Source organism: Aphelocoma coerulescens, chromosome 4 (genome assembly GCF_041296385.1).
Source record: "Aphelocoma coerulescens isolate FSJ_1873_10779 chromosome 4, UR_Acoe_1.0, whole genome shotgun sequence".
Classification (NCBI taxonomy): domain Eukaryota; kingdom Metazoa; phylum Chordata; class Aves; order Passeriformes; family Corvidae; genus Aphelocoma; species Aphelocoma coerulescens.
The window spans coordinates 793,898-922,824 of record NC_091017.1 but is presented as its reverse complement, the minus strand read 5'-3'; the positions used below and the strand labels follow the sequence as shown (position 1 = coordinate 922,824).

General features: G+C 46.5%; 3 protein-coding genes across 11 annotated transcripts; 1 reads left to right on the top strand and 2 right to left on the bottom strand.

The window, feature by feature from the left end:
- Positions 1-4,847: 4,847 nt before the first annotated feature.
- Positions 4,848-7,499, bottom strand: LOC138109244 (collagen alpha-2(I) chain-like). 2 transcript variants are annotated; one of them, XM_069012326.1, is made up of 5 exons: positions 7,121-7,499; positions 6,784-6,993; positions 6,144-6,237; positions 5,273-5,514; positions 4,848-5,099 (listed from the first exon to the last, which is right to left on the bottom strand). In XM_069012326.1, the coding sequence occupies exons 2-5, from the start codon at positions 6,854-6,856 to the stop codon at positions 5,041-5,043; spliced, it is 468 nt and encodes a 155-aa protein (XP_068868427.1). In that variant the 5' UTR covers positions 6,857-6,993; positions 7,121-7,499; the 3' UTR covers positions 4,848-5,040. The 2 variants fall into 2 exon arrangements, with proteins under 2 accessions (XP_068868427.1, XP_068868428.1); XM_069012327.1 differs by having other exon boundaries at positions 6,784-6,909.
- A 50,514-nt stretch (positions 7,500-58,013) lies between these two features.
- BMP2K (BMP2 inducible kinase) lies at positions 58,014-108,467 on the top strand. Of its 8 annotated transcripts, none has more exons than XM_069012318.1 (16): positions 58,014-58,408; positions 77,236-77,354; positions 77,682-77,787; positions 79,464-79,606; positions 79,894-80,015; positions 81,007-81,088; positions 81,745-81,877; positions 84,103-84,206; positions 85,624-85,703; positions 86,519-86,679; positions 87,982-88,151; positions 88,767-88,862; positions 89,561-89,742; positions 90,529-90,686; positions 93,740-93,853; positions 103,213-108,467. In XM_069012318.1, the coding sequence occupies exons 1-16, from the start codon at positions 58,261-58,263 to the stop codon at positions 104,631-104,633; spliced, it is 3,339 nt and encodes a 1,112-aa protein (XP_068868419.1). In that variant the 5' UTR covers positions 58,014-58,260; the 3' UTR covers positions 104,634-108,467. The 8 variants fall into 8 exon arrangements, with proteins under 8 accessions (XP_068868419.1, XP_068868417.1, XP_068868425.1 ...); XM_069012316.1 differs by having other exon boundaries at positions 85,582-85,703; XM_069012322.1 differs by lacking the exon at positions 58,014-58,408 and adding an exon at positions 58,444-58,588 and having other exon boundaries at positions 85,582-85,703.
- Positions 108,468-110,831: 2,364 nt separating this feature from the next.
- On the bottom strand, positions 110,832-115,984 carry PAQR3 (progestin and adipoQ receptor family member 3). The gene is made up of 7 exons (XM_069012325.1): positions 115,673-115,984; positions 115,422-115,584; positions 114,200-114,355; positions 113,289-113,486; positions 111,806-111,896; positions 111,350-111,498; positions 110,832-110,918 (listed from the first exon to the last, which is right to left on the bottom strand). The coding sequence occupies exons 1-6, from the start codon at positions 115,855-115,857 to the stop codon at positions 111,356-111,358; spliced, it is 936 nt and encodes a 311-aa protein (XP_068868426.1). The 5' UTR covers positions 115,858-115,984; the 3' UTR covers positions 110,832-110,918; positions 111,350-111,355.
- Positions 115,985-128,927: the final 12,943 nt, after the last annotated feature.

The window sequence follows — 128,927 nt, the reverse complement described above, 5'->3', positions numbered from 1 at the left end:
ACGCTGCTCGGGACCCGGTGTGTGATGTAGCGGGGGGGAGTTGGAAGGGAGCGTTGCCCACCCACCACCCCGTATCCAGTTGACGGGAAGTGCTTGGGAACTGGGATGGAGGCACCCTCCCTGCACAGAGGGCGCCGTCCTGTGTCTCTGTGGGGCAGCGCTGGCAGACGTGGGGGGGAATCGCTTTATTCAAGTTTCTTTTCACGCGCGCACAGAACAACAGCTGCAACTCCGCCCGCCCGGCCCGCCCGGGAACGCGGCCCGGCCGGGGACACCCGTTCCGGGGCAACAGCCCGCGCTCACACCCCAGCCTCCTCCAGGGGCACCGTGCCCCCGAGCCCCCAAACACCTCCACGAGGAACCTCCCGCCTGCCCCCCGTCCTCCAGCACGGGAACCCCACTCAGCCGCCCCCGAACCTTCCTCCGGGAAAGCCTCCTCCGGGAAAGCCTCCTCCGGGAAAGCCTCCTCCGGGAAAGCCTCCTCCGGGAAAGCCCCGGGCGGCCGCCGCAGCAGCAGCCGCTGCCCGCCCCAGCCCGTGCGGCCTCCGCGACTCGCCCGGAGCCGCGGGAACCCCCGCGGCCGCCGCTGCCCGACCCGCGCCGGGAGCGGCAGGGCCCGCCGGCCCGAGCGGCGGGATGGGACCGTCCCCGCTTCCCCTCGGCCCCGGAACTCCCTGCCCGGCCCGGGGCGGCTTCTATGCCCGCCGGCCCGAGGAGGCTCGGGCCGGGAACTGCTCCGGCCCCTGCCAAGGCTCCCGGGCCCCGGTCCCGGCAAAGCTCCCGGCCCCGGCGAGGCTCGCAGCCCCGCCACCCCTCACCTGCTCCGGGCTGCAGCTCCCGCTGCCTCCGCGCCCAGCGCGGAACTGAAAAAAGACGCGAGGCCGCTGCCGCTGCCGCTTTTGTGGCCCCGCGCAGGCGCCACCGCCCCGGCCCCGCCCGCCCCGGCCCCGCCCCCGCCTCGCTGCCGGTCCCGCCCCGGCCCCGTGACCGGCCCGGCCCCGATACCGGCCCAGCCACAGTCCCGCCCCGCTCCCGGCCCCGCTCGCCTCGCTCCCGGCCCCGCTCGCCCCGCTCCAAGCCTCGGAACAAGCCCCGCTCACGGCCCCGCCCGTAGCGGTACCGATCCAGCCCCAGCCCGGCCCGCCCCCTGACCGGCCCCGCCCCGGAGCTCCCGGAACAGCTGTGCGGGCGCCCCGCCTTCACCGTCCGGGGCTCCGGACGAGAATCCGAGCCCGGTGCTGCCCCGGGAGAGGCGGGGGCCGCGCTCCCGCCGCCCAGCGCCCCGAAAGCGGCGGCGCCGGCCCCGCTGCCGGAGCCTCCCCGGGGAAGCCGCCAGGCCGCGGCCCCGGCGATCGCTTCGTTCGGCAGCCGCGGGGAGCCCGGCCGAAGGCGGCGAGCGGCGCCGAGTTGGGCCGACCCGAGCCGAGCTCTGCCGAAGGCAGCGATCGGCGCCGAGTTGGGCCGAGCCGAGCCGAGTTTAGCCGAAGGCAGCGATCGGCGCCGAGTTGGGCCGAGCCGAGCCGAGTTTAGCCGAAGGCAGCGATCGGCGCCGAGTTGGGCCGAGCCGAGCCGAGTTTAGCCGAAGGCAGCGAGCGGCACCGAGTTGGGCCGAACCTAGCCGAGCCCGGCCGAAGGCAGCGAGCGGCGCCGAGTTGGGCCGAACCGAGCCGAGCTCTGCCGAAGGCAGCGATCGGCGCCGAGTTGGGCCGACCCGAGCCGAGCCCGGCCGAAGGCAGCGATCGGCGCCGAGTTGGGCCGAACCTAGCCGAGCTCTGCCGAAGGCGGCGAGCGGCGCCGAGTTGGGCCGAACCGAGCCGAATCGAGCCCGGCCGAAGGCAGCGATCGGCGCCGAGTTGGGCCGAACCGAGCCGAGCCCGGCCGAAGGCAGCGAGCGGCACCGAATGGCAGCGAATTTATCCGAACGAAGCCGAGCTCTGCCGAAGGCAGCGATCGGCACCGAGATGGGCCGAAACGAGCCGAACCGAGCCTAGTTCAGCCAAAGGCAGCGAGCCGAAACGAGTTTAGCCGAACGGAGCCAATCTCGACCGCACCGAGCCGAGTCTAGCCGAAAACAAAGCGTACGGGTCAGGGATGGTTTCTTAAAGCTCAATTAAGGAATACAGTAAAGGAAGGGACATGAGAGAAGTAGGGAAAAGCGGATTTATTGCAGGGTAAAGAGGAACCAAAGCAGTTTTGGGGTATGAAGTTCAGCGGGCTGAACCAGCGAGGGCAAGGCAAGAGGGAAACAGAGGCAGGAGGATAAACAGGGAAAATGCTTTGCTCTAAAAGGCCATCCCTCGCGCTAATTATTGGTCACGAGAGCAGGAGAGTGGGTTCGGTGGGTTCCGTTCGGTTCGGCTCGGCTCGGCCCAACTCGGTGCCGCTCGCTGCCTTCGGCTAAACTCGGCTCGGCTCGGCCCAACTCGGCGCCGATCGCTGCCTTCGGCCGGGCTCGGCTCGGGTCGGCCCAACTCGGCGCCGATCGCTGCCTTCGGCAGAGCTCGGCTCGGTTCGGCCCAACTCGGCGCCGCTCGCTGCCTTCGGCCGGGCTCGGCTAGGTTCGGCCCAACTCGGTGCCGCTCGCTGCCTTCGGCTAAACTCGGCTCGGCTCGGCCCAACTCGGCGCCGATCGCTGCCTTCGGCTAAACTCGGCTCGGCTCGGCCCAACTCGGCGCCGATCGCTGCCTTCGGCTAAACTCGGCTCGGCTCGGCCCAACTCGGCGCCGATCGCTGCCTTCGGCAGAGCTCGGCTCGGGTCGGCCCAACTCGGCGCCGCTCGCCTTCGGCCGGGCTCCCCGCGGCTGCCGAACGAAGCGATCGCCGGGGCCGCGGCCTGGCGGCTTCCCCGGGGAGGCTCCGGCAGCGGGGCCGGCGCCGCCGCTTTCGGGGCGCTGGGCGGCGGGAGCGCGGCCCCCGCCTCTCCCGGGGCAGCACCGGGCTCGGATTCTCGTCCGGAGCCCCGGACGGTGAAGGCGGGGCGCCCGCACAGCTGTTCCGGGAGCTCCGGGGCGGGGCCGGTCAGGGGGCGGGCCGGGCTGGGGCTGGATCGGTACCGCTACGGGCGGGGCCGTGAGCGGGGCTTGTTCCGAGGCTTGGAGCGGGGCGAGCGGGGCCGGGAGCGAGGCGAGCGGGGCCGGGAGCGGGGCGGGACTGTGGCTGGGCCGGTATCGGGGCCGGGCCGGTCACGGGGCCGGGGCGGGACCGGCAGCGAGGCGGGGGCGGGGCCGGGGCGGGCGGGGCCGGGGCGGTGGCGCCTGCGCGGGGCCACAAAAGCGGCAGCGGCAGCGGCCTCGCGTCTTTTTTCAGTTCCGCGCTGGGCGCGGAGGCAGCGGGAGCTGCAGCCCGGAGCAGGTGAGGGGTGGCGGGGCTGCGAGCCTCGCCGGGGCCGGGAGCTTTGCCGGGACCGGGGCCCGGGAGCCTTGGCAGGGGCCGGAGCAGTTCCCGGCCCGAGCCTCCTCGGGCCGGCGGGCATAGAAGCCACCCCGGGCCGGGCAGGGAGTTCCGGGGCCGAGGGGAAGCGGGGACGGTCCCATCCCGCCGCTCGGGCCGGCGGGCCCTGCCGCTCCCGGCGCGGGTCGGGCAGCGGCGGCCGCGGGGGTTCCCGCGGCTCCGGGCGAGTCGCGGAGGCCGCACGGGCTGGGGCGGGCAGCGGCTGCTGCTGCGGCGGCCGCCCGGGGCTTTCCCGGAGGAGGCTTTCCCGGAGGAGGCTTTCCCGGAGGAAGGTTCGGGGGCGGCTGAGTGGGGTTCCCGTGCTGGAGGACGGGGGGCAGGCGGGAGGTTCCTCGTGGAGGTGTTTGGGGGCTCGGGGGCACGGTGCCCCTGGAGGAGGCTGGGGTGTGAGCGCGGGCTGTTGCCCCGGAACGGGTGTCCCCGGCCGGGCCGCGTTCCCGGGCGGGCCGGGCGGGCGGAGTTGCAGCTGTTGTTCTGTGCGCGCGTGAAAAGAAACTTGAATAAAGCGATTCCCCCCCACGTCTGCCAGCGCTGCCCCACAGAGACACAGGACGGCGCCCTCTGTGCAGGGAGGGTGCCTCCATCCCAGTTCCCAAGCACTTCCCGTCAACTGGATACGGGGTGGTGGGTGGGCAACGCTCCCTTCCAACTCCCCCCCGCTACATCACACACCGGGTCCCGAGCAGCGTTGCGGTGCTGGCTCTTAACTCGCAAGTGCCGTGTTTTGGGTGCTTGGAACGTGCTGAGGGGGTTGGGCTTGGAGCTCAGAACGGGACTAAGTCCTGTGGGTTTGGCTCTAAAAGCAAAAACTAAGTCTTGTGTTTTCACCTTTTGAGAACAGAGACTGAGTGTTGCATTTTTGGGCCTTGAAACCAAGCTCGGGGCGATGATTTTGGGTCCCAAAAGCACAGCCCTGTTTGTGAAACTCAAAAAACCCCAAGTCCTGCATTTTCTTCTCTTGAAGCTGCAGGCTGGGTGCTGCATTTGGCCAGTTCAGAGAAAGAAACTACCTCTGTGTTGTGCTTTTGGGGCTCAGAAGCAGAGGGTGGGCAATGCCTTTCTGAAGCTCAGAAAAAAAACTAAGTCCTGCATTTTCTTTTCTTGAAAACGCAGGTCCAGTCCAGTGTTTCTGGGACTCAGAAAAAAATGCCTAAGTGCCACTTTTTGGAGCCTTGGAAACAGCAGCCCGGCTGGCCGTTTCCAGCCCCAAAAACAGAGGCCGGGGGGTGGAACTTTGGGTTCGGGGCTGGAACTCTGGGTGGGAGGGCTGGGGGTGAGGACCCTCTCCGGAGGAGGGGTCCGGTCGCCTTGGTCCCCAACCTCAGGGACGCCGGCATGCACCAGGCCGTTCCAAGGGTTCGAGATAGTCTCAGGAGCGAAAAGCACTTTCCAGCCCCTTTTCCACGTCCAAGTGTTTATTGTGTACAACCACCAAAACAGTTATGACTTCTATTTAAACAATTACTTGATGACAGTTAATAGTTATATGCAATTGATGACAGTGAGTGATTTACAACTTGGCCAAAAGCCCAGATAACTGCAAGTAGCTGGAGCTTTAAATTGGCTTGTAACAAAAAGCAGCAGCGCTTATTAAGCCGGATCTGGAGCAGCTCGGAGCCGGAGCTTCAGCAAGCTGGACCGGGTATCACCTGCAAGTGAAAAAAACAGAAGGAATAGAAATCGCCTGGGTCCTCAAAGATCCCGAGAGCAGGAAGGCAGCAGGAGGTCCTTCAGCAGGAGCTGCGGGAACCAGGAACAGCTCTTGTCCAGAGCGTGCTGGAGCTGTAGCAGGCGTCCCCGAGAGAGGGAGAGCTGAGCTTACCTGCAGCTGCGGCAGGAACGTCTCGTGGCCGGAGCCGCGATGACGGCGGCCCGGATTCCGAGCCGGGCGCGGACGTCGCCGATGAGGAGCTGCGAGCGGCAGGGAGCCCAGCCTCTTCCATCGGGGAGCGGAGCCGCGCCAGTCTCCGCGTGGAGGCCTCTCCCAGGCCCGTTCCCGGCAGCCGACGTGAGGCGGGGCCGCCAGCTCTCCTGGGGACAGCTGCGGCAGCGTCTCCCGTGTCTCTGCAAAAAGGGCTCAGCAGTCAGGGTGCCCAGCAGAGCCCCACGTAACCCAGAGGAGATGCCCGTCCCCCTCCCAGGCAGGGGCAACCCTTCCCTCCCTGCTGCCCCTCGCTGTCGGCACGGGCTGTCCGGCGCTGCCCGCCGAGGATGGGGAGGGGAGGGAGAAATGACAACGGGAGAGCTCAGGGCTCAGCCCAAAAAATGCACGTTTCTGCCCAGAATCCCTACGCCTGTCCCGCTCCCCCTGCAGCCAGGGCCCTGTCCAGGAGCACTGCCAGGGCGGCCCCAAACCGCAGCGCAGCGGGACGTGCCGCACAGCCAGAAACCACAAGCACAACCCTTTTCTTCCCGCGGAACAGCCAGGCCCAAGGGAGGAGCGGGGCACAGCCACCACCCTGACCTGCTGCAGCCTGGCAGCGCTGCCGGCCCCAAACTGCCCCGCAGCAGGGCCGGCGCCAGAAGCCGCCGGCACGGCACAACTTCCTCAGCTCCTGTGCATCTGGGGCACTCCTTCCTTCCCGCCCGATCCTGCCGCCTTCCCCAGGGGCACGGCAGAGCTGCCCGGGTCAGAGCACTCACCGGACAGTCCCTCCTCCCGTGCCAGCCTCTCCCGGGGCCGCGCTCCTCACCTGGGCTCATCCTCCCGCGCCACGGTGCCCAGGGCCGCTCCTGCTGGGGCCGCGTCCCAGGCCGAGCCCCTCGGCCCGTCCCCTGTGCTGTTTCCTGCATGGAGACAGTCCCCGGTGAGGAAGAGGCTGCAGCTTTGCCTCTTGGAAGATGAAGCTCTTGCCCCAGCAGGAGCTCCCAACCCCACACCACAGGTCCCTCCCCGCAGGCAGCAAAGCGCAGCGCTGAGCGCAGACCCCGCTTGTACGGACTGCAGCCGCCCCCCGGGGGTCACCACCCGCCCCGTGCTCCCCCCTTTTCCCTGCGGTGCTGCAGGGCCCGGCTCACCCCCCTGAGCCCCCGACGGCCGCGGCTTTCCGGGCAAACGAGAGCCGCCGGAGCCTCTCAGAAGCCTGTCCCGGGCAGGCCGGGCCCGCGGCCGGTGTAGAGGCTTTGCCTCCTCTCCTTCCCCCCGCCGTGGCTGCCGGCCCCGCCTGCCCCTTCCCAGCCGGACGCGCAGTTTGGTGGCTCTGCCTCCCTCCGGTGAGCCTGGCAGCAGGAACCGAGCTGCGCCGAGCCGGGCTGCCCGGGCAGGGCCTCCGGACAACGAGGCACAGCTTGCTGGGACACAGGGACCGTCAGGAAGCCTTTCCCCAGACTTACCGAACTGCACAGGAAGGACCGGGCGGCTGCAAGCGCCCCGTCCTCCGGGAGAGCTCAGTCGGGGAAGGCCCATTCGGCGGAGCTGTGCCGGGCAGCCTCCTCTGCAGCTTCCCCACGGCCGAATCTCTGCGAGTACATTTGGAAAACACCGGTGCGGGTTCCAAGTTCCAGAGCACCGCCTGGCTCCCTTCTCCACCACGTCACGCTTTCCTGCGGGACAGGCCCCGGCCCGGGGGCAGCCCCGAGCTCCCGGCACGGCCCCGGCACGGCCGCTCCTGCCATCCCGGCCGGGAGCCGCAGGCCGGCCCGGCGCCCAGGTGGGAGAGCTCGTACTCACCCCGGGCCCGAGCTCCGGAACGCCTCGTCCATCCCCGCACACGTCCCAAGGTCTCTCCGCGCGCACAGCGCTGCCGGGGGGCGCAAACCGGCTCCCGGCACAGGAGCCCCAGCCCGGCCCCTTTGCCAGCGGCGGCTCCCCTGCCCCAAGCGGCAGCCCCGACCACCCGCCCGGGCAGCGTCCGGCTCCTCGCCACAGCCCGGACCCCGCCCCGGGAACCGCGGGAACCGCAGCTCCCGTCAGGGCCCCGCCGTCCCGCCGGGAAAAGGCCGCGGGGCGCGCACTGCGCATGCCCCGGGCGGGGCCTCGGTACCGCCGCTCCGCCCCCGCCCGGCGCCCCGAGCGCAGCTGCGGCCGCTGCGGGACTGGCACCGGTACTGCGGGGAGCGCCCTGGAGCGAGCCTGGAGCGCCCCTGGAGTGCCCCTACAGTGCCCCTACAGTGTCCCTAGAGCGCCCCTAGAGCATCCCTATAGTGTCCCTAGAGCGTCCCTAGAGCGCCCCTAGAGCGTCCCTATAGTGCCCCTATAGCGCCCCTATAGTGTCCCTAGAGCGTCCCTATAGTGCCCCTAGAGTGCACCAAGAGTGCCCCTAGAGTGCCCCTACAGTGTCCCTAGAGCGCCCCTATAGCGCCCCTACAGTGTCCCTATAGCGCCCCTATAGCGCCCCTATAGCGCCCCTACAGTGCCCCTACAGTGTCCCTGGAGCGCCCCTAGAGCGAATCCTGCCGAGGTCAGATCGGTGCTGCAGGGAGCGCCCCTCCGGCGCATCCCGCCAAAGCCAACCCGGTACTGTGGAAAGCGCCCCTACAGCGGCCCTACAGCGGCGCATTCTGCCGAGTTACAGCCGCTGCTGCGGGCCCCACAGCGGCGCTTTCTGAGTTCGAGCGGCGCTGAGCTCGTCCGGCACTCGCTGCGCGGTTCGACCGCCGGACGCAGCCGGGCCCGCACCCGCCTGCCGAGCGCGGCCTGGCCCGGGCTGAGGTGCCGCACCCGCGGCCCTTCTCACCCGCTGCCCGCGGCGGGGCCCAGCGCGGCCGGGGGAAACAGCCCCTCCCGGCCCCGGGTCCCCGTAGGGCTCCCACCGTGGTCCGTGCGGCATCCCGCAGCGGCACCCAGCCTTGGTCCCTGCTCATTCTCGGTGAGAAGCGATCCCAGCTCTCCCTGCTCCGGAACGGCCGCTGCCGTCAGAGAGGCCCGGCTTGGAGAGGGGGTAGCCGAGTCACATTTCACATGAGACCAGTCCGTGGTGCGAAGCCGAGCCGAACCCAGCCAAGTTCAGCCGAACCCAGCCAAGTTCAGCCGAACCGAGTCGCGCTCGGCCCAGCCGAGGCGAACCTTACGAGCTCGGCCGAGCCGAGCCGAACTCCACCGAACCCACTCTCCTGCTCTCGTGACCAATAATTAGCGCGAGGGATGGCCTTTTAGAGCAAAGCATTTTCCCTGTTTATCCTCCTGCCTCTGTTTCCCTCTTGCCTTGTCCTCGCTGGTTCAGCCCGCTGAACTTCATACCCCAAAACTGCTTTGGTTCCTCTTTACCCTGCAATAAATCCGCTTTTCCCTTCTTCTCTCATGTCCCTCCCTTTACTGTATTCCTTAACTGAGCTTTAAGAAACCAGCCCTGACCCGTACGCTTTGTTTTCGGCTAGACTCGGCTCGGTGCAGCTGAACTCGGTGCCGCTCGCTGCCTTCGGCCGAGCTCGGCTCGGCTCAGTTCGGCTCGGCTCGGCTCGGCTCGGCTCGGCTCGGCTCGGCTCGGCTCGGCTCGGCTCGGCTCGGCTCGGCTCCCTGAGGGCGGCGCGGGCCGGGCCGAGGCGCTGCGCGGGAAAGCGGCGGCCGCCCGGCGTTAAACACCCAAAGCTCGGCGTTTTCCCGCTGCCGAGTCCCGCGGGCGGCCCGGCCATCGCACGGATACGAACGGGAGCGCGGCGTCGGGCCGGAGTTCATTAGGCAGGGACCGCACTCGCGCTAATTAATGGTCAGGAGAGCCGGAGGCTGCGTTCGGCGGAGCTCGGCTTGGTTCGGCCGAGCTCGTTCGGTTTGGCCGAGCTCGGCTCGCTCACGATTCCTCATGAGAGGCATCGCTGCTCCCCGGGAGTGGAGCATCAGCAGGGCACAAGCCTTGGAAAAAGCCTCATGAGCAAGTGTCCCCCTGAGATGGACATCGGGTGCCGGGAGCAAGAACCACCACGCCGGGGTGGTTAAGTCTTGTGGGGCAAGAATTACCCCGGGCAAAGCCTCCCTGTCACGCCTCGGGGGTGAGGGAGCTTGACCACAGCACGTCTGGGGGCACAGGGATGGACCTCATCCCCTAAACTCCCGAAATGGGGATCCCCCGGAGACCTGCCCTGCAGAAACTGCATCAGAAACCAAAGCTATCATCAAGATAACACTAACAAACCTAGAAATACAATAAATGGACAAACCCAACCCAAAATAAAAAAAGGCCAGAGGAAAACCGAAGTCTCCCGGCAGGCACAGACCAAACTCAGAGTGTTTCCCCGGGCTGCACCAGCTCCCCCAGCCTCACGGGGAGCGCGGCGTGCCAGGGCTGCCTTCTGCAGCGGGCACCAGGAGAGGAAGGGCCGGCGGGGCAGCTGGCATCGCGCGGATGGGAAGCCAGGCCCCAGCAGGCAACACTTAGGAGCTGGGCAGAACCTTCCTCCTGGAGGATCAAAGTTTCTCTGGAAAAAATGGAACTAAAACTCTCCAGAGCAATCTGTTCCTCCAGGAGATAAGGAGGAGTGGGCACCCACATGGGAAATGGGGAGCAGCTGGGAAGTCTGGGTGTCTCAGCTCCTGCCTCGGTCACGGGAGCGAGCGGGGTTTGTCCTGGCAGTGCTGGTGTCACAGACAGAGCTCCGAACGCAGCTGCCTGTACTCGCATGGCACAAAGCCCTGCTGTCCACGCCCCGTGTGATCCTTTAGCCCGCACCCGCTGCCCACGGTGCACTGCAACAACTGGGAGGAGAAGCTCAGAGCCGAAGGGAAAAAAGTCTCCTTTAGCTCTGTGAAGGACTGTGTGCCCTGCACATCTCCAGGAAGGCCACAGCCACTCACCAGCTGTCTGAGTGGCTCTGTCGGACAGCTTCCCAGCCAGCGCAGCAGAAAGGAGCTCGGCGTGGCTGTGCCAGGGGCTGTATGTGCATCTCCACGGCCTGGAAAGAAGTCAGAAACAGGAGAGAAACATCACAATTCCGGCCCTTCAAAGAGAGAGGAAACTCAGTCACGTAACTGAGGGACAGCCAGTTAGTCCTGGAGGGTGCGAGTGCTTTAATTCCAGCTGTGCACATAAGGCTTTAGTATTCCGTGTAGCTTAGACCAGGGTGTTTCTCCCTGGCTCAGCCCCAGAGTCCAGCTGGAAGCACGGCCACGTTAGCAAGCACCTGCCACATCCCTGCCACGGGGAACGAGGGCTGGGCCTGGGCACCAGCCGGAGCATCGGCCTCCTCACCACTCACCGTGGGGCACTACAAAGTGGAAATCCACCCTTCTGCTGACAGCTGCAGCTGTGGAGCAGTTTGGGCTGATGGATATCGTGCTTAGGGATGTGATGAACTTGTTGGCAAAAAGCTGCCGTTGATGTGAAAAAACCTGAATCACGGTGACCTGAAACCGGGGTGATTTTACCGTCTTGCCAAGGTGGTGTGTTGCACCCAGTCACAGGAAACCTGTTTCTCTGACCATCCTCTGGGACAGGCAGTCCCTATAATCTCTGGCAATCAGAAAGCACAGGCTGGGAAGGAGCTGCCAGGGCCCTGTGGCCGTGCGTGGTGTCTGTGTTTCCCCCTCTCCCGGCGTGCCGGAGAGCTGAAAAGCATCTTCTGGCCGGGCGTGACGTGAGCCGTCAGCCAGGTCTGCACCAGCTCCCCCAGGCTCTGCAAGCACAGCGGTGCCTGTGACCGAGAGCTCCCTGACTGACGCGAGCCTGAGCTTTATTCCAGTCCGCGGAGCGCGGCCCCGCCGGCCCCGCGAGCCCCGCGCACGCCGCGGCCGGGGAGTCGCTGTCCCGAGCGGTCCCTGTCCCGGGCAGCCCCGCTTCGCCGCCCAAGGACGCGTGTCTGCTCCCGGCTGGCTGCCGGCTCCCTTCCTTCGCTGCCGGCTCGCTTCCTTCGCCGCCGGCTCCCTTCCTTCGCTCCCGGCTGGCTGCCGGCTCGCTTCCTTCGCTCCCGGCTGGCCGCCGGCTCGCTTCCTTCGCCGCCGGCTCGCTTCCTTCGCCGCCGGCTCCCTTCCTTCGCTCCCGGCTCCCTTCCTTCGCTCCCGGCTGGCTGCCGGCTCGCTTCCTTCGCTCCCGGCTGGCCGCCGGCTCGCTTCCTTCGCCGCCGGCTCGCTTCCTTCGCCGCCGGCTCCCTTCCTTCGCTCCCGGCTCCCTTCCTTCGCTCCCGGCTCGCTGTCGAACACCTGCGCCGGGTGGGAGGGGCCCGGCCGGCCCCGGCGCCCTCCTGCCGGAGCTGCCACCGCTCCGAGACGCCCCGGCTCGGGCGGGTTTTGCCGCTATGAACACAAGTTTTCTTGCCGCTTCATCTCGGTGCTGTTAAGTTTCGGTGATTTAGGTCGGGTTGCCACATACGAGACTCCCCCTCCAAACTCTCTGCAGCCTCCGCACTGTCAGGAGTGTTGGCTTTGTTGCCCCATTCGACAGCCCAGCAAAGCCACCGTCCCCCGTTTCTGTGCTCCTCTGCAGCGTCTGCCGAGGGAGACCCCGAACGAAACAGGCCTGAAGATTAAATGTCCGTGCCTGTACGCAAAGAATCGGTCTCTGCACCAGGACCCCGGTGCAGCCAAGGGAGGGAAAGCAGCACTGCTGGCTGCACCTCCCCTGCGACTGAGCAGACTTGAGATAGCCAAAGCTGCCAGACAGCAATGAAAGTCTCACTGCGTGTGCTAGAAATCTTTCAGTGCTAAATGCACACTGAACCAGCCTACTTGTCATGTTTCTTCTAATGAAGCATTAGCATTAGTGTCAAAACTTGTTAATGCGATACAGAAATTACCCAGTGAATATATATGTTCCTAGCTCCGTTTGGGTGTGTTGCTACACTGAATAACGGGGGAGGGAACGGTGGCTGTCGGTTCTCCTTATGCTGCCGCTAAACACAATCACTGCAGGGCCTGGGCTGGCCTGCCTTCCTAGGAGAACTCTGGGGGGAGAGACAGAATGTTTAAAATAATGCAATATTGGCATTGCAGTTATTATTTCTATTTCTGATACATTTGTTGGATAGTATTTTTTACCTCAGGCAGTAAGTTACGTGTATCAGCTTCATCCTGAGCAGGTTATCAGCACATTCCCAGAAGGAATGTTAGCTTCTGTCCAACACACCATGGAGGCCAGCAGGAGTGGTGCTGGTGCACAACTGAAATGAAGCACACTTTTACTCAGACTGCTTTGTGAATTTTTTGTTGAGATGTTTCTGCATACCTTCTTGTGACATGTTGAATTTAGAGATGAGCTGATAAAGGCAGGAGCACTGTTCTGTCATCACTGTTAGAGTTCTTTAAGATTTCAAACTCCTTAGTATTAAGTCCTAAAATTTTTACCATTACTTATGACATCGATGACACCGCATCAATTTCTTTAAGGGTTCCTTTAATACAAGTGAAAACTGAAATAATTGCTCCAGAGCACAGTTTGCCCCAGCTGAGTGCTTCTGAATTCAAAATTACTATGCCCCATAGAATGGAGTAAGTCTCTTCACCTTTGCTGAGAAAAGACTGGATGCTTGGCCTTAAATCCCACAGCCAAGGTTTTTTTCTTCATTCTCAAAGACAGCCTGGATTGTAGCACAGTTCTAACACGGTGGTGTCAACATAGAGCATTACAGACCAGATGCTGGCCAAACATCTGGCTAGGCAACAGGATTTGTGCTGGGCATCACCACAGCTCATGAACACAGTGCTCAAAACACACTATTCTGACCAAAAGATGTCTCAATACAAAATTTTCACTGGATGAAACCCTTCCCTTCAGAAGTACTCAAGTGCTATCACTGTCATGGTCACAGCTCACTCACTACCTGAGTTCTCTCAAGTGGTGCTAACCTGAGGCATCAAGAAACAGCAAGATCAGGTAGCTGCCATGGTTGTGTCCTACACCTCACTCCTTTTCATGTTCCCAGTAAGTGTTAACTGCTCAGGATGGTGCTGTTTTCTAGCCTTGGCTCACTGACTAGCGTGATCAAGACAGAGTGATGTAGTCCTCGTGTATGCACAGATGCTGCACACCCTCTTCAGACACTGATGAAGCATCCTCTGGGATCTTCCAAGTCCCCTTCTTCCTTCAAGAGTTTGTCATCACTGCATTTATTCCAAGTGCTCTTCCCTCACATCAGGATTTATTTGGAAATTCTGCAAACATATGTACCTAGGTACATAAGCAGCTTTTATGTTAGCTACATATATCCTCCGATGAAACTCTCCGTCATGAATCACATTTTCTTAAGGAAGTTGTCTCTGCTAAGATAAGGAAGCTAAATTCAGGGGGCAGATAAAGACCTGGGGCAGACCCTTCCACAGGTACTTGTTTTCATTCCTGTAGTCTAAATGACAATCTTTTCAGCGTAATCTAAAATATCCCTGGACCTGACTTCCTTAGAAAAGAAATTGCAGTTGGTATCTTAATGAACTTAGGAAACAAAGCTTCATTTAAACTTAAAAGCATCAGCTACAATTAAAGCAGCGCTTCATTTTCCTAGGACCTGTTTAAACCACTGCCAGTCAAACCATAACAGGGGCCACTGACCTTATGTTTCTAACAGGCAATTAACTCTAGCAAGCTTACTAGAATTTAGTCCTTTAGTAAATTAGGAGGAGGAAAAAAAAAGAACACCTCCAATAGGTGATTCTGTGTGGATACAATATTGCTGCTAGCAAGAATTTTCTTGCTTCTTTCTAAGCCCATGGGATATTTTTCTCTCTCTAGCTCAAGTTCTATAAACTATGAACGCTTGCGACCTTGTAGAACTATGTTTATGGTACAGTAGAAAAATATTATGACTAAAATAAATGGATGTTTAGGATTTTAGCCAATCCACCTAGGGGGTGGCTGATCCTTTGTCCAATTAGACTATGAAGAAAAAAGTCTATAAAAGAGTTTGTAAAATAATTAAATAAATCAGTCTTGCTGCTCAATTCCTGCCTGTTGGATCTTCTCTCCTCTCCTATGGCTGTGGGATACAGTAATAAGTCTGAGTAGGTTCACTCTAGAGAACCATTTTCATTATTATGAATTCCACTAAAATAATTACAATCATCTTCTACCCAACCCTCATCCCCCAAACCCAAGAATTTTATCGCTTTTTTTAAAGCAGGTATCTCTACCTCCATACATCAGCTTTTACGTCAAAAATCCAAAAAGCGAGGGATCCCAGGTTAACAACAGCAGAAACTGATGTTTAGAACAACAGCTGTTGTTCCAGTACTTGACAGAAATGCCCCCCCAAGCTTTACTGTCTTGTGTTTGGACTTGTTCCCCCTCTTGGGCAGTCTCACACTTTTGAGCTCCACGTAGCCCCTGTACTGACAAGCTCTAAGGAGGTACCTGAAGGCAAGCTCTAAATATACTCAAGACTTACATTACTCCAGTTTACTGTCATTTACCTTGAAGAGCTCTTGAATGTTTCAGTAAGCACAGAATTGCAACACTCTAACTGCTTTCTTATTAAGCATCAGAATAAACAGCTGCTTATTTTAATGGGTTTCTTCAGGCAGTTGCTAAGAGTTATTTTGCCACATGCTGTGGTCTGTGCTTAAACATTATCAGAGACTGGTTCAGCTAAATACAGTCAGTGGCTGCCTGCAAGGTAAAAGCATCTTTGAAAGCACATCTTTGAATGCCCTACAGCAGCTGTATAGCATTAAAGAAATGTGACATAACTTTGGAGTGGTGGAAATGGTAAAGCTTCCTCCAATCCCAATTTTCTAGCTGTGTTTTGCCAGCAAACTGCCTAGATCTTGGATTCTTCTCCAATAAATCTACTCATACCTGAGTATGATGTTTTGCTTCTGCTTGCTTATGTGTTTGCTTCCTGCTAGGAAGTACCAGTCAGATTTCACCAGTTCCGGAGATGCAGTTGGACATTTAAACACAGTTTCCAGATTGTCCCAATACCTATCATCAGAGCAAAAAGAGATGGAAAACCTTACAAAGAGATTTTGAAACTGCAGGTAGAAGTCACAACAAACTGGCAAGCAAATGGCAATGCATTGCTCTACCCAGCATAAGACCATGGAGATGAAGTAAAACTGCCCACAATTCTGTCCTTGCTCACAGAGCAGCTCCCCAGGACTCACCTGATGATGAGGGTGGGTTTTTGTTTCTTTCATGTGGACCAAGTTGCAAGACCTGTCCTCTCACGGCTGAAGATTCTGCAAGGTCACTTCCACTTCAACTTGGGTGTTGATGCTCACAGAAATTCTCTAGAAATAACAATAGTTTTTCAGAGCTTCTTTGTTACCGGTTTTCATAGCAAGCTCAAGTGCCTGTTTCTGATTCTGCTGCCTCACTGTTATTTAATTGCTACTACTCCAATCATTTTCTCTAGCAGTTAATGATGTAGGCTGTAAAGCAGCCCTTTCCAATGTGTTCCAGAAACTCCCTAAATCTACCAGGCTACCACAAAATGGAAATACCTGTTACTGTGGTGGGAGGACATACGAGTCATGGGGTTTTTTGGGGTTTTTTTTTGTGTGTTTTTTTGTTGGTTTAGTTTAGTTTGGTTTGTTTGTTTGTGTTTTTGTTGTTGGTGGTGGTGGTGGTTTTGTGTTTTGTGTTTGTTTTGTTTTTCATTTTTCTTTTTTTTCTTAACCTGTTACAGCTGCAATAAGAAGTCATGAAGTCTTCCACACCTTCACACTTTATCCCCCTACATACCCTCTGGCATGATTTTATATCTCTGGGCTTTGGAGACAGTCATCTCCTATTTGCTGGTGATCTTATGACCTTCTACAAAATACCAGAGCAGGTGCAGAGCAGAAAAATACTTGCTTTCTCATCTCCCAGTTGCCAAATCTGGTTAGGGTTTCATGAAGGCACTCAGCACATCTACATAAATCCATACCCTGTGTGCAACCTTGCCACCCAGACGCTGGAATACTGCTAAGAGAAAACTGAGTCCTTGATGCCTGCCTGAATTTCCCTGCCCGAGCTTTAGCGCACTACCAGCAAAGGCTCTTGGCAGGTGGCTGCATCCAGGGAGAGAAAGAGGCAGCTTTGCAGGCTGGCACCAGGTGGTGTCACCTCACTAATAGAAACATGCTGGAAATGGAACATGAGGCACTGCACCAAACTGGGAGAAACAGCTGTCTGTCAAGCTCCACAATACTCCTAGATCCAGGCTCCAGTTTCTCTCCTAGGAGAGCTGCTGCCACGAACATATGCCCACCCTTGATCATAGGAAGCCAGGCACAGACCTCATGCCTGTCTCACCAGATAAGGAAAGGGATCAGCACTGCTGTGACTCCTCAATCAACATCAAACCTAAAGCACTTACTCAGAAACAAGGACAGAAGAAGCTTATCTAGCCATTTTCTCAATGAAAGACTGCTTTAGGGAACTTCAATCATCTCTCCAGCTCCACCTAAGCAGCACCAGTTTTTCCTGGTTCCAGTGGTTTTCCAGCAGAGCCTGGTTACTCAGCCTGGCTTTGCACACAGCCTGCTGCTAGGCACACCCTGATGTGTTCCCAGAGTGCTGCTGGCAGGTCCCGTAAGCACCTCTTGAACATAAAGAACAGCAAGCACCAGCCATGAGTATCTCTTCAGGCATGTGGAGCCCTTACAAGGGTAGGCCTGCCTGCAGGCACACAGCTGGGAAGGCCCTCACAGCATTTCAGAACATATTCCCAGCAGGAGCCTGGAAAGACTTGCTGGGGCAGGTACTCATTTGCTGTCACAGGATGACATATTCACGGACATACTGGATGGTGCAGGACTTAATCCACACCCTCCTGTTTTAGCATGTGCCTTGCTCAGTGGGGTGGCCATTCAATTAAATCATGGCATCCTTCCAGATTATTTTTATTAAAAGCTGTCTCCACTAAGTTCCCTACAGACCAGCTTTGTAAAACAATTACCTTTCCTTGTACCAAGAGCTCCTGTATTTAACTCTGTACAAGATTTAATAAAACAAAATAAGCTTCTTGAAAAATCAGTGACAGGTCTGGCTTCCACCTTGACAAAAATCCTTTCATACAGGGAATAGATTAAAAGTAACCACTGGCTAGAAACTGGCTGAAATTTATAGACAACAGGTGAGAAGATAGATTAACACACCGGCTGCGTGTTCCTGGGGCAACTCCAACAGAGATATCCTTTCTACAACTTGAGTGTGATTTTGAATTCTCCCTACACACATTCCCTGTTGGAGCAATAGCTTTGGCTACCAGTATTGTCAATTAACTTCAGCTTGCAAAACTCAAGACAAGATAACGATACTCATGAAAGAGCCATGAAGGGCAGTTTGCGTTGAGCTGCACAGAAAACAAGAGGTCACTTACAAAAGACTCTACAGCAAGTCTCAGACAACTTAAAAAACCTTCCACTCCTGCTGCTTTATTGCCTATCCCCTTAAATGTTCACCAACAGGTTTAGCAGTGTTTTTCCAGCAACACAGGTCTATATACTTCCATATTTTCTATACCAAACTCCATTTACAACCAGTTGCAATGCAGTGTCAAGGAAGCAGTTACCTGGATTATCAGGGCACTGGGATGCAGATCCCAGTTTCATTCCTGAATGGACTCAGTGTTACAGCATTTAACAACTGTGTAAACATCAGCAGAATGCACTCATGGAATGATCTAGAGCAAAAGCCAAGTGCTGCAGAAAGCTTACAGATGCAGAATCAGATGCTAGCTAGCTAGCTTCAGGGGAAAAGGAGTTTCCTTAACAATTAGATATGATACTCTCCAAGCAAATAAATTCCGAAGCTTCCCCCCTCCCTTAAGCACCTGACTGCTCACAGACTGCATGCTCTGTCACAGCAAATCACCCCAACTTGAGTCCTGCTCAGTGCATACACCAGATTTCAAGAAACTTTAGCCTATAAGGTAAAATGAATCCCAATTCCCCCTTTCCCACACTGTGAATATGTGGCAAAAACAAAGCTTGATGCCATTATTGGGTGGGTGTCAACAATTTGTGTAAGTGAGCCATTTGATAAGACGTAGAGCTTCCTGCTACTGTTTGGCATAATGTATTCCTTTCTCACAAGGTGAGAGGAATCTGGTGAATTTATCACTGAAAAAAAGGGGAATTATTCTGCTTAGTAAATACTTTTGCTCCCTGTAGGCCAGCATCTGGATTGTATTATCACTGAAGCCAAACCACTTCACAAATCCGGCCTAAAAAAAACATAAGGGAGCTACCAGATGGATGAGTTTTGCAATCCTTTGCTATGGTGTGATCTTCAGAATTTGTACAAATCATGTTTCCTGAATGTCACAGACAACCTTTACGTAGATAATATCCATCATTTTTGACAAATTTTCTTTCCATAAATCATCTGTTGTTTACAGCTCATGCTAAGGGAAAAATAGCCTATCAACAAACAGAACAACCCACCAGCTATTGCTCTGATTCTAACAACGTTTCTCAATCGGATGACTCACGAAGCTCATACGTACAGCTTTAAATGAAATAAATCAAGGGACTAAATGAAAAAAAAAATGTTGCACTAAACAAACCATAAACTAAAAAGCTTTCAGTATGTAAACAGTAATAGGATAGCTAAGTCCTCTGGAATGATTACAGACTCATGTTGGATGTACCAGTCAACAAAGTGTGATGACAATTTACAGAGCAATCAAAGCCGCACTTACAGCTGCACCTCAGTTTACAGTATGTTGGTAAATACAGTGGTACCTGGCACTTCGTACCCAGGGCAACCTGGTTCTCAGGTGTTTTATTGAAGCCCTTCTGTTGTAACCCATTGCTTGGCATGGGTGTCAGGTCAGAGGTCAGTATGCCTGTCCAAAGGAGCAGTGGAAGCAGGTGAGCTGGGATGTCCAGCTAACCATCTGCAGGCATGGCCATGCCCTCAGGCACAGGGAGCAGCCCACACTGCTGCAAGAGAGCAGGCCCAGGGCACAGCAGGCCTCATGAAGGCAACTGCAGCACCTAAACTGTAACAGGCCACTCCACAGCAGTGAGACAACCCTGAAATACAGGCAGGACAGTGGGACACAGACTAATCAAACTAATGAAACAGCACAGCACTTACAGAAGAAGCCAGCCCGTGAGCCTAAGTAGGACTGCTGGCCAATGGGCAGAGGGTGGTTAGGGCAACTAGGAGTAGCTGGTGCCCACAGTGCTCTGACAGCTTTCATGTACGTGTTCTAGTGCCAATTCATATTTTACTTATGAATAGGAATGGAAATATGAAGGCGTGAACTTTAATCAAGCCACCTGACCTGGATGAACACTTCCCATATCCAAACAGTATGCTGCAGACCTCTGATGTGCCATTCTCTATGCTGCCTGTGGAAAAGCAGCCCCAAAATACAGCCGATATTCTGCCTTAGCCCTATCATTTAGCCATGCTTCAGGAAAGAAACAATAGGGATACTAACTGCATTGCAGTCCAGAAGAATGGAGTAAGGTTTGCCTCTGTGGAGTTTGTGATGTTCTTTAACGACTGTCAAGTTTCCACTGGGTGGAAGTAGCCTTGGTTTTTCAGTAAAAAGAGATGAAAATGACTTTTTGTATCTTTAGATCTTCATTAAGCTGCTACATTTAGCAAGAGATTTTCCCAAAGCACCTCAGAGGATTGGGAGATTCAGTTTCTCTTGGTTTAATTGAGTAGTCAAATCCCCAGCCACCTTTGAAGATTGTGTCTTTAAAGCTCCAATCGTGCATAGGTGACTCAGCTTCAGAAATGGTAACACTTTCTCAACTTAGGAAAAGAAATTACTCTATTCAAACCTCACTGGCAATCCCCTGGGATGGAAAAGGAAGCACAACCTTGTCTAAGTATGAAAAGAGAAAAGGTCTATGTAAAGAAAACCAAAAAGCTACAAGTGGCAGAGCACAGCAATCATAGACTTCTGTTTGAAGTCCACAAGTGTAATGCATTTCCATAAAACTCAGATCTCATTCACACACCTTCTCTTCAGATTCCATCTGGAAAACAGAGCAAAACCATTTATGGAGCTTCTATTTTATATTCTTGCTTTTGACACTCAGTGGGTGTTCTCGCTCTTTCATCAGGGAAAGGAAGGTTTGCCTAGTATCCCAAATCAGAAAGTGATAATAACATCAACAATTAAATAAAACAGACAGATGGTGTTCTGTTCCAAGATTTACAGGTGCTTGAAAAGAATGTGTGCTTTCCTCTCCTTAATTCTTAATGTCTTAAAAGCAGAATCAAAGTGACAGGGGTGTGACTTCCCTGTGGATGAGACAAGGCACCAGAAAGATTTTCAGTTGAAAGACAGATGAGTGGAGACTGGAACCATTTGACTTTTCTCCCCTCAGAAGCATCCAGCATAGCATGAATGAGTGTCCTTTTAGCTCCTGCCTTTATCTGACTAGAACACATCATGATCTCAAGCTTACCACATTCTCACTTAGTACTGGGGAACACGAACACCTCCTAGAGCATGGGAACACCTTCCATGCGGCTCCAGGAACTGCCTACAGGGCCCCCTGAGGGTGAGTGGGGTCCTCTGTGCCGGGGCACCACACTGGCTGGGGGCACCTCTCTTTTGGGCTCAGCAGCTTAGTGTGTTGACAGGCAGCAGCCATAACCAATGTCACTTTTGCTGGGGAAAGTCATCTCTCTGAAACACAAGCAGGGCACACTCAGGTAGTTCTGTTCCTCAGTGAAAATTAGTGCGTACAGACTTCCTCTAGGCCTTGTTGACACGCAGGCCCTGGACAGAAGCTAAGAGCTATCTGAAGGTTAATTGCCCAACATGCCAGTGCTGTGCTCTCTGGTCTCACTGGCTCCCCAGAATCCCTCTTCCAATTTGTTCTTACATGGGGGAAGTTTTCTGTAACTCACATCATGTTCTTAATTTCCTTTTTTCAAAAGAAAAATTCTTACTGCCAGTATTTAAGCAGTTTGATAGTGCCCTGCTCCACACGGGAGGGCTGACAACTTTACAACAAAGCATTTATTAATTGGAAGTCACAGAAAAATGGAAGAAAAATTTTGTGGGGGAGGGTTTCTGTGATGAGAAGGATTTGTTCATCACTGGAAGAAAATGTTTCTATCTTGTATTTGGGAACCTGCACTTTCTTTCATCACAAATGAGAGGGCATTACCAAAGCAGAGCATGGGCAGGATATTTCAGTGCTGGCAAAACATGGGGTTTTAGTGGTCTTCAAAGTGTTTTTTACCCTCTGCCCTAAGCCAGCCATGCACTGCCTACTCTGCTCACTTGGCTGCCTATCCTTGCACAGTGTGAATGCCCTTTCCTCACTGGCTCCCAGTCTGCTTGGTTTTGTTTGGCCTAGGTGTCTTCTGGGTGCATTTAGTGCTGTTCTGTAGCTAACTTCTGGGCAGTGGTTCTCTTCTCCAATGCCAAATTGCTGCCCCTGAGCTCTGTAAAACAGCTGGTTTTAGGGGATGTGAGTTTTCCTGCACTGACAGATATTTCAGCCTTCCTAAAGGCTCACAAGACAGCAACAGTGTAGCACATGGGAAGAACTCTTTGCAGTGGATCCTGTTCTGCTGGTGCAGAGGCACTTGTCAAGGACAATAGCTCTTGGCTGAGCATTAATATGACAGAGTTGGGCGTGCTGCCAAGGAAAGCACTCCTTTGTGGTCTATGCAATGTTTTGCTGGCCTGTCATTTTGAGATCACCGCTGACAGTGAACTGAAAACTGCCTTTCACCATTATTAGAAAGAAAAAGAAGACTACTCAGCAAAACGGATAACAGGCTTTGCTGAAGCCCCAGAGCAACAAAAGCAGGTTGGGTAGATCATGCATGTGTGTGTGCGTGTGTGCCTGGGCTTGTGTGAACCTTACAGCAGCTGCCCTCTGTGCTGGAGGAGCCCTGAACAGTAGGCAAGAAAGCTTTACCCTCTACAGAATGGAGGCTGGAGTGAGCCTCTTTACACTGGCTTCTGAGAAAATTCAGAGATGATGCTGGTTGCACAACACAAAGAGTCTTTCAGCTTCAGAGATGTTGACTACAGGGCCATCTTTGTACTTGGAAATTCTGCCTGTTTGTTGTCCCATGGATCATGGGATTATCCAAAGTGGCTTTAAGAGGCTGACTTGCTTCTGCACAAGAGGCATCCTGGCATGTAACAAACTAAATGGGAAGTTACAACTGAGGTCCATGAGGTTTCAATTATTTCTTGAGATGTCAGAATTAGGAAGAACAGTGCTCATCGATTCTCATCCTGTCATTCATTCACAGGGAGTACCGTTGATTGCTTGGAGAAAGGCTGTGTCTGAAAGCACAGATTATAATTCACAGAAGGAAGGAGCTGTGTGGCTGTGACCATGCAAGGCATTAGTGACATCTGTGACTTATCTGACATCGCAACCTGATACACAAGGATTGCTCTTATCTCTAGACACTTGCCACATCTGGCTTTTTCTTATTGCTCACACTTTTCACCTCCTAGCCCTTAAAAAGGAGTCTGCTCCCTCTCTACTTACACAGGCACTAAAATAAGGTAAGGCAGATGAACGGTACTTTATTTCTAAATGGGAATGTTCAGACAGGTTCACTGTGATCCCATTAATCCATTTTCTCTTAGAACCTATACGTCAGAAGACTCTTTCTGAGAATCCTGGGGAAACTAATCTGCTGATGAAGTGATGTGTCACTGAGGCTTTTGAGGCTGCTGCCGAACCACATTCCCCTGTGTGGGATCCTGACGGCCAGAAACAGACTGGGAACGATGTTGCGTGATGTAGCTGATCTGGTCACTGGACAAGCTGCTTCCAAAGTGGAAGAGCATGTGCCACTGAAGGACTATGAGCGTGCCTCATCTACTTCTAGAAACCACCTGAAATGACACATGCAGCCTGAGCACACGAAATGGAAGTGTCTGTGTTCGGGCTGCTTCTTGGGAGCCTGGTTCCTCTCTCCAGCTGCTCATACAGGGGCAGCACAAGCTGTGGCCCCTCTTCAGGGAAAGGGACAACAGCCTATGTGTGGCAGGACACGAGCTTCAGACTGCTGAATCTGCAGAAAGCTGCTTTTCTTTCACCTCTCTATAGCTGCATGGAGTTTCATAGCAAAATGTTTTTAAGACAGCATTGAAGCATTTCCTCTTCAGCCGGAACTTCCTGTTTTGCCTGCGTGGTCTGTCTCCATGCTTCTCACTGCCCGCTCCTTTCCCTTCCCTGTTTGGAATGGATCTTGCTTTTTGCACCTCTGGCGTCCATATGCTCAGTGCATGAAGAGAAATGCAACTCCCCCTCTGTCACCCAAAAAAACCCCTCTCAAACACTGAATTCTCTCCATGGTTGAATATCAAGGTGGTTTCAAAGGATGAAAATAAAAAATTTCTGTGGCTTCCAGCAGATTTTAAGATTTCGTTGTGAAGACATTTTTTCCAGATATTTGATTCAATATGGGAAATGTATCATTATGAAGAGGACTTACTGAGACAAGCAGGTGTTTGTGTCTCCTGGTGCAGGTGTACAGAGAGACTTTGAGCTCAGAAAGCATGAAACATCCTTCACATATGCTTAACTGGGTGACTTTGCTTTTAGAACAAGTTAAAACACCGCTGGATGAGACGTAATATGCTAACCTGTGTGACCAGGAGACTGCCACTGAGGTTGTGCTAGTGACTCTGTTTAGCCATGTCCTGTCCAGAAAGCATAACAAGACCTTAGAAGGGAAGATTGTATCACGAAGTCACAAAGAAGCTTTGCTGCTCTGATCGACTCTATGGCTCAAGAGAGGCAGCTACCAATGGGATGGAGCCTCAGTTCTCGGGAGGAATCACTTAACTTTGGCTACAGCTGCCTGTTCTTTAGCCCAAGCACCCTGCACCCAGTAACAGGTATACAATAGCACTTGGGACATCCAACAAACTGTTATGAAGGGATGAAAGATAATGATTTTGTACTGAGAGCCAAGAGCTTCAGGAATAAGAGTAGCTGGGACTACCAGTTATACAGGTGTGTTGAACTAGGGGGCTCAGTGATGTGATTAAGTTCAGATCTCCTCTAAATCACTAAAAATAATGCTATTCTCCATAGAATAACTCTGTTGGGGGAGTGTGGGGTATGCCCAGCCCCTGCCCTGGAGGGACGTCTGCTGAGATAAGGAGATTGCTTAACATCCCAGCAGGACTCCCTGGAAAGGCAACCACTTTGCAGCTACGGCGAGAAGAAGACAGACACAGAATCCTCTGGGAGACCCTATGCAGATCCTTTGTAACCCATTGGCCTTTACCCTCGGACACCCACCCCCTGTATCCCTATAAAAGCCAGCCCTCTACCCCTGTGAGGGCAGAGAGAAGGTTGTATTTGGCCTCCCCTTCGCCGGGTATGCACTAATAAAGCTACCTCGTGCAGAACTGCTACACGGGTCTCTCATCTCTCTCTCCCTGGTCTGGCCTGGAGACTGCCCAGTAGAGCAAGAGCTGGAATCACGAGCTGAAAATCACTAAGAGGTGATAGCTTGTCTGCACAAGCACTCCAGCTAGCAGCTGAGGGAAGACACCGGGACCTGGGAAGACCATCCTCCACTGGACCATCTCTCTGGACCAGTCACAGCTTCCTGGGTCAGAGCTACTGACCCCGCACCAGCTGCTTTAGGGGAGCACTGCACCAAGAGACTAGTGAAGTGACACCCCAGCCATGGGAGACTTGTACCTCAGAGCAGGGTGGCTGTTCATGCTTAGAAGAGATTACGGCATGCTGTTCCCTCCAGGCTCCAGGTAGGGCTTTGCTCTAACTTTTCTCTGGCAGAGGGACAGCCAGACTGCACTTAACACAAGGTAGAGATTTCCCTGAAGGACTTATGTAAGTGGGGAGCAAATGACTTGCACTTTAAAGTAACAATGCTTCAGGGACAAAGCTGAAGGAGCTCAGAGAGGCAATTGGAGAGTTAATTACACTTTTGATGTATCCTTATCTTATCAGGATATGAAGATATAAGGCCTCTGAGAGGCTGGCCAAGTGGTAAATAGTTGGTTGTGTAAAGACTGAGTCTATGGGCCTTGGTTCCTTAATGTAAGCAAGTCCTGGAGGACTTTAATGCTAGAGCAATAAAAAATTAAAATGACATTGCAAACTATAAATTGTAACCGCCCCAGAAAGCAGCAGACACAGGCAGAGGGGATCAAGGCTTGGGATATACACAACATGTTGCATCCTTGGGGACATTTCAAGTCCTCCCAGCTTCTGAGGTTCAGTGTCACTATCTCCAAACTGAAGTGGCTGCTCTTTGTAAGCAAGATCCTGATCCACTTGCTTCAGTTCCTACAGAAGAGCCAGCTCTGGGGCTGCCTGCCTGCATTATACTATGCTGGAATTCAGAAAACCACTATTTAATTTTCAGTACAGGGAGGCTTGTCTTTGGGTTTCGGGGCCACATGACCTTGCATCTGTTTGCTTGTTTTGGCCCTCCCAGGAAGAAGTGTTTAGTGGGGAGATAACCACTGGAAGGCTTGAAGGCTTTATTCTTTTTTTTTTCATTTCCCCTGAATAATCTGTTTAGCAGCTGAAATGAGGAGGTACTGTCTACCTCTGTAGCTTGGAGATGTTGCCACTTTTAATCTGAGCCTAGGGATGGGCATTGTGAGCTTTACTGCCACAGAAGGATAGCCATCTGTCAAAAGTAGAATTTTGACAAATATTGAGGGCTTGGCAGCCTGATTTGGGAGGTGCTATCACCTGCCCTCAGACTTCCTACTTGAGCAAAAGAAAGGATGACTGAGCAGAGCACATGTGAAAAGAGAACGTCCTGGTTGTCTGCATTCTTTCAGATCAGCTTAATCTTCTAAATGCCCTCCAAAGATAGCCCAAGTGACTCTTAAAACAACTATGTTATCAACTCTTGAGCTTACAGTGCTTTCTCCGGTTGCCTTGACCCTTGGCAGCTGAACTGGACCTTCAGCTATCAGTTCTCATGGGCATTGTGTTCTTGGCTAATCACTAAGCCCAACCAGTTATGGTTACATGGGGAGTTGAGAGCAGAGGGAAAGGCTTGATTCCTGTTGCTGCACAAGGTACAGAGTCCCTGCCTCACAGCCTCTAATCTCAAGACTTCTATTTCTGTCAGCTCAGGCTACCAACGAGCTTCAATAGTTTATTTTTCCCCTTTTAAATGATAAGGGAAAAGGCCTTTCCTTCCAGTTTGCTGGAGTGGTACAGGCTGAATGAGTGGCATGGCACACAGGTAGTTAACAGTCTTGTTTTCCCATCTGCATGGGAAAATGACTGTTCCTCTAAAGCTATTGCTGTGTGCAATAGGCTGCTGTCCTTCCTGACTCTGCATCCGGCAGCAACTTCCTCGCTTCAGATAAAGTGAAGTTTATCTACAGAATTCTTAGTAAGTGGAGGAACAAGTGAGAGGGGCAATCATGAGATCTGCTGGTATGAGCTAGGCTAACGGTACTGAAGCTGAGCATGCCTTCCCTCACAGGGCCCACAAGAACAATTTCCCCTTCTAAACGGGAAATCAGTATTCTTGCACACAAGGCTGGTATGCAAAGAAGCTTAAAGTAGCCCATTAAATGCAATACAGCAGAAATGTTAACACGGCACTCAGCCTTGGTTTGTGTACTGATGGTGGGATAAACAAATAAAGAACTTTGGGGCTTATATTCTGCTTATTACATTTGAATTTTGTGACATATTTTATGGTACTTAAACTGCATTACTTTAACTACATATACAAGCACAAACCATATACACATGAACCGTGCACTCACTATCCAAGCCTACTGTTTGCTCAGGAGTCAAAGGTCAGGCTTCTGGATGATGGGAAAAGTTTAAATTATGCTCTCAAGGGCTTCCCTCTGTGTGTATCTATTTAGAGGCATTTCAGCACTAGGTAAAGAACACTGGCTTTTAATTACACAACGGACAAAATTAAATGGAAACCAGTTTTGAAATGCTACGTAACCTAAGGAGGATAATTTGGAAAATGGATTAGAGAGTTTCTGAATCCACCTTTTTGACTGAACAGTGAAGCTAGCAAGCACCTGTTCGTACGGAGTTCATATGATACTGATGCCTTTAGGAGTAAGACTTTAGGCCTCACTAAGCCAGGAATTTCAGTTTGGTTCTGTATTTCTAGAACTATCGTGTTCTCTTTGCAGATCTGTAACACATCTTATGTAATTTAGCACCAAACTGATTCTGCCACCCCTCCTCTGTGAAGATTTGAGATGACAGTCCTTGAGACAGCTGTTTCTTCTGCTAAAGAAAAAACATTGTGCTAGAGCCTCAATGTCCTTCTAAAGCAATAAGTTGTCTTGAAAAAGGTAACATAATTTACTTGATGGAAAGAGGATGTAAATCCAGCACTTAATGGCATTCTGGCCTTACTTTGTCTGTCTAACAGAAAATGAGCAGCTTTTTTTTTGACAATAGAGTGCTCTGATATTAATTTTCTGAGACTGGGATCAAGAGGTGTACATGACATTTGGTGTTGTACAGTGGATGCTCAGTCCCTGCTGCATCAGGTGCTATACAAGGCAAAAATGTAATTAGGTAGTAAATAGCTCTGAGATTCCTGTGGCTGTGCTCCCAACACTATCAAGTGTACACTGTTCTGCAGTGCCTGAGAAGCTGAGAGCACTTGGTGGGGACTACGAAAGGGTCTCTCTTTGCTGCTCCTAATCATAACGCAAGTGCAGGACCCTAAGGTCTTTGGGACACCTGTCAAGTGTGAGTTCACCTTTCGAGCCATGCTTCATAAGAGATCTTACCTCTGCTGGCAGCCGAAGTAAGGACCCTGATGAGGTCAGTGTCAATTCAAAGTGGGAAGGAATCCAACAAAGTAGCTTGTACTTGTTCTTTTTGTCCCTGGGTAAGATGGATTCATGAGTTATTGAAGAGGGAGGGGGAGGAGGTAAGACATGCAAGCAGCTCTAACCAGCTGGAACTAGATCTCTCCTAGCTGGACAGTTACAATTTGTCAAACAGAAACAATGCTCAACTGTTTGCCCTGGAGTAAACAGGACTGGAACAAAGCCTCAGCTGTATGTGTGTGTGCTTGTGAACCTCCTTGCACTTACTTTGCTGGCTGTCCACGTGCTGGTCAGTGTGTGGCTTGTATCTTTAATCAAAGATCAAAGGAGAGGGATGGGCAGGCAGTGACAGGCAAACATAACCCTTCTACACACCGGGGGACCTGCAGTTTGTCTATGCCAGGCCTATGGTCTGTCTCTGGTGTGTCTGAAAGATTTCTGTATGTAGTTCCACATGTTCATAAAATCTGAGTTGGGAAAGAAGTTGACATGAATTAGGACAAGCTACAATTCCCTCATGGAGCTCTACAAACAAAGCAGCTTAAGTGAGGCTTATAAGCACAGCTAATTTGGTTACTAACATGGTCATTAGGACTGCATGGTGAGAGCGGGTGAAATGAGCAGTTTGGTGCTCCCCACGCACCTTTACTGGCACCTCAACACTGGTCAGCTGCACTGTATCACCTGACACCCTGGAGAGTCACTCTGCTGCCTGAGCAGTCTGAAGTTCCCCTTTCATTTGTTCAATGTTCACAAGGGAACATCTCAACCATTTATCTTCAGCCAGTAAGGCACAGATCTGGGATTGCTGATAGGCAATCCACTCCAGTGCTCTCGGATCACAGTACAGCTCCTCTGTTCAGATTGTGAGAGCTGGAAACAGTCAGGTTGATGCTGTATTTTCCAATGTCCCTTTCAAATGTGGAGTCTCAGAAGAGTAACAAGATGTAACTCATTTGTCACTGCTCCTAGTGATGGAAGGAAAGAATGAGGGGAATGTGTCCCATGGCACCAGAGTGAATTGGAAACAGAACAGTGAAATTCTGGTGAAATGAAATAAATTAGTCTAATTAGCCCGTCCACTTAATTAAAATGATTTTCTTTGTGCCGGTTTGTCTGTGTTAAATGACATGGAGGGAGCTGATGTGTGTCTGTTTAAGAGCATCTGGAAATCTCTGACATTAGGGAGGGAATGGAGGTAGGATGGTGAAGTATCGGACAGAGAAAAGGAATGCTGGAATTAGAAAAAGAAGTACTGGAATGATGGAGATTGGTCGCTCAGTTTAATTTACTTGCAGACAGTGAAGGATTTCTCATCCAGGTAAGGACAGGATGATGCTTCAGTCTGGATACAGGACTGAGAATAACAGGTAAAGGAATTGCCCTCTCCACAGGTACAGAGACAGGCTGTGTCATTAAGTCCCTGAAAACAGCACATTAAAATCCCTGCTCATTTTCTGTCTGCTTTCCAAGGTCCTTGAGGAAGCTGAACTACTATGTTCTCTAGTTACGCCCAGGCACACAGTCGTCTGGGCTGAGGTCCCTGTCACAACAGCAGTCTCCTCCTCGGCTGCCACCTTTCTGTTTGCTCTGACCACAGAAGATGATGCCAAATGGCACCATAAACTGATCCTTGGCTCACAGTATTTGGCAAACCAACCCTGGAACTGATTAACCTTTAACTTCACTTATCTGCTTAGCAGCCCAGCTCTCTGAAGTAAGAGATTGGCACTGGCACCAGCAGACTTGATAAGGTGATGCTGCACTGGCCCATACCGAGTCTATACCCAAAAGGTTTCCTTAGGGGTATAAGGGAAGTGCCTCAGGAAGGCTGATGAATGAATGGCTTATTTTCTGATGTGCATGGGACTAAGCTTGCCAATATCCAAAGGCAAGAGAGGTTTCTGAGGCCCTATATGATCAAACAGAAGTCTGGGAACATTTAAATAGCCAAGGGCATGTGTTAATGGACTTGGTGTTCCCAGCACAAGTGAGACGAAATGGAACTTGTGTACCCTAACCAGACACCCAAACTTAATACTTTGAACTTCAGGGGACTCAACCACAGTGCTCATGCAGCAAACAAGTGGTCCTCACAGTGTACTTCACTAATCCCCCTTTAGATCAGCCCTACCCTTTAAGTCACCTGCATCTCTTTTCCAGCCTGTGTGTTGCAAACCTGGAGTTGTGCGGGTTGGGGATTTTGCTCAGTTGATCACTCTAGAAAAACCAAAAAGCTTTTGAAAACTTCCAAATTAAAAGAAGTTATTGTGTCAGAACTGAGAAACAGAGCACTGCCAGGCTTCTGTCATTGCAGAGAGCAAGAGCAGGACAGGGGAGGAGGGGGATATAGAGAGACAGCACAATGGCAGCCAGTGGCGAGTCCCCCTGTGGAGCAAGACCGTCTCCTGGCAACGTGTGGCAATTGGTGGACAGAGCAAAAGGAGCCTGAATGAGGCGCCAGGGTCCGTTTCAAGTGTTTTGGAGAAATTTGCTATTCACTTATTGCAGACCTGCCTAGCTTATTAATAATGCCTTCTTCTGCTGTAACCCTGGCTGCTACAGAAGCGCTGACAAGATGGGTATGCAGGGCACAGATTTACCCGCAGAAGAGCTGGGCAGCGCTTTTTGCTTGGCCCTCTTCTGGACCCGTTCCTTGGCCTTTTGTTGCCAAGCATTTGGTTGCCATGCCAACTTTTTAGCATAAATCATAATCTAAGCACAGAAGGAGGCCAAAAGCCTTCCCAGGTCTAGCTCCTGTCCTCTCCCCTATGACTGTACAACTGGTTGTGTGAGGCTGGATGCTTCGATGGCTTGTGAGCAACAGCCCGGATGAAAACTTACCGACAGAGAAATGACAGTTCCCTTTGGAAATGGGTATAGAGGTTAATGGGAGTTATGCCTGGAAGATTTCTGCCTTCCCAGCTCTGCCACCTGCCTGAAACCAATCCCTGTGTGTCACTCAACTTGCAGTGCTCCACTGGCACAAAGTGCTGGTGAGCTGAAACAGGCTCTCGTGTTTCAGGCTTGCTTAGCACTGCCTCATTCCCCTCACAGTAGGACTGTTTCTGGGCTATTAAAGACATTACTTCAGACTGTCAGGATCGAGGTATTAAAACAAGAAATATGCTGTTGATAACAATGTGTATTAGGTCATTTAAATGGTGAGATATGTTGAGTGCAGACTTCATGTGTATTATCCTCCCATAATAGGTCAAAAAATGAGGAACATACTAATGCTGAAATAGCTCAAAATGAAGAATATGAGAAGTAAGGCTGTGTTTTGCAGAGAAGAGATGAGGCCTGAGTTCTCCCTCCCAACTGCTTAAACTGTTTTGCAGCAGAAAGCTTTTTGTTTGTTCCTTCAGTGAAGCTGAATACACACATCTTGCAAATTATCATTACATGAAAACACAGGTCAGAAGAATGGAAACAGAGTTTCAGACAAGCTTTGTCAGGAGAAGCCATTTGACTGGTCCTGCCTAAGCCTTAGGTTTCCCATCTGGGGTGTCAGCCATCACTGAGGAGCACTGCATACGAAGTCTATATTCTTTAAATTCTTCAAATCTCATCCTTAATATTGGCGGAGGTTTTTCATCATCTCAAAAATAAATGGAAAATTTCTCTTTGCCTCCCTCTGGCATCACAACACTGGTGTGAAGAGCACCCCAACAATACAATTACATTAGTTTTTAAATTTTGCTGTAGAGATTCCCGTTAGTCAAATATGGCTTGGGCTGTTCTTTACCTGCAGTGTGGGGTGAAAGCAGAGCAGCTCTGCTTGCTGTTTTCCTGTTTGCTGCAATGCAGTTCAACAACAATCAACACGATCTCCATGTCAATCTGCTGGAGATTTTATCTGATGTATCACTTCAATTACTTTGCTAAAACTGTATTTGGATCCAAAGACAGTACTGGGCAATGCCTGGGCAAGAAAGAGCAACAGTTAGTTCTTCTGGCATTCTAGGAATTTTCTTGTTGGTTGAAAGGGAGATGAGGTCTTGAGTAGTGAGGGAGCCCGCTAATGCTGCTGAACCAAGCAGAACAACTTATGCTGTGTCCCTTTCTGTGAATGGCTGAGGGAAAACTGTTCCTACAGCTCAAGTGTCCTGAGAGAGTTTCTGCGTGCTTACTGAGTTTTTTTGCATTTAGAGGGCACACACATGTGATGCAGCTCAGCTGATGGCATTTGTTTAGGTCACAGATTATGTGCCATACACCCAACCTTCCACCTCACCTCCTGCTGTCATTTTAGCTGGCTCAAAGAGGGGGCACAAAGCACTTGGGCTGCTCTGTGCTCCTCTTGAGCCAGAGTGAAGCCAAATGACCTTCCCTGGTGTGGTGGAAAGCAATGGAAAATCTGGCCCTTGTGCTGCAGAGACTAATGATCTCTTCTTTTGCTCTCTTGTCTGAAATGTCATCTTAGATGTAAATTGAGAACAAGAGAAAGAAAAGGACTGATGAATATGTAGGACAGAAGGGTTAAGTGAGTGCATGTCACATGTTACCACTCTGATCCGGATAAATCTTCATGTCTCTGTGCACTGGTATAAACAGCTGTACAAAGAATAAGATGCACCAGTAGGGGACAAACTTGTTAAATAGACATACTCGTGGAAGCCCAATACTAAAGGTCAAATGCAAACTGATAACTTTTGGACCTGGTCTGCTGCCTTGGGTCACTGAGTTCACGCCATGTTTACAATGAACACTGGACTTGCTCCCTCATTCTAATTCCGTTCAAGAATATTCCAGCAACTACTGCATAGAAACACTGAGCTGTGTTGCAGGTCCCAAAGGAAAGGGAGGTCAGCACCAGGTCTTTTCTAAATGGCACCTTGTACTTAAAGTACTGGTAAATGAAAAGTTTCCATTTGCCCCGAAAAAGGACATAATCCAGAGTCGTGTAAAATGCCGGATCCTCTGAAGGACATAATTCCCACAGTAGTAGATGACAGTGCGGGAGCTGATTTTCTTTAAAAAACAAACATTGTGTCAGTTGACAGGAGCTCTGCTTGTCAACCAAGACGTGTTCTACTGTCTGCTACGCCAACACAGAATAAAGGCAGTGCTTTGAGTGTCCAAATTCTATTTGGCTTTGATTCTAAAAATACCTACTCAGAGTTTCCAAAGATGCTCCCACTTAAAACCACATGTTCTTGAAGAAAGTACTAATTTTGTGGTGGATGTTAACTGTAAAGGCACATGTTGGGAAGCTCTGATTTCATGCTTTCGAGATAAGTATAGTTCAGCAGCTTGGACATGCTTTGTTCCTTTCAGAACCAGAAACAGTCTAGTGAAGCATAAGCAGAAAAAGGATTTGGTAGTTTGATCATAATTGGAAGTGAAAACTTGCATGCTAGTTGTACATATATTTTTATCTCCCTCAACTTTCATCTGATGTACAAAGGGTCTCAAGTAAAACAGCCTGTTTGATTCTGTATTCCACCTGTATTTTTATACTGGTAATCTTGACATATTTCACTGAATATTAAATGATTATTGTAGTGGATGTACTTTAATGAGGCACATAAAGTTTTTATTACAAGAATTAAGGGAAACTTTGACTTCAAATGCTTTAAACCTTCTGTGCTTATTTCTTTTCTCAAGATTAACTTTCTGTGTTAATTCACTGATAATAAAATCATAGTTGGCATGTTAAAAAGAACATGGAAAAAGGTTCAGAAATGTGGCTGATGCTTACCTTCAGGGTTCAGAAATCAGAAGAGGTCCACACGGGAAACACCCCTGAATTTTTATTAATGTTGTCTGACCAATGTCTTCAATGATAGTGTTCCGGATGGTGCATGAATGTACTGGCAGTACCTGAATGCCAGCTCCTGGAAGAGACTTCCTGGAGTTTTGCCACAGCTTTTGGCATAGCCAAGTCAGCTCTTGGCAGTGGGTGACTCCTCAGGACAAGGTTTCCTACTTGACTTCATTAATTACTTTTCAGTTGTTGTGCAGTATAATATGGTACTGAAAATATAGTGAGAAATCAAGGAAATACCTGTAAACGGGTAATAGCTGCAATACAAAGGTAGAGACTGTGGAGAAGGAGGTGCAGGGCTTCTCTTACTGCATAAAAGTGAAAGTTACCAAGCAAAAATTCCATCAGAGGAAAAAAGCAAGAGAGAGGAAGATCACCTTTTTGCAACAGCTCTGTTGCTCTGTTTTGCAGAGATGTTGGCATGATTACACAAGTGTAAGGAGGATCAAAGAGGCAGTCTTGCAGATGACAGCAGCTCTTGCCAAATCCTACTTCTTTATAGCCTTTGCTTCAGGGAATTCTGACAGCCGTGCTAAAGCTCTCTACTTATCAGGTGGTAGGTTAAAGGAAAACTTGTCTTGCAGGCTTCACATTGTAAATGCAAGTGCTTTCTTTGCATGGCGAGAGTGGTGCCTGCCTTAAAGATTATACAGTATTGTACACCTGATTACAGGGACAACGTAAATAGATTTTCCTGGAGGATTAGAGCTCCTGGGAGATGGGACCTACAGGAGAGACAAATGACAAGAGACTACAGGAAGCACAACAACCCTGTGAGACTGGGCTATTTGAACCGTCAGTCACTGATAATCCATCACTAATGCTAGCTTCAAGAAAAAACTCTCAAGTCTTCTGGGGCAGAGCCAGGCAGAACTGGCATGAGCTTTAGCTACCTCCATGTGTGAATGGAAGTGTGAACAGAAACGCCACATCAGTAAGGAATAATGGCTAACGTGGCTACCTCTATCTTGGTGAGTGGAGATGACTGCAACTGGTTAGCTTCCTGCCCATCCTGAAATGGGTGGGAAGGCCTTGGTCAAACAGGCCCCAGGAGCTGAGCAGCAGTGCTACACCTTGCATTACTAATGGAGGGATGGGGGTTTTGCTGCAGCATCAGCTGTTATGAAACAGTTGGACTACTTGGAGAGTGGATGATTTTTGTTTTGTCAGGCAACGTGGCTGAAAAAGGAATGTCTCTAGCTGGGTACACAGTGCTCACTGTGCATGAAGCTCCAGAAGGCTTTTTGGATAGCAGCTGTTGGAATGTGCACCCATTTTTTCCTTTGTGCTTCCCACTGTGTAGCAGCTGTCCACAAGGCCGTCATCAGGCACCGGACACAGGCGGACCACAGAACACTAAAAAGGGGTAGCTTCCAGAGCAGGAACAGAGACAGTGAAAACCACCAACAGATTGTCAGCGATACTCACTTAGCAAAGAGGAAGCTGTCCTTGGGCAAGGCTCTGTACTAAGGCTCTGGCAGCCAAGCCAGGATTCAAGTCTGGTTTTCAGCCCTTGCAAAATGCTGTGTGCATTTGACCTAATCAATTCAGGAGGGAGTGGGAGGGCAGCAACCAGAGTGTTGCTGGTCTATGTTCAAGGCAAGCCATGTGATGTGGAGCAGGTTGCACCTTTATTATGTGAACAAGTATCAGTGGACAGGTAATATTTCAATGGTAAGGCACACAAGGTTGTGTTCCAGTCTTACACAGAATCAGTAAATTGCAAACCCAAGCAAGTTGCCAATAATTGCACAGGACATGTAGCCTGTCAGGCCCTTTGAAGGTAGCTAGAACAGGTGGGGTGGTGACAAAGTAGTTAAATCCGCAGGGAAGCAGTGGGAGAGCCCTGGGAAAAGGGACTGCCTGGAGAATAACTAAAAACTAGTATGCTTGCTCTTGAGCGCCTTTTGTCTAGGCTGTTCCTCATTGTGCTGGAAACACCACCATCTCCCCTGGCCACTCATTCAGTGCTTAACTGTCCTTGCAGCTACACAATTTGTCCATGATGTTTAACCTAAGTTTCATTTGGTATAAATTAGGTACCCCTATATCTGCCCTGGTTCAAGGGCAGACTGATCCCTTTCCATTTGCCATTTTTGCCAATAATAGGCTGACTCTTTTCTGGGCTAAACAATTCCTCCCACTTCATGTTTACTCACAGGCTGTGTGGTTTCCAGACATCTGATGGTTCTCATTGATATCCTCCTTGTCCTTGCCTCGTTTTGAAGGGCAGTGTGCCACTCAAACACAGCACTCCTGTGGATATGGAAAGGAAGGGTTGCCTCACATCTCTTGGATCCTCTATTTGTGTTTTCAAGTCACACTTAAATCTAGTTCTGTTATTCTGAGGTACAAGCAGGCCTCCTGGCCAGTGTCAGGTGCTAGAGGCATGATCTTTAATTTTCTTTTTCTCCATTAAAAGTATCACCAGATTTTCTGTGGAAATACTTAACAGCACTTGGGTAGGAAAATAGCCCTCTGGAAACTTGCAAAATACATTTTTCCATCTGGACAGTGAATTATTAATAACTAGAGTTTTCTAGCAGCTTTAGCGCGACCATTAAAATATTTCCCCACATACTGTTTCTTTTGCTTGTTTAGAACATAAGACAGCCAGGTCCTGGGCTGGAAAGGGAAGACTGCCCTGTCCTCACATACCTGTACGTACTCTGGAGTTTCCAGGATATGATTCACAGCAGCTGCTGCTTTTCAGGCAGCACTGTGCTGACTGACCCTCACATGCCTTTCAGACTCCAACAAGGATTTTTCCTAGGTGTGAACACAGGAAAAGAGTTGTTTGGGGAATTGTGGCTCTCTTAGCTACTCATATCCCAGCTAAACCTTAGGGTAATATTTTGGGGCTAGGAAAAGGTACTAATTGGAAATGCTGTTGTGCAATAGAGGTATGAGATCTCTTTTAAAAGTGGATTGTTATAATGCAGTGCAGCAGACCAGCCTGCCCTTCCCTCTCTAGGGATGCACATTAGTACAGACCTTGTAGCGTTTCTTGCTCTGCTGGGATCTCAGTATTATTGTTCCTCCAAACTTAAACCAAAAGCACTCCCCAATCTAAATGACAAGATGTTGCTTGGAAGCATTTCTCAACTACTGGATCTGAGAACAGTTTCTTTTCATGTTTGCTGAGTAATGGGTTTCGCATTTGACAGAATCCTTGGAGATTTTTTTACCCAGTGTCTCAGACTTCTCTAGAAATCAGTTTCTCTCTCCCAGCAGGCAGTCAATGATGAAGAATATGAGTGGTGAAGCAGAACCCCATGTCAGTCCCCTTTGTCACTGGAGTCACTCTGAGTAAAAAAAAAAAGGAACACGTTGCTTCCGTAAGAAACCACTGTCTTTTACAGAGCATTTATCAATGACAAGTGTAGTACCAAGGCCAGAGTCTGTCTAACCAGTGTGGCTGTGTGGGGAAGGAGGAAGGTTTTTTACCCTCCCCACATGCCCATGGAGCAGTAAGGAGGGATTTTATGCTTGTTTTATCCTGTGTAGAAGGAGTGATCCTCATACTTGCATCACCACGCTCAGGGATCCTAGGCTCATAGCCCTCCTCTGGAGCTTCCCACAGCTCTGATCATGGATACTTAGGGAGGGGTGGGTGGAAACGTGCAACAAAACACATTGTTTGTTTCCAACCCCAGTGAGTAAGCCCATGGTTGACCTTAAAACTCCTCAGAACTCAGGCTGTGGTTTGGCAATTGCCTTAGGATCTTCTGAAGTACCAAGAACCCCAAATCCAAATAAAATAGATATTTCTACAGCAACACATGTTACTTTCAGTCTTGTAAGAAAGCAACGATTTGTTATGCCTCTGTTTTTCTTCTCTTTATGTCACACTCTTGGAGTTTTCTACCTGTAAGGCTTGTAAGAATCTTGACGGTTGTCTGCACACACCTCAGGTAATGCAGAAGGGAGACTACTAGATCATTTCCATGTCCAAGATAAAAGGTATCTGCCTCCCAGGGAATGGGTCTTTAATTGGAAGGCAGTCATCTATGTTATCTAGAGCGACTGATACTGCTTTCTCTTTCTGGCTACAGATGGTCTCACACAGCTTTCACTTCAGTTTCTGGAGGATTTTGTGCTTTACAGAGAAAAAATTACCCTTTGTTATGTCAGTTAAATTATGTAAGCTAGAGAGGTTCCACAGGTCGGTATTATTGACTCTATCACTACAAACCACAAATCTCATGTGAGCTGCTCCTTGTTTGAAATAGCTGCTCTGGAAATCTTATAATTAAGGGAGAGTTTTCTGGGGAATTTTTAATAGTCCTCTTACATGACGGTGAAAAGAAGCTGAAGAAGGGAATCCTAGAAGTGTAGAATCAGGTAAGCCAAGACATTTCTGCTTGAGAAAAGAAAAGCGCCATGTTTTGGGACTGAGTTGGGACTTGCTGTCTTAACAAGAACTGAATACAGAGTGTGCCCACTTTATGCACATTTGAGCCATTGATGTGAGGTTGTGGGCATCTTGGAATGGGAGGAATAGGCTGATGGTCTAATGCTGACTAAATTCTCCCATATGACCTGTGACTTGCCCTCAGATCAGCAAGGATGTAGGAATCAGCACTTCAGAGCAGAGACAGGACAAACTGCTTTTAGGAGCAGTTTAGATAGGCAGTATTACCAAGACTTTGGATGCAGGGTAAAAGATTTTGTGATTTTTTTTTTTTTTTAGTAATGAAAAGAGGTTGTTCCTAAAGTAATTACATAACACTTGCTAAAGAAGTCACCAGAGTATAGTACATTTAACCATCTGTTGGTTGTAATCTTTCTCCTCTGCTACAGTCCTGAATGCAGAAAATGTCAATCCCTTGGGAACACTTGAGCACCCTAAATTACTTGGCTGAGGCTGGGCTCAGAGATGAGTTACTGCTCTGTGACCATGCTCCTTGCTGTCCCACAGCTGATTCCAGATGTCCCTTGAAGAGAAGGATTTCAATGCCATTTCCAAGCTGATGGACAGCTGGGGTGGTCAAAACAAGCCTTAGACTCTTATCATGTTCCTTATCCACAGTGGGAGTTTCACACTGTGCTTTATTGAATAGTTTCTCAAAAAGCTTATTTTAGTCAGGCAGTTGTTAGAAGATTTGAAATGCAGTCCTAGTACTAAAAGAGAATGCTTTTTAAAAAAAGTGGGGGGACACACCCATGTGGAATTGGTTTCTATGTACCCCTCAAGCAAACCTCAGCAGCTGACAAGCAGAAAGTTTTCTTCTGTTTTTTTAACTGTCAGGTTTGAAATGTGGAAGCTGACATTTCAGCTAGGTTTGCTCACACACATCCTGAAAAGAACAAAAAATCTTTCTGAATTAATTAGCATCTCTCACAGCTGAGATGACAGTGGAATAAAATTCTGCATGCTGTGAGTAACAGCACCACAACCCATTCCTTGACAATGGGAGATGTAAAGTCTCACTCCTGTTACTGTGTTTGTTCTTTGGCTCCAGGAGCAGGGAAGCAGGAGACTCTCTTTTTGATTAGTCAGTGGCTCTGAACACCCACAGCAAAGAAAAAAAATAAACATACCTTTATATATGGGCTCTGCAGGGTGAAGCTTCCACTCAAAATTACATAGAGAACTTAGGCAATGATTTTGTTTGGAAGCAGGTGTTAGACTGAAGCTAAAGTTTATGGCCTGAATAGTTTTTTAAGAAGTTATGCGCATTACAACATGATGTGAGCAGCTGACATGTTTCTGACTGTGGCTGAACTCTTTTGCCTCCCACATGCTGTAGTTCAAGGAGTTATTTCTGATAAAATAGTTGCTCCAATAAAACTTGTTTCCAAAACAGTATACCATGTGCAAACTGCTTTAAGATGTGAATCTGATTGTCCACTCTGCACTTGATGTAAAGTAAAATTTCCCCATGGAAATGGTGTCTGGTTCATTTTAAAGCTTTTATATTCACTAGCGTGGACTCTACTACTGATGAAGGTGAAATGTGCTAAGTGTTTATGGAGATGTTTCTTTTCGATAATCACTAGAAAAGCCCCAAAGGAAATGAATCTGGCCTTATTTCTTTCAGTGCCTTAAGTTAAGGCAGGAAGCAAATGTTTTTCTTCTTGTGAAAAGTTATAAAACAATTGTGAATCTTTGCAGGGGTACCGAACTCTGCAACAAGACCATTCTTTACAAAAGAGACTTTAATTGCATGTCATCAGTTTGTCTTAGCAGCACTGCTTTAGCTGGCCTTCAGTTTATCTTCTGTCCAAAAGTGGCACATTTGATGTGTTGTGCTTGGCCCCACATTTACATTTGCATGAGTTCTATAGAAATGAGCTGGTTCTTTTCTCCCTCCCCTCTTCTTTCAGTGTTTAAGTTTCTGGAGTCATCTGCTTCCTGTCCAAAACACATAGAGTAAACCTCTGCACAGCATTCGAACAGAAACAGGTGCCTAAAAATGCTGTGGCTCTGCTGCCTTCCCAAGGGTTACAGCTCCCAGTGCACACAACTTCCAAATTAGCCGATCAGATGGAGCGTTGCTATTTTTTCAACTGTTTTTGCTGTGTGACAAGTCTTGACACTGAGCCAGCCTGAATTGGCAGCAGATCTCTGGAATAAGCCACGGGGAAAGCTGCAAAACAGAGTCATTTATCTTTGAAACAAAAGCCCTGAAGATGGAATGTCTGATTCCCTTCTCTTTGGACTGGTGTAAAGCAGTCACAACTCCTCTGAAACTGAGAGCAGAACTGCAGGAGGAAAGAACTGAGCTCCTTGCACTATATGCTCTGGCACATGTGAAACTGCAATTTTGTGTGACAGACAAACATCTACTACTTCACAGGTGAGAGGGGGGGCATGGTGAAAAACAAAAACCTATCACTCCTCGGGAAGCTTTCTTAGATAGATTTGGGGTTTTTACGGCGTATACTCCCTACACTGCTGGTGTAATTCCATGGTCAGTGAGAGCTTCTCTAGGTTTTAAATGGCAATACTGACAGAGTTTGGCTAATGCAATTCCATCCTCTTGATAGCATGCTTTCTTGTCTCAAAAAGTGACAGAATTCAACAATTTGCAGAATGTTGTGTTATACTTTTTGCAAATGAGTCTGAACCATCTTTTGCCCTCTTGTACTGTAACAGCAATCCAGAGAAACTGCTGATGTAGTGATGTTTTGCTGGCTCCCTGCTGGTGTGAGATCAGGCCGGGTGCTTAGAACTCCCCTGTGTTCAGAAGGGCTATTTTGAAACAATCTGATCGAGACTGCCAGTATGTACAATGCGGAAGTGAGAAAATGCTGAGGAAGTAAAATGAGCTGCTGAATGACACTGATCTCATCAGATCTTAAAGGGAAACTCCAAGGTTTCAAAAGAGCTGTTTTGAGCAGCTGCTGACTCACAACACCACCAAGTCATCTAATACAGGCTGATACAGGGATGAAACCTACACTTATCCAACTCTTTGTCAAGCACAACTCCCACTGAAGTCAGTAAATGGGACTCCAGAGACACGTATCGCTTTCATTTTACAAAGAGGCAGTCAAAGAGGAATTTTTTCCAGCGAAAAAACACCCAGTGAATGAGCAGCAGAGCAGGCCATGCTGTGTCTCAGTAACACGAGTGCAGCATATGCTGCTAACAGATTTATAGCCTGAGTCTGAGCACATGATGCTGTCTGGTCTGCAGTATCAATTTCAGCTCTGGTGGTTACTTTGCTACGTAAGAAATGTAATTTTTCCCTGTGTGTTTATACACACCTGTGTGTTTATATACTCACCCCAACAAACTGAGCACCACAGGAAAGGAAAAACCCCAAAGGCAATTCAAGACAAATTAACCCATAATCAAATTTTTAGTTCGAGTATGTTCTGTATGTTAGACTAAATGTATCAAACATTATTAAAAGCAACTCTTGACTTTTTGGGGGCTTTATGTCATTTTTCTGATAAACTTTAGCATTACAGGTGAACTCTGCTGACAGTGCTGTTTGTCATGTATTTAAAAAGAGAAGTACATAAAAACCTTACTTTTCTGTACACCTGAAGGGGCCTGAGCCAGGTTCACAGTTTGTTCCGAGGTGCTGTGATCTGTGCTAAAGCCTGGGCCGTGTGGCTACAGCATCATGTTAGCATGGTTGCTTTGCTGAGTAGATGGGAATCAATAGGACACAAAGCCCAATCACTGACAGGTGGCTGTGCTTTCCAGCAGATAACTGTTTTGCTCACCTCCTGCATGAAGAAACTGGGGGTTTCTTTCCACTCTTCAACAATTTTTTTAAAATTTAAAATATGAAAATAATCACTTAAGCTGCATATTTTTAATTTTGACATGTGAAGGCAAAAATAATTGTGCTTTGTATTAGTAGGCCGAGATGATAATATGCTTCTATTGTCTGGGCTCATTTTTAGTTCAGGTTACAGAAATTTCTTTGCACTATGTCGAGTGGGTTGAAAAACTGTATTACGGATTTATCTCCGTCTCCGTAATAGTGTCAATCTAGGCTGAGTGTAATTTTGGCCATGTCTAGACGGTGGTGTAAGACATGTCGGCACGTACCAGGACAACCTTCCATTTGGAAACAACATCCGTGAATGCATCTGGCATTGCAACATATAATTATCTATCTGAAAACTCACAGCAATATCAACAGAGAAAAGTTTTTAATATAAAGTATGTTCAATATGAGGATGTAATTTAACCAGATGTTTATTTGTTTTACTTGGTACCCCTTCCAGGGAAAAAAACAAAACCTATTTTCTCTTAGTCTGCAATGTAACTAGAACATCATTTCCGTGCCAATACGGCAACTGAGTGGTATCACAGATGAGAGAAAATAGAGTATGTTTTCTTTAAGAAATATCTGGCATGCTGAACAGAAAAACCTCTGTTTGAAAATCTGGCAGCTCACCTTAAGGCATTTTAAACCATGCAAGTGAGCACATTAGCAACTTCCTGTTGCTGGCAGTGCTGTGTAAGCGTACCCCAACAGTATGGACAGATAATGCAGAGCCCATCTGGAAAGCATGTAACAGCCTCTTCAGAAAATGCTTTGCCTTGGAACAAATCACATCCTATTGCTCTCAAAAAGCAGAGGATTCTGAGAGCAAACTGCCTTCAGAGACTCTGTTCCCGTGGCAAGAGAAGGAAGACCATTTGCTCCTACTAAAACAACACGACCCTTCTTTAAATTTGCAGATTTCATGGTGGCGAAATAAATTGATTCATACAATATTTTTTTGGCATAGGCAGCTGGATCACTGACCTGTCAGTCTCACATCTCTGCAGGTTGTCTGCAGAAACAGAAGAGCACCTGCATCTCCTCCCTGTGAGTCCCATACACGGCTCACTACACCATGCACTTCCCTACCTTAAATTTCCTGCATAGAAAGTGGGTGAATATATAACTCTTGTCTCTGCAGCATTTTTCACAGAATAGAAACCTAGTGATTGTGAGCTCGCAAACAACTTTTTTTCCCCAATGCAGTCCTGTCAGAGAACTCGTGATCAAGGGAGGAACTGAAAACACTCCCTGAAGGAACAGAAATGCTGTGACATATGAAAAAACCCTTTCAGGAACAGTTACCGCACTGTAGATGTGCAGAGCAGCATTCCCTACGTTTGGCTGCTACTCTGCAATTATAACCCTACCAAAGGACTAACTTTTTTTGGTAACTTCATTATCAGAACAAAATGTTTGTTTTAGTCGTGCCTGCTGCTTCTTTGGTCCTTGCTTAGACCAAACTCTGAAGTACTTTCAGGGAAGCAAGAAGTGAACACGATGAAGTGCTGAGCCTCATCAGCCAAGCTCCCTTTCTGAGGTCTGCTGCAGATCTGCAAGACAGTGTTCATCCTGATTTGAACCTTGTGGGATAATTTTAACTGGGAGTTATTAATTTTTGGCAAATAAAAAAAGTCACCATGCTAGTCTGACTCCTGTTACAGACGAAGTCTTTGTGGGATCCCTTTTAGCACTGCTGTGGGATCTGATGCTGTGTAAAATTACTGTCCAAGTCCCATGACTTTGGCTTCTAAGGTGCACCTCAGTTTGCTTTTGCTGCTGCTCTCTGCAAAATGAATCCTTCAGGAGAGAGGAGTCACAAGGAGTTAAGGGAACTGTAGATTAATGCCAGAGAAGCTAAAGAAGAGCCAAAGTGAAGGGGTAGAAGTGGAACACAAAGTGCAAAATCTATGGAGAGCTGAGGAGGCAAAGCAACATGCAAACAACTGAAGGATGCCCTAGCAAAGGGTTGGATCAAGAGTTATGCAAGAAGGTATAGCTGAGAAAGAACAATGGAGGCAAGAGTAGCTAGTGATAATTGATGGAGTTCTCTCCTTCGAATGCTTCTGTGAGGAGTTATCCTAAATACTCTCTTAAGGGAGACAGGAAGGCAGCAAGAGGAAGTGGTTTCCTTAGGAAAAGGGGAGGTTCACTTTGCTGTCCCACTTACACACTTCTGACCTCCCATCTCTTCCGCGCTCCCAAACTGTGTTTATTACCAAACTGCTTGCCATACCATTAAGAGATTTCACCCTCCTCCTCCATTTGCTGCTAACGCTCCTCCTCAATGCAACAAGGCATTTTTCCCTTCTAGGCAAAACCATCCTGTCTGTGCTTGTAATTGTGTCTGTGTTGTTATGGACAAGGGTCTTTTCATTCCAAGACTCAGTGAGCTATTTTGGCCAGGCACACTGAATGAAGCATTTATTGCTTTCCCTTTAACGCAGTGTCCTTTTACAGGACACTCCATTTTAAAAAAAGCTCAGATTAAATAGCCCAGTAAAAGTTGGACCACAACATTACAGAAGAGATTGCTTGTCACATCATATAAAAGATTCTATGATGCTGTTCCACATGGGACACTGATACTCTTGCTATGTCAGAAGTTTCACACACTGAAACACACCACTTTAAACAAACCAAATGCGTTTTGATGAAAAAGCAGCATGGAAGAAACCCAGTTCTAGAAAGGACTTTGGAGTGCAGGGAACGGTTTGGTTCATTTCTTTGGGAATAAACAAATTTTATGTGTGTGTTTGTTTTTAAGCCTTTGAAATCAGGTTATTTTGGAAAGTATCTATTTAGAAAGATCTGTGATGGCTAACTCAACTCACTTAATAATTTTTGGGATCTTGTGGTGCAGGATACACACTACCTTCCTCATGGGAAGTTTCTAAAGAAATAGAGGCATCACAAAGTAGTGGGGCAACACAACTCACTGGAAGTTAAAGAGTACACTACAGAGGTTTAGTCTTCTGTTTCCTTCCAGCTCGCATTATGTCCAGTCAGAGTACCTCATTTGTACAGGGAACGAGCCAGTCACTGACTCTGCCCCTTTTTACATGCCCTGGTAAAAGCTTGCTGCATTCAGTGCCATGGGGTCTTCCAGAGGCAACCGGATCGCTGTGATTTGGGCACAGTGGGCGGACGCAGGCCTGAGGGGAATTAGATTCAAACCTGCTATTGCTGCACTATCAACTCCTTTTAAAAAAACTGTGTTACATGAAAATCAACATACTTCCAGAATTTATCTGTGGGTGTGTTTTGCAGTGTTGTTGCTCCCTCTCTGCCCAAACTGAACCTAGGGAGTCATGTTCAGGCTTGCATGAGCAGGCAGAATGTCTCAGAAGTGCAACTACAGTATTGCTTTTCCCGATGGAGTTCATAGACAAGTCAGGCACAAGACATGCCTCAAGAGTAAGAACTGGAAGCAGGATCCGTACATGACTATCAATTTTGGAAATAACCAGGTAGATACACTGCTACTGCAAAAATGCACAGCTGTACTCTAAAGCCTCTAAATGACTCAAGGAGCTATGTGCCTTCCCCATATGAGAAATTAGGCTCCTTTATCAAAAGGTTTCACCAAAAAAGGTGGTGATGGAAAGACAGAAGTTGGAGGAATGGGAAAAATAAACTGAGGATGTTGGATGAGTTAACAGCAAACTGGACTATGCCTCTCAGACTGATGTGACTATGGAAAGGGTTGGGCTCTTACAGACACATAAAGCACATTTCATTCCCCTTTGTTAAAGGAACTCCTTCTGTTTTAGCGACTTAGAGCTAACGTAACATTGGTGGAAATCTGAGCATTTTGTACTTCCTATATATGGAGAATGGGCATCTAATCTTTTTAACTTCAGTGTTTCCCTTACGGATGTCTGATACTTTCTTTGCCATTTACACTGTGAAGAAAAACTGGTTTTGAAGATATTAAGAGTTCTTAAGTCTGCAAATAGTAGCAAGTCTCCATATATGTGTGTCTGTACAAAATTAATGTCTGCAAATTGAAAACATGAATTTATATAAACACAAGCCTCACAGTAGCATAGAAGGCAAATAAAGCCTTATAATTCAAATGGGAAACAAACGAAGGAAATCTTTTCCAGCTTAATCCATCTCTGCCCAATTGGTAGGCACTAACAAAGCTTTACTTTTCTTTTTGGAAGAGATGTCTTCTGGGGAATGAAGAAAACAGTGTTGTGGGAAGGATGAACCAAGACAGCTGTTTAAATTGCTTACTGTATTATTAAGCTGTTCTTTGTATTTTTGTTTTATTGTTTCTGCCTTTTTATTCTGGAGTTGCTTAACATTGACTGGTGTATGAGGATACAAAAAATGGCTGGAATTATATTTGCGAATATGGCTTAATTCTCCACTTGAGCAGGCAGAAGAACAGAAGAAGTTTGAGATGTGCTGTCTGGTTTAATCATTGTAAGCCCGGCTGGGCAAAGGGAGTTTTGCTTGTTACTAGGATAGCAGTCAAGGAAACAAAAAACAGTCTAACAGAAGCGAGCTTGTGCGTTGATGCCAGCCGAGAGAGACACCAGGGACATCAATCTTCTTTGTTCAAAGAAGAAATGGTTCACAGGAGGTCAAGTAGTAATTTCTGTCTTAAAATAATGTTGCACATTTGCCTGCCTTATGCAGACTTGAAACCTTCTTTTAACTTTTCATCAATTAAAAGCAGACACTTAAGACAAGCTATTGTTGAGCTAAGTGATAAAGGTCATGGAGTTTCAGGATAAGAATGGCTTGAGCCCAACCTCCCCTGAAAAGCCAAAAAAAAAAAAAAAAAAAAAAAAGTGATTCATTACAGATATTTACTCTGGGAATTGCAATGATCAACAGTGAAATTCCCACTGTGTCCTGCAACAATGGGGTAATTATATATACCACCCGGAGAGGGAAAGCCTAAGAAATGATAATGTCAAGTTGAATCTGCCACCTTAAGCCTGTTCTTTTGTGCATTAGTGAGTCTTTAATAACATGACATATTGTTTCTCCTCCAGAATATACTGGGCAATTTATTCTACACTCTTAGATATGCTGTGGGTTCTGTACTTCAAAGAACATCAAGCCGTTCTTTATCTACTTCACCAGTGACAGCCAAGTTTATATCCTGCTTTTAATGATGCTGCACATGCATTTTTTCAGAGACAAAAAGCACGTTTGGGGAAGAACTGTGGAGCATAGCTCAGCAGAAGATTCATGCTCACATCAGATGGGGCATTGTGGTGGTTGTTTATCAGGCTGGTAGACGCACTGGGATGGATGGGTGCAGCACGTGCTCTGGCCTCTCAGTCATCACTGCAGTTCCATCTCCTCTGGTGACTCTCAGAATGCCCAGCTGAGCATTTGTGTATCGAGTATGTCGATACCTGCACATAAATGCGGTCATCAGAACTGACAAGGCACACCAGAGGACAAGCTGAGCCCCAGAAAGGGTCTAAGCTGATGCAGAAGGATACACTTGCTCTCCTTTCTGTGCCCAGATGATGGTAAGGAATGCAAACCCCAGCTTGGTGCCGCGGTAAAAGCCTACGATTAAATTTGTGGGCAAACAGTGCAACCCCTCTCAGGTTCCTGTCACTGGTTAGCAATGACACTGTTTCTGACTCCCAAAACCACATTTACGGGCTTGTTTGCCACCCAGTTGTGCAACTTAACCTTATTTCAGATGAGCAAGGATTTCACTTGTTAACAACGTAGCTGTGAACCCCAGACACAGTTGCAGAGAAACAGAAGAAAATATGTGCTGCACTTAACTGTCTTCCATCATTTTCCAGCATGCAGGGTTTCAGTGTCTGCTGCTACTAACTTCTGCCCTAAATATGCACACCTGTTCCCGCAGATATGGAAATATTTAAGTTCATGACTTGTTCTTCCCTTTCTCAAAGAGCTGAGTTGGTATCATTGCACACAGGGCAAGTTAGCTCCTCAGACCAAATTTTGTGCTATACAAGAGTTACACAGCACTAAAAGAAATAATTTATTTCCTCTCCTCTGGAAGAAGAGGCAACTTGCAAATCTCTGTACCGATATGTAAAATGTACAGAACAACCCACATTAGTCATTTAGGCTTCGTAAATGGGTTCTGCAAGAATAAAGGCCTGGATCCCATTTTGTAGACTACTCAGAAATCATAGCATGAAGCTGTGACTTTAGCCACACAGTTATTAAATTAAGTGCATCATAATGTGGTAGACATTTTCTGGTAGACAGAGGTGCCTTCTGTAGCAGGCCTATGCTAAGATAATCTAGGCTCTGTATTCTTCCATGCCTTAAAGCATTCTGTGTGCAAGGCAGTGTGTTCACAAATGCAAGCAGAATCTTCTCAGAAGCAGTTAAGGCTGGCAGAAGCCCATCTCGAGATTTTGGTACTTTATCTAAGGAATTATGTATTCCCAGCTGAATAAACATTAGAGGAAGAGATATTTAAGCATAGATGCTACTGTCAGTAAGTACCCCTTGGTGATGGAAACAAGCAGGAGGAAATGTAGGAAGGTTCTGCTTTCTTAGGTCACAGCCAGTGTTTTTCATTTCCAGATAACTCCAGAGTTATTAACTGAAAAGTGTCTGGCTTCATAATGACAGTGAGGCTTGAAAACGCTTTTGGATATGACACTTACTGAATCAATGAATTAAAATTAAATGAAGCACAACTGAGACAATTTTTCTAATTTTTCAAACTGTATCAAACATGAGAAAGCTAAGAAAACAATAACATTACTTCCCCCAACAGAAGACAACAGGTTTTGCTTTTAAATAAATGGACTGGGTTTTTTTAAAAAAATGTTTACATCTTAATACTGCTTAAAAATTCTAGCACACACAGATATGTGCTCTGCAGACAGAGGAGCTGTTTAGGTAAACCACAGTATTTACATAACAATATCAGAATATATTGCTGCGTGAAGTATAATTTGGTAACTGACACTGACTCATCCAGGCTTTGAACATGCACCACACCAGATGCTCAAAAGGAAAAAGTAAACAATAGATATCAAAATAATGAAAATACTTTTTCTATCACCTGGATTGAAGCACTAAAGTTAATACTGCACTTTAAGGACTGAATAATTAATGAAGCTGCTTGAGGTAATGGTGAGTCTTCTTGTTATCCAAGTAGATGTCTCCTTTGCATCTACCTGAGCTATTAAGCTCCATGACCTTAGTGGCAGAGGGTTCTACAGGTTAGTCCAGTATTATATACATAGATAAAATTGTTCCTATGTATATTTATGTCTATCTGCTGTTGTATAGTTATATTTTTTTCCCAGAGGCAGTTTAAATTGTTTGCTTTTGAGTTTAATTAGCCATATTTTTTTTTTATACAGAGCACACTAAATAAGTAATTCTATCTTATTCATGTTTTATATACCAATACCAGGGTCATGGCCTTATCAACATTGTCCAGTCCAGTCTTTACCAGATTTCCTCCTCTAGCCTTTTACTGGAGTTTCATATAGTAATGCTAACAGATAGTAGCTTAACAGATAAGGCTGCCTTAGGTCTGAAAGCGGCACTTGGGCTGATTTATTTTCTAAACAGTTGAGTCTGATATAGGAGAGGATAGCAACAAATAAACATGAGTGCCCTGCTACACTCCAGGGATACCCACAGCGCACAGGGAGCAGGGAGAAATGATCTCTTTGATCACAGATGAAGTACTTGAGCAACAGTTTGAATAAAGACTCTGCCTTGATTGATTTAATTAAACCAGTTTAGAAACTGCTTGAGCAATGTGCACACTGCAGTGATTTAATTAAGCTTACGTCTGAACTGGTCCTGCTATGCTGGAGTGAACATGCTGGAGAGAACTTGAGCCCCCAGAATTTAATCACTACAGGCAGTGGCAAAGGTTTGCGATATCAGCTGATGCATGCTGCGTTTTCATCACTGCTTTATCTTACTGCCAAACCTGGACTTAGCACGGTGCACAGCTGGCCTGTCCCTAAAATCTTGCCCTTGCTCTACCAAATCTCGATCAATTTTCTCCTCACCCCCTGTCCATGCTGATGCCCCTCTGGTGGTGCACATGGATTGGGAGATCTGCAGGAATCGCTCATGAATGATGAATCCCTCACCCTGAACAGCCAGGCCTGCGGGGTGTAGTCTCAAGTGCTCCTGCCTTTTTGGTTCTTCCTGCCCTTGTTAGCAACAGCCACATTTACCTGGGCAGTGCTCAGGTTTTGTTCATGGCTCATTGGATCGCTTTTACTCATCTTCTCTCATGGACACTGCAAGTCTGAATTCATCACCCTTCACAAAGACTGTAAGCATTACTATTACTTGTGACAGATCTGTTTAAACAGCAGTGACCATGTGTAGGCATTTTCTAGAGACTAATCAAAGGCTAGAAGGAAGTGATAGGCCAGGATCCTGTAGAGAAATTGTTACTGCAATTGCAAACTGAGAAAAAAAACCAGGAAAAAATGCAGAAAGGATCTTTTTAAAACTGATTACACAATTTTATAGGCACTGGAAAGCCAGTGCATGCTCTGAAAAAAAAAGTATGTCTTGAAGGCTTGTCAGATTTTTTCAATCATCTTTCAACTTCCCAGCCAACTTAAAAAGTGAACCTGGAAAACATTTTACACTCTTGCTGGGTTTAGCTCACAGTCCCTTTTTCCAAATATATCCTGTCACAAATCTTGATTTATGGCCCTATGCAGGTCCTTCTGCCACACAAGTAGTTTTTTCTTTTACTGTTAAATCTAGTTTTCATGTGTTTTGTAAGCTAAGCTATACTACTTTATTGACTTTGCAACAAACTTGAAATGATGTCCTCAGTAAAGTCCACATTACAGCAGCTTGAAGGCCCACTCCAATCAAGCAAAGGTGAACAGGAGAGTAAAAGAAAGCAGCCAGCACATTGCGGGCTGGAACCATTGATTCTAAAGTTCTTAACATCTCTGTTACAGGTCACATCAAGTTCCACTGAGTCAGTTTCCTTGTCATGAATGCATATGTACAAATACTGAGTTCAGATGAACCTACTCAGCTCCACTATGTGTACCTACAATTCAACTTCAACCTCTGAATACTTATCTATTTAGCCTTTAAAAAGAATCAATAAAACATTGAAAAATTTAGAGCTTCCACCACCTTTTTGCTAGGGATACTGCATTTAATGAGTTTTCTTCTATTGATTCCTTACACTCTAATTACAGGAAAGGTTTTCTCACCACCTAGTTTAAATTTTCTCTCCTGCAGATTAAGACAAATTATTCCTGTCTTCCTAGTAGTAAATATAGAGAAACAACGACCAGCTTCTCGTACATAAGAGCCCTTACATCAAAGGAAATTAACAGACATCCAACATAGTTCTTCCCCTAAGAACGATCTCTCTTATCTGGGACAGAAAATTATTCCCATCTCATGCCCAAGACTCACCTATGCCATTTAATATGCACTTGGGCAGCAGAGCATGGAATGACAGTCACCAGGGTATGCAACAGCCTTGCCTCCATTGTTTGCATTGTGGAACAATGGACGACTCTTGCAGGAAAGGCTACTGCAAAATCATGAACAATTATTACAGTACTTCTGCATCCACTTAGATCTGGCAGAAACTTGCAGCAATTCTCTTTTTCCCATCTTTCCCACCAATTCTGTTGTGTCATGTAACTTCCAATGACACTAGACAAAATTCTTCCCTTTCCTTAGGCTGGATGCAAATGCCATTGTCTGAACAACTCGCAGAAGTCTTAAGGATTTCTTTAACCAAACAAAAATTAAGAGTTCATACTTCCATAGTACTTCAAATGTACTCTCAGCTGACAACTTGTGAATGGAAATAACCTGTCTGCAAAATTAAACAATTTATAAGCAATTTATAACTGTATTTATAAGTGGGCTTTTAAAGGTAGGAGTCAGCCAGCAATGACACCTGTAGTCAGTGTGGTTTAATGTGCAGCAGCACACAAAGTGTTCACCTGTGACCCAAAACACATTCTTTCTTTCCAGGCTCTTGGTTCCAGAGAGCTTTTTCCCCTCTCTGGAAGCTTGTAAGACTGTATCAAGAACTACTTATTTTTAGCATATGGACTAAAGACCAGGGATATTACTGCAGTTCTCTAGGACTCACAAAATACACGGAGGGGGGAAAAAGGCCATTGCTCATTTTAGAAAACAATTCTCAACAGTAAAATCCACTTCTGCAAATAGGGTAAAAGAAAAAGATTAGAAATAAAATTATTTCTTGAACTGCAGTGCCTGTGGCTCTTCCAAGACTTCACTGCTACAAGTAATTTTGGGATGCATCAATGCCTCCGGGGGTTTTCGGTGACACTTGAATACTTTTTATGAAGTTATGCATTTAGTTCTCAAAAGTACTTAAACAAAGGATGCTACAGTCTAATCTGTATGCTGCTGGAATTAGGATACCATTCAGGCTGATCACTTGTGCCTGACCGTCACCTTTTGTCCTTTTTATCTCAAAAGCAGCTGTAGAAGCAGCAAAGGGTATTAGTGTTGGAACTTGGGCATTTTAGTTTTCTTGTAACAAAGTTTAGCTTTCAGGGAGGAAACACTCTGCCACCAGCCAGATCTCTGTGTGCTGTCAGCAGGCCCTTCATAAAGCGCCTACCGCTATTAGGAATTGCTGAGAAAGGCCACGTCACATGGGTAACTTTTTCAAGGAAGAGAACCACTTTGCAAGACTTACTTGTTAAGTAAGTTGGGATGGCAGCCTTCCTTAAAAAGGCTGCACAGAGCACACTGCATATCTATAAAATAAACTCCTTAGACATTTTTAGGACTGCAAAAGTAAGTAGTTGCAGCAAGGCAGAGATCAGGCCTTGCTTCTAAGAAAGAATGAAAGCAACTAGACTGCTGGTGAGCTGGGAATGACCAGGAACCTGGACAATGGAAGGCAGGGAAGAGCTCAACTGCAAGAGGCCAAATACAGGGATCTCAGAACGCTCTTACAGAGCGAGCAGGAACATGTTACCCTATCAAATGAAGTCAGAGGCCTGGTCATCAGCACAAACACAGGAGACTGTTCTGTTCCAGAAAGGAAACAGACTATTATTAATGTAAAGCAATTTACCAGGTCAGATGCAAACAATTTTGAGCCTGTTACAAGCTCTTTCCAATTCCTTTTCCTTGGATTTCTACCAAGGACTCTTACAAGCACATGTGCCTTTATGTTTTCCTCACATTGCCTTGCTGTTTTGAACCGGCCAAGGGTTGTCATCTCAACAAGGAATTATATTTTGTTTGGTCCCAACGCTGGCTGCAGTACAAATGACAGAATCTCATGTTGCACTAAAAGACTCTTGACCTCAGGATCAATGAGAGCTGCGCTGGGTGTCACCAAAGCTGATGTCAGCTATTTGCACCCTGAATATTTTCACTAGCTGGCTCCTCAGTTTGTTTCCATTTTGAAGTTGGAAATCAGCAACTTAGTTGCTTTCCACAGCTCCATTTGTTTCTTTCCTGATTAGAAGAGATGATTGAAAAGGATGAAAATTTGTCTGTGTTCACAAGGTCACCACAAAGCCTCCAGGGCTGCTCAGACCTTCTGAACCGGAGCAGCCTTCACAGGATGCACTTGCTTTCTGGCTGATTTGTGCCACCCCTCTGCTCCAAGTGATTCCAGTTTTTTACTTTGTTTTTTATTCCCCCCCACGTCAACATATTTTCCATGCCAAGATGTTTCACAACATACCAAACTCTTTCTGCAATTTTGTATATATAATTAAGCAAAGCAAAAGCGCCTTTCATTACTGCTCCTGCCTTTGAGATGTGGAGCTGGGATATGACTTCATCCTAGAAAAAATGCAAACCCAAACCCAAACCAGTTGTCTCCTGGGGTTTTCTTAGCTTTTAGCTCATCATAAACATTTTGTGTGGTTTCAGTAACCGTGCCTAAACCAGACCGCATCAGGGTCAGCAGTCCAAAACTAAGACACAGGATTTACTGAGATAGAAAGATTGTACAGCCACTTAAATGTGTAAAATGATGTTTCTCATGGCTGTCAGGGGACCAGAAGCAAAACAGGCAGCAATGAAGTGATAAGAGGGGAAAATGAAGTACAAGAGCTTATTGGGCAAACCCACTCTCTGACAGTGCTTTGTTCACACTGACTGAATTATTACAAAATAGAAAATAACCCACATACTCAGTTAAGACAAAAAAATCAATTTAGTGCAGTAATTGCTGAACACTTGAGAGCCTCTATTACCAATTTCTTTCAAAGTTCTAATACAAAAAGAACATATTTCTATAAAATTAGAATTTTTTTCTTTTGTTTCTAACACTCAGTTTGAGTAATTGGAATGAAAACAGTTTATTCAGAAGCAGCAAGAGACATTTCCGAAACAACACCCACATAAAGGAAGTTTTCTACTTCTCTTTTGCCTTAATACATACTTTCTGTAAGGGACTTTAAACATTTTTGCAGGAAGTTGCTTTATCCTCATGGGATTGATTTAAAACCAATTTATGTATTGTACAGAGGAAAGAGTTATGAGTAGGGAGAGATGTGAGGAAAGAAATGCTTGATGAACAGTAATCAAGGTGCCGGCATTTGAACTATTCAGCAGTTTAAAGACGATTAAACCATCACGTTTCACACTCCAAGTGCACATGAAATATCTGGTGTTTCATGTCCAAGCAGTGTTCTCAGCTAGAGCTTTCCTCCATAAATCTTTGAAGGTTTTACAGCGGTGTAGCTAAACACTGCACTGATTTTATAGATGAGAACGTTCTTCACACATGGAGGTGAGTCAGTCTACTCAAAGCTCTCTTACTCTGCTCCCAGGGGCAGGACACCTGTCTGAGTTCTGAGGCAGGTGCTCACGGCTGCCTGTGGGCCAGGAGTCAGGCGGAACCCAGATTTCCAGTGCTCGGAAATAAAGTCATGGATAAACTCTCTGACACCAGCAGTGGCTCTCGCAGTCTGCACATGGAGAACACAGTTACTGCTGTATTAAAAACCCCTCTAGACATGCTCTTGTGACACTAGCTGGGACAGAACCTTCAAGATGTGTGCTATGTGCTGAACAGAGCCAGGAAGTGGATCATTTATATGCCATATAGATCTGCCATTACACAACTATTTGAGAAGGAGGAACATATCCGCATTTTAGACCCCAGGCAATAAAAGGAAGAAGCAAAACGTTCCAGTATTGTGATGGAGACATATACAGCAGGTGACTGAGACTTTGTTTTCATGCCGTGAAAGTTCAGTGTTGGCTCCACTATCATATTGCTGGGGGGTTTTTTTTGTTTGTTTTTGTGTGTTTTGTTGTTGTTGTTGTTGTTGTTGTTTGTTTGTTTTTTAATGAAAGCTGAGTATCTCCTATGATTTCATGATTCATCAAGTTGAAGGTTTCAGAAAAAAAACATTCCATAGGCCATCATCTCCACCCCGAATGATCATTGATATTCTGGCCTCGGTGCAGCCTCTGCATTATGATTCCCCATTTTCTCCACCTTTGTAGCTGATCTCACTTTAGGATTTGTATTTCTGATTTTCTTTTCTTTGTCACCAGATTTTTCTTCAGGCCATCTACTGTTTTACATCAATCAGAAAATAACTGCTTGTGAATACTTTCAAGGTATTAAAATTTGTTTTGTTTTTTAAGTAGTGCAAACACCTTTCTGATCTGTTTGTCACTCTGCCAAGCATGTGTTGCATTAAATAGGTGGGGTTTGCTGCACACTTTGCAGCTGCAGGAGACCAAAGCATCCCTGCTCTGCCTGAACCAAAGGAGAGCAAGGTTTACTTTGGGTTTCACACCTTCAGTGAAAGATGACTCACAACTCTTCCTTTGTGGAAATTAATATAGCTTCCAGAAATGTCAAAATGTTGTTCTGCCCAGGGGAGGATTTAAATCAAAGAGAGGGGGCTTATTCACATACTTAAAATTAGCACTCAGTTACCTGCTTGGAGGGTCAGGCCTGTGTTTTTAAGTGAGTTGTCAAAATCCTCTCTATTATTGAACTTCCTTGACCTACACTTAAATAGAAGGGACTCCTTAACATGAAGACATGCTGGCATCTCACAAGAAAAGGCCATTTGGTGCTGAGACTGAGGTGACATGTACTGTGGAACACTGTAAGGGAGCGGTGGCATGGCTCCTGGAGATTCCACAGGAGACCAGCCAGCCCTGCAGCCACTCCATGCTCACAAGTGCAGCTCAGTGTGCACTGTGGACACACGTATTTTCCAGCTATGCCCAGCAGCTGACCTCTGTGTTCTCCAGGATGCCAAGATAGAGATTAGCAACGTTAATCCCAGTGTAACAAGAGGGCTTATTTTGTCCGGCCTATAAATAACTCCAGCGATAATTCAACTTCTTACTTTAAAAAGAACAAGAACAAGTGGGTGGGATGGGGACCCCAAAGCCAAAAACACCTCACCAGGTAACCTAAAAGCCAGTCATACTCTCAAAGTCACAGTGGCTTTTAGCAAACACATTATTTTTACTGAGGACCAGCAAAATCATAGCAGTCAGTGGCACTAAACATACATGCTCTTAACCTAGCCGCATTTTTTCTCAAAGACATCACTAAATATCTAAGAAGCATAGGCATATCTCACTGCAGGAATGCCCTCATTAACACAACACTGCTGCTCATGTCATTCCTCTCACAGAACTCTGTTCCTTTCATCTGCACTGAAAATACCTTTCTCTCCCAAGGAAAACTGCAAATTAATCTCTGTATGCTGTTGAAAAACTGATCTGCTGTTACTGAAAGGAGAGCAGCGACCTCAGAAAGAGGACTGCTCATGCAAACAGCTTATCAGTGCTTTGCATATGTGACAGGTTGTCCCTTCAATACATTATCATTTTCTTACTGACTAAGAATGCGCCAATATGATTAAGTTGAAACTAATTTGGTTACTGAAACATCATCCCAAAGATTTGCACTTCGGACCTCTCCAAAGTTTTTACTGAACCAATGGGTGTAAGTGATATCCATCCAAAGCCTACGTTTTCAGTGGGAAAGGCTGTGTTGTTAAACTACCACTGTCAATGCCAAAAATCCAGCTTTGTTCATTCCAATGAGTGACTGATAGAAGCTGATAGAACTTACCGGTTTTGGTCTTACTGTACGTTTTCATTTGGTAAGGAGAAAAAACAACACACAAGTACCACATTTTTATTTGCATGGGGGGATTCCCAAGGTGTGAAACCAGCCTGTGTTCACAAATTCCCTGGTTTGTTTTGTCAATGTCTATAGGGAAACTGTACCTGGTCAGTACACTTCAACAGTGGGGAAATGTACATTTTAAATTTCATTGCTGATGGTTTCCTGTCCAGATCCATCCTTTTACCCCCTTCTTTTCAGTCAGTTACCTTCAAACCTTGGCATAGAGTGTATGTGGAGACACACCACTGAAATTCATACTTGTCATCAACGCTTTTCACACATACTTTCCAGAAAAATAGATTTTTAGGTTAGGTTTGTGAGGGACCTCTGGAGATCATCCAGTCCAACCCCCCTGCCAAGGTAGGGTCACCTCGAGCAGGTGACACAGGAAGCATCCAGGTTAGTTTGGAGTGCCTCGAAAGAAGGAGACTCCACCATCACCCCGGGGTTTCCTTTCTGGAAGCACTCCACAGACCCAAGAGGCTCCGTAGCCCTCGGCGTGCAGAGCCATTTTTACCACCGCGATCATTACCACACCGTCTCCACACCGCATTGCTCCCCGCAGACTCCTTTCCGAGGGCACCTCTCGCTCCGGGCTAGGTCGGTGAAGCACGATCGGCGCCGTGAGGTCGGCGAGAAACCAGGCTGGGGGGGGGGGCTGCGGTGTGCGCGTCCCGCCGGGCACCTCCCCCTCAGCGCCTCCCGCCATTTCCCCTCAGGGAGCGCGCGGCGCCCCAAGCGCGGGAAACCACGGGGGGGACCCCGTGAGGGAGGGGCGGGGGGGGCGGTCTCGCGCCGCGCCTCGCTCCCGCGGCACGTGCCGGGCCGGCCGCACTTCCGGCCGGGCGGGCGCCTCTGCGAAGGGCGGGGCCGCGCTTGCGCCGTGAGGCCGCGCGCCGGCGGGGCGGCTGCTCCCGGCACAGCGCGCGGCGTCCCCTCAGCCGCCCCGGCCGCCGGGGGCTGCGGCTGCTCCTTCCTTCTCCTTCTTCCTCCTCCTCCTCCCCTTCAGGAGCCGGCAGCGGGCGACGAGAAGCGGTTGCTGCGGCCGGCATGTGAAGCGGGGCACTCCCTCGCCGCCGCTTGCCTCCGGTTCCTCCCCGGTTCTTCCTGGGGCTCCGCTCGCCATGAAGAAGTTTTCTCGCATGCCCAAGTCCGAGGGGAGCGGCGGCGGCGGCGGGACGGCGTGCGGTGGCTCCGGGAGCGGCGTGGCCCTGGGCAGGGCGCTGGCGGTGGGGCGGTACCAGGTGACCCCCGAGGAGCCGCTGGCCGAAGGTAAGAACGGGCCGGGGGCGGCGGGGACGGGCCGGAGCTGGGCCCTCCCGGCCCCGCCGAGCCGCTCACCCGCGGGGAGCCGGTTGCGGGGCTTTGGACTGTGCTGCTTCGGCCGCTGCCCGGGCCAGGGGCTCGTTAGGGCGCTCGGAGTTCCCCGGCTCGCTGCCCTGGGCAAATGAGGTGGGATGAGGTGTCACCGGCGCCCCTATCAGCCTGTGTCAGGCTTTTGCCAGCTGCTCCGGAAGAAAAAAAAAAAAAAAAAAAAAAACAAAATAAAAATCGTGGTCTGCCTTGGGGTAAGGCAGCAGATTGGTGTCACGGTCACGAGTGGAGGAGCAGTGCTGGCAGCTTGTGCTGTAGAGCGTCCCCCCTCGCTGCAGGATGATCGGCTTGTGCTTCTTGTGGTGAACTTGCACTTTGTGTCGTCGGACTTCCACTGCGACCGAAGGAAGAATTGTGTGAATTTTTGTAGCCGTAGGATTGGCTGGACTTTCTTAGTTGTACTGCTTCACTAGGTGCTGGCATGGGACACCATCAAAACAGCCATTTTTGAGTTTTGCTCTGTGTGTGTGAAACAGTGTGGTGTTCATCTCCCAGAGCTGGTAACTGATGCGATGTGTAAAGTGTTATTCACTTCCCAGGTCACTGAGCTTAGTGCTAGTCCTCTATATTTCGTAGTTACTGAATATTTGCAATACACTGGTTTGGATGTTGTGGGTAAAATAATTCGTCTCTGTCACTTTTGTCTGTCTGTTGCTTAGACTATGCATAAATATATTTATGCATAAATATATTAGTAAACTTTCACTGATTATGTGCATTCCTTGGGGGAGATTTAAGATGGGGTTTTAACAAGTGCATGCAGATAATACTACTAATTGGAATTGGAACATACAAGTGGCACTTGCATTTTCCTTGCTGTCTAGAAACGATTTTCGTAGAAAAGTGGATTTGGTGCTCACTATTTAGAATGCAGTATTTTCTATTTGGGGTGTGAAGATGGTGTCAGGGATTAGCGAACTGCATACCTATTTGCCTAAAGTCTGAATGGTCCTTGCTGAGAACTACTTCCAAGTCATTATGGTCTGACAGAAGGTCGTTTCTTGGCAGGGCTGATGGTAGGCTAGAGACTTAAAAAAAAAAAAAAAGACAATAGGCTCTTGGACAAATTGGGGAGGTAACACAGAAAGCGTATGTAGGGGAAAGGAGAGAAATTGCGTACTGCTTTCTTCGGTGTAACACATCATTAAAAGTTTTCTATTAATGTCCTGTGTTAAGAGTCACTAAAGATGATGGTTTTTTTCCTTTCTGTAGCTGGCAGAAACAAATTGATAGCTCTTAAGGGCTCGGGGGGCAGGGGAAGTCCACATTTTCACATGTGACTGTTGTGTGAATTAGCTTCCTACTTTTGAGTCTGAAAGAAGTTTTCTACCGCTGTTTTTCTTCAGCTTTTGTGTGGTCTCTTGAATATGGATGCTTAGGATGAGAACTGATAAGGGTTGGGACACTTCAAATCTGCTGCATTTTGAGAAAAGTCTCCACCGCTAGAGCGGGTCAGCAGGGAGGACCCAAAGGGGCCTGGAGGATAAGAAAATAACAGGTGGCACAACTGCAGGGTTGGGGAAGTAGGGACGTGAGGGAGGACGGGCCAGTCTCTCACAGTTCCTCTGCCTGTCGGGGAGCAGCTGGGCTGTAACACGGTGTGTGCATGGAGCAGGTGTGTGCCCCGTGCTGCCGGGGGAAAGGGCACTGTGGCTGAGTGCCCAAGTGGCACTTGGGTGCTCCTAACTGACACAAGGGTTTATGGATCAAGAGATAGATTTTTATCCAGGAGTAACTTGTTGACAGTCGATCCCTTGCCTCAGTAACAATTAATAGTAATAATTGTGTGTTACAGCTGTTATCTTAGTCATATTGCTATCTGTAATTAGTGCTGAACACTTTACAAATTCCCTGCTTAATAATCTTCCTCTTACAAGGGGAGAGGAGAAAACTTTTTTTTCCTATCCTCTTTGCACAAGGCATTTTTTTTCTTTCCAGTTTAACTGAGGGTCTTAAAACTTGTCAGGTAGTTCCTATTACTCAGTGCTGATGAAATAGCATTTAAGATGCTGATATCCAAGTTAGTGCTTATGTTATGAAGCATTAACGATACGTTAAGTTAATGAATCTAATGAACCTAACAAATCTATTTAAGAGGAGATATACAATGTTCTGTTAGCAGTGCTGGGGTATATTGTATTTTTATTAGCTATTAGAATGAATAGCATTATATGTCTGTTTTGTGCAAGCAGTTTAACCCCCACTCTCTTTCCAGATTTTGCTCTGAGTGGTCTTAGGAAGGCAGCTCCTGGCTTTTTAGAGGATTGAGGCTCCTGGTAACTAGAGGAGAGGCAGCAGTGATATCAAAAAGCTCAGGTTGTAATGACCTTCCTGGGCTGCAGTGATGGACCTTTGGGTAGGTTTCCAGTGTTGATACAAGTGTTGCCCTCAAGATGCTTTTCTGTTGTCCGTGATAAAATGGTTTTATTGCAGTGTTCTAAAGGCACAAGTGTGGAGCATTATAATCCAGTTGTTTTGAATAAAGTATAATGCCATCTAAAGGAAATGCATCCTTTTGACTAAAGAAGGTATAAAGTTGAAGAGCTGTAGTTACTAGGCTGTTAGATCGTTTATTTTTGTTCTAAATACGGCTATTCTGTGGTGTCTTCTTTGCCTTGACCTAGTGGTCAGTATGCTGTTGGATGGAGTTACGTGTTTTTACTTTTTATTTCTCAGAGATGGGGGAAAAAGCAGTTAATTTGGTTTAAGGTTTGATGTAGAAAATGAATTTCTGTCTATTTTGAGGGCAAGGTAGAAATATGTGGAATAAATGACTGATACAGAGTAAAAGCCTTGTTTTTCTGTCTTTTTGTTGAACCAGAGTATTTGCAATACAGCTGAAGTTTGGAAGGTGAGATCTAATAAAAGTATGGGGAGTTCTCTGTTGAAAGTTACAGGTGGTGCATGGGCAACTCCAGTTAAGGCAACTCCAGTGTTGAAAAAGACTTTACAGTTCAGAAATTGCAGCAAACTGGAATTGGCCAGGTATGAAACATCCTTTTAAATTGATCTCAAATATCAATACAAAACAATTTATGTTATGAAGAGTGAAAAGGAAAGTGAAAATTCGCAAGTTCCCAAAATATTTTTGTCTTACATGGGGAGGAGATTAAAAAGTTGTGCCTTGGCACAGTGATATACTTACTTAGTTGTTTGCGTTGACTTAGACTTCAGTAAGTCCTTTTAGCTTAAGAACTGCAGTAGAAGTGATTTTTCTGCATACTGTAAAGGTAGGCATTAGGAGATGCTTATTTTTCTTACTGTTTCGATTGCTTGAGATGTTTAAACTGAGTAAATAAACAAAGACTTTGCCAGGTTCTAGATTGTCTTTGTACCACGAGCAGACCAAAGAGGTTATGGTAAGTGTTGTAATTGAGCATATGGGTATGTTTTTAACAAGTGCAGATGAAGCAAGAAAGAGATGATTACAGCTGTTAAAAAAAAAAAAAAAAAGGCCAGTGGACTCTGCAGCTTCCTTCTCAAACTTGACTGGCTTGGTTTGGAAGCTGATTTGTGGACAGGGAAATCGTCTGCTTTTTGTTTTCATTCAGAATTGGTTAATGGAGTTGTGGGGCCTATGCTGTTGCATCTTACAAAAATAAAACAGTGCTGTGTAGGGTTCCCCCCACAGCAGTTCACCCTCTTGCCAGCCAGTGCATTGCTGAGGAGCGTGGAGGTGAGATGCCAGGCACTTAGAAGGAGAAGTGATTAGTTCTGTGTGCCCCTTGCTCCCAGAGGTATCCAAAGGGGATGTAAAGTAGCTCTTCAGCTCTGGACAGGAAAGAGTGAACATGACACATGGCTGCTCTTGTGCTGTGACTTTCCTTTGCCCTGGTATACGTAGAAAGAAGTTGTGTGATAGTGGGTACACTGGTTTATTTTTTATTGTCCGGGCTGATAAAGCGGCGAGTCCAGAGCTGTGTGGTGTTGAGCCTCTGCTGCTGTAGCTTAGGAGGCTGTTGCTTGTCTAAGTGACCTTGTGTGTAGGACTAGAGGGGCAGGGAAAAAGCCACTCAAGTGGTGTAAAGTTCATTAGTTAGGTGCTTCATTAAGTACTTATAAGTTCCTTAGTTAATGTTTGTATAATAGACTTTGCTTTGTTTAGTAAATACGGTGGTTAAAGCATAGTTTTCTCGCAGCCTCTCAGTAGGGAGAAAAAGTGAAAAAAGCTTTATAAAAATGGACATGACATGTTCTCTTTTATCATTCATCTTGCAGTGCAACCTCTTGGAGTCATCTGGTGAAACAGTTGTAAAGCCCCAGCCCGCTTGGCAGATTTAGGGGAACGTAGTTTGATTCCTTCTGGGTGGTGTGCAGAGAAACAACCAAATTCTCAGGGGGTTCAATAACAAACTGGTCATTAACCCACAGACAGTCAGTGGCTTTCTCCCCATTCACCCTCTCTGGGGGTCAGCTTGACTTTCTCCTGGAGAAAACCTTTCAACAGGTCTGGAGTACCGCAGGCCGTGGGTCAGTCACTGCCATTTTGGGTAAGGACATGGGTCGGTCACCACCAATTTGGGTAAGAGAGGGGGTCAGTCACCGCCATTTTGGGTAAGGACATGGGTCGGTCACCGCCATTTTGGGTAAGAGAGGGGGTCAGTCACTGCCATTTTGGGTAAGGATATGGGTCAGTCACCGCCATTTTGGTGTGGACCAGAGGCCGACAGAGCCTCAAGGGGATGAGAGGGAGCAGTGGCCACCCCACCTATGCAGAGCTCACCCTGTTACCCCACACACTTCCCACCTGGTTGTTTTGAGCCAGTCAACCATTCCTGCAGTCTCTTACGCCGGTGAAGGAATGAGCTTCTTGTGAGCTCTGCTGTGCTGCTTTGATTGTGTGCAGTCTTTGCAAGTTCTTGATAACTCTTAGGATTTGGTTTGCCTCTTACATTCATACTGTTTTAGTCAAGGCCTAAGAAAAATGTCACCTTAATGGAGAGGAATCAGGTCCTGTTTTGTGAGCTCTTGTGCTGTGTGTTTGTAGATAGTTATGCTGTTTATTTAAGGTGTTCCAAATCTCTCCTGAAATTAGGGTAGTCTTGAAAGTTCTATTGTGTCTTTTGTTTTTTCTGCCTTATGTCTCAGCAATAGCAGTTTAGTTTGTAATCCAGATAAACAAACTTTGTGTTGTGCATAAGGTTCTCTTTGCTTTTGTTAACACCCACCTCAATTAACCTCTCATACCATCATTTTTGGTCCCTAGAGCAAGGTATTGTGAGGATTTGCAGCTCCAGTAGCTGCTGTAAATTCAGAAGCAGGCTGCTCTACAGCCGACACTTCTTCATCTCCTGTCAAGGTGGGGCTTGTTTGTTGTGCTTTGTTCTGGAGAAGTAAATAGAGAGAGGATACATTGTAATGGATCTGTGAACTTTAGTACTTCCAAGTGTTTCCACGAGGTGTGGCCCCAGTTTTTTACTCTGGGAGAGCGTATTTCTGTGGCAGATGTTATGGATATACCTAGTGCAGGGTTACTTCTGTTGTGACTGTGGTGTGCTAGTCTTCTCCTATGAGGCAAGCTGTCATGTACAGTACTGGTCTTCATTAAATTGGTTATTATATGTGACTTGCTGCTCTGCAGAAGCTGCTGTTTTATTTTCAGTTGTAACCTAGTTCAGTTGTTCAGGTGGATTATGAGCTGGAAGGCTGTCTGGAAAGCTAACTTTTGGAATTTTAGTTGGGTTTAGTCATGTCGATTTTTTTCCAGAGTGTAACATTTCTGAATCTGTTTGCACATGACTATGAAGGTCAAGCCTGTTATTCTGTCTCAAACAGTTTTGCTTTGTTAATATTGGAGTAGCAGATACAGCTTGTTCCAGGTCAAGATATAAGGGAGAAAAAGCAGAGTGAGTACTTGAAGCTGACTTTTTTTTTGGCTCAAAGTATAATACCATACACGTGAAGCTCTTGTGCACTCCCCAAAATAGTCACGGCTGCCTTACATCAAGTATATCTGCAGACTGGCAGCTGCTGAGATCCCAGACCAGCTTTTGGCTTCTGCATGGTGAAAGATGGGGAGCCTGTGCTGTCGTGCATGAGGATTTTCTTGGGACTTCTCGAGCCTCATGAAGGTGGCTCACAGCATGAAAAAAGAGCATTGTTTGGCTAGTGCAGGATGTAGCCGTGTTCTGTGTAATGAGCAGGTGAACCAAAAGCAGTTTGGGGATTTGTATGTGATCCTTGTCTTACACCAATATGCAGGTAAGGGTCTATTTTCATACAAGGTAGTGCACAGAATCAGAGCTCTGACTCAGTTCAGTTAGTCACACATCTGGTGTGCTGACCACTGTGGTGGCACTTGGGCAGAACAGTTGCTCTTGCTGTGCTCTCCAGAGCTCTCGTGTGCCTCTGGGACATGGGTGGGAAAACGAACAGATTGGGAAACATCTGTAAGCTGACAAAGGCATCTATTGTACAGCTAGGGCCAAGTCCAGCTCTTAGGACACGTGGTCTAATGCTCTTTGATTATCCAGTTATTAGTCCTTGCATGCCCTGTGGACACGCCTTCCTGCATTGTGTGTGCATGGATGGGTCATGTTACACTTCTGTTAACTGCACACAGTTATGTTCTTTCTCAAGGATGTTATCCCTTTAATTTTTGCGTGGCCAGAAGTAGTTAAATAAAGAGGAAGTACTTGGGAACCTAGTAATTCTGAGCTAAGTTTTCAGGCTAGTGGCCAAGAGTCAGATGGTTACAGGAGAAGGAACTTGAGTTCTAGCAATATCGTGTTAATATCACACACAAACTTAGGCCATCTTTCCTTTGCCAAATTTTGAAGAAAGACAGATGTGCCAATGCACATGCCATCTACTTGCCTTTTTCCTTGCAGATGCATTTTGGTAAAGTGTGCTGATGTTACAGTAGTCGTCAGGGGAGGGTATATGTACAGGTGTGCTGCAGGAGGAAGCTCCTAGGCACCCTCACAGGGTAAGGCAGCATGGAAAAATGGAGATTATGTTAGCTGTGTCTGAGAAGGACATTGTGTAGCTTTAAAAGAAGCTGTGCAGGATCTTAACGTGTTTTTTGGTGTGTTTTACTGGTTTAACTGAAATTTTTTTTTCTTTTTTTGTTAAATCTCAGTGTTTTACATGTCAGCATGGAAAAGAAAAATTGTTATCTAAAAGCAGTAGAATTCATTTTCAGACACATGTTAGCTAGGAACCGGTAACTGTGGGAAGAGGATATGTATTTCTCTGGGCTGTTGTTAGTGTAGTAGCAGAGCTGTCAGTCAGTAACCCGTATGTTACCCACAGGGAAGGGTTCCTGTGGCTCTGTGCCTAGAGAACTGAGGTTAACACCTCAGGGACGGGGATGGGGCTCAGCATCTAGCGAGCAGTGCAGTCACAGGCCCGCTTGGCTTTTGCAGCAGGGAAGAACGAGCATGTCGTATTGCATAAGCATGTTAACTGGGTGAGCTCAGCTGCCCTTCCAGCTGTGGATGTTGGTTTGCTCTGTAAATGGGCGCGTGTGCTCTTTGATGGGTGTCTCACTTGCAGCTGAGTAGATCTCGCCTCTGGTTCAGAGGGAAGGTGTTGGAGGTGCTTATTTGGGTTGTGCTGCTTGTCTCTGGCATTGCTTGGGTTTGCAGTGTTTTGTTTGTCTTCATTCTCCTAATTCCTTAACCTTGTGCTATATTTTACTTGCTGTAGCTATTTTTTGCCTCTGTAATATTCTGGCTAAGCAGGCTGCCACAGTCGAAGGAGTTGGTGTTTGTAAGCAGAGCTGTGTTAACTGATGCTATGAATGCTCTGTGCCTGCCAAAGGGCAGAGTGTGAGAGTTGGGTGACAGCTTGGGGACTAACCCAGAGCACAGGCAGGGTCAATCACTTGCCTGATTGTAACTCGATTGCTTCAGATGCTGTCCTTTTCTGAAGGAACTGTTAGACTCACAAGCATCTATTATGAAATGGAAGGTTTTCCTCATTTGTGTTCATAAGCTTAATTTAAAAGCTGTCAATATGCTGGATGAACAGTTGCTTGCTGATGTGTTTGGGATATTTGCCTATTGGGGATACCTGGAGCTGGCAGTCTGAGAGTAGTTTGCAGGTCCCAGCGGTGCCGAGCAGCAGTGCACCAGTGCAGGTCACGTCATCTCTGGTCTGTTGTCGCGCTGCGGCAGAGACGGCTTGTCCTGTGTTTTCTCCTCCAGCCGATGGAGACACACGGTGAGCATGAAACCCCTGCTGTGCTCCAAGGAGAGGGTCTGTGTTTCTCTGCATCACTGTCTATCTGCTGACAAGAAAGGAGCATGAATTCCTCTGTTCCTGCTCTCCTGGTTGTCTTGGGAGTGGATTTCAGTCTCTTTGAGTGTTTGTTTCCTGGTTAAGAAGGTAGGAATGTTTCCCTTCCTCTCCACATTCACATGTTCTTTGCTCTTGCTTGTCTAGGTTGGTTACTTTTTTCGAGTTCCAGTGGGATGTCTTGGATATGGGTGTGTTCATGTGTGAAACTGGGTCTCTGAACAGTGGCAGGGTGGAGGAAAATAGAAAAGTGAACGTTGCCAACTGGAAAAAAAACCACAAACCAAAAACTTTGATCCTATGGGACTGTGTTAATGAAATAGGGATTACTTCTTTTGGTTTGATAGCAGAAAATGTGCTGCTTTGTCCTTGAGCAGCAGGAACCCAGGCGTTAAAGCACTCTTGTCGAGAGACACTGGAAATTGGCAGACTTGGAGTGTTCTCCCTGTAAAGGTAGGAGAGTCTTCCCTTAGCCTTGCTGGTCATTAGGTCTGCTTTGCTTCTGAGGCTAGTGGTGAAAGTACTGTAGAAATGATTATAGGGACTCAAGTGAGAGTGAACACCTCTGAGCAGTCTTTATGTTGCTCTTCAAGAGGTGTCAAAGCTGGTATTGCTGTGAAGAGCATCACATCTCTCTTGGGAGAGTCATTACTCCACAGATGGAGAAACAAAGATGAAGGGATTTGCCCCGAGTCATCCGAGTCTGTACAAGAGATACAGGTAGAGTTTGGAACATCCTGGCTCTGTGATGGGTCCTTCCTCATCCCTTCTGTAACATGCTGTGCCTTAATTGCCACACACAAAACTAAGATAGGAATTCTGATGTTACAGGGCTTGAGGAAATTTTATTCAGAGTCATGTATATGCTGGGCTTCTTTCCAAACTTGCACATTATTTTAATGGATGAATTTGTTCCTGTGGTGCCTAGAAGCTTCAATAAGCAAGTCTCTACCAATTAGGTACCAAAACACAGGGATGGTCCAGTTCCTGGTTTATTTCAGTTCTGTTGAACTGACTCATTTTTTAGAATTTGTTACTCAGGCTGTGATTTTTATCTGTGTGTCTTGTCTTTCAGTAGCAGTTGTAATGAGTAATTGTTGCAGCGTTTTGCCTCTTATGAAACAAAAAAGTAGCTTTGGAAGTCAGTGATTAATATGACATTTTCTTACGTTCTTCTGCAATTCTTGCAGGTTGAAAAACTGAATGTGCTTTTATTTAGAGAAATTGTTGCTAAACAATTTTTTTCTTGTTCTGGATAATTAACTTGCATATAACTACAAAGTGGTGCAGAGCAAATAGATCATTAGAGAATGTGAGGCACTAAATTATACTCTTCTGACATGTACGTGTGAGAACCTGACCTGAACACAACGTGTGTTCATGAGACTAGAATAGGAAGAGTGAATGAAATTTAGTGTGTCAGCGTTAGACATGGGATCAGTTCTGGTTTGTGTGTGATGTGCAGGAAAATGAATCGTTTGGAAAAAAGCAAATGAAATAATTGCATCCTTTGAGCCTTGCTGTGTCTCCGTGGAGTTCAGTAGCACAGTCTTCATATATACAGTTGAGACCTTCAACTTGAGGTGAGTTTAGATGGATTACCACTTGGCTTTTACTTCATGAGAACTTGTGGAAGCAGCAGGAGGGGTATTTGATCCCAGAAGGAGCTATCCAAAGGCTTCTTAGGCAGTCTGAAGATAGAAAAGAAAGCTTATATGATTTTGGCAACTCAAAACGAAGCAGTGTGCTGCATCTAATTTGGTTTAGTCTTGTAGTCTTCAAGTTCCTTCAGCCTTGGTGTGACTTTGCAGTATTATCCTCTCAGCTTTGTGCTTTCTTGAAAGACTTGATTTCTCCATTAAACATTTTATGCCTCTCTTATGACTTGCTGTTTTGTTAAACTGACATCAAATTGTGTAGCTGCATTTTTAGGAGGAGGCTTTTGCTCGAGGACATCTGTGAGTTTAGATGGTAGTTGGATCCTAACACTTTAATTTTCTGAGACTTGCCCAAACCCAGAGCAGTCCATTTAATAAATAATTGCCTTGTTCTGAATTACCACCGTTGACTGGCTCCTTCTTGAAACACAGGAGGTATATGAGAGGTATTAAATGATTTTGATAATCTTGACTCTGATATTTCAAATCCTATTGCCATTGCAGCATAGTGTATTTAAAATTATCAAGCTGCTTAGACTGCTATGAAATTTCAGTGTATCTTTTAAAATTGTTAAATGTTACATGGTGAAGTTTGGACTCCCGAGCACAGAAGTGCTACAAAGTCTTAAGAGATGCTTTGTATTCAAATGTATTCAGCATGTACCAGATAGAGGTTCAAGAACTGCCTGTCCCCATGTGGGTGCCAAGGAAGTATTATTGCCTAAAATGGTTTATAATTCTGTTTATTGATGTAAGCAGGTTGGATCTCAGATACTGTGCTCTTACTGGTCCCTTGTTCTTATGCCAGATAAGTCTGTATCTCAGGATACTGCTTTGGTATGCCAGAGTTTAAACATACACCAGTATTTGCAGACAGCTAAAGAATATGAGGTAAGATAATGAAAAACCTTCTTAATTATTCGTATTGAGTATTTTAGCACTAATTCCAGCCAGTCAGTCTAGTTCTGGTCGTGCTCCTGGATGAAATGGTCAGTGACCTATGCTCAGATGTGAAGATGAGTGAGACTGTAGGCTCTTCCTGGCAGTTAAGAGATGGGCTTCATCTTACTAATTTATATGTGTAAGATGCCTTAGAAAAGGAGGAAACCAGAGAATCTTCCTGTGACATCTGCCTCAGTCTGAAGTGCCGCTGGCATTACAAATGGCTTGGTTTGTGTCTGCACAGCCTGGTGGCTCTTGTCTTTGTGTGGCAGCCAGAGGTGGCACTGGTCCAGGACGCCGTGAACCAGCCGCTGGGCTGGAGCTGGGCGCTGTGTCTGGGGCCTTGTTCCTGTGCCACGGCAGCTTGGGGGCATTCAGTGCACGGTTAGTCAGGGGGGAGGTTGGAGAGCTCTCCTTTGCATTCCTGGCCTTCCACATTGAAACCACGATTAAAGCAGTAATTTCAGGAAAATGAAAGACCAACTAGATAGCAAGTATGAGTTTGATCAAGAAAAGGTGTTTGCTTTCTTAACTAGTTCATAACTGTATGGTATGACAATAGAGATCAGTTCCAGAAAAGTCATGGTGGTTCCATATTGGCTATATAATATCTACCTACTGATTTAACTATTTTGTAACTATATTTGTTTTTTTTTTTTAATTATACTGGAGCTAAAATCAAGCTTTATAAGAAAAACCATAGCAAATGACATATAAAATTCATCTATAAAACAAAATGAATTCATGCTCCTAACCTCACCATTGTAGAATGGCAAACTGTGTTTGTTGAGCCTATATGCACAGATCATGTCATTGTTGTGGTTTTCCAACTCACTCTGTTTTCAGGTCAGAACAAACTACAGCTGGAGCTGGGTTCAGTGAACAAAGACACGAGGTGGGGAAGACATAAAAGATAAAACTGCTGTTCAGAGTTTTTAGGTTTTGGGATTTTTTTGGTAAATGGTGCTAGTGGATGCTCACTGTATGTGTCTTATCAATGTCTTGGATAAGTTCAAAAGCTTTTTCGTGAAAAGCACATATGAGTAAGTAGAAGTTAACATTATTTTTCACAGTCAATAAATTGAACTGTTGGTGATGTGCTGGTCATGTTCCGTGGTCCTTTCCTTATAGACAAGAAGGAAGTATTCCTTGACTTAAATACAAGTTTCTGTTAAATATAGTTGTAGAGGTAAATGCATTAGATTTTTTTTTTCTAGTGAACAGCAGGAGGTGATGATGATGTAATACATGAAAGTAGTACAGTGGTTGTGACTAACTCTCAAGCAGCTTCATTAAAGATTGAAATACAGAGAGGTTTTTGGTCTTTTTCCAGCCACAGTATGAGAAGGCATAAGCTTTACCCTAAGAAATGCAATGTTTTGTCTTGGGTGCATAAGATGTATTCCTTGCAGGGTGTATCAAATGATTGGGTTTTTTGGTTTTGTTTGTTTGCTTTTTTAAAGCATGCATTAAATCAGCTATTTAGTCAATCTATTTTCAACTTCCTTGAACTTAGACTACTGCAGGAATTGCAAGCATGTTAGGAAATTTATCTGCATTAGGAAATTGGTGCCTTTTGTTTCTCTAGAAGCCAAGTAGCCAAGGCTGTCATGCAGAAGATGCCATGGAAGCGTAGTCAAACATGGCTAGCAAGACACCTGGACACGGAGAAGCAGGTGGGGTGATGATGGACTGTACTGAAGGACACGGAGCTCTGTTCTTTTTGCTTTTCGCTAGGCCAAATCTTAAGCATCTCAAGTTTGGCCCCTGGGCATGTCTGGTGCATGGGTGTTATTAAATACAGAAACTTTTCACAAAAGTCTATAGCAGACCTTAATTCAGCTTTCCCAGCTCACTCAGTAACTCAGTTGTCTTGGATGCCCCAAGGCAGTCTCTGGTGCTTCTGTCAGAGCTTTTTTGTGAGGTTGGCCTGCAGCTGGCAGAACTGGAATCTGAGCACACCTGCCTGTGGCAGGGTAGCAGTGCCATTAGCAGAGGTGTGCGTGGCAGACCTGCCTGCTGTGGCTGCATGGTGATGTCCTGCTGGGATGTGTTTCACAGCTGCTGTTTTCCCAGCGCTGCCGTAGGAGCGGATGCCGATTTGAGGAAAACAGTGCTACTTGTCTAAACTAGCCCTGATAGGCAGCTTGTTACACGGTGGGAATTTGTGTGGGCAGTGGGAAAGGGAGCAGTGGTATGTCCCTTGGAATGCATTGTCTGCGTGCTTAAAATAAAGTGGAGAAATACTGAACTCTGAAATGTGTGTGTAGAAATTGAGTATTTTAGAAGCGGGGAGCTATTTCTGTTCTTGGTTTGGGGAATGCTGAGCTCTTGAGCTTGGGAGCAACATCTGTCAAATGTTCTTCCAGATGGAGCTGTGTCTCAGAGCCTTGTGTTCATGACTGAGGCTTGTGGGGTAAGCTTTACTAAAAATGTCCATGTGCACATGCACAAAAGCATAGGTGTAAGTGTGCAGAAAGGTGGATGTGCATATACGATCGGTGTTAGTTAATGCTGCCTTTATTCAGCAGGAAGGCTGCTTTCCATTGCTTTCCAGGCAGTGGGCACACCCACAGGTGTTACAGCTTGGCTTGGCAGGTCGTGTATGGCACCTTCCCAGGCTCTGGAATGCTCATGGCTGGCAGTGACTGGGGCACTGAGGTGGTGGTGTTGGAGCAAGCAGAGTGTGGAAGTGTTCTGTGACGGTGAGCACTGGATGCTCCTCAGCCTACGTTCTGGAAGCTGGCGTGTGGCATGAGGTACCCACCAGCTGCTGCAGGAGTTTGTGTTGCACTGCTGGAAAACAGACCTTTAGTAATAGGGCATCCCCTCATTGTCTCATGCAGAGGTGCTTCAAGAATAAGAAAGCAGAACTGTGGCTTCCTTCTCCAGTGGAATGTGTGACAAAACGTGAACATTTCATCAAAAGTTTTCCATAAGGCTTGAAAAAGACATTTTAAGTTTCTATTAGAAGGTACCCCCTCAACAATCACGCAGTGTTTGGGATCTGATGAGAAATTCAAATGTTTGACTTCTGTGTGTTTTTAAAGGTTTGGCTGTCAAAAACAGATAGAAAGCTTTATAGCTTCAAGAATTAAATTAATATTTTCTACACAAAACTCAGGTATTTCTTGTGTATGGTTTTAGCCTGCCACTCCTAAATGTACCTGAGATACAGCATCTGTACTGACTGACAGAAGGCAGTGCTTCTGGGAGTAAGGACTGCTGTCCTTGTGAGGAGGGGGAAGGTTCTGAGGATTTGTAGAAGTGAAACTGTCCCAATAGGATGCCAATGGACATACAGAGTTATGGACATTGTAGCAGCACACCACAAGAGAAATGGAGCAGCAGGATTGACGAGGGGGCTCTATGGCACCATAGCAGCATATGAGGGTTCTGGAAGGACTCTTGAGAGCCAGAATGCCTGTGTGTGTTATACAGAACATGAAGATGGGATCGAAAGCAAGCTGCAAGAAACAGCTCTTGGCACGGGTTTGCCTGCAACTCCGGCGGAAAGGAGCTGATGCCAAATTCCTGGTAAAATAGCACATGGATATATTGATTTATGCTAGTTGAAAAAGGGCCTTTGCCAGTGGTACATACAAAAGTGCATGGAATATGAAGAGCTGTTTTTCTTGAGGCTGTGCTTTTGTTGTGGAGAAGGACTAATTCTTTTTGGAGTTTCTTCTTCATGTCCTTTGCCTTTGGACACTGGTTTCTTTTGTGTCTGAGTACCACATAATTTATAGAGATCAGAGTGGGGGTGGGAGGGGGAGTGGTGTTTGGGTTGGTTTTTTTTTTGGCCTGGAAGAAAGATGCTTAAAACATTTGATAGGGTCTTACTGCTCTCCGTCATTACGGACTTGCAGTAAGGTTTTATTTGTTCGTATTGCTGGAGCCTGTTTGCAGGGCATTCGTGCTTGAACTGGTCTTATTCTGTGTGTTAAGTGGATTCATAGTCCATAAAGTGGTTCTCTTCAGTGCATTGGCCTTGCAGCTACAGTGCTTGGAAGGCTATTCAGTTCTGGGAGGCAGGTCACTTCTGGAGTGGGGTGGCTCTGGCTCCAGGTCAGCCTGATCTTGAAGATCTGTCTCTGGAATTAACGGGGAGCAGACATGTACAAGTGGCCCGGCATCAAGTGATTCTCAGAGTAAGTTAGCAGTGAAAGTATTGTTAAGTGCAGAAGTTGATTCAGAACACAGATGAATGTACTGAAATTTATCATTGTGTGGGAGACTACCTGGAATGCGAAAAAGCCAGACCTGGTATTTTAAAGGAAATTAGCATGTGGATGGATAGCCATCTTTTTGCAAAATTTGGGGAAAAGAGTGTTAGCATGGTATGTGTGGGTAGATGGGTCACAGGGAAATAATTGCACTTGAACCTGTTTCTGTAGCTTTGTGGAGAGGGACACAAGGCTGTCACCCTGACCAAGGTCATGTGAGGCTGAGAGCCTGTCTTGGGAGCAGACTTCAAATTAGAAATAAACTATCCTTTAGGTTGTTGTTGGGCTTTGTTAATAATAGCTTTACGCTGAGCTTTATTACGAACAGCTTTCCACAGGGAATGTAAAGCCAGCGTGGAGCTGTGCTGTAATGGAGGCAGTCATGTTGGCCTTGGAACCCATCTTAGGGCTCACGGGTCCAAGGCTTCGTGTCTTTAAAAACTGTCCTCCTGAGCCCAAGATTATATTGAGTTGTTGAGGAAGCTCCTAAATACCTAACTGTCCACATTACATAGGCACATGAGAGCAACTAGGATCTGTTGGTTTACTCATTTATTTCTTCATTCATTTCAGGTTTTGAAATGTACAGAAAAAACAGATGTAAATACTCTATCTGAAAATACACTTTTGTATAATTGTTAGCTTTATCAAAACTTATTTTATTTGTCTGAATGAAAATGGATGCTAAAAACTCGGTCACGTCTCCAAAACAGCCAAGTTTTAATGGATTTGTAAGGAGCCATTTATACTGTTGTAGCTGCCATTCCTGGTTCAGCTTTTACAGATGTTCTTAGTGGTTGCTGTATGTTACTGTAGAGGCAAAATCCTTCTGTGCCTGAAGTTCTGTACTGTTTGTCTGAGATTTGGATAAATAAGCAAGGGGTTCACTACTTGGAGAAACAACATTTGGTACTTAGATATGTTTCAAAAAAATCTGTATGATTTAAAAAACCTTATTGTCTCTATGTACATAATATGCGTAACTTTCTTCAGAATGTCTTTGTTAATATTCTTCTAGACTGTCTCCACAAAGTGGCTCTCAGCAGTCTGAAAGATGGTCAAGTTGCTGGAAGATTTTTCAGCCTTATTTTGTTCTACCTGAGTAAGCAAATAGGATACTTAGAATTCTGACAGCTCCACTGTTTCCTGGTTGGAGTTTCAGGAGTGTAACATGGTCATGTGTAAATGGCATGTTGAGGCCTGTGGAGTTAGTCAAGGTTGACCTTAAATACACATAGGAAAAAACCAAGCACATGTGGCTGATGTAGAATTTCATTAAAAACAAACAAAGAAACCCAGCCCAGGAAAAGCCCAAATCATTGCTGGTTAGCTGATATTAAGATCCCAAAAGTGTGTAGTTAAGGTGACAGAAAGACAGTTCAAGGAAAGAAAGGTAAGAAAGAGGTGTGAGCTTTTTAAGGAGTTTTATTCTGCTAAGTATCTATTGGCTTATATAGCTGCAGATGCTGTAGAAAGGCTTCTTACTAAGCATTCCAGGGAAAAGTGCAGTGTGGCTGTCCTGTGTAACTTCTGAGAATTTAAACTTCGAGTGACTTTGGTGGAAATAAAAGACTGAAAGAGACGAAGCTCCTTTTTGTGTTTTAATGCCAGTCAGCAACTGAGCCCCACACAGCCCGGTGCGATGAGGGAGAGAACAGGAAGGGGAGCAGTGAGGAAACCCGTGGGCTGTTATCGGGACAGTTCACCTAGTCGGGTCTTGCTCAGGGTTGTGCCACTTGACTCTTGGAGGAAAGGGTTTTACAGCGGTGGTATTTACTGATGGAAAGCCATTCAAGGTCAGGGATCTGCTTCTCGCCAAAACCAGGATCAGGTCTGCTTTTACAGTCCCTAGGGTTCAACTGCTGGCTGATATCGCCACCTAATGGCAAGAAGAGCACTTGGCTGAGGATTTTGGGGCTTTTCGCTACTTTCCACTGATGGTTTTTTACCCAGTCGTGTCTGCCCAGGTTACATCGGAACAGTTGTCAGGGAAACTTGATATCTGGAGTTCTGTTTTGTCTTCCTGCTAGTCAGAGAGAATTTCAAGGCTACAAAACTGGTTAAAAAGTTACGAAGTGATTATTATCTTCTTATCGTGACTCTTGTGCTTTACCTGACTACTGCTTTATTTTTTTGGTCAAATATTGGTGCTTAAAAACCAGATTGTTCTGTTGTGAGGATAGTACAAAAACTCTTCTGCTAACGAAGGTCTGCACATCACTCTGGCAGAATTCCTCAGGCTGGTGTTAGGGAGCCCTCTTGGATCGCTTCAGTCCCAGCTGGAGTTCAGCATTAGACCTCAAGCTGTTAAGCGAGAGTGTCCTGTGAATTTTTTGAGAAGGCCCTGTGTAAACTAGGGTGAGGCTGTTGAATTAAACTTGGCAGTAACTCTGCTTTGACAGTCTGGCATGTCATTTGATTAAATGAGAATGAAGTTAAAAAATAATAAATATTTAATCTTCAAGAGAAATTCTTTAGTAAAACTTGGCTTCTTGAGTGGCAGTGATTATGTGCTTGTTTCCTCAAGCACATGAGACTTGCATCAAATGAGGTGCATTATACTTCATAAACATGACTTGCAGATGCTGCTGAGTGCCATGAAATGTGTGCATTTCAATTGGCTGCCTGATTATCCGCGTAGTTAATCATTTCAATTTACGTATTTCTGTCCGGATGGTGTACCCAAGCTCCTGCCCTAGTACCAAGTTCCCATGGTGCCAGATGGCTTTCGATCAGAGAGCAGTCACTTAAGGAAAGCAGGGATTACATGAGCTCTCCTGTGAGGTGGATTTCCTATAACTGTGGGAAAGCTGTGCATGTGAGCCTTGAGGTGATGCCAGTGTGGCCTTCTTGAGCAGCAGGCAGGACTAACAGGAGGCAGATAAAACAGCAGAGTGTTGGTTTTCACTTTGGTTTCCCGAGCATTGGGAATTACTTTCTGTGAGGGTTATTTCACTTGTATGTGTATTTCCTTGCTTCCTTGATTCTTCCCTACCAGCGAAGAGAGAAAAAAACCCTCATACTGGAAAGTGGAATAGTAGTCGACTATGTGGTTCCCAGTTCATGGCACTGTTGGACTAAGAATGTTGCTGGTGGGACTGGTTGTGGGAAATTGCTTAATTCTACTTTGCATGTTCAGTGTGGTTTAAATATAAACACTTCATTAGGGCTGATTGCTTGCACTCTCTGGGGCTCCAGGGAGGCTATTGAGGCTAACCTGAACAGTCATGTGACCTCTTCAGTATCTCTCAAGAATTTTTCTTAAAATTTTACTTTTTATATATTAGAATGTGGGTTTAGGGAATTAATATACCTTCACTTGATTCAGGTTTTTGAATGACTCTGAAAGTACTTCAGGATTGATATCTCAATACATAGTTGTTCTGTGCTTTATGAATTCGTTTGAATGTGAAAATGCTTTTCTAATGCTTTCATGTAATGTTGTAAGAAAATAGTAAGACTTCAATGGTTTTGTCATGAATAGTTGGTTTAAGAGAAATGGGTTGAGGTAACAAATATTTAACTTCTCAAGTGTTTGTTACTTGTCACTCAATGGCTGACATAGTCTTTGTTGCTCATCCTTAGTATGTAGTGATGTTGACTAGAGGAATACCAACAAACTCAAGTAGCTTCTTCTTTTTGTACTTGTGTTCTCCAGGTGGCTTCTCAACTGTGTTTCTGGTACGCACCCCCAGCGGGACCCGCTGCGCGCTGAAGCGAATGTGCGTGAATAACGTGCCAGACCTCAATGTCTGCAAGAGAGAAATCACCATAATGGTAAGAAGCCATTATCTGGAACTGGACAATGTGTCAGGTGGTAGTGTGGACACATCAAATGCCTCTCCAGTATTTCTAGACAACTCTTGCTTTTGATCCTGTGGTCCTGATTTTCCGCCAGTACTTCCAGAAACTGATGCTGGCTTTAAGGTTGGTACATGAATAATTTCAGAAGGAGTTATTCAAATATGTATTTGATACCACAGTCAGTTTGGTCAGTACGTCTGGTTCCCAAGCAAAAGGAATTTATTGCAGTGCTGCAGTGGCAAATGAAAATCTCTCTTAATTTTCTTGGTACTGAAGTGTAATATGTGTTTTCTTTTTCAGAAAGAGTTATCTGGGCACAAGAACATTGTGAGCTATTTGGACTGTGCTGTCAACTTGCTAAGTGATAACGTTTGGGAGGTGCTCATCCTCATGGAGTACTGTCGGGGTAAGAGTCACCTCATAGGTTTCCAGAGGAAAATGTTTGTACTGTCACCTGTGATTTTACTTAAAACTGTTCTCTTAAGAGAAGGGGTTAACACATGTGTGTTACAGCTGGAATCCAGGTAGTTCATTTCACTTTTCTGTTGGCATTGCTACTTAGGCACTGGGCAAAACGTGAGTTTCACAAAGCTGTGTAATTAAGTTATAAACAGGGAAATTAATTTTCTATGTATCAAGTGCAGTTGTGCTGTTCTCCTGGTGGAGCTAAGCAACATGTACATGGAGCTTAACTCAATGGGAAAAATGGGCAAATTTTCACCACTCTTCTCGCTCTGCTGTTTTTGTTTTAGATGACAGCATTGAAGAAGCTTTACCTGACAGGTGATTTGCTACAAATGGGCATATTAAAGTTAGGGTTGATAGTGCTGTCCAAAAAGATGTTAGCCCTGTGTTCCTGCTTTACAATGTAACTTTGTTTCAAACAATATCTAAGTCAGGGACTGTCTGGTTTGGGGTTTTTTTTCCCCCATGTCCCATATGTATGGAATAAACTTGCCAGTGTGTTTAACTTGAAGTGAAGTTTGTCTAAAATCTAGGGAGACTGGGTGTTGGCCTCATAGTATGAGGTGGTGGTTAACCCAAGTAAGTGGTGATAGTGGAACCAGTGCTGCAACTACAAAGCAAATACTTTGAGCCTAGAAAGAAGCCATCCCGTGGTCTGTACTGCTCAAAGAATACTTTGAGCTGAGGTGAATGTGGGTTATATTTGCAGTAGAAGCAGTAAGCATTACAGGTTGTGCAGTCTGTACCGTAAGGAGCCAAAAACAACCTTAATGTACATTTTGGGGAATGGAATAAGGAGAACTTGAAAACTAATGGTCACATTTTTGGGTTTTACCCTGCTTGTATGGGTGAATTTCTGTACCTTTGTGAGAGCTCAGTTCTGACTCCCTGTTAGTAGTACTTTTTCCCTAATGATCCTGGTAAATAGCCCTGTGGATGACAGCTGTCAGATCACTTGACAGTGTTGGGCTTTCTGTGTTCCAAGCATCCTTGTTTGACAGAATGCCCACCAAGGCCCTGCTGCATCTCTGCAAGAGTCCTTTGTCATTTCTGTGTGCAGTGAGCATTGTGGTAGGAAGAGCTTAGTGTTGTCTGGTAAAGTTACTGCAAGAAACAGGGAAGTATTGATTCCCAATCTTAAAAGACACCTGTGAAAAGGGAAAGGGAGGTCTTCTTCCTTGGAGGAAGTTCAGGGCTTTTTTTGACCCCTTCCCTGCCTCCCCTTTCTTCCTCCTTTGTCTTCCAGAAAGACAGAGAGGGTGTCTCGAGAGTGAATTCATGAACTCAGTCGGCTGACAGAGTTTGGGTTATGGATCCCAATGCAAGAGACAGTTCTGAGGTGACATTTTGGTGTGATGGATGCTTTTTTGTGTGTGCAGCAGTTGGTTTCAAACGTGTTTCAGCCACAGGGACTGGATTGTTTTCATTTGAGCCAATAATTTTTCTGTTTAGGGTGATACAAGAGTGTGGAGTTGGAAAACCAGGTTTGTTTTGTTCAAATACAGTAACTGTGGAAAACTTTCTTACATCATATTTGTGGATTTAATGCATATAAGTAAGCTTTTACTTCTGTACCTGATAGGAATTACTTGAAAGAAATGTCTCTTCTTTCCTTAGCTGGGCAAGTTGTGAACCAGATGAACCAGCGTCTGCAGACAGGTTTCACCGAGTCAGAAGTAATGAGAATATTTTGTGACACCTGTGAAGCTGTTGCCAGGTTGCATCAGTGCAAAACACCTATAGTTCACCGGGATCTGAAGGTATGAACTTCACTGTAAGAAAATCCAGGCTAAAATCAGTGATCTGTTTGAAAACGGTTGAGGATATAGGAGAGGTTTCCCTAAGACAGACTCCTAGTTGGGAGCTTGCTGTTGGTGGAGCTATAGACAGACGTTAACCATAGGACATCATTTATTGCTAAAAGTAAGTTTAGCAGTTGATTTTGCTGAAAACTTCCTGCTTGTATGTGAGAATATGTAGTAACACTTTACCTGGAAATGAATGCTATTATATTAACCTGATTTTTGTGTGTTGATTTCCTTTCAAGGTGGAGAATCTATTGTTAAATGATAATGGGAACTACGTTCTCTGTGATTTTGGCAGTGCCACTAACAAATACCTGAACCCTCAAAGAGATGGTGTTAATATGGTTGAAGAAGAAATTAAAAAGTAAGTTTACTTTTAGGTGACCTGTCATAAGCAATGACTGTGCTGCCAGGAAGCTCCATGTGTTATAGTGCAGTGTGCATGTATGACCTATGAATTGAAATTAATGGCTGATCTTGAATTAATTTTGGCATAAATTTAGTAAAAGACTGGAGGTATTTGATAACATTTCCTCCATTTACTCATAGATTGTTTTTCAAAGGTGAGATTCTTAAAAATAAAACTGTTGGAAAAAAGCATGCTGTTCTGAAATTCAATTGTTCAAAAATATATGTCTGGCTCCTGGCCAATTTAGGAGTTGGATGTTTTTAATTTGTGCTGTTTCAATACTGCTAAGCAAATACTTGCTGAGATAACAACTGGTGTAAATAAGCATTGCAATGGATTTATGTAGAGTCTCATTTACAGAGTATGGTCCATGTTCATTTTCCTAAGACTGATCAGAAAAGTATTTCAATTTTTCTTAGACACGCTCTTGGAAACATGTATTACCTTGGTTTTGCCCTTCTGGGCTAACTACTGCAGAGGGTTACATACAGGCTGCTTGTTTTCAAGTCATGAAGTGATACAGGCTTTTTCCACCTCGGAAGTATTTGAAATACCAGTTTAACAGTTGTTTTGAGATGTTAGTGTTACAAAATCTGCATTCAGTATGTTTCAGTGTGAGACAGGGAGAGCCCTTGTAGGACCCTGCAGTTACCCCTCCCAGATGACTGGCACAGTCACTCTGGCCTAAGTCCGTGCTTTTGGGGAAATAACACTAAAAGCAAATATTAGCTGACTGAAGACTTATTCTTCAGTATGATAGTTAATATTGCTGCTCCAGATACTATTTGTGCTGCTGCAAATGCAGTAATGACTTGGATCGTGCAAGACAATTCCAGGCACATGTCTGAAACTTGTGTGATTGGTGTGTGCATAGCAGATGGGGAAAACATCCTCTCAGTTCTGAGGCAAAGTTTTCAACTATGTCCTCTCTATTTTATATTGCTAGGTACACAACACTTTCATACAGAGCTCCTGAGATGATCAATCTGTATGGAGGAAAGCCAATTACTACCAAGGCAGATATCTGGGTAAGAAAAAAAACAGGTAGTATGATATATGGGACTGGTTAAGGAGGGGGAATTAGAACTGCCATTGACTGATTGAAAAATTAATTATTGGAAAATGAAATACATTGGGCAGCTATAGAACACAACAGTAGAGATAGCTTGGGTAGTTACATTTTTTGTAAATATAATGAATCCCACATTTGATTTTTTTTTTTTTCTTTTAATTTAAAGGAAGGGGAATGTGATTTAGAACTTCTCTTCTTTTGTTGGCTCTAGTTTCTGGTTGATAGTCCCTAGTGATTTCTCATGGAAACCTATTGGCAGCGTGGTCAAGAAAGGTGCTTTTCATTAGTTGATGTGCAGAGAAGAAAACAATTTAGTGCAAAAGTAATTTAGTGCAAAGAGTTGTGATAACTCTGGGTGATAGGACACTGAGAATGCAGCTCCTGGTATGCTCTGGTTTGTACTTGGTCTGCTACAGGAATCTGTGGAAGAGCAAGTGTTGTTAGAGCTGCTTTTGATCCATCAGCTCATTGCATCAGCTGTGTTCTGAAGTGCAGCTCCTACAGAGTGTGAACAGCCGCTATAGCCAGGGTGGAGCGTCTTGTTGGTGCTGCTGTGTCATGGCAAGGGGCTTGTTCTCATCCCCTCACAGGGCCTGTGTTTGTCTTTCACAGGCACTGGGCTGCTTGCTGTATAAGCTCTGCTTCTTTTCACTTCCCTTCGGAGAAAGTCAGGTTGCCATTTGTGATGGAAGCTTTACTATCCCAGACGGCTCGCGATACTCCCACAGCGTTCACTGCTTGATAAGTAAGTACACAGGCACTGAAGCAACTCTTCCATCTCATGAAGCCAGAAAAGCACAGCAAGTGCTGCTGAGCACCATCAGTGTGAAGACCTGCCGCGTTCAGCTGTGCCTCTCAACTCCCCAAGAGCGTTGCTGAGGCTCAAGGAACCTTTTGGTTTCTCTGGGACTCAAGGATGATTTTTTTTTCCCTTAGGTGTCCATAAACCCCAAAGGATTAGGGGGAATGCAAAGAGTGCTTGTATTTATTATTTAGCTTTGTTTATTCATACTTCCTTTTTGCTCTTAAGTGTGTATTTTCTGTGGAATGTCAGACTGTTGACAGTATTTTCTGTGCAAGTTGGACAGTTGTGCTTAGATGAATTTGAAGTGCAGCTTTAGCATAGCAACGTCAATGTGCTAAGATTAATTGCACTGGGGATAATTTTATAGTAGTTCCATGATTTGTACTGGGAAAAAAATCAGGAAAATTTTGTGCAACCCCAAGTGTCGGACATGAACTCTGGCAAAAGTTTGGTATACGTTCTGGCGAAGTGTATGAAGAGAGATTTTTGGACAAGAAGCAGCTCTGAGGCTTGTGAATCATGCATTACCCAGGCACAGAGATGTGGGAGCTAATATTTACAGTAACCATCAGTATTGTCTTTGTTTTCCACTTAAAGTAGGCTCACTTGAAAGAGTGAGATGGACAGAATATGAAAAATTCAAAAGGTTTGAGTAGGAGCTTTTAGAACTTTAAGTTATGGATGTGTTGACCAAGTATTTGATACTTTATTTAATAGGCAATGCCGAATCCAAACTGCTTTTTTGAGTGCACGTTCATAACTGAGAAACAGCAGTTGTGATGGCAAGCACTTCCCTTCTGCCAGTACTGACAAAATGAGACAAAATTTCAAATGACTTAAGTACTTTTCTCTGTCATGGTGTTACTTTTTTTTTTTTTTTTTTTTTTAGAAGAGTATGGGTTTTAATCCTTTCTCCTATGTCTGAATGCAGATTTTTTAATTCAGTGAACTGCTGTGCCAAGATGAGCAATTCTGACATGGAATATATGTGGGTGGGGCAGAATGTCCTTATGTAAACTTCCCTTCTTTCCTTTTGGAGTGGAAGCCATAAAAAGCTGCAGTTGTTCATAAAAGGTATTTCAGGAACTGTGGCTTTCTCTCTGCTCTTTTACAAGGCAGGGGCTGGGGAGGAACAAGCTGGACATGATCCAGCCCATGAATTTAACATTTCAGAGTCAAGTGGCAGGAGTGACTTCAGTGAGCCTTCTGCTTCCATGTCATGGTGCTGCAACTGAGTGTTGGAATCTGTTATTTTGTAAAATCTATTGAAAATTAAACTGGCAGTGAACTGTACAGAACATGTCATAATGGTTTTGTGTAAAATTCTAGAATCTAAAATTATTTTTTCAGCCTATTGAGGATTTCTTGTAAAATGATGTGTAAGGTTGGCTGTACTACTGAGCAGTTGTGCAAGTGTAGTTCACTTTGCTTGTCAAAAGTGAGAAGTTATATTTTGATAGGTTGTTCATTACTTCATAGCAAAGCATTTTTAGAGGCTTAGGATTTTTTTAGAAAGCATATTTTATTGTGTATTTAGGTTCTCTGGTTATCTAGGCAAGATTGCCTGATTATGTATACTCTGTTATGTTGGAGACAATATACAGTAACTTTGATTTCTTGGAAAAACACCAAACCTTTTAATTTGGGAAGCAAATGTTTGAGAGGGAGTATCAGGAATTGTGTGTCTTGTCAGGGAAAAGTCCTTTTATTCATGATACTGTATTTTTTTATATGCAAGATTGTTCATAGTCAATGAAACCTACAGACAAAAAATGATAAACCTTAGCATGATGCAGTAAGATCTGTCAATCTCCTTTTAGTTATAGTGAATTTTGTATTAACCCTGGGAAATGTTAGTACTGTGAGTTGGTTTTGTGTTGTTTCTCTCTGCAGTTACTAATTCCTACTTCAGTTTAGCTCCCTTTTGCACAGCTGAGTGTCAGGATATCAAGCAGCATACATGTTCTACAATTGGTTTTGACCCTGTACACCATTTGACTTGACAAAAAGTATATAAAATCCCCCGAACCCAAGATAACAGTGGAAATGACTCTTTGGTGGTAAGCTGATTTGGTGGAACTGCTGAATTTCTCCTTGCTGGTAGCATGCTGTCTCAACAGGCTTTCTGAGATCTAGCAGTGATATGTCTTTATCAATTTTTGCAGGATATATGCTTGAACCAGATCAAGAGCAGAGACCTGATATCTTTCAAGTGTCTTACTTTGCCTTTAAAATTGCCAAAAAGGATTGTCCAGTGTCAAATATTAATGTAAGTACTCTTGAATTCCTTCAGTATTTTCAGTGTGTTATATAGGTAGCATTGACAAGTTCATCAGATTAGCTGAGAGATCACATCAATTCTGTCATATGCCTGGTTCCTAAATGTAAAACACAGTGGAGACCACATCAAGCTGATGTTGTGTACACGCAGTATGAGTTCTCTGTAAGCAAAATATGCTCTTAATTTTGAGGGCATAGTTTCATGAACTACATTGATGCTGCACCGATACCTGGCTTAGGATTTAGCCATTAGCAGTCTCTTAATACAATCAATATGAAATATGCAGTTGTTAACCTTGTTGACAGTAGAAGGCTTAATGTTGTAAATGGAGTGTCAAGAGCGTGTGTTGTTTGCTCTCGATAAACCCTTCTCTTAATCGTCCTTAGCAATTGTGTTTGTCTGTTGGGAGGCTCCAGTGAGCTGGAGAGCAAACACGGCAGTACTTGGGTCAGCCTGCATTCTTACCCTTGCTTTCCATGGCGGTCTGAGCTTGGTCTCCAAGATCACTTGCTTCACAGGTGTAATTACTGTGCCATGGAATTTGGGGATGCTTAGCTAATGTTGAGTATTATAAAGTGGTTCTCAAGACAAGTATCAGGAAAAATCCATCTGAAATTGAGTTTGCAACAGGTATCAGTTGTAGTGCTCTGTCTTCAGAGGCAGACAAGTGAACTTTCTGAGATCCCTTTGAATTCCTTTTTTCCTTTATCACTGCAGAAGGAGGTGCTCCGTAAATTTGAGCGTTGCCTTTTGGAAACACAAACTAAAATAAACCAGGAAGTCTTGAAATACTTGATAGTTAACTGTCTCTATCATTTGTGACCAGATTTAGATTTGCATTCCTTATGTGCATTTGTCATTAGAGATGATGGGTTTCCTTCTTTGCCCCCAGCTGCCATATTCCTTGTAAAACATAATCTAGGTGGTGTTGAATTCATTCAGGAATGTGATTGAGGTGGGGGCAAGATAAAAGCCTGTCGAAGCTTTGGTGCTGCATGGTTTTCTGAAATTTGTCTTCTGGTTGAAGAGCCAAGTGCGCTAAGAACGGTTTCCTCCCAAGATTGGCTTTGCTTTAGTTCTGGAGCTTGAGGCTGAAGTAAGTGTCTGTGCACTCCCACAAAAGTGCTTGCGGAACATGTTGTACTTTATTGTTGATAGTTGGTAGTGAAAATGAAGTAGTTGACAAAACAGTCAGACCAGTGAGGTTCTGCTTTACTTCTGCAACAGATTGAGAGGATATAGAGGTATTGTTAAGATAAAACCGTTTTCATCTACAGCTGTGAGTTCTGCATGAAGCCTTGTAACATGGAGGTCTTGAATCCAAGTATTCCTCTTCAATATGTAATGAATTTTTTTCTTTCAGGATTTTGGTTTTTTTAATTTATTCAAATTTATTTTTCCCAAGAATTCTCCTGTCCCTTCAACTCTTCCTGAACCCATGACAGCTAGTGAGGCAGCTGCTAGAAAAAGCCAAATAAAAGCAAGGTGAGCAGAGGATGTGACTTTACATTTTCTTTCTCCTAGTGTTACTAAGCTACATGTTTGTTTAAAACCCATCTTCATACTCTTGTTAATAAATGAAATATTACCTCAGTAAAAGTCATTAGATAAACTGCATTTCTAAGAGCTTCAAGTCTCTGGATTCCACTCCTTTGCTTTTTTCATTATATTGACAATCTCGGGAGCGAAACCGAGAGCCTGATATTTTGTAGGTAAATGGGTTTTGTTAGTTGTTTTTGACAAATTCAGTTTTTTATGGAAAAATATTAACTTTTTTGTCCTTGTTAGTAAAAGAAACCCAAAACCTTGGAAATTCTTATTCATGCTTCTGATTTCTCCTATGATAGAGTGTGTATGCACTTAAGGCTGGTGCTGGATAAATCCTTTACCCTTTCATTCCTTGTTAATGAAAGTTGTTTGGGTTTGAATCTACCAGCACGTGTGACTCGCATATTTTTATATTCAGCTGTCGTTATCAGCTCTGTTTGCAAAAAATAGAAACAAAACCGTAAGAAATTAGTATAAGTAGAAATAATTTGACCTAGCACGTAAAGGTTTTCCTTTCTCGTATTTCTTGTACATATGAACAGTAGTCATGTTTCTCATTACAGGGTTGTGGACTCATGCACAGGACTGCAGTTTTAGGAAGCAAATTTCAAGATATTTATGTGCAGTGCAGCAGTAGAGTAGCACATGATTAAGACATAACTGAGCTATTGAGAGATGTACCATGTGTAATTTGAAGTAGAAACAGTTGTCTTTTCATCAAGTATCTTATATGGGAAAAATTGCCCTTTCAGAATAACAGATGCTGTTGGACCAACAGAAACCTCAATTGCACCACGACAAAGACCAAAGGCCAATTCAAGCACTGCCCCTTCCAGTGTTCTGGCAATCCAGAGCTCAGCAACTCCTGTCAAAGTACAAGTTCCTGGGGAATTCGGTAGTCGTGGGCAAAAAGGTAACTTAAAGTCTCAGGATGGACCAAAATAAACAAAGAAGGAACTGTGCCTTTATTCTTCTTCTTGCTCTAGTAGGGATAACAGCTAAAATTCAGTTTTAATCTGTCTTATTTTTTTATATACCAAAAACCAAATCTTCATCATTTCTGAAAGACTTTAAATGTGTGAAGTGTAAATTTGAGGTGCCACAAAAACTAAATGCAGCTTGAGAAGTGAAGGTGTTTTTTCATTGTGCTTAACACTGGTTTTTGAATTAACTTGCCCACTGCAGACAGAAGTTCGTGCTTGTTTTGACTTGCAAATAATTCACAAAAAGTACAGACCCCTTGTGTATCAGACTGGGTTTTTTGTAGTAGGAAAAATATTCTCCTGTGCCTCAAGAAGTCATGAGGTAGCACCAATATGTTGGTGGTATTCGTAGGCTGGAAGCAAGTCACTTTTCTCATGACTGACAGATTCATCCCACATGGCACTGCGAGTGCAGGAGGAATTAGGGGAGACTCAGTCAAGTTAAGTGGGTTTTCAAAAAATTCTTGTTCTTTTTCTCATACAGAAAGAGTTATGGCTCTGATAAATATTCACTTAAATAGTTGACGTTTATACCTAGAACACTTTCTGATTGCACTTCACGCTGTTATGTGTCTGCTGCAGAAGAGTAGCTTCAGGGATGGTATTGGAGAAGTATCAAAAGGCCACTGGGAAAGTTTGTGTCCCAGGTGTAAGTACTTTTTACTAGGTGGGATCCACATAACATCCAACTTGAAAAGCTTTTTCTGTCATGACAAGGAGCAGATCATTCCTGGGCGTTTCAGGAATATAAAACACATTGTGCAAGAAAGAAATTTATGGTAGTAACTGTTTCTTAAAAGGTTGAGAAAGCAATTGAATGGCAAAATTGATCAGGTGTTCTGTTTAAGGGAGTTTGATGGATGAGCTAATACTTTCTGTAGGGGAAGAAAATGCAAAATACGTTTGTGTTGAATGCATACAAAAGCTCTATGCTCTGAGGTAAGGGTTTGAGATCCTGCAGTGTGTAACTTAAGTGTTAGTATAGCAGAACTCTGGAACCCAGCTTGCTGTCATGAGACCAGAGGAAGCTTCCAGCATCTTGCAGGTAGAAATGGTTCATTTTCAGGCCTGGAATTACTTTTAAAGAAGTAAACGTGGTGTCTGCCAGCTGTCCTGGTTGTCAGACTGGGAAAAGAAGTTCACAGACAGTGTCAGCTTGAGGTGTCAAACTGCCAGGGAGAGCTCTGGCTGAAGCTGAGGGATCTGGATGTCAGTAGTGTTGTCTGTCACAGGAACCACGCGCCCAGGGAACGGCCAAGACATCTCACAGTCCCAAGGGACCACCCCACAGCAGCACAGGGTGCTCCAGCAGCTGCAGCAGGGAGACTGGAGACTGCAGCAGCTGCACCACTTGCAGCACCAACAGCACCAGCCTGCCATGCAGGACGCTTATATCCAGCAGGTACAGTCAGATCTGTTAGACAAGTGTCTGAGACGTATTGTGGGTGGTTATAACGCTTGGAATCATGTGCCAGTTCCACACTTCTGCCGTTGCTGCCTGTACTTTTCCAGCTGAAAGAGCTTCTGTCCCTTCTTACTATTGGTTTGTCCCTTCATAGGCCCTGTAATATTTGTCCTAGAAAGTTGCTTGCCTTGAGCTGTGTTGTTCTTGCAGTGTGACCCTGAATTCCATCTTGCTTTGCATCATCACTGTGTGACTTAAATAAAGGCTTTACCCTTGTGTAAAGGAGCTTGGGATAAACGCTAGGAGTGATTATGGGTGATGATGTTGTGCTTGCAGTAGATGGTTGTATGTGCACCAGTGCTGAATATGTAGTCTGATTTTTTTGTTGTTGTTGTTAAGAATTGGCTGGGGAGTGGGGGAAGGAAAAAGCTTCCAAACAGAGTGATTAAAATGCAGTGACTCAATTGCAAGCTGGTTCTTGATTATGTGATATCTTAATTGAAAAATGCTGTGAAGTCATAGATGTGATAGTCAAAAGAAGCATTAATTAAAATATCTGCTTATTTCTGAGGGGGCATCGTGACTTTTTAAAGCTGTTTTTTGTCTTTCCAGTATCACCAAGCAGTGCACCAGCAGATGGTCCAGCAGCAGCTGTTGCTGCAGTCTGTGTACCAGCAGCAACCTGCCCAGTCACAGTATCCTGCCATGGTATGTCACAGAGATGGTACAGTCTTAAAATATGGCCTGTGCTTGTAAATCTCTTGTGTAGATGCAGGAAGAGAAGTGCCTGGCTAGTTGTACTGAGCTCTGGGCATGGTAAATAGTGTACAGTTCGACATCTAAAATGATATTTAGTTGGTGGGAAGTTAACCCAAACTAGGTTATGAAAGCTTGTCTGGAGTTGCACTTGTGTATTAATAATAGGATGGGATCTATCCTGAATGTCTTAAGAAGGTCTGTGCTTATTTGAAATATACTTGGTTAAAGTTTCCAGTACTGGCCACAGCAACAAATACATGTTACATTACGAAGTGACAGAAGACAGTGATGTCCAATTCTTACTTGAAAAGCAAGAGAGTTAACTGCCAGAGTCCATTTTTTTAAAAATTGAGGAGTAACTGTCCTGAAATCTTGTATTAAGATTTAAGAATAGAGCAAGGTGAAAACACAATTAGCAGTGCTGCAGCAGCATATAGCTGAGTTGCAATAATTACAAAAATCTAAGTGGCAATACACTGGAAAAGAAAACCAGTCTCACTGACCTGTTGGAGCGGTTTCTCTGTGCCCCTGTGTTCTGGAGGCTGGCGGTGGTGGGTGTGTTTGGTTGCAAGAGCGGTGCTGTTACTTAGCAGAAGAGATTAAGGCAGCCCGTGTATGTTCTGGTAACACAGCCCCAATTTCCCCAGGTGCAGCAGTACCAGCAGGCTCTCCTGCAGCAGCAGATGCTGGCTCAGCAGCGGGCACAGCAGGTGCAGTCCCCTGAATATATCACTTCTCCACAAGACTTTGCACCGGCCTTAATCTCCTACCCCAGGTCACTCCCAGTGCATGGTGGAACAGTGGCAGATCTTCCCTACCCTACAAACAGGTGAGAATTGTGGCTCAGGTGAGCCTGGGGATTACTCGTGGCTTGCATTACTAATTGTGGTTAGCACTGCCAAATCCTTTCCTCAGAAATTACTTGCTTTGATAGTAAGAGATTACTTAGAGCAGTTGGACAGTGGGTGTTCAGTGGTAAAGGATATTTTGGGAGCAAAGTTAGACAGTTTGTTAACAGATGAGCCTGGTACAATTTCTATCTGTCTTCCAGTATTTCTTGTTCATGGACTTAACTCCAGGAGCTGACTGCTAACCACTTTGCTTGGGATGGTCAATAGCCTATGTTGAATGAGGTTATCTGCATCTGAAAGCAATTTCAAACACCCTATTAAGAGCAGCTTTGTAGTTGGCATTGTTGTGCTAGGGCTGCTAACTCCTGTGCTCAGAGGTGTGACCTGAGTATTTAACATGATGTACACCTCAGAAGAGATGCGGCAGTGGCCCTTGGACCTGCCTTTGCTTAATAAATGGTACTAAATGATGGAATTCTGCTGAACAACAGTGTATGTAATAAAAAAAACCCCTTCCTTTCTGATTTAAAAAAACCCTACAGATTTGTCCAGCTTCACTGATGTTAGAAACCAGGATATATATTTATATAGGTTCCTACTAGGCTTCCCTTAAATTGGCCTTCCGATTTTTTGGGATGAGCTCTTAATGCACGTGTGCTGCTTGGGTGTAGGACTTACTATCATGAAGCATGTCTCACATTTTGACCCTGATCACCAATCCTGTCATGTTTCTCTTTATTTGCTTCCTTGAACTGACTCTACAGGTCAGGTATTCCTGATGCTGAAGCGATTGCCAGTTACCCAAAGCAGAACATCAGTAACCCACCTGATATGTCAGGTTGGAACCCGTTTGGAGAGGACAATTTTTCCAAGTTGACAGAGGAGGAACTGCTGGACAGAGAATTTGACCTGCTAAGATCAAGTAAGGGACGCTTGAAGGCTTACTTTGCTTCCCAGTAAATGAGGGCTCTGTGGTTGCTCAGCAGTTCCAACATGTCCTGCTTGTCCAAGGACCATGCAGGCTGTGTACACAACATTCTTTCTGAGCATTTGAGGGCACAGTTGGGCCTGTCTTCCTTTCCTTCTCCTTTTTGAAAAATGTGTGCACTAGGAACTCACTGTCTGAAACTGGTAGTTACTGGCTCAATTACTGCAGAAATGGTAATACCATAGCTCTTCTACACTGCTTGTGTCACCTTCACTGCCAAGAGGCTCTCAACAGCAGAGATATGTTGTCAGATGGGAAGAGAATTTTGCCTGCTTGCTTTATTCCTTTCCAGCTTTTTTCTTGCACACCAGAGCAGAAGATTCTGTGGGTCTGATATGTCCTTTGAAGATGCCTGAAAGAAAAGTGATCTATTACATTATGTTAATGTTTTGTACTGTCCTTTTTGAGTGGCTACATGTAAGGGCTGCTTTATTGTACTGATATGGCAATAGTTGAATAAACATTTTCCTCGTGAAGTCAGTTATTTCCATGGTTTTTACTTGGAATTACTTCGTGTTCTTAATTGCTGAACACCTGCTTGTTAGTTACTCTTCCTATAACTGGTTTTGTTGAGATCAAATTTATTAGTGGGACTTGGAAGATGTGACAATGTTAAACAACAGATTGTGTACGCTTGGCTGTCTATCAGCAAGTTTCTTGCAATTAAAAGTACAGTAAAGTTGTATTTCGAGTAACTTAAAAAAACTACCTTTGCCTTCAGTTGAGTATTTTTCTTATTGGACGTGCACGTTACCTGTTAATCCTTTAGGAAAGTGACTGGGTGGGTTTGTTTGCGAAACTCTGGATGATAGTTTTCCCTTGTATCCTGTGTGGATCGAATCAGACTCCTGTTTTTGAGATGGGAATGTAGCCTGCACACATTTTACAGTCAAATAGTCACTGCTAGCTGGGAAGAATGGCTAATGTGCTAGCTGAAATTAAGTGTTCCTTCAAAATCCAAGTTAAGGATTTGATTCAGTAGTAGAATTGAACATCTGTAAGCATGCTCCTTCCAAATGTGGCCCTAAGTCTTTTGAAATAATGCACTGGTGAATCTGGAGCAGGTTGGTTTGAACCAGAGGTGAGCTCAACACTGTCCATTTCCAGAATCCATAACTGCTGGACTGCTGGCAGTACTTGTGTAAGTTTGGGGAGATTGATTTGGTTAAGCCACAAGTTTTGTCCAAATGCAAGTACCAAAGAAGATTATAACCAAGGCACGTTTTGGGCTCAGGTCTTCAAGGTAATTCAGTGCGCAGGAGAGCTGGATGTGGTAACACACGTGATATGCTGTATCTGAAAAGTAAACTAAACTCAACGGCACAGTTCTGCTCAGTTCTAACCAGCATTAGGGATTTTAGTCACTCACGTAGAGAAAATGCAGAAATAACCCCGAGTTACTCCCTTGCCAGCAGCACACTAGATGGCAGCCTTGTCTGTACGGGTGGGCTGCCTTACAGCTGCTCTGAGCTCCTGGGGCTCGGTGTCCCTCAGAGGAGGGGGAGCACTGGTGGTTTGTGTTTGTGTGTGCATGTAGATGCACACGTCACAGCCTTCAGAGACCTTTTAACTTGGCTTTTTGATACTGAGGGTCTTGTGCCAAAGATCATATGAGCATGCCTGGCAGTGCTGATGCCTTTGCTGCAGTCAAAGCAGAAATAATTATAGTTCATGTTGTCTACTGGTACTTTCTCAGACTTGGCTGGAATAATGAGAGATGAGGAGATTTATTGTAAAATCAAATCTTGTACCTATAAAATTGTCTTTAACTGCATAATACTGGAATTTCCTTAGATATGTATTAAGGTTGAAGGCTGAGTTCTCTTTAGATGTAGGTTATCTCTTATGAGGGAAAAAGGCTGTTGAGTACTAAGTAACTTTTTTGCCATCTAGAGAAAAGAGAATTGCAGATGTAGATTTGATCAGTGGTTCTATTTTTCTGTTACTAAAGCCAACTGCTGTCCTGTACTTTATAACTCACATACAGCGGTGTGTAAGTTTGTGGTGCTGAGTAGTGTTCAAAACATGAATCCTTTCTTCCTCTTTTCGGAAGCCTCGTTTGTATTGTTGGGCTGATGCTTTATACATAAATTAATGATGATTCTGAATCTGGCAAATATTTTTAAAGCTTACATGTTTACGACAGTAACACCTAAGTGAATATACACAGCGTTTGTTAGAGGATGAAGATGTCACAATTCCTCAGGCTGGCATTACCATCAGATTGCCTGTGTTGAGGGGCTTAATGGTGTGTGCAGTGATGGGTTCTGCTGGGGTGATTAATCACTTCTCTTGTAAAAGGGAATCCAATTCCTAGGACAGAATACATTGCTTATACTTGGTGAGTGTTCTCCTAGTAGAATGATGCTGGTTTCAGTAAAAGGTCATGTGCAATTGGATGGATTTCTGAACTGAGCACCTTTGTGGAGAGCTGTGACATGGAGTGACAGATTGGAGCTCCTGGCTCTTGTTGTTTCTCTGTTGTTGGTGTTGCTTTGATCATCAGTTAGGGATGGGCCAGAAGTGACATCTGTTGCAGCATTTCTGACAGCACTATGAAGAAGTAGGTTTCTTAAACAGCTCCTGTAACCACTTAATCATCTGGGCAGAACTGGGAGCCAAAAAAGTGAGTCTGCCTTTTCACTGGGAAAAAGCCCCCAGCCCGGCTTTCATAGCATTGCACAAAGACTGTTGTTTGGCTCGGGATCACCCTGATGCTCCAGCAGGGACAGGTGTGGGTGCAGAACCTCCCAGGCACTCTGCCTGTCTCCTTGCCAGTCTGTGCAGTAGGAAGGAGCTGCCCAGAGCAACTGTGCAGGCCAGAGCTGTGCTTCTTACAACCCTTTCTTTGTCAGAACCCCCTGCCAGAGAATATATTCCTCTCTCACCCTGTACAGTGCATAGCTTTGCATAGGTGTAAGTCCTGCCATTTTTATTTTATTTTACTTTACGTTATTTTTTGTTCTGTTTCATTTTGTTTTTTACAGACAGGCTGGTGGACAGGAGAGCATCTTCAGATAAGAATGTGGAGCCACATGCTGCTCCACAGACAAGTCCTCCTGAAGACCCGTTTGGTTCTGTTCCTTTCATTTCTCAGCAAGGCAAGTTCCATCTGTGACATGATTACCTCATAGCTGTATGCATACATACATATAGGTGTATGTATCTGCTAAAGTGTGCACAGCAGTTCAGTGATCAAAGAATGGCAAAGGGCTTGGCTGCCTCCTGAGAGCACATGGGTTGAAGGGATGTTAGTGTGTTCATTACCTCCAATTAAAACCACCTGTGCATCCATCTCCTTGGGACAGACTGTGTAGGGTGTGGTTCTGCTGGGCCAGTGCAATGGGCATCACCTGCGCAGAACCACAAGTGCTTTTGCTGAAGGCAAATTCCTTGCTAAGGCCAAATTTTGTTAATTCCTTGTAGTCTGCTTCTTACTCACACAGTTTCTGTAGTTCAGTTCTCCAGCCAAGTGAAGACAGTAAGCTTCTACGCATGTAATGCACAGTTTTGGTACAAGTTGAGTCAAACCCCAACATTTTATGTTTTCTGTACATGGGGAGGGTGGGCATTCATTATTGCTTTTCAGTTCGGCTTTGACTATGTTTACCTTGAAGGGAAGTAAAAATAATGTGTTATGTGGGCATTGTGAGTGGGAAACTGCATCATCCTGCAACTTAAGCAACAGTTTTAACATTTGGTGGATCAGCACTTTAGTATGGATTTTGGTACCTTTGACAAAGTAAAGCCTGTGTGGTAGTTGAATGGTAAAAGGAGCATCAATCACTTCTGAAGCCATTAGGTTTTGTTGTGAGTTCTTGTGTGATGAAGGTGCCTTAGTATGACTTGTTCAGACTGTTCTTATGGAAGTTCAAAAGCTCAGGTAATGTGCCTTAAAATAAATCAACTGGGGTCAACCTAAGTTAGTATCTGTGTTTTCTTTCACTTTGATCTTGCGTTCTTGGAGGTGCTCTGCTAGGGCTGCATAGTGCTCACGAGTGCTCCACGTGGTGAAGGGTGGACAGGGTAACGCTGTTGTGTTCTGCAAAGCCTTTGGTAAAAATCCCTCTGCGCCCATGGCTGCTTCCTGTCCCTAGACCTGAAATCGTTCTGCTTGGTCTAGGACTGCGTTCCTAGTTTGTGTTTTTGTTCTGCTCACTCAGGACAAGTTTGCTTTCTGTCACCTTGTTCACGTTCAGTAGTTCAGTGCCATGTGAAAGCCATTTAAGTGAAGAAGGGTTTGCTCTATAGGTGCTGTTTGGAAGGGTTTTCCCTGGCATCTTCATTCCAGAGGTTGCTTTGACTTATGGGTGAGCCTGAATTCACATGCAAAACAAACAGGAATAGTTTACACTCCATTTAAAATGGGGATCATCAGGTACTCAGTCTCCTGCCAAGTATTCATGCCCTTGTGTCCAGAGATTATTTTATTGCTTTCCTCACCTGAGATCTTGGAAACGCATTTGATTGTTGCTGGTTTTTGGATGATTATAATTTAGCTTTAGATTGTAACAAATGTCCTCACTGTATTGTATCATGTGCTTTATTTTTGTTACTTGAAATCCAAGCTCTCATTCTTGACATAATGAAAAAAAAAGGGAGCTGCTTCTATGAAGGGGAGGAAAAATCCCCAGAAATTCAGTTGTGACTGAAAAACCAGGCTGTTTGAGACATGGGGACCTGGTAGCTGTGGCACTGGGAAAAAATCGTCCATTTTTCAATGGCCTTTTTTCCTATGGGCTTGTAACTGGCATTTAAATGAGTCAATACTGGCTTGGTTTCAAGGAAGGTATTGTTAGTTATGTGTTAACTGTGAATTGCACTTAGTAAACAAATCAGATACAATAAATCTTTAAATGTTAATATTTATCTTTTAGAAGCTGGTTTGTGTTCCCCACTGAACTGTTCTTTGTAATGTCTTGAAAAGAGGTGTTGCAAGACATCTAAGAAAAGGAGAAAGCTGTTGGACAGACTTGGACATATTTAATTTCTAGCTGAGGGCTTTCTGGGGCAAGCTTGACAAATGTGCTTCCTTATTATTTTGATTTCCGCTTGTACTTAATGCTCTTGTGTGACATGTTCTTTCTGGTTTGTTCTGGTTTCTTTCTGGTTTGTGATTGTGAAACATGTAACTGAGAAGTAAACCACCTGTGTCCCTTACTCAGGGCATCCAAGGTCAGGTGACTGCTCGGCAAGTGGAACAGGGGGGTTAACACTTTGAGTGCAATTCCAGCATTTGCGAGAGAGACTCTCGGATCTTGTTAAAGCACAAGCTTCATTTCCTTATTGTAACGTGTCTTGGGCCAAATGTGAAGATTGTTAGCACTGTTTGCCCAGGGCTCTGGCTACTGAATTCTGACATGTTGAATTACAATGAGATGAAATGTTGACCTTATAAACACAGGATCTTTAAAGTAAATAAAATTGACTTTCTTGAAAAGTGACAGTTCTTACTGAAGTTGTGTTCTACTGTATTGGCCACAGTTCCAACTCAAAGGTTGGGTTTTTTCTGCTTGGTTTTCCTTGCTGTGGCATCGGTCTGATGTCTAAATGGTGTATGAGGGCTGTGGCTCAGTAGAGTCACCCAGAGGATTCCTCCTGTTCTGGAGGCTTAAGGGTTCTCTGCTGAAAGCAGCTTTTCACTCAGTAATAAACTGGTTCCTGTCGCCTTCTGAGAGAGAGCTGCCTGATGAATATCATGTGTTGTCTTTCGACTTACCAACATCAAGTGCTGGTCATCTGGCAACGTTAAGTGTCACCAGGTATGTTAATGTGTGTCTGGGAAGTGAGGCAAGGGAGCAGCAGAGGCTGGAATTGGAAACCTTCAGTCGTCGCTGGGAAAGTCTATGGGCTGCTGTGACTTGGGATATTCTCTGTGGAGCTGCGAGTGCATTTCAGGCTGGCACTGCTACAAGGATCACCAGGAAAAGGAACCTGGAATTGGATGGACTATAGCTGCTTGTCTGTCAGACCTTCTGTTCTTATTCTTGTCCGGTGGGAATGGAGAGCCAGCAGCAACATGTGTCCCTTGGCATGCACAGACGGAAGGAGGTGTGAAATGAACTAATGGGTGTTGGGTTCCTCTCTATCTGGGAAATAGGGAAGCACTGTGGAAGCTCTTGATGTCTCTCACCCTTGGTGTGTATCCTATTAAAAGCATTCTCACAAGTAAACTTGCTACACACACTACTTTATGCCTGAATTTTTGTGGAAAATGGTAGTGCCCTAAGACCTGAGATGACTGGAAAAGAAACTTGGCCCTGGGAAAGAACTCCAGTGCTTGATCTGATAGAAACAAACCCGACATTGCAAACTTCTCAATGAAAGAGAGAGAAGACAGCAGAATTGAATGGCCAGCACTGGGGCACTTAGGCACTTCACATGCGGAAAACAGATCCTGGTTCTGGAATGCCCAAAACTGGATGGTGACAGTGGAAAAAAAACATCTCCTGTGGTCAGCATTTTGGAATGGAAGTTTTTGATTCAAGTCTGTGTTAACCAGCTTGTGTTGTAATCCCCTTGGTTGCTATCAAGTGTTTCAGAAGCTCAGGAGAAACACATTTTGTGCTGCTTTCAAATGTAAGAAGGAAATGTCATGAATATAGTATAGTTTGCTGGTGAGTTGTACTCAGTGCCTTTGGTCATCTTGCCTTTATTCACACTAACAGTCTGTGGGATGAAGCCAGGCTAGGATGGCCTTTTGCTTCCCTCAGCTTAATACTGTGATTCCCAGAAGGAATACAAGCATTGAGGTAACACTCAAAATTATATGGATGGGCTGCGTGCAAAGTGGAGGTGTTGGGAAATGTTGCCTGAAGCTGTTTCAGGCATTTGGCGTGCCTGTGGGGAATGTCTGTGAGCTGTCTCCTGGCTTTGATCTTGGGATAGGGTTCTGGTTCAGGTCATCTCATTAACAGTTCTGTTGAATGTTGGTACACATCATGTGTGCTGTAGACATGATCAAGTCACTTGGTTTTTGTAGCCTCCATGGGGTAACCCCTTCCGAGCCACTGCAGACCTGTTGTCTGTGCAGAGACTGAATAAAAACGAGTCCAGTTCTGTAGGAGCTTCCTCGTGACTTCCAGGCTTCCCACACTCGGTGATGCGGTGGTGTCTTCAAATGGTCACTGCAGCTGTCTGTCTTGGAATAAGAGGGGCTTTGTGGTGTGGTGTGTACTGTCCCAGCTATGTGGATCTTGCGGAAAACCAGCTGGCTGTGTGCCAGACAGCAGTGCCATGGGAATCATCTGGAGCCTTGGACACATCCCTGAGAATCCCCTGCTGCAGTAGGTGCTGCTGGGTGTGCACCACATCACAGCAGAAATGTATGATGTTCTGGCAGGAACAGACATGGGGGTTGATTATTCCTTCAGTTGTTTTTTGTGTACTGCTTCTAACAGGGTTTCAAGCCACTGCAAGTTCTGTACCACCGCTGTGGAGCCCTGGCACCACTGTGCAGTCTGGGCCTTTAAGTGAGACACAGCTCACTAGAATTTAAGAAGAAAGGATTAATATCAGACCAGAAGAAACAAAAAAGACTTGAGCCGCTTTTACAACTTGAAAAATGCTCCTGCCAACAGTTTGTGTTTCTTTGGCAGCGGATGTTGATTGTTTAAAGATGCCCAGACCTGTGCAGTGATCTGGCTGTTGTACAGCGTTTCAGGTTTAGGTAACTTGACCTCTAGAGTAAGTTCTTATCACTATTTGTACTCACTGAAAGTTTTGCTGATGTCACTCTATATCTTCTTGTCTGTAGCTTCAGATATTTGTAGTGCTTGCTGAATGCAGATTCAGGGTATTTCCCTGTATCAAGATCATCTTAAGCTTCAGCTGTTCTAGGTATCACTTCCTAAGTAACCTGAAATTGTTCACCCATCCTAGGTATAAATGGTGTGTCTGGGTTCTGCCAATGGTCTGCTTTTTCTGTCCAAATTGGTCTTCTGATTTTTAAAAAGTTTTTTCACATCTTGGAGCAGTCATAGGCACGTTGCAGTATTTTTTTTGTATTGCACTTTAATCTCTGGATTAATTATTTAAAAGAATGTCATCAGTAGCTGCCAGGCACAAGTGTGGTGTTGTTCTTCCATTTCTGTTGCTCTTGAAAATAGAGGTGATGAGACGTGTAAATCCATTACAGTGTTGAGCAGCTGCTGCCCTGGCTGTTGTCAGAGAACTGGTGCAGATTTAGTTGCAGCCTGCCAGTAATCCTTGGGCTGACATGTGGCAAATTGTTATGAAATGATGGTGGCAGTATGTTCCCAATTCCAAGGGAGCTTAAAGCTCTTATGCCCCACTCTTGGGCCACCCCCACAATACCCTAAAATGGGGGACCAGCAGAAGGCATGTAATTACTGCAGTTGTTAGAGGGAATTCATCCTCTTATAATCCTGTGTCTCAAAAAAGAACATCAGAACAGAAAATTTCCTTGAAGATTGGGATCTTCTTATATGATTAAAGATGTTCCACCTGGCTCGCATTTGAGCAAAGAGCAATTGTTCCCTACAAGCTGCAAACCTGATTAGAAGTGTGGTAATCTGAACAGCACATTGCAAACAGATGTTGCTCACCAGTGTGCAGCATTGCCATATAAATATGTATCTGAATGTCTCTGCAGCAGTGTAGCCTGACAAGATTGCACGAAATCGACATGACACGACACTTCAGTTTGGAAATCTGTTTGGCCAAAGCATTCAGCTGTCATTAAGCAGGGGCTTTTCCCTTTTGGGGGATTGTTTCTGTGTGTAGTGCTCTTTATTTCATTTGCTAACTTCATTAGCAGTGAAACAGGGGCAACTGTAGCGTAGAAAACCAAACTATTCCTACCTTAGTTTAAAAAATGATAGTTCTAGGGAGGTTATTTTTGGTTTGGTTTTGATTCTTGCCTGATGCAGTTTTTATCCCTGTTCCTGGGGCTAACTTGAAGCCACTGCAGCTGCAAAGGTGGGTGCAGAGATGGATTGTTCCCCCAGGGTTGTCCAGGTAGGGCTAAAAGTGTGTAAAATGAGTATCTCAGAGTAGTTTCTGCTCAGAGCAGGTAGGTCTAGTTGTTTCTAACACCTCAACACACATGGAAGGATAAAGCAAAATACTTGTTCTTTCCTAACCCACTCGAGTTTGGGAGCAGCGACGTGACCTTTCTGGAAATACTCGTTGGAGTAAAAGTGTTTTCTTCAAACCCACGTTTCAGGAGCAGTTGCTGTTCACAGCATCATCTGATGAGTGCCACCTGCTTTCCAGGTGACATTGTTGATGTAGGGTCATACGTGCTGGCTCTGCACCTCTGGTAATAGTGAGCTCTTAGTGGAGGTTTTGAGTTTCTAATCACTGTTGGATAATTCCCAGTCTACACAATACCTAGACACTGTTTTCCTGCTGCAATAAGCAATTCACACTGATAACTCTGGCAAGGAGACTGGAGACGGAGGAATCTCAGCTAAAGAGGTAGAAATTTGGAAACCCTGTTCAGAAACCACTGCTGAGCTGAGATGCAGTTATTGGCTGTTCTGTGATGGTGTTAGAACAGGAAAAAGTCTTCTTGCTGTGTCTTTGAGTGGCCTGAAAATGAAGATGTTTTGGACCATCTTTTCTCATGTGCAGAGGCAGACCTTTACAAATAGACACCTCAAGCTTCCCTTTCCTGAAGGCTGCCTCATTCCTGCCAGCACAAAGGCTGGTGTGTGCTGCATCCAGCGTGCCGTGGCATTGCCCTCAGTGGAGCAAGAGCCCACAGAACTGACTGGGGCCAGGACAGACTGCTGTGGGCAAAGTAAAAATGAACAAGTACATCAAACTTTCAGTATTCTCATTGGCTATTCAAGCACTTCCCCTGTGTCTGCCTCTGTCAGCCAGGAAGGTGCTCAGCATTTCCTTGAAGAGTGGTTCAGAGCTCCAAATACAGGGGGAAAACATTTGGCTTCTGTGTTGCTGTGGATGCATGCCTCCAGCAAGAGGGATTGCTCAGTGAATTGTTCCTGGCTTCATCCGAGTTCCTCTGGAGATTCTAGTTGTTAGACTCAAGGGAGGAAGCTTAGGGTGTTAATACAGACTCCTGAAAGGCTGGCTTGTCTTGATGCCCGATTCTCAAGATCATTGGCTCTGTGGGGCCAGCAAGAATCACAGTTCTGAATAACGGGCAGGTCTGTTGGGATGCTGGAGCAGCTGGGGGGCCAGTGCCAGCCCATGGAATGTGCTGTGGGAAACGTCCTCTTTGCTGTACCATCTGCCTGGGGCTGAGAGCTGCATCTCGTGTGCCTCAGATGGCCCCTTCAGCAGCTCAGCTGCTCTTGGTAGAGGTTGGGTGTTCTGTCTCGTCAGTGCCCTTTAAAGTTTGTTTTCTAGGGACTCTGTGGCAGCACTTAACAAATAATATTTAAACCATTTGGGAGGTCAGGTATATTAGATAACACTGTGGTTCAGTTCTTCCTTGAAAAAAAAAAATGCTGTATTAGTTGTTAATTGCATATTGAGATTAAGTCTAACCATTCCTTGGGACTGTAAACTCTTGTGGGTATGGACATAGAGAAAAGATTTGGGCCTTTTGTTGTGTAAGTGGTGTTAACATCTAGCCTAGAAATAGTCCCTTTTTCTTCTTTTAAATCTATTTGCATTTATGCTAACATTAGTGTTCCAGTAAATATTGGAAACAGTAGGATTTGGAGGATAGGGGGTTATATAGTGCAATGTGAAGGCTGTACCTTTGGGAAATCTAAAGTAAGCAGCAAAATAATCCAGATTCTAATTTAGTGGCTAAAGCAAATATGTAGCATTTAAAATTACAATAGATAAGAAGCAATCTGACACCAGAAGGCAAGAAGAAACAGCTCAAAGCCCTAATCACCTGATGTTTTTAGTCATTCTGGTCATCTTGTTTTTAAATCCATACATAAATTGTATTGCTGCTGAATTTTGATTATTTTAAGTGTAACTGCAGAGGAATGAGGAAGCTGATGGATGAAGAAATCAGCTGTTAATTCCCTTTAAAAATGAAAGAAATGGCTCTTGTAAAATGGGAGCATAGAAAGAAAAGAACCTGACTTGGCCTGGAAGTTGCTAGTTTCCTTGTGAAAGAAGGAATTAGCTGAGAAAATATTTTATATATTGCAAGAACAAGAGTTATGAGCCAGATTCTGGCTGAAGACATTTTTTTGAGAAGTAGTGGATGCCTGCAGCCATCCCTAGCTTTTTCAATCCATTGAACACATGGAGTGGGTTAAATGTCAGTGTTTGGGTAACAAAGCCCTAAGTGGAAGACATTAGTTTTGGTTGAGTGAGGTCAGGGCTCCAGTGCAGTGCACTGGGTAGAGTACTCTAATAACTGCTTGAACAGGAGCAGCCCCAGCCCCAGCTGGTGTCAGATGCTGGAGGTGTGAGAAGCTCGTCCCCGATGCCAGGGTGCCTGTGACAGCGTCTCTGGGCAGAGTGGCACACAGGTTTTGGGCAGTGGCTCTGTGCCTGCCAGGAAGTGGCTTCTCACTGCTGTTGTTGGTGTTACATGTAACATTATGCACCTTATCTGTGGCCAAGAGAAGAGGACCTCTCAAGGGCAAATGTGCTTTACCCAGTGGAGACTGAGGTGTTTTGATTTTCCTCCTGCTCCTTCTCTTCCAGTAGAAATCCAAGTCAATTACACTTCTGAAAACATCTCCCCACAGCACGGGGCTCTGACACAGGGAGAAACTGGGCTTGCTAAGTGACGACAGCTGTGCCAGTGCCACTATGCAGCCTCCCCTGCTCTGCCTGCTCTTGCCATTTCTTTTTTTGTACTGCCACAAAATTTTTACTGCTTCCAGTGTTCCCAAGGCAACCACATCACAGAAGACTCGTGAGTGAATTGTTCGTTCAGTTCTAGTTGTCAGTGAATAGGGGGGAGGAAGCAGGCAGAGGAAAATGAGTAGATAAATTTCAGTGCCACAGAGAAGCTGAGCTGACAGGTTGCACTTAGACAAAAAGCAGAAAGCGTTTTTCTCAAACTTCAGGTAAAGCAAGAGCTCTTTGTGCCTCAGTTGCTGCAGAAGTTAGAAGGAGCTGCTCTCATGACTAGATCGTTGTTTGTCAGAGCAGACTATCAAAGTAGAAGCATACCCCAAAATAGCTTGTCTGCTTAAAAAAAAATAATATAGAAAAGTAAAGTGTTTAAATCCTGCTGTAGCTGTATAATGACTGGTTTTGAAAAACTGTCTCCAGAGATCAGCTGTGTCCATTAGCCCCTTCTCCATGCCCCAAAAATGTTGGTACTGTATTTCCAGGCCCCTTGTGCTCAAGAAGTAAAGCTGGCAGCTCTGACTGTTGATTTTATAAGTGTTGTTTGAACTATCAGATGTGATTTTTAGCTCATTTCACTCCATAAGTATAGGATATATGTTTGCATCAGCTCCTGAGATGTGTGGCTGTGGGATGTGTGGAGTAAATTTTGCCTTTGTATGTTTTAAGTTTTCTTTTGCTTTTTTCTTTGGACCTGCAGGTTCCTCTGGAAAACAAGTGGATAACTCAGCCAGCAATCCAGGAAATATCTTAGGGACCCCAACAAAGGCTGGAAAACTGAGCCATGCATTTAGAGATCCCCGGCCAGGGAGGAAAAGTGCAGAGGCACATGTGACAAAAGGTGGTGAGGAGTCAGAGAGTGATTTTGAATCTGATCCTCCTTCTCCCAAGAGCAGTGAGGAAGAAGAAGAACAGGAGGATGAGGAAGTCTTGCATGGAGAGAATGGAGACTTCAATGATGACAATGATACAGAACCGGAGAATTTAGGCCACCGACCTCTCCTCATGGATTCTGAGGAAGAGGTGGAGGAAGAGGAGGAAGAAAAACAGAGCTCTGATTCTGATTGTGACCGTACCAAGCAAAAATGTGTGGAAGGGCTCCTGAGCACTCGGTTCAGAGATGGTGTGGGCAGCGGTGAAATCACAGAGCCCAGTTCAGTGCCTATGTCCCCGCATGAGGTGCCAAGCACTCTGATCAACCCTGGCCAAGAATTTGATGTGTTTGGAGCTGTGCCCTTTTTCACTCTGCAGCCTCAGGCAAGAGAGAAGATGGAGAAAGATGTTTCTTCTCAGGTGGCTTTTCCCAGCCTAAGCCAAGAGCAGGATGACTTTGATGTTTTCACAAAGGCTCCCTTCAGCAAAAAGGTGCCCCAGCAAGATGGGCAGGGGTCGGGGATGGAGCCTCTGCTGTCCCCCACCTCTCCACGGAGCGTGGATATCTTTGGCTGCACCCCGTTTCAGCCGTCCCTTCTCCCCAAGTCTGCTGGGAGCAGAGAGGACCTGTTTGGGCTGGTTCCGTTTGAGGAGATCACAGGGAGCCAGCAGCAGAAGGTGAAGCAGCAGCGGAACCTGCAGAAGCTGTCTTCCCGCCAGAGGCGCATGAAGCAGGAGGTGTCCAAGAACAATGGGAAGCGCCATCACGGCACCCCCACCACCACAAAGAAGGGGCTGAAACCCAGCTACCGCACCCCAGAGCGCGCCCGCCGGCACAGGAAGGCCGGCCGCAGGGACTCCCAGAGCAGCAATGAATTCCTGACCATCTCAGACTCCAAGGAGAACATCAGTGTGGCCTTGACTGACAGCAAGGATCGAGCCAACCCTCTGCAGACGGACGAGACTCTGCTGGATCCTTTCGGAGCCAAACCCTTCCACCCGCCAGACCTGATGCGCCATGCCCAGCACCAGGGCTTTGGGGACAGCTGCGGGGACCACGGCACCATGGCTGGCAGGCCAAGGCAGAGCTCCTTTCACGGGGCCGTTCACGGTGGGGACGGGCTGAAAACAGATGACTTTGGTGCGGTGCCCTTCACAGAGCTGGTCGTGCAGAGTACACAGAGCCAACCACAGCAGGCGCTGGAGTTAGATCCCTTTGGAGCAGCTCCGTTTCCTTCCAAACAGTAAAGGCTTCCAATGGGTTCCCCCCACTCCACCTCTCCAAGTCCCTTAATAAAGGTTTAGTGGAGTAATTTATGTGGTTGAAATGCCAGGGCCCTGGGTTGTACAGCTTGTTCAGGTTGAGGAGGCAGTGGCCTGCGTGCACGATCGAATTGCAAATGATGGCTAATTCTGATTGGGATCTTTTTGAGAAAAAGAGAAACAAAGCAGGAGCATTGTTTTCTTAGGGCAGATGGCTCCCAGAATGAAACAAGGAATTGGATATGAGTCCCTGTCACTGACCTGGGGCCCTGGGACATAGCGTCATTCTGCACTGTGGTGTTGCCTTTCCATCCCTCTGCCCTGTGCCCAGGTGGAGCGGAAGAGGCAGGGAGCACGTGGGAAATGTTTTTCATATGTACAGGGGGCTAATGAACTGTGGTGCTTCTTTGTGTCTCAGCAGACCTAAGAACCAAGACATACTAAAATCCAGATTATGTGCTGGAAATAGTCAAGTCTTTGCTTCCTAGGTGAAAGCTACCTTTATTAATCATAAAAATAAAGCAACCACATCCTCATGGGGCTGTGGCCCAGAATTCCAGAGCACAGCTATGGCTTGGGACCTTGCAGACTTCTATGCAGCTGCAGAGATGAAAGGCAGATGGTTTTTTTGGTGTGCCTAAATGGTCATTTTTTAATTAATTTTTTTTTAATAGTAAGTGCCATTAATGTAAAATAGCAAACTGGAAATGTAGAGTCAAAACTCAAGAAGTAGATAATTTACTGATCTGTGAGAAGCCTGAATGTAGGGGTGAGCCAGCAGGTACACGGCTGGAATTGCAGCACTTGGGAGACTCCTCAGCACACTGGAAGAGGAGTTGTCCTTGGGCACATACGGAGTGTTTCAGATGACTTGCAGAGTTCACTCTGAGGTGCAGCCATTGGATTGATTTGATTATGAAGTGGGATTTGTGTCTGTTTTCATCTTGGATTTTTATTTAAAAGAAAATGTGTGTTCTCTCAAACATGGGGGTTTTTTTTACCACAGTAGTTTTATGAAATGACTGTAACCTAATGCTCTTTTAAGGTTTGCTAAATGCACTGAGCTTTGGATGAGCTTCCTGCCCCGGCTGTGTTCCAGCAGGAGCTGGTGGCTGCCGGACCACTGAGCTGCATTTCACCCCACGGAGCCTTATGGGCAGGAGCCCTGTCCCCACTGCCCAGGACCTCGGAGGTGTGAGGGACCCCGGGAGGTGCCTCAGGTGATGGGAGGAGGTGTGAACAACTGCTGAGCACAAGAGTTTCCTTCCTATGGTGTGGAAGTTGGTGCTGTGTGTAGGTGGGACAGCTCCGCTGCCTCGCAGCTTGTCCTGAGCCACGGACACCGGACACCGTCTGCAGAGCCCACGCCCTTCAGGACAGCCCAGCCCGTCTGCCTGGGTTCCACAGCCATCTTCACGGGGACACGGAAGGAGGTGGTTCCTTGGCTTGTCTCACCTTTCTGTCCTGCTCCAGTGGAGGCTGAGGAGTAGGTAGCTGGGTGTTCGTAGGTGGAGGACATCACTGTTTGTGGCTGGGTGTCCTGATGTCCCCCCGTCACAGGTGAAGTGAAATATTCAGGATTGTGAGCTTTTTTTCCCCCAAAGCCTCCTGCTGGATATACAGGAGATCTGTGATCCTGAGATCTCTGAGGGGGGGATTTGATCCCTTACAATATTCACTGAAAACACATTGAAAACAAATCACGTGACTCCTTTGGTGGCGGTCAGTTGGATAAAATGCCGCTTAGGATGTATGTGAGATTGCTTCCCTTAGCCCTGGAAAGTTTCTCGTAGCCATCTGTACACCATCTGTACAACCTTCATCTTGCTCAGTTTCATTTCTCACAGGGTGTAAGTGGAATATTCCAGCTGTGCCTGCTTCAGTGTGCCTTTTCCAGGTTTAGAAGTTAAGCCCTTAGGAGATTGAGTAAAAATGTTTCAATACAGGACTTTCCAGGCTTTATTACTGCTCTTCTCACCTGTTTGGTGCCAAAGGCTGCAAGAAGCACTTGCCAATTTTTGTAGCATTTCTGACACTCAGGTTAACTGTCTTTTTCCTTTTTTTTCCCCCTCTGTGCATGCTTATGGGCTGCCTTTCTCAGTGTCCTTCAGAGCTGTTACCTGCCTGAAGAGCTCTTGGAACAGAGTGAGATGACAAATGGAGCAGTGCGGTGGACACAAAATGAGAGTAAAACCATGGTTGTAAATGTGGCCGGTCCTTGCCAAAGCCTCGCCTTCCCAGTGGGAAAGCAGCAGGAAGGGTTAACAATGCACATAGCACTGGAGCTTGGCTCCAGGGCCCAGGAAGAGAGGTGGGGGCTGTTGGACACACAGGGAGGAGGCTGGGCATCAGCAGATCCACTGTGGGCAGAAGTGATCTGGTAAAATTAAAAATAGAAGGAAATGCATTCGTGTGTTGTTGGTTTACCCCCAGACTCCAGGCTGAGGAGTGCTGCAGGGGGTTTTGGCAGAGGGTCTGCACGTGCTTGTATTGCAGCACAGCAAAGCAGAAGGGAGAGATGAGGCAAAGGCAAACAGCAGACCCCAGTGGCTCTAGAGCTGGCATAACATCCCTGGTGCACGACTTACGGCCTGTGATACTTGCCTCCTAATGGCCTTAACAAACCTGGTTCTTCATACTCGAGATACCAAACAGGTTTTTGCTTAAATGTAACTTTTTTGTCTCTAGAGCTAGTTATTTTATCCTTTCTCATGGTCGATATGAGATTGGTGCACCCCACTAAGCTGACTTTGCCTGGTATATGTAGTTTATGCACAACTAAACCCAAGTTTGGGGTTATATTCAGCCACTATCCACTATTCAAAGGAGGTGAAAGATTTGATTATCTGGGAATGGGATATCCTTTGCCTTTGTTCAGGGTGTGTGGCGTGCAACGTGACCGCTGGAACCAGGAAAGCCCTTGCTGCAGTAGGCAGGCATGTACGTGCTGCCTGTGGCAGGAAGAGGGCAAGGTAAGGGGTTGACACTTCCCTTCCAGGCAAAAACCGCAGTGGATTTTTACAGCTTGTCCTTCTGCGTGCTGAGGGACTGGAGCACAGGCCTTCTAGGATCAGCTGCAGGAGAGAGCATCTGTCCCAAGGTACTAAGAAGCCCCTAGTGGTTGTGGTCATTGAAAGAAAAACCAGGTAGTTTTGTTTGTCTGCGGACTCAAAGGGCCCTGAGGTGTATACTTAATATAATTAATGCTTTGGCTGCCCTTTGTGTGGCAGGGGGCTCTGCGAGCACCAGCGTTGGAGGAAAAAGCTTCTAATCATTCTGGGTGTCCCAGTTAGTAAAACCAAGTACTGTGAAAATAAGTTGATATATTTGCTACTGTGAGAATAAGAGTTTATCTGGAGTTTTTTATACTATATAGTGTATTTTTATATATGAGAAATATATATAAAATATACACATGCTCGCACACATCACGTACCCCTTGGAGTTGCTGTGGTTTTGGTAACCCAGCAGCCACAATCATGTTTGTGACTTGAGTGAATATGAGTTAAGCACCAAGGGTGGCTGCTGTGTTACTGTTCCATAGTGCTTATTTTGAAAGGAAATCAAGAAGAGTGTGTGTATGGCTAAAGTTGTGACTGAGGCATCACCTAGTACTAAAGAGCATAAAAACGATTTAAAAATTGCTGGCATTCAGCTTTTAAGTGCACTTTCCTGAACTACACTTCCACTTCTTGTTAGACTTTGAGTTTTACAGCTTTTTTGTGTACTACTAAAGCGAGAACTTTTAACTTCTTTTGTGAAGCTGATGTATGTCACAAAATCCTTGGAGTTGTTAAATAAAAGAACCTGGTAACAGTGCCTTTGCAGGTCTCTTCAACACTGCATTGTGAAGTATTCATGTGTAGGCTTTGATGTACTTATTATAAGCTGCTGCTGAATGATTTTGTGGCTGTAAGCACCTGTGACTCTCTTAAAAGTGTTTTAAATAGTTCTATCTGCTGCCCAATCATCTTGCTTTGTCCAACTGGTTAAAAATCTGTGGATCATGTGTTATTTTGAATTCCTTCGGCTCAGTGTTACTCCTTAAACCCTTCCTGCAGGAAGGTCCTGTGCAGTTCCCAATGCCACTGCTGTGGACTGAGCTCTGCACTTCTGGACAGAACTGTACTGTGGTTTGAGCAGTTCCTGCAGTTGTTTACTGGAGCAGGTTTTTTGAACGCTCCTTGTATTGATTTTAGTCTTGGGTGAGCTGAGGTAAGAATGGAAATGGTCAAGAAAAGATAAAGCAGCAGCAGGACTCTGTTAATAAAGATTAGTGGTAGTAGGCTGCAAAGCTGAGTTCATCAGCAAATTCAGCTAGAGATGCTACCCCAAAATTCCCCGTCTGTGTAACCCACAGGATGTGGCACAAGTTCCGTGGCTGAGCCATTCACATCTATTGTTTTGCTGCATGAGATGCAGGAATGATGTTACTCCAACGAAACAGCCAATGAACTGGAATTTATTTATAGGTTCAGTCCGTACACCAAAGGCCATCATGCAGCTTGATAAATTGTGTCAAGTAAAAATGCACAGCTTGCCAATCAGTTTCCTTATCTGGTGAAAACTGCTAGAGTAGTTAAGAGTTTCCATTAAAAAAATACATTAGCCAACGCTAAAGTCAGTACTATTTCAGAGCACAGACACGTTCTTCGGGTATTGCTGTACACGTAACACTGGAAACAGACTTTTATACTTCCAAGTTCCTTGTCAGGCATCAGTAGTAGTAATTAGTGCACTTGAAACTTGCTTGGCTGTCAAGTTAAAAGAAAATCATAAAAAATTCAGTGCTTACACTGAAAGGCTTAAAGCTCTGGGAGCTGAATCGTTAATGCAGAGTCAGTTTTGCCAATGCTTGTTTCTGGAGTTAAAAAAAAAAACCAAAAAAACCCAAAACAACAAAAAAGCACCAAAACCAGCCTCTGACCTGAACAGACAGCATCCCTGTCCAGCACAGCAGGAGCAGTTGGTATTCTGCCTTCTCCATGCCCGAGGAGTTCAGGTGCCTGTCCACAAGCTTCCACCACCACTCCCCATGTCCTTGGCACACCCTGGCCGGAGAACGAGCCCTGCTCCTCTGCCTTAGCCCTGGGACAGGCAGCGTTGGGGGACTAACAGAGCCTGCCTGCCCTCAGGAAGTCACTGCACAGAGCCAGCCTCTCCCAGTGGAGTATGGGGAAGCCCCTTCCACAGGGACAAAGCCACTTAGGATTAACCCTAACAGCATCATTGCCTCTAACCTGAAAGTCCAAAGGATTTCAGTGCTGTTTGGAAGACTGGCACCCCTGGAGCTTAACTGTGCTGAGCTACAGCTACCCCATAACCAGGGTATGTCATGGCTCCCTGGTGTTAATTTTATAAGAGATGGTTCCACAACACATCCTGAAACTCCAGCCAGCCTTTTCACTGTGACAGGATTGTGGCAGCAAGTCCTTTTGGATAGCGGTGTCTATGAGCACAGTATCGCCCTGCACACAGGGAAAGGCCAAAGGTCAGGAATTTGCATCCCCAGCAGGTTCACTGATTGTGAAACAGCAACAAACATGGACACGCAGGCTTAGTGCTATTCCTGGAATATTTCGGAATACTGATTCCAGATTACTGAAGGGATCTAGAGAAATTTCTTCAAGCAATGGCACTACCCCCCTTGGGGGAAGATCTGCAATGAAGATCTAGGTGTGCTGGCTATCATGTGATCTTAGCTCCCAGGGAACGGAAAAGAGCTTGTCCAGAGCAGGGCACAAATCCACTGCATTCCAGTTCATATGTTCCTGTGCCAATGCTGAAGCATAAGCACATCTTCCAGGCAAAGGCTAACGGATGCACAGCCCACAGGGCTGTGGTTCGGATCCAGGACCGGGTCTCACAGTTCTCACAATTTTACAGGCACGCTGTCAGAAGTGTTCTCCTAAGTGCACACCACCTGAAAACCTGGTGTCCGGGCCTGAGCACCCTTGGCTTGAGCCGTTCGTGTCTGCCATGCAACAAAACATCTTGCTGGGATCTGCATGCCAAAGTAGCTCAGCCTCCTGCTGTCCTGCTCCAGGAAGACCTGTTTGATACTTGACTGTAGAGCAGAAAGTGGCTGAGAAAGAAATGCCCCTCAGATCCCCCGCAGTGCTGTTGGGTTTACCAAAGCTTGCAGTTACACTTTGTCCCAGCAAGGGGTAACTGTCCAGGCGTCAGGAAAGGATCTGCCTCAGTACTTGACAGCACAGCTCATCACATGAGGTCCAGACCCTCAGAGTCACAAATCCTCTTGTGCTGCCTCTGAAACAGAGCAGGGAAAGGAGGTAAATCACTGTGCACATGTAATTAGCAACTCATCTGATTTCTACAACATCCACATCAATGCTAAGCAGACTGAAAACCTGACAAAAGCCTGAGGGAAAGGCTACTTAAGGCCAAGTACTAATGGTGGTTTGAGATTACTAAGATTGTGACACTGAGCTGGAAGTGGTCCAGCAGGGCTTAGTCCAGCCTGCTCTTAAACTGCTCAAGGGGCCAGCAGCTCCACAGAGCCTCAGCCAGTGCAGCAGCACAGGTGGGCGGAGTGCCTGGCATCACATCCCTGCTTTTTCTTTACAGCAAGCATTGCACCAGTCAGCACCCACTTGGGGGCAGCGACCTGAGGTTCAGGCCAGGATTCCTGAAGCTTGTGGTTAGAGTATCCTATTCCGTGAGGGTGGTAATGGCCGTACCTTGGCTCACAAGTCCGCGCCGTACTCGGGGCAGGGCTTGCTGTGTCGGTACTGCATGATGTACACCGTGGACTGGTGCCACCAGTACAGCATCACCACTGCCAGGATGTGCCACACTTGGTGGCTCGAGCCGAGGTAGTTCAGCTGGCCTGCGGGGGAGAACAGGGGCAGGGAGTTCAGCTGTTAAATGCAGCCCCAGTGCATGCAGTGCAATCAGCAATCAGCCTCCTGCAGAGCTCCACGATACCCTGCCCTCGAGGGGTGACAGGGAAAGTTCTTTAACGAACTTGATGGAAGTTGTCTGCCTCTTCCCACTGTTTTACTCTGTATGGGAACACCGCATGGGGAACATGCTCAGCCTCCTCTCTCCTAGAAGTTCAGGACCCACAGCAAGAACTGTGGCAATGCAGGAAGCTTAACTGCAGAAAAAAAATCAGCCAGAAGAGGATTTCCTACCTGGGAAGTATCTTTCTGGAACTTTGGAAATATAGAAGAGAAAAGCTACAGCAGCGATGAAGTACATGACAACTACCCGCGGAGCAAACTCCTGCAAAAGAAAAGGAAGCTCTCCTATTCTGTTAGAAGGCAAAACCAGAAAAAAATGTCCCTAAAGATAAAAAAGGAAAAGGCACGACAGCACTGAATCTTCCTTCCCTGCCTGTGTTGGCTATGCATACATCCAACGGGGACGCAAATGCCAAACTCCGGGAAAGCCTGAGTGGGCAGAAATGTCTTGTATTCCAGCCTCTGCCTTCTACACACAAACGACTCAGTTCAGCCTACAGCAGACATGACATCTGCCCGTGAAAGGATGCCTGCCACTCCCCTGACCCTACACAGAACAGCCAGGGTGAGGGACACTGCACTGCATATCCCACTGAAGCTGGGATTGCAGCTGCTGCACCAAAGCCCGCAGGACTGCTCACACTGGGTGGTCACTAACCAGCAACTCAGTCACCAGGTGGATTTTGTTAGCAGCATGTTTTGTTACCAAAAGTGGGCCATTTTTCTGAAGTATGGAAATAAAATGTGTACCATAGACACCATCCTGCTATCCCAGGGGAAGCCAAATGGGGAATTGTTGGGGCACAACTGCTATTGATAGGATTTCTAGAGGGCCATTGTGAAATGTCCTGTATAAAGGCCACATACATTTCCAAATGGTGCTCTGCCACATTCCACAGCAGTTCTGGACCAGGCTGAACCCTCACCCCAGGGGACAGCCTTCCATCCAGGCCAGCCCCAGCATGTGCAGTTTGTGCTCACTGTGAAAAGGAAACGTTTTCTTCAGCACCATCAGGTGTCCCTGGGTAACTGCAGCAATTTCATGGGGGTTCATACTGGGGCACACTGGACTGCCTTTGGCTGTACTGGGCTGCTGCTTGCACAGCATAATTCCAAGTCGTGAAACAAACAGGAAAACAGTAATATGAAAGAGGTGTTAGAGGAGGATTGCATAGGAGACAGAGGGCTGAGCAGATAAATGCTGATTTCTGCTGCCAACCTAGGGAACAGAAGAGGAAACAAATAATCGTCCCATCATCCCAGTGTCTCCTGGTTGTCCTCTGGAGCTGTGGGGGTGGCCAGCCCCGAGCACTCATGCAGCCTGACTGGCTCCTTCCTGCTCCACAGCCACCTCAGCACCTGGCACCCTGCCCTGCGGTCTGCCCGCCCAGGCTGCTCTGTGCGCGGGCACAGGCACACCTGGATCCAGCTTTCCTTCTCACTGTGCAACTTTAGGGCAACACAGCAGAATGAAGCTTCCCAACTCAACACATTTCTCAGTGTTCCCATGTAGATCATATTGACCAAAAGCATTCTGTCTTTAAAGGAATTTTAACTCCTCCTGCTTCCCCATTGTTTCCCCAAGTGTAAGAAGACTCAAGGAAGATGGCAAGTGAAAAGCAAAAGGGAATCTTACTGACTTTTTTTTTTTTACCTGTACAATGGATGCACCAACGCCGCCATTGAGCCAAACCCAGTGGATAGTGGGAATGATTCCATAGCCAGACACGGAACAGAAAATGATGGAGCGCAGCCTGTGCCACTGCTGTGTGAGGTAACTGGGGTGGATCTGAGCAAAAAACACTGCCAAGATCATGGCCAGCACAGTGATCAAATACACCTGGCGCCAGTACTGAGGGCAAAAAGAAACAAAGGCAAGGTTGTGGGTTTGTTATCACAGGCAAAAGTCAGCTCTGGGCAGGAAATTTCAGTGACTGAGCACAGCGATACCTCAAACCTGTCCCTGCTGCAAGCACCAGCCGTGGGTCTGAGTGCAGGGCCCTGTGTTTGTCAGCTGGCACTGAGGGGAAGGGACTCTGTTGCTCAGGGACACCTGGCACCACAGCCTTCATTCCAAGCACTTTCTGCACCAGGTGCTTTTGATGCACCTGTGCCTCCCCAGCCCAGCTCAGCTCCTGGACAGCCATATCCACAGCAGCCCTTGGAAGGGAACTCATTTACTCATCCTCTATTAGATGTAGAGAAAATAAGCAGCTACCTCATGGGCAATGCTGTTTGAATAAAGTACCTGTGATGGGACACATCCCATGATCAGCATCAGGCACCGGATACTGGTAGGACCTGTAAAGTTTCCCTGCCTTGAGAGGAATTTGAATATTTTCTTGAGGCTTGTGCGATCAACAGTTGGAAACAAAAACCTCCATTTGCCTGTCTCTTCAGCCAGCACAGTTCTGCCAAGGTCAGAGGGACGTGTTCCACTTCCCATCCCTGTCTCCCCATTCCTGTTCTGTTTGGACACCTGCATTGAACCCCCTTCCTGCAGCATGGAAACTACAGTGAGACCACAGGAACTAAACCCTGCAAGGACATGTACTCCTAACTCACATTACTGCAGTAGAAGGCATAGAACACGCCTGACACATAGCAGCCCAGGATCCCGATGGAAATTCCCGCATAATCCAGTGCCATCCAGCGCCGGCTGGTCTTCTCCGAGCGGTGACAGCAGAACAGGTGATATCCTACTGAGCAAAGCATACAGACCTACACAGAGGGCCAGAGGAGGAGAATTAATTCCTTGAAAAGGAGCAGGGAGCACAGCAAGCTTCAGCTCTGCAGCTGGAGCAGGTGCCTGGCCCGTGATGTGTTGTGCAGTGCACCTTGGTGCAGGCACTTGTGATCCCTGCCAGCCAGCCATAAAGCTTCTCTGGCAGGGAGAGGAGGAGCAGGACACTGCAAACCATGATAATCAGTTGCACAAGTAAGAAAAGTGGGCTTGTGAGGCCAAGTGAGCTGACAGTGCTCCAGGGAGACACATTTGCACCAGTACAGGGGGATGATGAATTCCGCTGGGCCAAACTGCCACAGGCAGAGCCCAAAGCCCAAATCTGCCCTGACTGCGCAGCACCCACTGCGTGCCTTTACTGAGGGAACACACAGAAATTTAACTCTTATGCACAGGCTGCTTGTTTGCTCCTAGGCTGGCTTAAAATCTTCTCCCTGAGAAATTTTTGGTTCTCTGTGACCTTCTGCAAGAGCAGGGAGGAGCACTAGAGCAGTGCTTTCCCAGCCAGCAAGGGAGTTTGCCCCACTTGGGGCTGTACAGAGGCATCCTGTAACCCTGCAGAGAACACAAACAGTGCCTTTGGCTCTCTGTGCTCTTGCACAGAGACAAGGACAGTGTACTTCACAGGAGCTGCAGTGGCCCATCGGAGACACACCTGAAGTCTGCTGTGGAAACAGATTCATCTGACAAGTAAGAAGTGAGGCCACCAGCCCTCCTGCCCTTCCCGACCATCGGGCCACGGCTGATCTCTGTGCTCCGGTGCTTGGCCCTTTCCAGCAGGACCTGGTGCCGTCTGGAGCCACGTCAGGCCCCCCTCAAGCTGCGGAAGCTCTGAGACACGGCCTGGACAAAGCACTTGTTTACCACTGACTCTCTCCTGTGCCAGCTGTGCTCGGTTTTCCCCAGCTTATTCCAGGTGAAATCCGACCCCACCACAGCGGCTTCTACCTCGAAGAGCGATGCCACTCACACCGCGCTGTCCCCGGAGCGACCCGAGCCCGCACAGCGGGAGGGGCTCGACACTGCCCTGGAGCCGGCGCCTACCTGGAAGCAGAAGAGGCAGACGGAGCAGATGACGAAGTCCTCGCGGGAGGCGCCGGCCGCCGGCAGCACGGCCGTCAGGTCGTAGATGCCCAGCGTGAAGAAGAGCAGGAAGCCGAGCAGGTGGCTCCAGATGTTGACGGTCTCGTTGGAGAGGATGAAGAGGCTGAGGGAGAGGGAGGGAGACACAGGGCGGGGCAGGCGGTGAGCGGCGGCGGGGCCGGGGGAGGCCCGGGCCCGCGGGGCGCGCTCACCTCTTGATGCAGAGGCGGGAGGGCAGGTAGGCGCGGTATCCATCGGTGATGTAGGGGTTGTCCTTCAGGAACACCGGGATCTGCTCGTATGTGTAGAGCCGGATGCCGCGGGGCACCAGCACCGGCCAGTACTGGTAGCTGCCCAGCTCGATGTAGTGCGCGCTGCGCAGCAGCTTCTGGTGCATCCTGCCCGCCGCCGCATCGGACCGCCCCAAGCCGCCCTCACGGGCCAGGGGCCGGGATCGGGATCGGGATCGGGATTGGGATTGGGAGCGGCACCGGGAGCGGCGCCGGGAACGGCCGTGATGATGTCACCGCGTGGCGCCCACCAATGGCGTCACGGCGCGGCTCCGCCTGGTGCAGTGCCGCCAATGACCGCGAGGGGGCGCCCGAGAGCCGCCGCCGGGGCCCCCTCACAGCCCCGCAGCGCCGGCGGCTCCTCTCAGACCGACTTCCCGGAGCTGTCAGGGCGCTTTGTGCTCCTCAGAGGTCTCAGAGGCGCCGGCACCCCCCGGGTGCCTCGGACTCCCGGGACCCCTCAGAGCCCTCAGACCTCTGGGATCGCCCAGGACCCCCCAGAGCCCTCAGACCTCTGGGACCGCCCTCAGAGTCCTCAGACCTGCCGGAACCCCCCAGGGCCCCTCAGAGCTCTCAGACCCACCAGGACCTCTCAGACTTCCAGGACCCCTCAGGGCTCCTTGGACTCTTCAGACCTCCACGACCCCTCAGAGCCCTCAGACCTGCCAGCATCCCTCGGGGCGCCTCAGACTCCCGGGACCCCTCAGAGCCCTCAGACCTCTGGGACCCCTCAGACCTGCCGGGACCCCCCAGGACCCGTCAGAGCCCTCAGACCCGCCGGGATCCCCCGAGGTGCCTCAGACTCCTCAGACATCCAGGACTCCTTAGAGTCCCTCAGACCTTTTGGACCCCCCTCCCCCCGCCCCGCTCTCCCGGGCCCGTCAGAGCCCTCAGACCTCGAACCGCTGAGGTGCCTTGGACTCCTCAGACCGCTGGGGTGCCTCAGACCTCTCAGATTTCTAGGATCCCTCCGATCTGCCAGGACCCCTCAAAGCCCTCAGACCTGTGAGGACCCCCCAGGGCGTCTCAGACTCCTGAAGCTCCTCAGAACTCTCAGACCCTCACGACCCTCTGGGACACCCTGGGGCCTCTCAGTCCCTCCAGGATCCCTCAGACTTCCAGGACTCCCTGAGGTACCGTGGACTCCTCAGACCCCTGGGGTGCCTCAGACTCAGACCTTCCGGGGCCCTCCAGGACTCCTCAGAACCTCTGAACCCACGGGGACCTCCTGGGGCCCCCCTGGACCCTTCAGCCTCCCAAAACAACAGAGATGTGCCTTTGGGCCACTCAGCCGTTCCTCTCAGGTAGGCCCGAGGCTGCAAACCTTAGTGAGAGAGGCCAGGAACAACAGGTTGAACAACACCGAGGGCTGTCATTCCCAGCGGGAATGGCAATTGCATTGTGCAAGAGCAATGTCTGGTTAAGTGAGATCATTATTACAAGCATTTTGGGGGTTTCCCGGGGTACTCTGCGAAGTACCAAAAAAGTCTTAGTAAGGAGGAGGACTCTTCCAAAGGTTTGCATTGCCTCAGTAAGAAAAGCTGTAGGTAGTTTACCAGCTGCTTTTAATGTTTTCTTTGTTAATTAAAAAAAGAATAAAAAGGGTGGGGGAAAAGCAGTAATTCCCTAGGTATAATGAGACTTTTGGTTTCAAGGTTGTGTGGGGAAGGCCTCTACAAAGGTTTTTGATTTCATTAAACCAAACAGTGTGAGGAGTGTGTGGGGTTTTCCCATGGGAGAGGTGTGTAATATGGAGTAAAAGATGGGGATGATGGGAGTTTAAAATCCACACTGACAGTCAAGGCCAGGTGTTCAACAGAACCAGCTGTGCTGTGTCACCCCCAGATTTGTGTTACGCTGTTTGGTTCCCCAAATTAAGTTGGATTTGGTCAGCAGCAGCTCTCAAATATTTGTACCAATCACTAAGATTTCAGTGTCAGTGTCCTGAGAGCGCTGTTGTTCCTGCCCCTGCAGACCTGCTGGCAGCTCCTCCTCCCTCCTGCGCAGCTGCTCTGCGCGCTGGGCACCTTTTCCCCCTCATGTAACCCTAGGACCTTGGAGTTTCACAGAGGAATCCTGTTCACAATTATATTTGAGCAGGCTTAGCTTTAACATACTTGCTTGTGTCTCAACTTCCCAGGATGTATTTGGAGCCTGACCCAGAGTGGTTCATTCCCATTTTACTTTGTTTCTGTTTTCTTTTGCATACTGCTTCTCTGGTTCAGGATTTTCCCTTCGCCTAAGCTTCCTACTAATGAAATTAATAACACCAATTTAGGAAAGAAACATAGAGAAAACACATTCTGTGGGGAGATCCTCAGCCGTAGCTGTTGTGAGAGAGAGCCCTGGATATCAGTGAGTTGCGGGAAAACTGTGTGCACTCCTGCCAGCTCCTGCTGACAGATCCAGAGATTTCTCGTTTGCTCCAGTGTCAAACCACTTTCATCAAGCCAAATGGTGATCAGAAAGTTGCTACCAAGTTAAAAACCTTAATTAATTTTAATTGTCCATTGTCTCATTAGCTTACTGAGAGCATCATACCTGGAAAAAGCACTTTGGTTCTAAGCCCGGTGCAATTCAGATGAACTCCCAAGTGCTTCAAGGGGTTCAGTCAGAAGAAATCAGCGCTGACAGCACTTTTTTTTTTTAAAAAGAAGCTTTAATTGGCTGTTAAGTTACAGCTTTGAAGCTTTGATAGGAGGAGTGTTATAGGTTAAATTAATAGGGAAGATTGAGAAACAATTAGGGCAGCTTTAAATTAATTACTTACACTATCTATTTTGAGCTTATTGAACAATTGTGTTGTATGTGTAAGGGATTGAAATTAGCCATCTGTGCAAGGTAGCTTTGACCTAAATTGACCTTCCTGGGTAAGTAAGTAGCTTGCCCTCATTCCTACACTGGGTCCCGAATTTTACTGACAGGTGAGATTAATTGGGAGAAAAGATGAATACGCTTGAGAGGTTCCATACTTTTCTGTTGGGACTGGAGTCAGCTGTGCAGATAGAGGTAGGGAAGGCTTTCAGAGATGGTGTTCGCCCTCCCTGCTTGCTGAGGAGCACATTCAGAGCAGGTCGTTCAGGGGGCAGCTGCAGGTTGTGCCCAGCCCAGCGTGGAGTATTGGCCGACGCCTCCGGCAAGGAGCCGTGACCTGACCCTGTGCCTCACCAGGGGCTCGGGGCTCTGCGGCTCTGGGCGGATGACGAGGCACGCCGAGACACAGCAAGAGCCGATGGCTCAGCAGGAAGCTCCCAGACTGGGGGCTCAGCCTGGGAGGTTACAAACGCCCGGGGAATCCTTTGTCCCGGGACCTTCCCGAGGCACCTGCTCAAGCTGCTACTGTGTGTCTGCACCACGTTTAAATTACTTAGGGAACAAGAGGTTCCCTAAGTGACTCTGCCATTAGAAACCTAGAGCCGAGCTGGTAAGGAAACCTGGTCGGACTGTGTGAGATCCAACAGGATCTTTTTGTACCCTGCTCCATTTATGTCTGGTTTTCCAGTGAGCAGCCGGGGGAAGAACAATGATCCCCACCAAATATCTCAAATGTTAATGGCAGAATGTAAGCAAACCCCAAAGTGGTTCAATTTTAAAATTGAAAGGGTGGAAATATTCGCGGTGCTGATTTTTGAGGCACTGAAACTGTTTCTTCCGCTCCTGTTTTCCCTACCTGTAGGCGGCCCCTCCCGGCCGTGCTGCGGGGCGGGAGGAGGTCGGTGACAGGAGGAGGTCGGTGACAGGAGGACCCGCGGCAGGCGGGGGTCGGGGCATCCTCCCCGTCATGCCCAGCTCTCCCTGCAGGTGTCAGCCTTGCTCCACGCTACCGCCCGTCCTGCCGCCGCACCTGGGCCCGCCTCCCGCCAGCTGCCTCGGTAGCCTCATCCTCATTCCATAGAACTCGGGGCTCGACCCGGCGGGGCCGCGCCTTGCAGACCCCTAGCAGTGCGCATCGGGGCAGTGCTGGTGTTCCTAAAATTGCCGTGGCTCCCAGTTTGATCCTCCTCTGAAGTGCCCGGCAAAATGCCTCCTCCCGAGTTTTGTTCGGGGGCTTCTCACATTACAAGTAAGGAAACGCGAGGTGCTCTGGGACTTCTTTTCCCACTGTTGGAATCCGCTGCTCTGGGAGAATTCAGCTTTCTTTGAATTTTCCAGAAAAGACAGATTAGTGCCCAGGAATTAAGTCTTTTATCAGGCTGCCTTAGTTAGGAAAATGCATCTGGGAATGTTGGCGCAAGGCACTGCATGTCTTCCTTTGCATTGTGCCTACAGCAGTGTTGGTGGATAACTCAGGGTTTCTTTGCCTGTGATAAACACAGTTGTGTTTTCCCTGGGGACAGGAAGCAGGAGAGATATATTGGAATCCTGTGTGCAGCAATTTGGCAAAACTTGTGGATGAAGTATAGGCACTGTTTTATGGCCACGGAGACCATGTAGCTATTCGTGTGCATGGAGTGTCTGTGTGCACCAGGCCATGCATGACATCAGGAGGGGAGATATTAAAGCCCCTTACCATGTACAAGATAGGAATCCTGTCTCCAGTTCTTGGAAGTAGCCACGGCAGCTGTGCAATGGATTCCTGGATGTTGGTATGCAGTGGAGTCACATATAAGAAACTAAGATTTGTAGCCTTGTGGGAGTCAAAGAGGCTTTGAAAGAGAGAGAGAGCGTGTGTGTGCGTGTGTGCAAGAATAAAAATCACAGGACACCCCTGATCCGCCAATTCCCTTCATGAGAGAACACTAGGAATGCAAGTACTTTGTGTTTGATAATGACTTTAATACCAAGAAAGCTTGGTTTTAAGGTCCTCTTCCCTGAAGGTCTTCTCTCCTCCCACTGTCCCCACTAGCAGTTTTGTGGCCAAGTTCCCCGTGGTTTCCTGCAGCTCCTTGGTTTAGCACTGAGCAGCTTCCAGGAGTGGCCCAGACAGACCTGCTGACATCTGCGTGGGGACTCGGCTCTCTTTCCTCTCCCCATAGAGAGATGCCGTGTGATGTGTGCACTGAAGTGACTTGGTTTGGTAGGGCTCTTCTTTCCTTTTTTTTTTTTCCTTTTTTTTGGGGGGGGGAGGGGGCGTTTTTGTTTTTTGATTCAATCCCTTTGGCTTTCCTCTCCGGCTTCTGAATCTCAGCATCTGTCAGTGGTGCGATAAATTCTCTTCGGTGATAAGAGAACAGCTGCCAATAGCAAGAGCAGGGATGGCACTTGGGTTTTTTCCTGCTGTGTGAGCCCTTGCAGTCAGCAGAACCGCCCTGTGCACACAATGGAGAAGGCACCTCTCCTGCCCAGCCCACTGTTCTGCTCCCAATTTAGCAACATCTTTTCCCTCCGCGTTAAGCAGATGCACACGAACAATTGTGCAGCATAATAGAGTCCTGAACTGAAAGAACTGGAAGTAATTCACAAATCGCTTTTTTTCTGGATACATTCTGAAAGTGGAAGCGGTATGGGGCCAATAAAGGAATTTTTTTGAGAACTGCAGGGATTTTCAGGGAAAGAGAGAAGCCGCTTTTGGAAAGATTCTTAATCATGTGGGGTGGTGTTTCCTAGCACAACAGTCTGCTTGCAGTGAAATTGGTAGAGGAAAAAAAGTCCTTTCTGTGGAGTTTGGGTGTTTTGTTTTTCATATTTAAAGGTCTCTCTCACTCCTGCCTGCCTATAAAATTTTATCACAACTGGAATTCATGCCACAACAGAAGGCATTTCGTGACCAATTATTTTGACTAGAGAGGTTTTGCTTCTCTAGTTGGGGTAAGTTTAGTTGATGTATTTACAATGAGGGTGAAATTCCAGGCATTGTGGACAGCTTTGGTCCATAAGGTAATTTCGGAGAAGTATGTGCGTTTGGGAATTTGCTAAAGAAAGAACCAGACCGTTTGTCTGGAAGTCTGAGGCTCCCCTCACCTGGTTGGAGTCTGACAGCAAATTTACCAAAGGGGATTGTGTTTGTAAGGCACTTAAAAGTCAAACCAGCCTTTCTGTAAAATCATCCTGTGGGATTTGCTGTAAAGCCTCACTGGTGCTGACGGATATCTCCAGGTATTTGAATGTCGTTGTAAGTAGGGCCACAGATGCACGTTCTCATTTGGTTCTGATGAGGAGTCCTATGCTGAAATCAACTGGACCTTTTCCAAAATTCCTTCCAAACTTTTACTGTGCTTTTTAATCTGATATATGAAGCACTGCTTTAATCCAAACAAGGCCTGGGTACTGGCATTTGGGATCATCTCACTGCACTTCCTTTTGGCTTGTTTTTTCATCATCTGCCAAGATGAACACATGCAAATCATGTTTTTTTCCTGTCTGTGTTTCTAAATGCCACAATCTCTGCTAAGTAGCAGTGGTGTGGTTTGAGAATTGGCAATATCAAAATGAAGGTTTGCCTTGCCTCCCAAAATGCTCCAGAAAGATCCAGGAAATGGGGAGGAAATGATTGTCCTGTTCAGCTCTCTGCACTGTGGATATTGTTGCCTGCCTGCCAGATTGGGGTTTTCCCCTTGCTACTTAGTTTGTCTTCCGATAGGTTTTTCTCAGTTGTTTTGATTACTAAAATTGCAATTCCATGATCTTCTGAAGATACACAGGTCATCTTCCCTCTCTTATCCTCATTCTCTGTCTAGCTTCATTAAGTCATGGAGACTTACAAGTGCCAAGGAGGAGGCCGTGTATTACGAAGTACTGGGATGCCGGTGAAGAACCAAGTACAGTGTAACAACTCCTGCAACTGCTTTTAATCCCTTATTTTGTGATGTCTTGTGTTTGTCTACTTTTCATGCTAGTAGATGCCCCAGTCCCATCTCCATGGGGGCCTAGGAGACCTGGAATGCTCCTTTTCAGCTATTACTTGGACTAAAAATTCTCAGCAGACAAGAGAGGGAAGGAAATTGGGAACCTGCTTTCCTACCTAATTTTTTCCCTTTTTTCATCAAATTATTTGACCATTTCATCTATTAATTCCACATATTTAAGCTAATGTGTTGGTTTTTTTAGGTTGTCAAACATTAAGCAAGGTCCACAGAAGATTATTTCCCAGTCTTAGAAGCATCTGTTGGAATTTTCCTCTGTTGTCCAGTCGCATCCTCCTTGCCATTCCCTTTCACAAACCATGCTGTATACTGTATCTCATCAGTCATACAAAACTCACCAGCATGTCCCACAAATGGCTGCAGAGCACTTGGATTTGACCAGTCTTGAGAATTCTGTTCTGCTTCTGCTCCTCCTTTCTCTGTGACCTTGGAATGACAGTAACCTGGTGTTCTGGGAAAAACGAGGCAGTGATTGAACTCCCTGTCTGTGCTGTGTACATTGAGCTGTGAGGAGTTAGAATTCTGCTACTCTTGCCCAAAGCCCATCTTGATTCTGTTTCCTGTTTTCCTACAGTCTGCTAAGCTGATGGATGCCTTCTGACGGTGTTCTGCTGTCGGAGTGACTGCTGGAATGAAAGCTTTGTGCTCCGCAGAAGACACAGTGCTGGAGCCGCGGTTGTGTCAGCCTGTGCTGTGTCACTGGGAAGTGATCGTACCAACATGTGAAGTGTGCTCTTCCCCCACTGAGATCTGATTCCCGCCGACGTGCTGAATGGCAGGAGTGACTCCTGAAAGCCTGCAGATGATCTGTGCTGCTGGGGAAGGGTTTGGAGTGGGAATCCAAGAGCAGCGTGGGGATGTGGAGCTGTTCGTGGCTCTCTTGCCTGTCCTAGGGCCATGTGTCATGGAGAGCCGTCGGGCTTGGCTACTCTGGGTGTTCCTGGCAAGCTGGAACTTTTTTCGGCAGCCTTGCAAGGAGTTGAATGGCTGCAGATGCTTCCTCCTGACTGGAGCTGGGAGTTTGAAGGGCAGCTGAATTTGCTAATGTTGGTGCTTTGATGCAGAGTGTGAGAAATGGTGATGAGGCATGAGGCAGAACAGCTTGCTCGATTGCTGCTGGAGTGACTCTGCCGTGCTGACAGTAGTTAAAAACATGGCTTTGGTGCATAGGCTTAGTTAATATAGAACTTGGAAGGCAGCTCAGAACAGCTATGGGCAATGGCCATGGGCTCTCTCTCTGTCTCTTTTAATAGAGTCACTTCCCTGCCCAGAACTGCACTTTAATTTTCAGTCTCTTTAGGGTCATTAGAGAAGACTGACATTTTGGGAACATTTGTACAGTACAAGTATGAATAACGGTATCCATGCTTTGTCCTGCAAGGGGGTGTGCAGTGAGGTCAGGGTTATTTTCCTGGTTGTTAGCAGTGGTGACATTTTTGTTTCAAGCACAAAACATGGTGTTCTTTTTGCTGGAGAGTTAGTCCAAAGCAAAGGCTCAGCTGGGGTCAACTAGAACCAGGACATACTGGATGGGCTGTGCTTTCTTGGAACAGCAGGACAGGATTGGGTTAACTTCCCAGAGGAACCTCTCCTGCAGTAGAAAAGTGACTTTAACAGCTGTAGCTCTCTGCTTGGCCCTCTCTTCTGCACATCAAGTAGGAAGAACAAGTAACTGCCACCTGTGAGAAGTCTGGCTGGCACAAAGACCACACTGAACATGGCTGACACCTCACATCCGAGGACCTGCCATCCTGCTTGTGTTCAGGCAGCCTGATCTGCCCTCATCCTCACCTCCTTGGCTATCCAGAAACGGTGTCAGTGGTTCGGGAAGAGAGACCTCTTAGTTCCTACCTGGCCTCATTTGTCATGATGCTGCAGGAAGCAAAATCCCAACAGAAGCATGTCCCACAGGCAGCTGGGAAGGGCTGTGGTGTTCCTCAGGTCATGGAGAGACCTGCCCCTGCCAGCTAGAATGAGAGGGAGCTGCAGGATGGGCAGGGACAAACCCAGGAGAACAGATGACCTTGACTGCACATCCATCTCTCCGTATCCAAGTCCTTTCAACTTTGTCAGAGCTTTTCAGATAATTTTCTCAATTAACGATTGATGTGCCAGCTGTTTCTAAGGTGGGCTCAGATGGCGAACTTGGTCACTCACGTTGGCGATCGGTCCCTCCGTGGGTGATCCCACTGACTTTAGCGGGAGTACTCGCTGCGGAGGGAGATTCACCCAGGACGAGGGGGATCCTTCCTGTGCAGGTGGGGGATCGGTCGAAGAGACAGCAATCTTGGGTTTTTTGTTTAGCCTCAAAGTATTCATCCTTGTGTTCTCCAGGTTAAGACATGCATCAACTAATGGAAGTGGATGCCAAATGCCCCTGGAGTTGCTGAAAGAATATTTATCAACATTTCTCTCTTCACCACATTGCATTTAAAAAAACCCCAAAACAAAAAACCACAAAAAAACCCCAGCAAAAAACCTGCAGCCTCATTATTATTTCAGTGTAACTTGTGCCATGAGGAGATCAAGCAAGCATGTCAGTGTGACTGTCAGCGTGAAGAGACCAACTGTGGCTCTGTGTGTGAGCGAGTTCTGGGCACGCTACGTCAGGGGCACTGGTGAGTTTCTTTCAGGTTGCTGGAATGCTTTTTTGGGGGTTTTTGTTTGAGGGTTTTTTTGTTTGTTTGTTTGTTTGTGGTTTTTTTGATGGACTAGTAAGTTATTAGGATGTGGACTTGTCAAACAGGCTTGCCAGGTTTTCAGCAGTCATCCCAAGTGGACTGCCTAAAAAAGGGCTGGCACTGCATCACATGGAAGGACTGATGATATGTCATATATTTTTAATGGGCAAAATGTTTTAATAAACATTCTCCCTCCTAAAATACTGGATTTTAAAATAGGTTTTAGCCTTGAGCCATGTAGCTACCCAGCTGTGAATTTTATAAGGCAACAATCTCCACACCATTAGATGTTATGACTGATATGCCAGTGATGGCAACAGTAAGTATTTCCACACATTAAGAAAGTTTCCAGTAGCAGTTAAAGGAAGCATGGCTCTACTTGGAAGATTTTCTCAGCTCAAACTTAAAGCAATTTAATAAAATTATGAAGTCAGCCATGTACTGTCTTCTAGTGAGCTGCAAGTTCTGTGTATTGAAGCTGTGCTGATTGCTGCGCCTGACAGCTTTAATCACATCGCCTGATGCTTTTGAACATCAACATTATTTTTCTTCTCCTGTGTTTTCTACATCCTTAGCTACTCAAAATCCAGCTGGAAGGTTGCACAATGAGGCACATGAGACCCCAGCATGATCTACCACAGTTGTCTTGGTTCGTAGGAAAGGCCTGCCTGGGCTGTTTGATTTTTTTTCTGGGTTGCAGCAGTTATCTTGTTTTATTTAGAAGTGTTTGGGACCAAGTCTCAAGTTGAAAGGCAAGCCAGTGATCCCTGTTTGGGCAACCCAGGACCCTCCTGTACAGTGACTTCTGTGCAGTGATCAGTAAATCACGTAGCCTGCTGGAGATCTTTTCTCCACAGCCTAAACCTACTAGCAAGTCAAACACTGTCCCTCTTGAAAATGTCACACCTCTCATCCACCACAGAGAGTGAAATCTGAATGTTTCTGTGTGTCTTTGTTGTTCTTTCTTGCCTCTTCTGTGAGCTGTGATCCTTTACTTACACGTGGGATAGGAGAGTTTATGAAGTTGAAAACAAGTGTTGCAGTTTACGGATTCTTTGCTGTTTGGGGTGGGATAAAGCAGATGTGGGTTTTGTGATTATTTTTAGTTTACGTGCAGCACTGGGGCATTTATTTACTTTACAGAAAATCCCCTTTTTTCAAACCAAAGGTATTGGTTAAAATTCCAGTAGTAGCTCAGATATTCTGCACAAAGTCATTCTTTTAATAGTTTACAATTAGTTTCAAGCTGTAGAAGGTGACAGCAGGCTTTCTGTCATGCTCCTGTTGGACAGAAATAGAAGCACAAACATGGCTTGAAAAATCTGACAAGAACTGATACAAGGTGGTGTTAATCCTTTGCAGCCTGCACGGTTGCATCCCGCACTGGTGCTGCCAGCTCTCTGGTGAGCTGATAGAGCTGTAGTGAACAGTCCAATGGCTCAGCTGTGTCCTGTCAGGTTTTTTCCTTCTGGTGTCACTAAAAGGTACTCACATTTCTAGCAATGCAGGAAGGAACTTTTCATGGCTGCTCACGTGGTGATTTGTTTTACCAGCAAATAGGGATTCCATTATCATTAGACTTTTCAGATTTGGTATGTCTCTGGTTTTGGCAGCTGAACCAGAAGACCCTTGAAAAGAAGTTAGAAAATTGTTTGTGCAGTTTCACATCTTTTTTGCACTTAGATAGATGGTGGGCTTCCTTTCACAGAGGAATGACTTGCTGTTACTCCTCAGTTTTGGCGTTATCTATTGGTCATGGCCAGGGAGAAGAGAACCCAGAGGTCCTGGGTGCTGGCTGCTGTAAAGGTAAATGACACCAAGCAGCCTCTGTCCCACTGGGCTTTTCAGTCCAGAAGATTCATCACAACAAAGGAATTAAAATACCGCAGACAAAGTCACTGAACCAGGTTCCCACTCGGGAGACTGTTGGGTTCACCTGGTGGTCTTGTGGTGCTCCTAGCAAAGGAGTGAAAATAACTTTGCCTGATGCTGTGGTATAGGGTAAGGCTTTGGAAAGGCACGTCCAGATGTGCCTTTTGGTGTTCATTTCTGTTTCAGGTAATTCCTGTTTCTTGTACTTCAGAGCAAGTGACAGCACATCCCCAGCTCTGAAGTTCCTGTGGTGCCTAAAACTCTCCCAGGGATTTGTGCAGCCTTATCACCTGCACTCCTGAGCAAGCTTAGGGATCTGCAGGATGGGATTTGGCATTGAGCAGGATAAAGCCTTCCTGCAGGTTATCTCTTGTGATGGGATCTTGTTTCCTGGCACTAGCCAAGTGTCACTTACTCCGATACCACTCCTCTCCCTGTTCCTCCTGTGATGTCTGTAAGCAGTTAGTTAAATGGCAAATAAATCTGATTCCTGTTAGATGAAAAATTGAGTCAGGTGAGTTGCTGCTTGTTTTGCTTTGACTGCCGTGTCTATTAGGCAGTGATTTCTGGCACCTTCTCCTTGCTGCTGTCACCCCTCATAAACTCCATTCCCAGGGGCCTGACAAACTTATGTGGCACTGGAGAGCAGCGTGGCTTACCTGCTGTGGGAGGGTATTCCTGCCCCAGCTGCCCGGCCTTCCCCCTGGAGCTTGGGGCTGGGGGAGAGCTGCAGAGCTGGATGCTCTGCTTTGGCATTGCAGGGAGGGCCACAGCAGGTAGTGGGGAGCAGGGGCCTGTGGTGGGGAGGAGAGGCTCTGCCCTGTTAGTGCCCAACCCCTCCTGGAGGAAGAGGCAGCACAGTGATCTCATGCCATGTTTCTCTATGTGCCAGGTGTTCCTGCGGGCTGAGAAAGGCCCTTTGGTCATGAGGATGGGGCAGAGGGACCCCGTGTACGTGGTGTCATCAGCAAGGATCTCCTCCTCCCCAGCACGCTGAGAAGGGACAGGTAATTTGCTTCCTCCTGGGGGGAAGAGGAGCTGTGGCAGGCCCTCCGTTCCAGGCCGTGTGACAGCATGTGGACCCCCAATCTCCAGGTGCCCCTGGGAAGCGCCGCTGCGATAGCGGGAGGGCAGCGCCGCACGCGCAGCACAGCACTGGCACGGCCTGCGCGGGGCTCTGGTTAAGTCTTGAAAGACTTTGTGGGTTATGACATTCCCCTAAATGTGCTGAGCTTTCTTTAACCTTTCATAAAACATTGTGATCTTTATGGACTGTATCATATTGTGCAGTAATGTGCTTTATTGTCCACAGAATAAGCTTTTCTTAAAGATAATTGGAAAGCTGGAAATGGCTGCTATCGGCTGATTTTTTTTTTAATACATTATTTCTGAAATGGGCCTGGTGTAATAATGACCCTATCTGTTCAAGATTTAAGATTTGTCTTGGCAGAGAAAATTGATCCATTTCACCTTTGTCTAATGGAAATTTTTATCTGGGATTATCTGTTTATGTAAATGAATGTTCCTCTGAAAAGAGAACTTGAGGGGGCTGTAAATCTCAGTGACACTTTAGTTTCATGGGGGGAAAATTGGAAAGGATTCTAGTATTTATCTGACTGAAATTGGTTATAAAAACAAAATTATCTTCATGTACCTGCTGCATCTGATGTTTCCTGGAATTTCATTACCTTTTTGAATAATGCAGCATCACACTATATACAGGATTCACTGTGATTAGCCCCGAAATTGTTGGGGGGGGTGTTTGCCAGCACTGTAATTATCAGGAAAAGGCAGCGTGTTTGGGGCAGTGGGATTCTGATT

Excerpts from the sequence above, each read along its gene's own strand:
- BMP2K (XM_069012316.1), top strand. The coding sequence starts at position 58,261 with ATGAAGAAGTTTTCTCGCATGCCCAAGTCCGAGGGGAGCGGCGGCGGC. Across the intron at positions 80,016-81,006 it reads GTTGAAGAAGAAATTAAAAA|GTACACAACACTTTCATACA; the intron begins GTAAGTTTACTT and ends TTATATTGCTAG. Across the intron at positions 81,089-81,744 it reads CTACCAAGGCAGATATCTGG|GCACTGGGCTGCTTGCTGTA; the intron begins GTAAGAAAAAAA and ends TGTCTTTCACAG.
- PAQR3 (XM_069012325.1), bottom strand. The coding sequence starts at position 115,857 with ATGCACCAGAAGCTGCTGCGCAGCGCGCACTACATCGAGCTGGGCAGC. Across the intron at positions 115,585-115,672 it reads TCCCGCCTCTGCATCAAGAG|CCTCTTCATCCTCTCCAACG; the intron begins GTGAGCGCGCCC and ends CCTCTCCCTCAG. Across the intron at positions 113,487-114,199 it reads ATGCCTTCTACTGCAGTAAT|TACTGGCGCCAGGTGTATTT; the intron begins GTGAGTTAGGAG and ends TTTTGCCCTCAG.
- LOC138109244 (XM_069012326.1), bottom strand. The coding sequence starts at position 6,856 with ATGGGCCTTCCCCGACTGAGCTCTCCCGGAGGACGGGGCGCTTGCAGC. Across the intron at positions 5,515-6,143 it reads GCGCGGGAGGATGAGCCCAG|AGACACGGGAGACGCTGCCG; the intron begins GTGAGGAGCGCG and ends CCCTTTTTGCAG. Across the intron at positions 5,100-5,272 it reads CGTTCCTGCCGCAGCTGCAG|GTGATACCCGGTCCAGCTTG; the intron begins GTAAGCTCAGCT and ends TTTCACTTGCAG.